This window comes from Pungitius pungitius, chromosome 7 (assembly GCF_949316345.1).
Source record: "Pungitius pungitius chromosome 7, fPunPun2.1, whole genome shotgun sequence".
NCBI lineage: Eukaryota > Metazoa > Chordata > Actinopteri > Perciformes > Gasterosteidae > Pungitius > Pungitius pungitius.
This window is the reverse complement of record NC_084906.1, coordinates 17,476,796-17,583,699: the sequence shown is the minus strand read 5'-3', so window position 1 is coordinate 17,583,699 and position 106,904 is coordinate 17,476,796. Positions and strand designations below refer to the sequence as shown.

General features: G+C 46.4%; 3 protein-coding genes across 6 annotated transcripts; 1 reads left to right on the top strand and 2 right to left on the bottom strand.

The window, feature by feature from the left end:
• Window positions 1-18,398: 18,398 nt before the first annotated feature.
• Window positions 18,399-48,610, bottom strand: tle5 (TLE family member 5, transcriptional modulator). Of its 3 annotated transcripts, none has more exons than XM_037469432.2 (7): window positions 47,738-48,300; window positions 34,688-34,776; window positions 31,122-31,185; window positions 28,011-28,055; window positions 23,365-23,427; window positions 22,560-22,634; window positions 18,399-21,284 (listed from the first exon to the last, which is right to left on the bottom strand). In XM_037469432.2, the coding sequence occupies exons 1-7, from the start codon at window positions 47,762-47,764 to the stop codon at window positions 21,060-21,062; spliced, it is 588 nt and encodes a 195-aa protein (XP_037325329.1). In that variant the 5' UTR covers window positions 47,765-48,300; the 3' UTR covers window positions 18,399-21,059. The 3 variants fall into 3 exon arrangements, with proteins under 3 accessions (XP_037325329.1, XP_037325328.1, XP_037325330.1); XM_037469431.2 differs by having other exon boundaries at window positions 18,399-21,287; window positions 47,738-48,299; XM_037469433.2 differs by lacking the exon at window positions 22,560-22,634 and having other exon boundaries at window positions 18,399-21,287; window positions 47,738-48,610.
• A 3,724-nt stretch (window positions 48,611-52,334) lies between these two features.
• LOC119216773 (guanine nucleotide-binding protein G(q) subunit alpha-like) lies at window positions 52,335-69,132 on the bottom strand. 2 transcript variants are annotated; one of them, XM_037469894.2, is made up of 8 exons: window positions 68,992-69,131; window positions 67,792-67,917; window positions 59,565-59,749; window positions 59,095-59,249; window positions 57,828-57,956; window positions 55,907-56,036; window positions 53,815-53,968; window positions 52,335-53,363 (listed from the first exon to the last, which is right to left on the bottom strand). In XM_037469894.2, the coding sequence occupies exons 2-8, from the start codon at window positions 67,910-67,912 to the stop codon at window positions 53,173-53,175; spliced, it is 1,065 nt and encodes a 354-aa protein (XP_037325791.1). In that variant the 5' UTR covers window positions 67,913-67,917; window positions 68,992-69,131; the 3' UTR covers window positions 52,335-53,172. The 2 variants fall into 2 exon arrangements, with proteins under 2 accessions (XP_037325791.1, XP_037325790.1); XM_037469893.2 differs by having other exon boundaries at window positions 67,792-69,132.
• A 5,881-nt stretch (window positions 69,133-75,013) lies between these two features.
• Window positions 75,014-83,903, top strand: LOC119217182 (guanine nucleotide-binding protein subunit alpha-11-like). Its single transcript, XM_037470643.2, has 8 exons — window positions 75,014-75,158; window positions 75,481-75,642; window positions 77,319-77,503; window positions 78,029-78,183; window positions 78,966-79,094; window positions 79,578-79,707; window positions 80,405-80,558; window positions 82,879-83,903. Exons 2-8 carry the CDS (start codon window positions 75,492-75,494, stop codon window positions 83,082-83,084), a joined length of 1,110 nt encoding a protein of 369 aa, XP_037326540.2. The 5' UTR covers window positions 75,014-75,158; window positions 75,481-75,491; the 3' UTR covers window positions 83,085-83,903.
• Window positions 83,904-106,904: the final 23,001 nt, after the last annotated feature.

Genomic DNA, 106,904 nt, shown 5'->3' with positions numbered 1-106,904 from the left:
ACACACACACACACACACACACGGAGTGATGCGTTTATCACACAGTTTACACCTTGCATTAAAATGCGTCCTGGATGATTGGATGGCTATCCACTCGTGCTTTATGGCGTATAAATCCAGGTGTAAACACACTTGGGACGCAACAGTGGACTGACGTGATGGGTTCGAATTGCATCCAGATGTTTGACGGCCGTGTGTGCGTGCATCGCCGCGTTCGGACCACGCAAGTCAACCCTCCCGAAACGGAGACAGAGGATTGAGTTCATCCAGTGGACACTTAGTGGAAGCAATTGATTTTTTTTGGTTTGCATACATAAACCTGCACTAATGTTTATTTGTTTGTTTTTTTGTATCCAGTTGATTGTGTGACTTAAACATATGCAGCTACAACAACTACTGTGCTTTATACTACTATATGGATTGTATTGATTGAGCTCAGCGTTGACATTTTCCATTCTAATCATAGGTGGTCTTTTGGGAGAAAAAAAAAAAAAGCCTTGCCAGACAGAAAGTGATTCATCTCTCTTTTCCCTAAAATGCAACAGTGGTTTGTTTGGAAGAGACAGAACCCCCCCCCCTCGCCGCTTGCAAAAATAGAAGAGGTTTGTTTATTCTCAAACCCTAAGAAGGCTATACACCACAGATAGAAATGGGTACCCGGGGCCCACACATTGTGTCTTGAAATCCGTCAAAGCTGCAGCGCAGAAGCATCACGGCGGCGTCCACAGACCACCAAAGAAGTCGTTCCAAATCACAGAGTCGAGTATCTGCAGGACGACCTACCGGGAACATCCCACCGACCCCCGAGACGACGTCGTCCCCCACTGACGTCTGACCGAGATGCAGAGCGTGGACCACCGGACCGGACCAGGGAGGCCTGGCGTTTAAAGCCTTCCCACGTAGAGGTCTGGCCCCCGGGGTCGACACGGATCGCCCGCTTGGCACAGTTTTCATCCCGAGCAGCGCGGCCTTTTGATCAAGCGGCCATTAATCCGAACACTGTGGAATCGGACCTTTGGCATCCGTGGAGGGTTTTCCCAGTAAGGCAGAAACTGCTTTTGATAACAAGCGGGTTAGCTGGGGGGGGGGGGGGGGGGGGGCAGCCCCAAATCCCCAATTTAGGTCACCGCAGACATCCCATTATCTAATGCACTCTATTAACAAACACTATTAGATCCATTTGAGGTAACCCAATGCTGGCTTACGTTAACACATTTAAACTTAGCCAAGCTAGTTTGATTTTGCACTGTGACTCATTTGAACGTTTTATTGCAATATCTGCTGTAACAGAAAGGAGAAGAAACTACGCATGTAAACACGGGTCTGGGTATTAGAGGAGAAGGGGCGGGTGGATGAGTGACTGTGGTCCAAACTCGTACTCACAGAAGAGAGGACATCGTGGAAGAGAGCAAACATTTAGAGGGAAGAATGTATACAGTATCATCTCGATGTTTGGATAAACGCTGTGATGAAGGGGTTGCATTCACAGCATGACGTCACAGACCCTGCGCAGGTTGAAACTGGACCCCCAATCTTCACCAGCGACGTGAAACCAGACCTCAACGCAATGGGCCGCTCCGCTCACCGTAGTCCACGGGCCCTTATGAAGGTGTTCATGGTCCAAAACCCATTGTAAAACGTATCCATTAATTACGACGCTTCGCCACAGCACCAAAATGACCTAGTTTTCCCCTTCAATGAAAGCTTGGAACGAGATGCAGGCAACGTGCCACACTAAAAACAAATAATTAACAACCCGTAAAGACAGAAAACAGGAGCGGCGTTCCTCATGAACGAGGTTCCCAGTTGGCGTACCACCACCAGCACGCCAAGTGGGTTCCAGAGGTACCGTTGCACCTTCACCCCTGCGCTACTAAGTACTAAGAAGTACTAAGAAGATCTGATATAGTATAGCCCAGTGGATATAGGTTGCTGTGAAATTCGGCTCCCAGAGGATGAACCCTTTCCACTCTCAAACAAACACCAACACCGTTCCCCATATAGCCCGACTGCACTAATCAGCATTATCTAATTGTCTCGCAAAAGGATTATGCAGGTAATTATTCCCGGCGACTCCTCACACTGGGGTTTATCGGGACAGATGGGAGACAGACAGTCAACACAGTCCAGCAGTTACCAAATGTCCCCGGCTCGCAGTCGTTAGAGAGAAGCAGGGGAGCCGCCGCGGTTTCGCCAGGGATTTGAATGCATCAAAGCCACCTCCGCCTTGGAGAAGCATGAGGATCTTCGGGGCGATGGGATCCACAGAGGAGAGGGGAGGTCAGAAGAAACCTTAAGCAAAGAGGAACAGGCTGTTAAAGTGAAGACGCTGTGACGTCAGCTCGCACGTTACGTCACACAAGCCGACTAGTAATGTGTATCGATTACAGCAGCTGTAACAGTGGTCAACATTTACGGCGGAGTAGCAACAGTTATTTTTTTCAGCAGTCAGGGATTTATATATAAAAGCATTATTAAAATCGTAGTGTCTCTGAGGAATGTAATTTATGTTGTTTGAAAAATTTGAAAACATTAAAATCTAATTTTCTCCGGGTCCTCAAATAAAATTTGGCCCAAAAGGGGTAATCATTTGCAACCATTTTCTGTTGTGGTCAGTTGGCGTAACTCACAAGTTAGCTAACGTTAAAAAACAAATACAAATCCACAGGAGACGAAGACCACCGAGACGTTTTTACGTGAACTTCTACCTGGAAAATTGCCGCAGTCGAAGACGACGTAACTTACGTTGGAACCAAGTCACCTGTCCGTTAAGTGACTGCACGTGTTTTGTACTTTTTGTCAGAACAACGAGCCGCTGTAAGGACCACCGGGAGCTCAAGTTAATGTGCGTTAACATCTCAATCACCGGCGCAGAGGAACAGCGGCAAACTCCGCGGTTCCACCTTAAAAGCTCTTCCTCGTTCTGAGGTCGGCTCGGGCCTTCTGATTGGCCCGCACGATGGCTCGCTCCAACCAATCGTTGTGACGGCGCCCCACGTTGGGTCCTGACGACACAGGGGGGAATCGCGCCAATCGCGTGTCGGCTCTGCGGCGGAATGACTGTGAGCGGCGGACGGGGCGCTGAGCGGTCTGTGGGGATTGTGGGCATTGAAGTCCCAATTATTCTGCACACGCACGCACGCACGCATGCACGCACGCTGCCCGTCACGCTACATAAATGCTCAGTAAATTCTGCCGTTCATTCCGCTATTTCAACTACTACTAGTGCACACACACACACACACACACACGGGCAATGCATACACACATGCGGTAGGTAAACACCCTGAGACGTGTCCAACTCAATGCAGGCAGTTTTTCCCTTTTCTTTCACACACTGAAATCAAAATCAGTGAATGGGTGGACTTCTAGTGGGGCACATGGAGCAACATGAGCCGTAGCCTGCAGGGGTATACGCAGGTGTGTGACATTCCACCTGCAGTCAATTGTCACCTGCTATGTTGGCTTCTTTCTTTTCGTTCTTTCTTTTTTATCGAGTATTTTTTTCTTTCTCCATATAATGAATACTTGCTCTAGTATAAAATACACAAATACAACTTACATACAGTGACACGTTGTGCCTCAATGCTGCCTGTAGTTTTTTATATAACAAAAGCACATATACCCACTCCCTGTCTGAGGCCCTTGTTGCATCTTATTTCCCGATGCTATGGTAATGTTTTGTGCGTGTCAACACGCGTCGCCATGATAACTCCCCTCACAGACCACATTTATAACACTGCTGCTGCAGCAGAGGGAAAATATAAACATGCTGACTCTCGTTTTACTCATTGTCCTGTTTTTACTTGTGTGGAAGGCTGACATGAAGGTTTATGGATAGGCCAGTAGACATATTTTTCTCTCATGAGGACACTCTCATATTTATGAATATGTGGCTGCGGGATGCAAAATGCATGGTGTGGAAATAACTCCTGACTGGATCTACCTATTAAAAGAAACATCAAAGTCAGATCCTCGCTGACTGCGATGTTCCGTGCATGAATACGCAAATGGCTTTTTTTCCGTGTGCCCCGCCACCCCCCCCCCCACGCGTATACATCTTCTTCCCTCGGACACGCCGAGACGCCGTTGAGAGGAAGTGAGCCTGCATGGCCGGTCCAAGGTGGACGTTAATGGAGGAACTGAATTCTCAGCCAACAAACTGCAAACTGTTTTATTCCTGATTGCCGTCTGGAAACAATCACGCTCTCTTCAACTGTGGCACCGATATTTATCATCGCTTTTTTTTACCCAGAGTGTTTGAATTGAGACGCATGTGATATCAAACTGATGCATTATGGGATTGAAAGCTGTGTGGTTGAAAATTTGAAAACTTGTCCTCCAGTTGAGATTCATTAGTCAACATCTGTCTTCCACTGACGCCTTCTACTCTGTTCTTGTTCTGATTAACAAAGGAATATTTGGGAATGAAATCCATCACCACACCTCCTCAAACACACGCACACACACACACACACACACACACACACACACACACGTTCAAACACACAGTTGTCACTCAGCAGTCAGTCAGTGAAATGATCTGCAGATCTGCACATGCAGGCAGTAATAGGAAAAGGCAGAGAGAGAAACCCAGACCCTCCGATGGAGGACTCTGGATACACTCGGGTCTGGTTTGATGCCGGATAAAGAGACGTCTATTCAAAGGCCGGAAAACACACACACAAACACACACACACACACGCACACGGAGCGAATAAAGCTGCCATGTGCCTGTACCTGTGGTGTGTTACAAGTCCCTCAACGTCTGCAAACACATGTGACCTTCTGACCTTGTAGTGCAAACATTTGGCTGTTATTTGTGTGCGTGCGTGTGTGTGTGTGTGTGTGTGTGCGTGTCTGTTCCTGGGTTGCTTTGACGTGTCTGGGTGTGATCGCATGTGTTCCCGGCTGCACGACTAGCGGCTCTGTATGTGAGGGACGTGTGTGCAGCATCGCTCTGGAGAGGACGCGTCTTGTTTAAATGTGTGTATGTGTGTGTGTGTGTGTGTGTGTGTGTGTGTGTGTGTGTGTGTGGACGTGTCTTTTTTTGTTGTTGTTTTGGCTCTGCATTCGGGGACATTGGGTGTGAAGAGAAACGCAGACCGTGAGGTTACAGCACTGACTTTTAGGGGTATTCGAGGGTGTACCTTTTCCAATGCGCCGCGATGTTCTACTGGAAGGTCAAAGATCAATGATTTCAGCCAACAGGATCTCACATATGAATTATCACGCTAAGAAGTAACTGCAAAATACCTGTATTGTGCTATCAACTGAAATTGGGAGACTTTCCGCACAAAGGAATTCAACTGACATGACAAATAACATCAGAGCCTGTTAGACACATTGTTTGATTTCAAGTTCCATGTGTCAGAGTAAGGAGCTAAATACCAGAAAATTACTTCCTGTCCTACTAATAATGATCCACAACCTTTCAAGATCAAATCTTTGAGACATAAGTCAAGTTTCCAACTGAGCGGAATAAAGGCTCCATCTGTAGCTGTCTCCTTAAATGGATGGAAAGAGAGAGGAAGGAAATCACGGAGGCAAAGCTCAGAACACCCAAATCATCTCCATGGCATTTCTATGCGAGTGAGTAGCCGCATGTGTGTGTGTGTGTCTATATGTGTGCTTTCTACATTTGTCTCTATTTCTTTCCTTCTTTCTCAACACACACGGGACAAATCTGTTTCGTTGCATATCTGATATCATGCGTGTTATTGTACAACATACATGTCGTAAGGATATGTGGGTGAAGTATATTAGTATGCTGTCAGTTAGTCAAAATCATACATGTGTTATATGTAGATGGTGGATGTGTGTGTGTGTGTGTGTGTGTGTGTGTCCATGCTTGTGTGAGTAGGTTGGCGCGTGGGTGTACAGTATGTCTGAATGCATGAGCTATTCTAAAAGTATTTACATAATGTAAGTGCGTGTGTGTACTGTACAGGGTGTGTGTGTGTGTGTATTAACGTGTGTGTGTGTTTGTGTGGGTGCGTGTGGGTGCGAGCAGGACCTCCAGGCTGTCGTGGAGACTGTGATCAGCCTGTTGGCACAAGCCAATTGTGTGACTAATAGCGACTGAGTCAGACTGCAGTGAATAAAATACCTCTTCCTCTTCAATCACCACCGCCCTCATCATCATCGTCATCATCATCATCTCTCCCACTCCGCATCTATCTTTCTTGAATGCACATGATTTTATTTAAGTTTTAATTTGTCATCATGATACACACACAAGTCCCTGAACAGCAGAGCTAATTCTTTCAGTAAAACAACCACATTTAGTGTGTGTGTGTGTGTGTGTGTGTGTGTGTGTGTGTGTGAGCCCTCATGAGCTACTTCATTTGTGTCTCTGCCTTTTTTCTTTTTCTTTTCTTGATCATTTGCTCCAACTCCAGGCAAACAAATCCATGCGTGTGTGACGTCGTTCATCGAGCTGCAGCAGCAGAGTCGTTTAGTTTAGTTGATTTTTTTTGGGCTCCATACGTCCTGCACAGCGACTCTGCAGGTGTACGCCTCATCGGACTGAGAAAAGCAACGGCTTTATCGATATCACTAATCAATATCTTTTTGGGCCTCATTTTTCTTCCCGAGCCTGTTTACCCGTCTCTCTCTCTCTCTCTCTCTCTCTCTCTCTCTCTCTCTCTCTCTCTCTCTCTCTCTCTCTCATTAAACACTTTGACAGCCCGGCGCCTTACGTAAGTGTAAAGTGTGCTGGAAGGGTTCCTGCGACCAGACGCAGAGTCTTCAAAAAAACAGACAGAAGAGGAAGCGAGGGAGGTGAGACAGGCTGAAAGTGAGCAGATGCACGTGTGAGGAATGCTGTATTGGGGTGTGTGTGTGTGTGCGCGCGTGTATGTGTTTTTTTTGTGTGTGTGTGTGTGTGTGTGCGTGTGTTTGCAGTCCAAGGTGCAGATGGCAGATGTCAGTGTTGAAAAATTCATGATGCCATGTTTGGAGGATCCTGAGGGATATCTTGTTGTTCAACTGCATGGCCTTACAGAGCAGACACGCACGACACACAAACACACACACACGCACACACTGCACCCGTGAATCCTGTGTGTGTGTGTTAAAAGATATGGCATCAAAGAAGGAGACACATTTTAGATAGATATGGAGAAAACACAGACACTGACAGACAAAGAGAACTGAAACATCGATTTTCTCTGTTTTTTTTCCCTCTCTTTTCGGAGACAAACTCTTCAGCCTCTCGGGGAATTTCTTAAAGCCCAAAGTTGCTCGATTCCATCTAACTGTGGAATGAAAATATCACAAAATGTTCCCCAGAACAATAACTCGCGTTCATTTCCAACAACTGCATACACTAATTTTAAATCCAACGTATCACTACCACTTAACTTTGAAGGATGGGACGTATTTTGAAGCGCAAAGTTTTTGAGGTCACGCGGCTCCACGAGGCCTCGCTCAGATGCGTGCTAACATTCTGACGTGTGAGCTGGTGTAATGTAATGGAACTATTCAGTAAGTTTAGCAAGCTAGCATGCTAACGCTTCCCCGATCAGTGGCGAGGACAAGCTGCGGAAAGACGGAATGACGCGGCGTTCCAGCACAGAAGCCCATTGGACCGTTTCTCGTGTGACATTTCCATGTTTCTCTCTTTCCCGCCCGGCAGTGAGGAGGCGCCATGGGGGCGGGTTGGTGGTCCAGGAGGCTAATAAACATGCTTTAGCTAGCGCGTGCGAACCAAGCGATGCTAACTCCCCGCTACACACGTTACTAGTGGAGTGAGCTGTACTATCTGTGTACAGCCTGCTTTGGGCCGGGTTTAGGCCTCGGCGCTGGGTAATGGAAACCCGGCAGCGAGTGGCGTGACAAACCGAGCTCCTCGCCGCGGCGCTGAGAACGAGCCCCGCTTCTCGTTACCGCATCATTTTCCCACAGCGGCGCTGCGCGTTCGAGCCGAGTTGTTTGCAGCGAGAGCGGTTTCATCTCATTCCAACGCCTCTTGTCGCGCATGCCGGGAAACACATAAATGATCCGAACGTACGCACACGTGTGCTAATGATCCAACAGAAATGAATGCACTTACAAATGGATCCGCACACACACACACACACACACCCACACACAGATTTTGTGCAGGAGGCAAATGAGATATTCAAAACAGGTCGACACGTTATTACACACAAACACACACACACACACCATGTGATGTGAATAAAGTTCAGAAACTCAAAGCGTTCCTCCTGAGACTTCAGGTATTGACCCTGACATGAACTCAACAAACACAAAAATTCACAACACAAAAAATCAGCAACACTAACAAGCTGATGCACAACATGCAAACCAGCCATCACACTCAGGCACAAACTAGCTGTACCCACACCACCCGCACCTCGCCCCCCCCGCTGAGATTTAAAGGAGTCATCCGCAGCAATGGCTTCCTGTTTCTAGACACCGGCGGGTTTAATTTTCAAAATGAAAAAAGATACCGGAGAAATTAGGTTGTAATAATCTAGGGGAAGCGAGACTGTGAATTATTATTATTTTTTTTTTCAGAGCAACCTTCTCTGGCCAAATTACACCATCTGGAAGAAAGCGCGGACAACATGGGCAGCCAGGGAATGTGTGTGTGTGTGTGTGTGCTTCTGGGTTGGTCTGCAGTATAGATATGATTCCGGTATGGCAGGTATACTGTGTTCCTGTAAAGTTAATGACGAAAGAACGATGTGTTCAGATGTTATTTTTCTCGTGTGTGTGTGTGTGTGGTCATGTGACTTTGACTGAAAGCGATGCTTTGGGGCGTCCGCTCTGATGCGTTTCCAGCAGCGGACACGGGACATCAAACTTAAGACAGTTGTGTAATATGTTGCACATCCATCACTTTGAAAAAGGGAGAGTGTTAACAGCTCTTTAAAACACATTCGTTAAACAGTCTGGACTTATATTCATATACTTATATTTCCAATGCATAGATAAAGCATGTACATTATATATATATATATATATATATAGGTGACTCTACTGGATAGGAATTTGCTTCCATTTTATGACACACAGTCCTGGGCGACAGCAGCGTTCCCTGAGAGAGTAAATGTCAAAGTGACATTGAGCGAGCATCAAGCCAGTCTTGGATGAGTGTGTGTGTGTGTGTGTCTCTGTGTGTCTGTCTGTGTGTGTGTGTGTGTGTGTGTCTGTGTGTGAGTGAGTGACCTAGTCTGAGCGTCCCCTGGGACTGGAGCTGGCTGGCTGACTGTTACCAAGCTGTCACCAGACATTGACTCAGAGCGATACGCACTCGCCATCGACACACTGACTCACCGAGCTGCATCCATCCATCCATCCATCCATCCATCCATCCACCCATCCATCCATTCATCCATCCACCCATCCCTCCATCCATCCCTCCATCCATCCATCCATCACATTCACATGACGGAGGAGCTCTGAGCCCCGTGAACTGAATTCATTTGGTTTCAGCTCCTTTCTCTGAATTATGTTGCAAACGTCTTATTTGTTGCGCCTGCAGTTGGGTTTTGTTTTTCGCGATATGTTTTCTCGTGGATTTTTCCCCCAGGATGTGCATTCAAAATCGCTGTTCTCTCTGCTTCTGCTAAACGACGAAGGGATCCTGTGTATGGAGGACATGACTTAAAAAATGACTTAAGTATAAATAAATAAATGAATGGATACATGTATAAATAAATACAGGAATAAATAAATAAATGCGTAAAAAAATAAATAAATATGAAGATAAATAAATAAATGCTGAAACAAATATGGAAATAAGTAAATTAATCTAACCATAAATAATAATTTTATTGATATGTTTGAATAAAAACAGGACATAAGCAAATACATATCATATGTTTATTTCTACATTTCTGTTCTCCTACATTTCTTCATTTATTTATGGGTCTTTGTTTTTCGCGATATATTTTGTCATGGAATTCTCCCCCAGGATACGTGTATTTACGCATTAATTTATACATTTATTCATTGATTTATTGATTCATACTTAAGAGATTTTTTTTTCCTCCATACCTGTGTAACTCACAGTGCTGCTAACTATTATTCCCTAGATTCTGACCTCGTAGTGATTTCTAGCTGCCGATTGGAGCTAAACGGCTACAGACGGCTTCCCTGTGGCTGCATCCATCTTTGCTCCTGAGGGCCTCACCTTGCCAGTCGATGCACAGGAGGTAGTTGGTTTTGTAAGGAGCTTCGACGAGATCCCAAAGTGTTACGCAACAACGCGACTACTCATCACTCACTGCTTTCTATGGAGGGATTCTATCTCTAAACTGATGCCATGTTTGTAAATCCCTTCTTATTTTCCCGCCATCTATTCTTACTGCGATTAATAATCTGAGGGTCTGAGAGTCGCTGCACAAACAGAGCTGAGTGACTGAAGGCCCTGTGCAAATGGGACATGAACTGAATTTAATCAAATCAACACAGCATGCTGCATGTTCCAACATCGGCCCTCTGGCTTCCTCTCTGAGTGGCTTTCTGCCTCCTGCCTCCACGCAGGCGGTGGAACGCACATGCACACGTTTAAGCACACAAACACAGACCTTAGCGCTGCACTTTCCCGCCGGTCTTATCCCCGAATCCCCTCGCACCGAATGACATCATCTCTGGCTCCAATAGTTTGGATTCCTCCCCTCCTGCTTTCTTTTTTCCATTCGTCTTCCGCTTCTTATTTAAGGGCAAAGCACACCACAAAGTCACAGAGAGACGGGACATCTAGACAGAGACAGAGAGCAGATAGAAAAAGAGAGACACGATGTTAACCCTTGAATCTTTAACCTTTGACCTTTCCTGTCTCAGAGCTGCATGCAGCTAAACACACACACACACACACACACACAGACTGCGCCCTCTCACTGGACTAAAAGTACCATGAGTCATCACACTAATCATTTTCAACTTCATCACTCACCGGCTTTCAGCAGGATGCAATTACGGGATGATGAATGGATGCGGCCGGTTGTGGGGGGTCTTAAGGCAGCGGGGAGCATTAAGCTGGAACCAGAGCCGCGACCCCGATGGCCGCCCTGTTTCTCACTGCAACACGAGGATATAGTTTATGACAGACCTGTGGTAGCGGCGGCCGTGTGTGTGTGTGTGTGTGTGCGCGCGTATCGTGCATTTGCTTCACCACCTCAATTACACAGCAGCCAGTCGGCCAGTCGGGCGCAAACTGACCACAGTCCACAGGCCGCATGACAACCACACGGCTCGTGGTCGTTTGACAGCGTCGAATGTGAGTGGAGACGAAGGGGAAAGGGAAAGGAAGGCGGGATGGTGAGAGGGGGGGGGGGGGTGTAAAGGAAGGTAGCGAAAAAGAACGAACCCGAGGAAGGTTGAGGGACGACAGGAGGAGGAGGGACAAAGGGCCAAGGACGCAGACGTTAACATTTTTAGTCCATTTGAAGGCTTTCCAAAAGAAAAACGACGCTTTCCATCTTCGTCCCTTCATCGGTTTGAAGCCGGTTTTATTTACACACCTGAATCCATCGAACGGAGGAAACATTTTCACACGTGCCTGGGATTATGGATGATTGACTGCACAGGTAACCGGAGACAGCTACAACACGGGAATGCTACCAGCACATTGAGGTCTAAGGATTTTTGAGTTTTCCAAAAACAGGAATCGTTTCCACAGTGCGACTTTAAACAGATGACGGAATATGAATTCAGAAGCATTGGGCGGTATGGATTGTTCCGGCGGTTGACGTTTTGGCTTTTCCTTTGGCTCGTGGACAAACTGGTTTGTTGGACACTCGGAAAAAAACGTCCAGTGATCACCACAGTTACGTCCCTCACGGTGACACCAGACGAAGAAAGGTCAGAGGACCTCCAACGTCGTCATCGAGACCAACGTGGTGGATCAACCTGACGGAGCGACAGACAGATGTTGCATTGGGTGACCACCTAAACACCGACGACAGCTGAAAACACTTGTGCCCCATAAAACATCTGCGTTTTCAGCAACTGAGCGAAGCTAACGTTTTACAGCCAGACAAACCATGTATTTACAAAGACTTTAAAAGACCTTTAATGGTTCCAACAGCCCACAGCTGGCAAAGAAAGAACCTCTTTAAACATTCAAACGTGACTAAATGCCTACCAGCAGTTTGTAACCTTGATACCGGTGCAGCAGTTGTGTCATTTTTCCTGAACACCAACAACAAAGGAATAGAATAGAAAGCCAACAGAACGGTAATTCGAAAGCACAGGTTGGCAGGAGGATATTCGTGAAAAGCTCCCAGAGGAGATGAGGGGATCCGACATCAGGAGAGTAACTACAAGTAGACCATTATCTTGTCATATCGTTCTTCGGGGGGGGGGAGGGGGGAGGGGGGGGGGCATCAGACAGAGGAGGAGAGGAAAGAACGGCACAGGACATAAGAGGCAGGGAAGGGGGAGAGAAGAAGAAGTCCGCGGGGTTGGACGGCGTGAGGAGGACAGCGAGTTTGGCCCCCGAGGTGTTTTCATAGCCGAGCTGCCGCTGATGGACGGAGGTCGTAAGCGGATGAATTAGTGATGAGGGTCGGGATGAAAGTGCTTTTCCTCCGAGGGGAAAAAAAAAATTGCGGCAGCGCCGGCCAGACAAAGCCGGGCCACGCGGGACAGGTAGAGAGGTGAGAGTGATAGACGGGGGTGGGGGGGGGGGGGGGGGGGACCCTGGAACTCTCAGCGCGCTTCATACCTGCGAACTATCTGCAGGGATTTGATGCATTGGGCCTCGTGCAAGAAGCACCGGTTCAACCAGGTCAACTCTTTAGGTGAAGTCTCCTTGGTCGCAAATGTTCTCATATTTTCAGCTTTTCAGCTTTTCAGCTTTTCAAGGCGTCATAAACACAACTTTTTCCAACAGGGTTTTTTTTTTTTTTACAGTAGATTATATATTTCTCTATTCTCATTCATGTTCTCTTGATTCTGCCCATGCTGGCTGTTAAAAATGATAACCCTTAATTTACGGTCCCTGAAAGCAGGACATCTGCAGCCAGAGAGAAAGGGGATTTTATTGGGGCTTTAATTATGTTGATTTACAATTCCGTCAATGCGCAACTCTTTTATTGCATTCATCATGTTTACGCTGGTCAAAAATTCTTGCAAAAGGGTACCTAACGACTTCCTTTCCTATTTTTCTTTGAATTTCACCAATAGAAAGTTGAAGAAATAATACTGAAAATATATCAAATTTCACATGAAATAACTCTAATCTCATGATTTGTAATAATATTGGGGAGGACTTCCACTGATTCATATAACAAAAGCCGGTAAAAAGCCTCCTGCCAACTGGTCCCTGCATGAATTCATCTGGCCTCGTTGTGCTGTGGTTTTTGTGAAGCTACTTTCAGTGGATTTCCCTTCGTTTGCTTGTAAAATATTGGCAGAAACTGATGAACTTCGAATTCGCTCATTGAGCATTCGTATAACCGGCGTTGAAGGCCGAGGTTCCCTGTTGTCATTTTACGCAAATGGAAAGAAATGAGCTGTCAGGCTTTGGAGCCACGCTGGAAATGTGGAAGATTGGTCGTCTGCACTCGGCCAGAAATCTGAAGAAAACAAAGAGAGGGAAGCACACAACATTACAGCAGCAACACAAAGGAACCAGGGAGGGGTTGGTTTTCTTTTTTTAAGCATGTGTTGCATGTATAACACAAATAGCCGAGAGCACCGGGGCGGACGTGTGTGCTGTGTCACATTCAAACAGGTTGATAAAATCTGCTACCTCAACCCTTCCTGGTCAAGGTTCTAGTCAAGATCACACAGCTGAAAGACAGCAAGTGGACATCGTGTTCTCTTTTTCTACTTTCTCTATTGAAAAGGAAAGTAGGAATAAATAATTGTTTCGTACTACTGGGGAGAAAAAAAACTCAGAGACCAAAAATAATAAATAATACAGAGAGAAACCGAGAAAATGCAGAAGACGAATAAGAAAAGAAAAAAAAGGATTTTGTCTCGCAACCAGCAGACAAGGAGGAGGAGGAGGAGGAGGAGGAGGAGGAGGAGGAGGACAAAGAGGGTGAGATGGAGGAGGAGGAGGACAAAGAGGGTGAGATGGAGGAGGAGCAGGAGCAATGTAGCATGCTGTTTATAAAGCTGGAGAGAAAGAGGAGAAAGGGGAGAGAGCGACAGCACTTGCTAAATGAATTTGGCTTTTAGCAATGGGGAGTCTACTCCTCTGCAGTGTGTGTGTGTGTGTGTGTGTGTGGGGGGGGGGGGGGGGGGGGGGGGCATATATACACATAGGCCTACATAACTGCCAGTGTGTGATAATGAGTGTGTGGGTTTGTGTGCGTGCAGCTGAATGTGTGTGTCTCAATACGTCTGTGTGTGTGCGTGTGTGTGTGTGTGTGTGCGTATATTTGTGCGTGTGCACAAATGGTTTTGTAAGCACGTGTGTGAAAAACATCACCGTGCATGTTTCTGCATATCTTTTTAACTAAATAACGTTTCTAAGTGCTGGTATGTCAGGAAACGGCAAGGCGAGGTTTTCTGTGTGTGTGTGTGTGTGTGTGTTTTAGGTGCAGTGTCACCCGGATTGGAAGTGACAGGCAGGAAGTATCGGAGGCAGCTGGGTAGCAGCCCACTAACCACACAGGGGAGGGCGCTGCGCTGCAAAACATTAGCAGTAGGGGTGGAGTGACTACGCACACGGCGAGATGGACACAAAGAGATGCTCTTAGCGCTGGACCTGGAGTCGAAGGCCTCACACGGGACCAATGTCACGTGTCCGTTAGAGACGTATTGTTGGTTCCAGGCCGTTCCAGAACGAACTCCTCCACCCTGGATAGCAGGGAGATGTTGATGTAAGGTCTCAAACATTGCCTTCGTAAAATGTTTTATGAGGACAAAAATTAAACGTTTCGGCACGAGAGACACCAGATTTATCAGAACCGTCCAAAAAAAAAAAGCTCAAGATCTTCTTCTTTGTCCGCTGTAATTTGGCTACACTCCATTCATTCAAGAGTTTTCATTTTTGGAATTCACCTTCATTTTGCTTCCGTGCTTAGAAAAAGGCAAAAAACGTCTGTGAGGTGGGTGTTGGGCTGAAGCCGGCAGGTGGTTAGCTTAGCTTAGCATGAGGAATAAGAACAAAATCCAGTAACCCACTGCTCCGAAACACGTTAGAGAAAGAAAATACATTGTTTAATCTGTCGAAGCTGCCGAGGTACTGGTAGAAAGATTCTGTTAGATTTAGAAAACTGTTTCTCCTTTGTGCTAAGCCAAACATCTGCAGCTTTGTATGTAACTCGCCTTTTTAGAAAAGCTTTAAGCTTCCTTTGACTATGGAAGCAGTGGCAGGACGTGCTCAGCTACATCGTAGCTCCCACACATCAGCAGAAAGGTGTATTTTTAGGGGGATAAACAGCTGGGTGCGGTGACCTTCCAGGGGTCTGGTTCTCTTTTTAAAGGGTCGCAGGTTTTGGTCCCGTTGCGCTGTTTTGTTTCATCTGCATGCTAACCGTTGCTAAGCTAAGCTAAACTAAGTTAATTAGGGTCAATTCAATTATGAGTCCAGCATGAAGACAAAACTAGAGACGACCAACGAGAGAAATGGGACGAGATGATGAAGAGAATATCAAATGATCAAGTAGAGAGGAAATGAAGAGAGAACAAAGGGAAGGAAAAGGAGACGAAAGCGGATTTTAAAAACAAGATGAAAATATCAGAGAGGAAGGTCAGCGAGGGAGGCTCTTTGTACACACACACACACACACACACACACACACACAAACCCTCAGACAGTATTCACACAAACACATGCAAGCATTCCCAAACTCACTCATACACAATATGCCTTATACAAACATAAGCACACACTGAGCATTGCTTGGGTGTGTGTGTGTGTGTGTGTGTGTGTTTGTGTATGAGTGTGCGCGTACAATGGGGAGTTGCACAAAGAGAAGACAAGACCCGATTAGAAAAGCAGGCCGAGAGGCGGTTTCCCATGGTGCATCTCTAGAAGCGAGACCGCGTTGTGTCAAAACCAAGTGCTGCTCCAGCTGAGGCCGAAAGACACACAAAGACACACAGAGAGAGACAGACAGAGACACAGAGAGAGAGAGAGAGACAGTCAGAGAGACAGACAGAGAGACAATCAGAGAGACAGACAGATAGAGGAAGAGGGATGTGGGTGTTTCCCATTTCTGAGTGAGAGATCACTCTGAGGTGAAACAGGGGAGTTGGCGGGGACATAGAGAGAGACAAATCATATATAAAAGTCTCAAAGTGGCAGAAATGGGTGAGACAGCGGGAGACGAAAGAGGGGAACGGAGTAAAAGGAGTGACAGTGATGGATGGGAGCGATAGACGGATGGATAGAGGGACGGGAGGCGGGTTGGAGGATGGAGACGCGGCAGACGGAGATTGACAGCCTCCTTTTCCCGGGGACGGATGAATAAACCGGTGCAGCGACGGATGGAGAAAAGGAGTGAGTGATGGAGGAGGGGAGGTAATGAGAGAGAGAGAGAGAGAGAGAGAGAGAGAGAGAGAGAGAGCGTCTCTGTAATCAAGCCATAAAGGAGAGCGGGAGCGAGGGAGCGAGGTGGAAAAGACGAGTGGGCTCTGAATGAGTCAATCATGATTAATCAAGACGCTTCTCGCTCTCTCTCTCTCTCTCTCTCTCTCTCGCCGTCTTTCTGCTCAGACTCATCATCATCATTACACACACACACCGACACACACACACACACACACACACACATGTTCTCCAGTGCAGCCCCCCCCCTCCAACCCTGTGCATTCCCATCATGACTGTACCAGTGCACATTCAGTACCAGTCAAAGGTTTGGACACAGTCTGCTGTGTATTTTCAGGCCCCACGTTTCCAAAACGGTGATTCTTTTTAAACGACGTTTAATCGGCCAGCTGGCATCAAACGCAGTACAATATAGCAACTAATACCATTTAAGTTTGCATTTTATTAAAACACTCGCAGCGCTGTATTTAGAGAATGCTCAAACATAAATGGATATGGAGGACTATTTTCTCATGCGGATTAACACACATTTGTTGCTTTCAGGCCTATTTACAGCAGCAGAGTGGTGATGTGAGGATTTAAAGGGGACATATCAGAGAATACCCCCCCCCCCCCGTGCTTGTTCGCAAACATCGAGTTCCTACCGGCCCACAGACTATGACAAGGCAAGTGATCCGAAAACATTCAACGCTCCATTTGGCTCCACTTGGTGTGACACATGAAGACTCAAACGTGGCGAAAAACAACCTCAAAATGAGCACGATACTTCCATTTTAAAATAAACTACGGTGCTTTATTGTGCAAAAAATGAACTTGTGTGACTCACTGATTTTAATATTTTTTGGACAAACGGCAAATATTTCTGACACAGGATTGTCATTGTCGAATTTGGTCTTTTCACGAGTGTGATTTCAACAACAAAAACACAGCACATCATCAGGGCTGACCTTTAAAGGTGGCCCCTAATTAAACAACTCCAATGTGATTGTGGGACCTTTTTTCTTTTTTTTTTCCACAGGCTCTAATTTGCTCTAAAGAAAACCACTGGATACGAGAGGAAAAAACGTCCCCTGCGTCGCGGCTTGTGAGCAGCGTGTGAATCCTCAGGCAGAGAGAGAAGAAATAGGGCACTTTCATATTTATTCAAGTGTCAGATCCAAGGCTGTCTGTAGGGAGGAGGGGAGGAAGAGAGGGAGGAAGAGAGGGAGGAGGGCCGCAACCACACTTTCACACGCCTGTCTCTCTTTTTTTTTTATCCAAACCCGAACACACACACGCGCGCGCGCGGATGGACACAGGGGGGAAAAGACAGAGGGGAGCGAGGGAGAAAGGAAGTAAAAAAAAGATGAGAAGGAGATAGAGGAGGACGGATGTGCACTCATTCAAACCCCCCCCCCCCAAAAAAAGCTAAATGAATAAAAACACCTCTCTGTGATCAGTGTGTGTGTGTGTGTGTGTGTGTGTGTGTGTGTGTGTGTGTGTGTGTTTAGACCCAGAAGTATCGGCCGCAGCATCTAAACGAGGATGACGCGCAGGCGCCAAACAGGCCGCGTTCCGGCGTCTCCGGGATGTCGCATCAATGGCGGGTCCGCGCGGCGCTGAACGGAGAAACGTTCATCAACGCGACCGGAAGTACACGAAGCTCCCGCTCGACACGACAAACGCGCACGCGCACACGCGCACGCACACACACACACACACGGATGAATACCTCGTGGTATTTAGCTGCCGCTAAACGTAAAGCAACACCTCCTCCTGGTGGACACACCGTGAACTACAAGGATCCGGTTCGGATTCAGCTTCGTGCCCCCGAGTGGTTTCGAAACTGTCCCAATTGAATGCTGATGCACTTATTTGAAGCCTATAAAGACATTCATTATCATCACATAAACAGTAAAAAAAAAAAAAGGCTGAATGATGCTCATGTGGACATCTTTGATATTCAACTTTATTGATTCTAAATTCTTGAACGTGCAGCTTGTAGTTTGAGGATTTTTCTTATCTTACATTGTTGAGACTTCGGGACACACAAGACTTCCATTTCTTCCTAAAACATAATGAATTACATAGAACAAAAACAGTAATCCCATAATGTTTCCAACCACTACATAGGGTTGGTTGAGGAAAAAGATACTTTTCAGCCAAACGGTTTGACCAATAATGAAAAATATTCAATCAAGAAATGAATATTACAGAAAAATGCTTTTACAGGAATCAAATATAACTATTCAGTCAGTCACAATAACAGCCTTCTAACTACCAAGCAGACATTCAAAAAGAGTCAGAAGACTTTTGATTTGATTGACTTTATTTGTAAGGCACCAGAAGTCCTTCCTTACTGCAGAACATTTCATATTATTTATAGTAAATGTTTGTTGTACTTTTTAATAGGATATTTTTTTTGTTGTTTCAATGAAGCTATGATTTCAGACACAAAACATTTTTTTTTTGCCAAAGTACACACTTTCAGGTTTTACATTATGCACAAAATAAGTATTTAAAAAAAGACCTTTACAAAGCTCAAAACGCTTACAATGCATCACGCTATAGGGGCAAAAAGTCGGGAAGGTGGGATGTGGCGTGGGAGAAGAGGGCACAGGGGTTAGAGAGGAGAGAAGGGGGGGGGGGGTCAAAGGTCAACGTACTGCAGTCCCCTCCCCCACCGGTGTCACATCAGTTTTTGTAACACAACAGCACAAGAAATCATCCAGGACAGACAAGAAAAGATGCAGCTATATACACATACAGCTTTCTATGTAGAACAAGCGCCTCCAACTACTTCAACAAATACATGGGATTTCATTTGTATGTTTAGGACGTCAGCTTTGTAACTCTTGAAGTTCGTATTGATTCATATTTCCAAAATAAAAAGGAGGGGAAAAACAAAACAAGTGCATCGATAGCGGAAAAGTTTGGACCAAACGTTCTTTAAAAAGTTAAGAAAAATGTGTTTGCGTGTGGAACGAATATCACCGAAGTAACCACGGCAACAACGTTGCTTGTCGTCTGAGCTTTGGGACTAAACAAAAAAGCGTTACTCTTGTGCCATAACGTGGAAATTTGTTTTAAATTTGTTTCCTTTGTGAATCTCTAACAATAAACATGTGCTTTATTAAGCCAAAGACCGTGTGGAGCGGCGTTTCTCCCCCGAATAGAGCGAAATAGTTTATTTTCACACGTCAGTTCATTGTCACAGTGTAGCCGTTGAATCAGAGAGCGTGAATACTGTAGTGTTCGCCCCGCATGACGGACCTGTGCCGCCAATCAAAAATGTACCGTTTTCAAAATCAGAAATTAGACGGATCCAAAGCTCGGCTGCAGGAGATTCATGTTTTGGTGTTTTTCTTTTGCTCTGAACCCATCAAGGAGGAAGACACACACTGCCCTCTGCTGACGAACACTAAACATGCTCGCACGCGCACACACACACGCACGCACACACACCCGCACCACCCCCCTCCACCCCCTCCAGGGTGCCGTGGCGCACATCAAAGCTGCAGAGGGTGGTGGAGACGCTACAGGAGTCGAGCAGCATCTCTGCTCACTTAACGGCCTGCAGGGAGACGTTGTGTTCCGTTGAGGTGCGGGTGGGATGTGTCACACCCGACAGGCACCTCATGGGGGGGGGGGGGTTACTTTGTTAACTACCTCAACGACAGCAGGAAGCTCTACCGAGGTGCGGTTTCTTTAAGGTGAATTCAGAATTTCTGGTTCGGAGACATATGCCCAATATAACGATTTTTGCTTTCTTTCTGGATGGGGAGCGTGTTCGCCGTCGTCGGTTCTCCCTTTAAAAGGGGCCACTTCTCTGATCCATAACAATCCACCAGTTAAACCCAAAGCCAAGCTGTAGCTTGGAATGAATGCATGCAATCGGTGCCGGCAAAAGACATCAACCCTGCGGCCCTCTGTCGGACCTCTTTGTCGGGGGGGGGGGGGGGGGGGGAAATGAGGTTCTTAGGAGTCCTGTGTTGTGTCTGAAGAGTATTACAGCTTGCCAAAGAATGTTTAGCCTGCGGTGCGATCAGTGTCACAGATCAGTCCTGAATAACAAGGACCAGCTTAGAACAGGGGCGAGTGGAGGAGAAGATTTGTGAAGAAGAAAAAAAAAAATCAACTAGAAACTAAACAGGAATAAGAACAGAGAGCAGGAAGGAACCAAAATAGAAAGCAGTACTGATGGGGGGAAAAAAAAACATAAGCTAACTGAAGCTTTATAACATGCAGAGAAGAGTCATTAAACCGAAAAGACCCAGGAGACCCCCCCGATGATGAGAGAGAGAGAGAGAGAGAAGGGACAATAGAGAAACAACCTGTGCGCTGTAAATATGGAGCAATCAGACTAGTCTGGCGTAAGGGGGCGGGGCCAAAGCCCTCCCAATAAAAGGGAGTTGGTTAAGGGGTCTGAAGCTGGAGCTGTGTTGATGGGATTGAAGCCCGTAATAGCTAAGGTCAAAGAGGGAGGGAGGGAGACCAGGGGAGAGGCTGTAGGCCAAAGGGGAGGGTGAGGAGGGGGGGTGGGGCTCAGATCTAGGGATTCAGGTCTCTGGACAAAAAAAAAAAAAAAGCGCAGCTGAATGGGGACCCCCGTCTAATCTGACTTGTCTCCGTCCTCCTCGCGGTGGCTGTCGACTCCTTCGCGAGAGGCCTTCTCCTCCTTGGCCAGCTGGGCTTGGGAGGCCAGCAGGGAGGAGAGGGAGAAGAGGCCGGAGGAGGTGGTGACGGCGGGGAGGCTTGGCTGGCTCAGGCCCAGCGGCAGGGGGGTCATGGGCAGGGCCAGGCCCTGGAGCTGAGACAGCTGGTGAGCCTGGAGCTGCTGCTACATGGAAGACAACCAGACACAACTTAGGCACAGCAGGATAGAGCCGACACACAAATCACTGAGGGGGGGGGGGGGGGGGGACTCTAAATCTGCAATGCACAGACCTATTATACATCACGAATTATGTCTAAGACATGAGCCCGCAGGCACGGCGCTAATAGCTCAGGCACAAAGGGGATAGATGGGAGGCACATATCAAAAGCTGGAGTACATGCTCCGTAGAAGACGGAAAGTCTGCAGCGCACATAACTTATTTATAACGGAGGCAATTTTCAATCTATACAGCCCCAAGAAAATAAGCTAGAGGGAAGAATAGTGTACAAAATGGGGAGGTGGGGGGGGGGGGTTAGTGGGTCTTAGAGGAAAAATGTTCCAGAATCTGACAGATAAAAATACCATGGGATCCATGTTTCATTTTAACATTTTATAACAATCATGACTAAATTCTTATGAAGTGGATCTAAAAGCCCCAAGCTACACCTCCAAAGCAAACAGCTGGGCTTCACATTCAGCCCACAGGTAATACGCTCCATGTCCTTGAGGTATATGAGGTGTAGAAGTATGATATAAGCAGCTGTGGAAGAAAAATATAGATTTGCTTTGGAAGGTGGACCATGTCCTGCCGCTCCGGTCCTAAAACACAGGCCTGTGTGGACCAGGGTCCTCTGGATCTACAGCAGGACACACAAAGACAAAAGGCGGGGCTCGCTAACGCTACACGGCTAGTGGAACGATGGGGTGGCTCTGCTAGCGAATACTAAACCTCTGGTAAAATGATGAAGTAGCTAAGCTAGTTACTGCTAAGCTACTAAAAGGCTTATATTGATAAAGTGTAGCCGGCTATCAAAGCCCCAGAGATGAAGGATTACAGGTTAATGCCCCATCCTTATTGATTCAATATCCAGCAAGCTAACTTTATCCTGCTATTGCAATGATCAGAATTTTGCCCTTTGTAGGGGGGTGGGGGGGGGGGGTTGTTCGGACCGATCTGATCCTTGACTTAAAAACAATAGGAAAAAAATATAAAATAAATATAAATGTTATGTATTGCAATAAGGATCACAACATTGCCACAGATACATGTTCCAGTTATTTGAGTCAGTATTTGACCAATTTCAGTTGCAGTAGGTAAAATAATCAAAGTATCGATGTTCAGATACGTCAATAAGCCAATAAATAAAAGCCATTGGAGAAAACAATAGAACAAGCGATTGGGCTTTCTAGCCATCATAAGACCCTCAAGTGGGGCTGCGGGCCGGAACATCATACCCTTATGATGGAGTTCATCTCTGGGGGGGTGACCTGCTTGGCCCGCTCTATGGCTGCCAGGACCTGCTGCTGGTGCTGGAGACGGTGGGTGGGTGGGTGGGTGGTGGGGGTGGGGGTTGAAAGCGAGAGATACAACAAAAGCAAGACAAAAACAAGGAGAGGGGAGTTGGGGGAGGGGGTGGGAGAGGTGGAGAGGTTAGATCAATATCAATAGTCCCAACAGAGAACGACAACCCTCTCTGATGACGCACCTCCCCCCACGCCCCCCCCTCCCTTATGGCCATTCAGCCTAGTGTGACACCAGTGAATGGATGGCTGGCTGGTGTGCTGTAATGGGTGGGGGACAACGCCCTGGTGGGCAGATAAGAGCGCGGCTTTATCGGAATCACACGGCCATTTATTACGCTGACACACACACACACACACGCACGCACGTACGTACGCACACACACACGCACACACACGCACGCACTGGGAAAAGAGAAGTGGGACGGAGGAGGAGAAGGAGGAAGAGAAAAAAGGGGAGTGGGGGAGGATGTCAAAAAGGGCGGGGGAGGGAAAACAGATTGAATATGGCAGACGAGAGAGTGGGGGGGGGGGGGGGGGGGGGGGGGGCGAGTGACGATGAGCGGCGGCGGGAGGGAGGGAGGGAGGGCGAGCGAGGGGGTCGCTGAGGTGGAGAGGTAATGAGGCGGGAACGAGGGAGATCCCATTCCAGGAGGTGAGGAAACAGTGCTGCCGGGGGTCAGAGGGTCAGTGCTGACTGCGTACCAGAGTGTGTGTGTGTGTGTGTGTGTGTGCTTACCTCCTGAGACAGGTAGGGGAGGACTTGTGCGCAGATTCCATTCAATCTCTTCACGATCTCAGCCTGCAGGGAGAGAAGAGGGAGAACTTTTAGTTTTTAGAGTCGGGGACTATTTTGCGATGCGAATGATCACACATTCGGCGGCGGGGCAGCGGTGTGCGTTTTTACAAAGCTGCTACACACCCTTAGGCCCGACTCAGGAATGCACGAAATCAGCCCGATTCCAGCCAGACGCGTCTGCCGCGGCAGACGTTTTATTTCCGCCTGGCGTAACGTAACGAGACAAAAGACGAGCTTGTTAGCCTTTCGCCTCGCCTTCCGAGACGTGTTCCCTCACGACGGGTTACTCCGACCAACTCCACTGTGAACTTGGCCAGAGAGACAGAGGAATGATGTGAAAGATAAAGAAGTCGAGCATTAGTCTGTCGGGTCTCGGGCCGATTGTGGGCGTGAACGCTCGATTGACGCCCCCCTCGCTGGCATCAGATTGGCTGCCGTCATCGGGGTGAGTCACCGCATTAAAACACACGTGTAAACAATAAAAACAAGCGATTCAATCCATTGTTTTCTTTTTGTCTTTGCCTGGCATTTGTTGGCAAAGGAAAAAAAAAACTAAAAACTAAAAGCACATCACCAGATCCTTTAAACCCTTAAGATTCAAACCACACTCTCATCAGTATGGGAAACATCTGCTCTGACCTTCACACCCACACACACACCCACCCACACACCAAAATCACTCATTCTCCTCATTAATTAAGTTGCTTGTACTGTATACTCTTACACGCACATCCACTAACAATCCCCCCATGCCGACACCCTCCCCCCCCCTTCTTCTTGCTTTCTCATCTTGAACATTCTCCATCTTTCTCACACGCAGGTCTATTATCACATTTGGTTGGTAATCACCCAATCCGTCTGAGATATGCAAAGCAGCAGTAATTGTGTTAGAGCCTAATTCGTGGCACGACGAGGAGAGCGGGGCCCCTTCGACTCGTCATTAGGCATGCGGAGCACAGCGGCCCAGCGAGCGCTTCACCCCGGTCCGCCCGCCATCTCGCACACACACACACACGCGCACACACACACACGCACACGCGCACACACCCTGACGCCTCAGAGGGACTCGCTCCATGCTAACTATGGCTCTTCCTCTTTTTTTCTGTGCCCTTTAAGAGTCTCTCGCTCTCCCTCCTCTCCCCCCCAACCTCGCCTCCGTTTCTTCCTTCTTTTTTTTTAATCTGTGCTCTCTATTATCCTCCTCTGTGTCTCCCTCCGCTTTTATCGGTCTGAACGCTGCTTCTCCTCTTTTGTCCTGCCTTTACATTTTACACGGCTTTATTCCAGCCCTCCTCGAGTGCTGCTGGAGAACACATTCACCGAGGAGAGCGTTGTATCGGGGGGGGGGGGGGGGGGGGAGGGAGGGAGGGGGGCAAATGAAACGTACATCATAACACAACTGGCCCAGAGCACAAATACAGCAAGGTCGTTCAACAGCATTCATTCCTGTGCCGCATGTCTCCGCTGCTTTGTGTCAATTTAGATTTTTATGTCTATATTAACCTTTATACCTTTGTATCATTCTGTAAATGATCACGCGTGATTAGACTCACGGGGAGAGCAAACACAGCCGTGTGTGTGTGTGTGTGTGTGTGTGTGTTCGTAGGAAGGCAGCCTGAACAAACGGAACATTTCACAGACTTCCTGCTGTTGTCTGAATGTGCGTCTCCGTTTGAGTGTCTTGTGCCGCCGCTTCCTGCCGGGAATAGAACCCGACATCGCACTCCTTCATGCGTTATGGAATACCTCCAAGAGATCGAAACCCTATAGAAGCACGGCATATCGGGCACAGTCACTAAATCTAGCAAGCAGCAGAACAAAGTCTTTCCCTTTTGTTACTCGACAATATTTCAGAAGTAAATATTGTTGTCAATGAATCAATGAATCACATCTAAATGGATATACACACTAGTTCATATTTTACAAACAGAATACAATATACATTTGCTACATTAAAATGCTCCCTGCACGTTAATGTATATAGTATGTAACACATTATATACTCTCATAGCATATATAATATTAATAAAATATGTAAAACTTTGACCATGAAAATTGGATCATGATCCATTCTGCCTCATGATTATATTTGGTACTGATCCTTTAGTTTCCTATTACATTTCAGTCAATCCTCTTATCCATTAATGGACATTCTTTCTGCTCTATTAGGTGTACTTATTGATCTCGATTATTCTTCCATCACAACACGAGGAACGCGTCCAGCGGCGTTCTGCAGATCAACCTAAAAAGGTCCCCTAATTACAGGTGAATAAATTGGTGTGCATAATGACGACTGCGTCTACGTTAGATCGTCTCGTCATTGTGTGAAAGCCGTTAAAAAAATGCAAGCAAAACATAGCTGAGGAGTTATGTCGTCTACAGCAGGACGACTCGAGACCAAACAGGGAGGGGGCACGGGACAGAAAGACAAAGAGGGCTGCATTCAACATGTTCCCAGCTCAATCCACAACTCAACCTTGCTTCTCTTCCCCAAGACAAAACACAGAGAAACACGGTGAGAAGGGGGAGGGTGGGGGGGGGGGGGGGGGGGGGCAGACAGAGGCGAGGCATTTTGATTTGAGTAGGGCGGAGTGATCAAGAGGGAACAAGTGAATATGTGAGAGAAAAATAGAGAAAGACACAGGGAAATAGAGACAGAGGTGGAAAGGGAGGAGGAGCAGCCGGGGGGGAGGGTAGGGGTGAGGTGGGGGGGGGGGGGGGGGTGGGAGAGGCTGTGCACAATAGGCCTAGACATGAATGCTCCTCGACACTCGTTACCACACATCCCCTTCAATTTCAACTCTCTAATGGAACTAGAGATTCCCCGCACCCACTCATAGTGTGCACAAAGAGAGCATGCACGCTGACACACACACACACACACACACACACACACACACACACACACACACACACACACACACACACACACACACACACACACACACACACACACACACACACACACACACACACACACACACACACACACACACACACACACACACACACACACACACACACGCACACACACGCACACACACGCATATGGATGAATAGAGGGGGATACAGGCAGTCTCTTTTTTAATTGCAGCCAATCGGACAGCACATGAGCAAATGTACCAATGACACAAAAAGACACACATATTCAAAGCGCACACACACACAGAACCACACTTGTGACTGAATTTCATTCCTGTGAGATAAAGGGAATGAAGTGCACAACAAGGCAGTGTGTGTGCGCGCGGGACCGTAACAGTTGGCGCGTGTGTGCGTGCACACCTATGAATGTGGGTGTGTGTTTGTACCGCATACATCACGTCAGTCCTCCTGCCTCAGAGCCTGTGTGGGTGCATATGTGAAGGTCTTTAAATCATGGACGCCGCTACCTCTGTGTGTGTGTGTCCATTTGTCAAAGCATACTCGCCTGTCAGTGTGCGCCGTCAATCATAAGACTGTGTGTGTGTGTGTGTGTGTGTGTGTGTAGGGCAGTGCCAGACGAGGTCACTGATAAGGGCCGGCCCTTTGGAGGCCCATCGCTCTCTCCCTCCTACAGGCGCAGCATAAATTACTCCCCCATGCAAACTGGATATCGGCTTCCCCCCCCGCCTTTTCTTTGCTTCATCAAAATGGCCAGCGGATTCTAAATGGATCGTCATCACTGAAGTTGAAGATATCTTTAGGATGGGGAGGCGGGGCTGCCCCTATGACTTTAGGCTGAAAGTTATCAATATTAAAATAAACTTCCCACGTCTCAGGAAATGATAAAAATTCCCTTCCACGTGCACATTTCACTGTGCATACGGTGAACTCAAATTGATTTGGCAACTGCGGAGGCGCCAACCCCCTCGGCGTCTGCATTTCCACACACGGCCTCGGGTGACATCATTCAAATGTCCCTGAACACTCCCAAAGTGAAGGGAGATTATCCCTGTAATTCACACCTGCCAATCAGTGAGCTGCAGGTGCAGAGTGGGGGGGGGGGTTTCGGGAATGCACAGCTGCGCCTGCATCAACAGCATAACAACGCGAGGCGAGTGATTTTGGACTTTCAAGGCTCCGAGGGTGAAAAAAGATTGGTTTTGAGGCGATGCAAAGTCGCTGGAATGCTGCCAAGGTTCACGTGGCCGTGAAAAGTCCGCCGCTCGAATCATCAGCTTAGAAAAGAGGAAACGGACGGAGCGCTTCCATGTGCTGGTAGTCCTTGACAAATCAGAGTATAAAAAAAAAAAAAGCATGCAGTCTGAACCAGGCAGAAGTAGAAAAAAAAAAAAAAAAAAGAAGACTAACTCTGCGTGGTGCGGCGCTCCTGATTCAGACGGGTAATTGTTCTGAAATCGCAGCGGCTCTCATTTGAGGCTCTCGCTGCTTTCTGCTGAGCACGTCGAATGTGGGAATGTGGACGGGTGCAGAGGAGACAAGTTGGCGCCACGTTTAGGGAAACATCTCAACTCGCTCCCCTTATTCGCTTCCCTTGTGGATCACACGTGGCTACGCTGTGGTATTTGAAGACCCTTTGCAGAGCAGACGGACAGCAGTGGGTTCGTGTCCTACGTGATTGGCGCATGCTTTAAAAAAAAACTCACCTGTTTGTGCATCTCAATGTTGAGCCCGTAGGACATCTCGTAGTACTGCAGGAGGAGAAAGAGTGAGACAAAAGCGGAAAAGTTATAACACAAGCATCAAAAGCCTTCTTTTAATGGGAGTGTTGCACAGCCGATGCTGGAGGACAATCAATTTTTTTAAATGCCAACAGAAAAACAAAAAGGATGAATGTATGTTCCTCTAAAGTTCTTAATAAAAATAATTTAAAAGCTACGAATGAAGCTTCCAAACATCTGACTAATGGGTGGAGTTTTAGTTCTAGATATGATATTAAAAGGTAAGAGAGTTGCCTCGTGTTGACGGAAACACAATCCTGTGAGCGTATTGAAGAACAGACACAACCACCTTTAAAGGGGGAGCTGTTTGAATAAAGGAGACATTGGCTATCAAATAGATTTCTTTCTTCTTTTGTTTTAGAATTTTTCTCAACTCGATTTGAACTGCGTTTCTTTCAAAAAGCTTGAAGGTTCTACAATTCCAACGCTTTGTCGGATGTTGAGCCGCGGCGATCCAAACGACTATTGGCAATTCTGACTAACCACGAGTGAAATTACACACAGCTTTGTCATCTTAACATTTCTAAAAAAGGTCGGCGCACTCAAACACACCTGCAAAAGAGAAGGGAAGACGCACAGCTACAAATAGGAAAGGGAGGAGAAAAGGAGAGAAAGAGCCTAGGTGAAGGTGTGTGTGTGTGTGTGTGTGAGATTTCAGTGTTAATGAGAGGGCCACCCTCTAGGCGTCAACCCTGTTAATCACCCACTCTGTCTGCAGGGGGGACTGGCTCTGTCACTGGAAAACAAACAACACACACACACGCACAAACACAAAATTGTGGTGTGTTTTTCCACTTCGATCTCGCACCATCTTGTGCGCACGTGCACACACACACACACACACACACACACACACACACACACACACACACACACACACACACACACACACACACACACACACACACACACACACACACACACACACACACACACACACACACACACACACACACACACACACACACACACACACACACACACACACACACTGTAGCTGCTCGCGCCCACACGGAAGCTCCCTAAAGTAATTACAGCGCCGGGGAAATGGAGGTGCTGCCGCTGGCCGGGGGAGTGGGGGCAACCTGATACGCTATTAGAGGAGGAGTGTGTGTGTATGTGTGTGTGGAGGGAGAGTCTGGTTATTGTGGGAATACAAGGCCGGGTGTGCCCCTGATGGAGTGGAAGTGCGATTGAAAGTGTGTGTGTGTGTGTGCGCGCGCATTAGGAGGGAGGGGAGAGAAAAGCCATATTGCATTCATAGTTCAATTTTACTGCAACATTTTGAGCCTGAGGACGGCTCGGGCTGAGGATCCCTTTGTGTTTCACAGGAAGGTGCGTGCGGCCTTATCGTAAAAAAATAAATAAATAAAAAACGTGGCGAGATGGTCCCGTCTGTTCGTGCTGTCTCGCTGAGTGACAGATCCACAGGTGACTCGAGCTTTTCCGTGGCGGTCACCAGCAGGAGGCAAATTTAAAAGGAAGGCAGAAGCTTTTTTGTTTTTTGCACTCAAGCTTCTATTCGAATGAAGCTTCAAATGTCAATATATTTCATGACATTATTGGGTGGGGAAGATTTCTTTGTTGCAGCTTATGGGTCTGGGTAGAATGCTGCTAGACTGCTCATTAGTGTTAGTCTGTGGTTTTTGAATCCAAAATAATCTTTTTTTAAAAGCATAGTTTATTTGTTTTTGCCACTCTTATGTCAATGGAGAAGACAACTGGCATGTTTACTGATAAGGGCAGAATGCATACAGCGTTACTGGAGTGCTCAGCGTGGTGGATCTGGAGTTTACTGAATGTAAGAAGCCAAATTGTCAGGATACAGAAAAAAAATAGATAAACTGACCAATCAACCTTTTAGTTACTCTTTACATGCATGTAGCTTCATCCGGTTAACAGAATACAGAATGGACGGCAGTCATTGAAAAATACTGCTTTCTGGGGCAAAGATCGAGATCGCTGCTAGACACATTTCAAACCCTGATGAAGAGCCTTCTTTTTCTTACGGATGAGCCTTGAGACCTCAGGTTTTAGCACGCATCATGCCGGACATTCACCAGATCGTCTCGAAAATCTCGTCAAATTGGATTTCTGCAAACTGCATCGATCTCAATTCAACGTTTCTCGTAACCTGTTTGGTGAACAATTATTAAACATAATAAGCATTTAGTTGTGAACATCAGCTTGTATACAGAAACAGAATATTCTGCTCAGTTGTCCTGTCCGAATGAGTGTGCGGATGCTATCAGGCTGACAAAGACTGTGTGTGTGTGTGTGTGTGTGTCCTCACACCTGCCTGAAACACAGAGGATGTGAGCGTGTCTGTGCGTGTTCACGTGGGGGTGTGTGTGTGTGTGTGTGTGTGTGTGTGTGTGTCTGCTGGCTGGCTGATGGGAGAGCAGTGCGGCGGCACAGATTAGATGAGATTAAAGCCATTCAGAGGATCAATTAGAGGCAAAACATCAGACGGCAACGCAGCCACGGCCAGCGACAATGAGATTAGCCCCCGAGGTGGAGCGGGCGAACACGTCCGAGTGTATGTGTGCGCATCGTTTGTGTGCGACTGTGTACGGAGAGAGACGAACGAGAGGAGACCGAGGGGGTTGGGAGAGATATTGCACACATACAGTCCCTCCGGAAACCCAAATAGGGGGCGGGGGGAGGGGAACAATTTACCGCAACTGTGGTCGTATCTGCGTAGCTTCTAGATTAGGTTTAAGCACAAAAAGTACTCTGATTACTTTTAACATTTAAATCGGCTTGCGTTTCCTGACGAGTCTCTGCATTCCAACATCCAAACTATTTTTACATTTTGTTGAGTATTGTACTTGGAACAGATGGCCAGAGCTACAAAAATGAGCAGAAAGAAAAGAGACACAAGAGAACAATTGCACTTGAAAGAATATTAATTAACAGTGTGTGAGAACGTTACCTTTCTCTGCACATTTAAACATCAACATCTTTATGTGACCATCATAGATTAGATGGGTCAAACACACTCTGGCAAGATGACACACGCACGCCTTCACTCACCATGATGTAATGGCGCTGCATCTCTGACTTCTCACTGGCCAACTTGTCACACTCCAGCTTCAAACTGGGGAGAGAGGGAGACCGGGTTAGTAAGAAAGTGTTCCCTCTCAAAGTGCTGACACCAGGTGAGTTCTACCCCCTTCATCATCATCATCATCCTCCTCATCACCACCACCACTGGCCCTGTCATCACTTTCATCATCGCATCAACCCTCATCACCGCCTCCCACCTCCATTGTCATTATCTCATCTACCACCATCATCTTTATCACCATCGCCGCCCTCATCATCATCATCATCATCATCAGGGCCGCCATTGCGCACACCGTTGTTAGCGCGACAAGGTGTCCATTGACGAGGGCGGGTGTCAAAGCCAACTGCAGATGTGGTGTGGACCCAAAATGTCTGCTTTCTAAATCACAGAAGGGGCACTGAGCTAAAAAGGAAAGACTAAATATAGTTTCGGGAGCGTTTCCTGCGACCCGGTCCCCGTGACAGCCATTAGCTGTAATCATGTCAGCGCTGATGTCACGCGAGGCGACAGGACAAAGGAGGACGCGTCGACGAGTCACCCGGGTCGTCAAATGAAATAGACAGAGGTGGTGGGGGAGGGGGAGGGATAGAAATTCCCCTCAATGCCTTTTGACTGGCCCCATGCGATGTGAGGAGAGGATAAGGCTCAGATCAAATAAAGATATGCGCAGACACGCGGTGGATGGTTCCCGATCCAGAATAAAACCTGTTTGACGGTGTGTGTGTGTGTATTTACACCGGGATGTTCTTCTTAGCCGTCTGCGGGAATGACAGCTCGATTACAGCGAGCGCTGGGTGAATCTTCATCGCTGTTAGTCTTAACTGGCAGGCTGAACACGGTGTAACACGGGGCCAATAATGTGAGCTTGCACACACACACACAGAATAATTATGGCAGCAGCTGCACTGTTGGCTGTGGTTAACTTCAGATTTGGTTGAGTGTTCCTCCTTGTTTATTGAGCACGATGACATAACGAGGATATATATAGTCAAGTATCTGATATTTAAAATATGAATGTGCCAATGTTTAACTCATCTGTCAATATTATTTAACAATTTTTAAATGACAATGTAATAATCAATCTGAATAACTCCTAAAAACTAATAAGTGGATAACTGAACATCTAAGTCACTATAATAATAAATAAATCTGGATCACTAAAGATTCTCATTATTCAGCGGTTTTGAAATAAATAGCCTATATAAATCTGGAACTGAAGTTGAAATTTGAACTGATTAATGAATAAATCTTCGTGCCATTCTCCATCCCCAGAGAGAGACTGGAGCCTATTCAGCATGTATTGGGGGCATGTTGTGGGCCAACAACATATTCACAATTCATCATCAGAGAAGACAAGGCTGTAGGAATACCTGCTGCAGGTGGACAGTCGGGCCAGTTTAGGAACTTTTCAATGAAACATTTATTCAGAAAAAAAAAAGAACACAGAGAAATCCTGTAATAACTGTAAACTAGAAAGTGATGGTGAAGGATGAGCAATGGCCTTTCATCATATGATAGCATCCTTATTTAAATCTTTGAATGCAGAACATTAAAAAAAAAATGTTTTGGTAAGATCTCAAATCATTTTGATACAGCAGATGCTGCTTTTAGGAGCCAAGGGCGATCAAGAGGTTTTGGCTCCACTTTTAGGGAGCAGTTGTGTGGCCCATATTTACATATTTTATATTTGCAGTCTATGACGGGAACACAGTAATGCCATGTCATGATACCCAACCTGATTAACAACGTGTGTGTGTGAGTGTGTGTGTGTATATGGGGGGGGGGGCTGATTGTATTGATTCTCTGCCACCTGTTCCTGTGTGTGGATAAGCAGCCTCCGCTCATCCAAAACGCTCCCCTTCCCGCCTACATAAAATCCCTTTCTGCTATCCCTGTGTACATGTGTAGGCTGTGTGGTGGGTTGTCATGACGACAGGCCTCCCCGCTGCCTGCTTACCTGGGATTGGCTTTGCGCCTCCTCTGATTGGTGCTCGGCGGCCCCCGGGCCTGCACTGCTCTCAAACGACACTTTGATGGAGTTTTATTGCCGATTCTTCCGTCTCTAAATCGCTCCTGCTGTCATCTTTATTTTGATTTATGTATTCCCTGATCTATTTATGCATGTGAACGAGGGGAGGGGAGAGGAGGCGGGAGGCTGTGGGGCGGGGTGGGGAGGAGGAGGAAGACAGCGACAATGCTCGCTACTATACCCGGGGGATCGCCTGCGGTACATTCGCCTTTTAAAGGCTTCTGCAACAGACAAGCACGGCGCAGCAGCAAAGCGCTACAAAGCCTCGTCTGTGTCTCCCAACCCCCCCCCACCACCACCACCACCACCGACCCCCCCCACTCCCCCTTCTTGAGTCAATAGGCACTGTATGCATGTTCTGTACTCAGACAAAAAAGGTATTCTTTCAACTGCGCCCTGGCTCTCTGAAGAGGGTTAAACGTTGCTGCTCATCGTTGTGGGAATTACAAAAACCAAAAAGCGGGGGGGGGGGGGGAGACACGCCGGGTGTTATTGCCGCTTCGCAATCCCCCTCAAACAAGAGCGATCAGACCGGAGCAGGAATTTTGCACACAATTTGTCAGGCTTTCATCTGCCTTTGCCCGTCTCTGCAACCGGGCAGAAGCAAGCCAGTGGAAGGTTCTGGGTGCAGAGGAACAAAAACAACCTCCTCAGGAAGGAAGGCGGGCTTCAAAGACTCCCCTCGCACAAAGAGAGAATCTCTCGGCGAGATGCAGACCCCGTGGTGTCTCCTCCCCCCCTCCCCCCCCCCCCCCCTCACACCTCCCTCGCACTTTCAAACTGCTATCAATCGGACCGGCTGAGGTCGGACCAGGCACTTTGGGAGAGCCTCAGACTACCGGCACTGCAGCCGTATTTAAGCAGTAAAGCGAGATCAATGGGCGAGGGCAAACAAGATTGATTTAGGTATGAGTCAATAGAGGATGTGGCCAGGGTGTGCAGGGGAGGTTATGAAAGTTCAGAAATAGTGGAACAATCATTTTTAGGACAGTTAACTACTGCGTCCCTCAATCTCAACATTTTTGCATTCCAAAATAATAAGATTTTACTTTTTGTTTTGGGAAGAATCACCTTCAGATAAGAGTTTCCTAGAAACACCTGCTGCATTTGAAACAGTAAATATGTATTTACTACAAATACAACATTTAGCATGTTAATACGATCTGCTGTGAACTGACCAAAAGTTACGACGCAGTCTCTAGATTACTTATATCATTAGTCACATTCTGGAATTCTTTAGATGGAACTTGAGGAAAGACCCGTTAAAATAAAACGTGGGGTAGTTTTCCAGTGATTGAAAAAAGCCTTACATTCACATAAAAACCTATTTCAGCCCATAATATCGCAGCAATGCTGCATCTCACATCTGCAGGTTAACATAAAAGTGTGTCGAACAAAGGAAAACACTAAGTGAGACACGTATGGCCTGGAGATGTGCTACTTATTTCAAAGAACCGCTTCCCCTTTGTATCCGTGTGCACGTGCAACGGTTTGTGTCTGCACCTGTGGTATTGTGCTTGGAGGAACTGGAACTCGTCCTTGATCCTGTCACAGGAGTCAGAGGTTGTGAATTTCAGCTGCTGCGATGAAGCCTGCCAGAGACAAAAACAAGAGAGGCACAAACGAAAGTTAAAAACGTGGGAAATGACAAAAAGGTGCGAAAGACGGCAGAGGAAAGTGAAAAGATTAAAAAACGTGGACAGGAAATGAAGCCGCTTTCAATGTGACGCTGTCCGACCCGGTTGCTAAGTGTGCATAACACCCCCCCCCCCTATACACTATGCGGATATATATCACACAACCATCGAGAAACAATGAAGTCCCACACAGACAGCATTAGCCGGAGAGGGATGTGGACACGCTCCTGTCCAACCTCCTACCAGACAAAACCCAGACTCCTTCTGGCCTTGGTTCCGCTCCACCGAGGTCTCCACAGTGCAGCAGGAGACCTCGACAGACAAAAGCGTACGTTGCGAGCCACAACAGTCCGTCGTTGAAGTTGTGATCCAACGGGTGTTTTCATTCCAACATTCCTCGGTGTTGTTCCAACGTTTAATTAGGGTTACGTAAAGCTACACCCTCGTGCTGGAGTACATCTTGCTAATAGAAAGAATGTAACACATATTTAGAAATGTTATTGTTTTGAAGGTGTTGAAACGATTTAGCTTCAAATAAAAAAAAAAAAGTCTTAAATTCCTGAATTACAGCGTCACACTCAACCGTTTGTTCAGCGCGAAGCATAAATGGAGAAAGGGAAGGTGATATGGAAGTCTTGTAGGACCATACGTTTGCATTTGAATTGTTCTAGAGATTTAAAAGTACATTATGTAGAACATTTCTACGTAGGAGCTGTGAGCGGCGCACAGGGGGATCCATCGGCACCCCGTGACGCGTGAAAGAGACGCGACTGGAGACTGCTGGAAAAACACACAAAACCTTTAAACTTGGACCATGATGACAAGAACAAACGACTGAAATACTGGAAAAATAGTTATGTACAGATTGGTCAGATTTGCTGGTTGTAGCCTCTCCAAAGTGAAGATGTATGTTGTATTTAACTGACATTTGTTCGGTCCAGAAACAACCCAACTGGTCTCTGGGAGATTATGGTAAGCACTTTGCACAATTCCCTAACAGTTTATTAACCATTACTAATTCATCAAGAAAAAGGAGTATAGACTGATTAATAATGAAAATGATCCCAACAAAGTTATTTTGGTAGCGATACCATGGCGTCCAATGTGATCCTGTCTAGCGGTTCACTTCGCTGAGTGCTCACTGAAAGGCCCACTGCATAAAACTGCACCCAATGGCTCTCGCGGGCAGGTTAAAACGACCTGGTTTTGGGCTCACACAGTGAGCTACACTCTGTCGCCTAGCCTGGATGTTGCTATTAGCCCTTATTGTAATTCTGCCCACACTTCATTCCTTAGGCACCAGTGGATGGCCTGGTTGTGTGTTAGAGCACAGCAAGCATCAATCCCAAATAGGGACAAAATCTCATTATTTCTCGGCAAGCTGCATAATGGGTCAGGTGGGGAAAGAAAAAAAAAAAGAAAAAAAAAAGAAAATCGACATTTTTCCACACTACGATTGAGCAGGCATAAAACACCATCAGAAATCTGATTGCAGCACTTACGGAAAGCTGGCCTGCCACTGTTAGGAGTGACCTGTCGCTTTGTACCCTGCTCCCCACAGCATGTCGCTCAGCTTCAGCTTTTTCTTCTTTATTCCAAATAGGCTGCTTCGCATTCATAGAACCATGGCCGCAGAATATGCTAAGCAGCAGGATTGCTTCAGGTTGCAGGCATGAACCTGCTTACATCAAAGCTGAATTTGTTTAGCTTCTGGGCTTGGTTTAGGATTTGGGGGGGGGGGGGGGGAGAGATTCTTTGTGAATCCTTCACTGGGAAATATGCAAACTATAGCCATTATGTTTGTTTTAGTTTATATCAAGAAGCATTAAGGCCATCAACAAAAACAACTGGAAAAAAGGGGACAAGCCCAGTGGCCTCAGCCATTACACTTTCAAATGTCACAAGAAGTGGTGACATTATCATGCTTCCCCCGCACACACAAGGCCCAATCCACACAAACCAGGCGGCTACTCGAAATAACCTTTTCCATCGTCACCCCAGCCAGTAGGGCATGAACCGAACCCGGGGATGGGTCTGTGGCGCACGCACGCACGCACTCAACACAAGGCACTTGGGGACAGGCCGCCGTGTGCCTTACAGGAACTGTTCCCTGTGTGTTGATGATTCATCAACACAGACAGTGTGTGTCTGCCTACAGGTGACCCCATGTGCCTGAGGGTAAAGTTGCTGCCCTAGATCAAATTTCATTTCTGTCTAGCGCAGTATGCAAACGTTTAAAATACCAGAGTCCCTCTCGGTTAAACAGGCCCGGGTTGGGCAACCTGTTCCGCTGGGAAGACGGAGGAAAACAGATGCAGGAAGACATGGGAACAAGAGAAAAGGGAGAGCAGGAACTCTCCATTGGGCATTCATTGCATGTGACGTCACCAGTTATTTCACTACGAGTTGAATATAATAATAACCATCAATCAGCAATAATAATTTAGAATCTCGAGATTGCTATAAACGCCTTGCTCTACGTTACAGCAATCATTGCAAGGGTTAACCAATGTTTATGTCCTGTGGTTGTGTTTGCTAAAAGATGACAGATGCTTTACTACATCTTTTTTCTATGTATACATTCTTTCGATTGATATCTTAAAAATGTTGATGTCATGCACATAATATGCCAAACCCTCATGGATTTATAAGAGAAGAAAAATACAGCGGCAGCAGACAAACAATTCATTAAGTTGTATTCAATTTATAAATTAGAGATCTTAAATCACAATATTCTTCCTTCTCTCTCTCTCTCGAGCCCGGCAAATAAATTCTGCTACAGGAAAAGGTCCCTTCTCTTTAAAGACAAGTTTCAAGCAGTTTTAGGCAACCCTTTTAAGCAAACTAAATAAACCTAAATGGTAGTCATTTTACTAAAGAGTACAATCCGTATGACCTTTATTAGAAAGGACAGTCAAACGAAAAGTGCACCTCACTCTAAATTTACACACCAAACTGATTCTGTCCAGAATTTAAACCCCCGGCCCCCTGAGGCTAATGTTCCCGAGCGTAACCATGCACACATTACTAATACACTAATACACTCCACGTGTAAGTGAAGTGACGTAAACACATGATGTATATGAAATGGTTTACGGGCATTTTGTTTTAATGGGGCTGTAATGGTTGCAACCAAACTAACGAAAGTAGTTGACAGCGGTCTGCATCTGATTGCTTGGGGCAGCTAGATAACACACTTCAAATTCTACTTGAAGTGCTTTAAAGATTTCCAACATAGATCAGAACACCAGATCTCCACAGCGGAGAAAATAGGAGGTTTTTTTGGGACCCCAGATCAAATGTGGCCATATGTAGCTGATAATAATTTGAAAGCATAGCTGGAGGGGACGTTCCCCGCCAACAGGAAGGGAATTGAGACGACTGAAGACACAATTTTGTTATTAAAAAGCATGAATGATTCTTTGTATTGGAACAGTCTTCTGAGATTGCTCGGTTTTGCTAATGTTGGGAAATATGTTACCAGGCGCAGTTTACGGATTAATCAAGGTCATCACACAGCTGCCTAAATCCTGGATAAAACGTGCAGTAAAGACCAGGAGTTTGAAGGACGATTCTCACAGAGGGGCCTCAGATGATGCAGGACCTCTGCAGGCTCCACAGAACGTACACGGCTAACAACGTTCATTATTCCTCTGCATGACCAAAACAAGGTGCTCCGTGTTCCCTGGGAGCCCGCAGCAGATGGGTGCCCATAATGTTAATGAAATACCGCCGCAATATTGTGACACGTGCCATCTGCTGAGACAAAAAAAAAGGTGCCTGCACGCTGTGTACGTGAAAATGTGTTCCTGCAAGTGAGAGGCTAACGTGCGTGTGTGTGTGTGTATACGTGTGTGTGTGTGTATACGTGTGTGTGCGCAGTTTTGTTTGTGTTGAGGAGGAATAGCCTGCACAGTGTGAATGAGACGGAGAGAGATGTGCGTGTGTGTGTGTGTGTTCGAGCAAAACATAGAGCCTTAACATTGAATAGGTGTGTGTGTGTGTGTTTGCGGGGTGTGATAAGCCTCTGTGTATGATTCTTGGCTGCCAGAGGAACAAACATTCACTGCCATGAATCATACACAGGGATACAACAGCCCACACACACACACACACACACACACACACAAATGCAAAATTTGCATAGTGTGCACACAAATACACAGGCATGCATGTGCACGCGCACACACACACACACACACACACAGCACCTAAATGTAGGACAATCTCTAATTTGATTCTGCCCTGCTCCTTTGAGACGTAATTAAAGCATTAAAAAGCTTTGTGCACTGGTGAGGCAATTGAGACAGTCTTCAGCGAATAAATGGGATTCATCGTTTCAGGAAATTGCTGCCCCACCCCCACCCACCGACCCAAAGCCCACTCATCATCACCCGCCCCTCACACCCCCCCCCCCCCCCCCCCCACCCTTCCGGGGCCTCATCATCTGGTCCAATCCATGTGAAATCTACTGTGAAACATAATGTCTATTTTAAATAAGAATCAGGCTAAGACCGTTTCTGCTCCATAGATCAGTCGACAAAAGGCAATGGGAAGTGATGGAGATTAAGAGGGGGAGGGGGGGGGCAGCACATAGACACACGCAAACAATAACAGCAGGATACATTGGAAAACATCCTCCTCAGTATAAATCTTGCCTGAGGGTAGCGGCAGTGTGGGGATTGTATTTCCTGAAGCCCTGACTGGCTGTTTACATCTCAGTCGGAGTGTGTTTGTGTGCGGTATACATGTGACGATGTATGTGTGTGTGTGTGTGTGTGTGTTGGGGGTGGGGGGGGGGGTTGGGATAGGGCCTTGGCATTGTAATCACTCACTAATGACTGGATGTTATCGCTCTCCCACTTTTTAATGAATGCCGAAGATCCACACAGACGAGCGGTTGGCCTATTTGTCGGTTTGCTCCATAGCAACGGTCCCATGGACGCCATTTGAGCCGTCCACCTCTTCCGTCCATCTTAAGATGCAGACACATCATTATTCAAAGCTACGTCACCGATGGAAAAGAAGGGAAACGCTAAACAAGCAAAAGCCTTGTTCTCAGAAATGATGGGGGTAAATTCAATCCTAGACACAGGTTGTTTGTGAAAAAAGGGCAGAGACTAAGGCCCAGAAAGTTGGCGATTAGAAGTGATGAATAATTGCAACGGTTCTGCAAACCATACCACGATATTACCATAAAGTCTGGACTAGTTTCATCTAAAAGAAGATTCAACATTGTAGCATTGCGCCTCCTGAAGGCGACACGTATCGGTGATCACAACACGTGGAGTATGTGTTTAACACGTGGGCAAACCTCTCAGCAAAAATCCATCGTGACATGATTTACCGAGCCAGACCGCTGAGGGCTTAAGCCTTTTGCTAATACACCAGCACCAAACAAGATCACATCCTCCGTCTAAGAATAGCCGCAACCAAACAATTCCATCTAAATATCCCAGATTAGTGCTTGGACTGAAGCGTATGTGCCCAGTGATCTGAGAGAGGGACGGGGCTAACTGGCCCGCATCCAGGCTCCCCCCGGCAAACTCTGTCTGGGCCAAGTGCGCCTTGCTATGGCCGCTCGGTGTGTGTGTGTGTGTGTGTGTGTGTGTGAGAGAGAAGGCTGAGGAATAGGATTGTGTCTTCAGCCGCTCTGGACAGGGGCTTTAGAGCGCAGGGAGAGCCTAATCCTGTTTGGGCCAGGAATTTGATTTTGATTATTATCTCTCACGAACCAAGCCAAGGCTTACCCCCATTTCTGCGGCGTTATCCCAACAACACACATACACACAGAGACACACACCTCCCCCCTTCCAGCCCAACAGATTTGACCTCGTTAAGACGCTTTAAAGAGGATTATTCTACTTTTATCACTTCGAGTGAAGTGCCCTTGCAAACATAGGCTTGGCATGGGGCAGCCTCCCTCCTCCCTCCGCAGCAACTGTCTTCTTGACCCTCTGTGTAAGGCCAGCCAAACATGCAGCACCAACACACACACACACACACACAAGTGCAGAGATTGCAAGCCAAGGGAAATGGGCAATTTGTCAAGAGTGGGGAAAGTGGTGAGGCCGACAGGGCTGTGGGTTTGGAGACCATGGCTGAGATTAAAGCCAGCCTCGCAGAAGGGGGGGGGGGGGGGGGGGCTTTAAGATTACACCCAGTACGGTTGTGCAGATGATTGATGCCTGCTTGTAAAAACCAAGGTTATTACTTACAACAGCCAGGAACGGGGGGGATGGAGGAGGAGGGGAGGGACAGAGGGGGGGTATGGAGGGAGGAAAAGGAAGATTAGTCCCAAAGTACACAACATATAAGTGGAAAATAAGAGCAGAAAGCTGAAGAGCCGGCATGTGGCCGACTATCTAAAGTTCTTTATAGGGTCACAGGTATAGTGCGCTCACTGTGTGCGCCGTCACAAAAGTACTCTACACCCTCTTTTTCTACAACTGCTTTGGTCACTTGTAATATCTACAAAAGAGGGGGGGGCTATGAATTGATTCAAGAATAAAAAGTGCCAAAGTTTGTGCATTCATCTCCATATTTGATCATTATGTTTCTCTCCCTATGACGGTGGGTCCAGTGTGGCTGCTTTAAGGTATTAAAACATGAAGAACAAAACTTTTGCACTAACATGCAGGTCAACCAGCAAGCAAATGGATTGGCCAAATACATTTATTCTGGTAGTACCCTTTGTGACATTAAGTACGTTATTCCACAATTCCTCCCTCAAATGCTCTTTACAAAAAAATAAAAAATAAAAATAAGGACAGTTGTAACTTTAGTACTACCTAATATTTCTGACAATCTATTGCTAGACTTCCTGGCCACTTGTTGTGTTCTTATTAGTACCTGCAGTAACATGCCCAATCCAACACAGCCCATAGCGGTTTGTTTTTTTAACCTGTACACCCCCCCCTAGACTCAGACATGTCATCAGGCAACAGGGTGTCCCGTTGCAAACATCAAACGTGTTTACTGAGGAGGTAGGGCTGGGGGGGGGGGGGTATACCGGTTCAAACGGTATAACATTTCCGTACGTTATGAATTTCTCACGTACCGTTCGTACCGGTGTTACGCCATAACAACTGACATCGCTCTTCAGCAGGCGGTAGAATTTATTTTTACACGTCGTCGAGGAGCACCCGGAGCTGCTTGTCTTACACGTGTTGAGATTGAGTCATGGTTATAACTTTCTAACAACAATAAATAACCCACAACACTCTTAACAGGGTAAAATACCACAACAGCTTGCAATTTGTAACACTGATAATTGTACATTTATAAAAAACTACCCCACTGAACTGCATGCTGGGTACATCTCACAACACAGAAAAGAGCGATACAGAAGGAACAACGAGAGACCAGAGATGCACCAACGCAACTTGTGCCCAGGAGAGGAGCTGTGTCCGTTTGGAGGGTGTTTTGGTTTTGGAAAATGCGACGCAAGTTACGTTATTAGATCAGAGAACAATTTATTGCACCGGTCTGTAGAGTCTCTGGTGGCAACCCTAGCGGCCACAACAAGCCGACACGCCAACTAGCTAACTCGCTGTTGGCCAGCGAGCGCCAAACAGCTGTTCGGGTACCCGGCGGCGGCCCTGTTCGGGGTCAATGAATTCATGTGTTTACTTGAAAAAAACCTCACATACCAGGAAACCATCAGAATCTACCGTGATACCGATTTTTGGCCATACCGCACAGCCCAGTGAGGAGGGGACAATAGCTGCCAACATGTGCTCTGAACACAACGCCACAGAAACCAGTGCAAGGACACCGTGGACGTCTGTCCCCCCACCCCCGGAATCCGGCGAATCCTCATGGCGTCTGAAGGAGAACTCGGTGGAGCCGAGGTGCCGTATTGTTTCAGCCAGGGCCTTTCTGCTCTCAGGCACACGAACAGAGCGGCTAATTCTCTTGTCGGAACTGGTGCAGTGCCTCATGTTTTGGCAGGTCTGGGGGCCCCGGCAGCCCTCCCCCCCTCCCCCTCCCCCCCTGCTGTGCCACCCCCCGTCGCGCCGCTTTGTTCCAGACCATCGCACAGTTCTGCTCTGAGGAAGGGCCGCCCCACCCACCGCCACCTCCCACACACTCCTGGTAGGGAGCCACTGCTGAATACTGATGCAGCCGCTTCATTCCACTCCCCCATCCCCCCCCAACACACACACACACACACACACACACACACACACAAGCCCTTGACTGTGTATGCGAGTGCGTACACACATTCAAACTCATTACTATTCTACTTTTTTTTTTCTCTTCACGCACAAGTCTTCAGTGAAGTGTGCGCACACATACACGTCCATAAATGCCACAGAAACACACAACGATATTAACACCAGTAGCTCCTGAGGTCTTAAGCTAAACCAAAAACACCTTTTAACTCAGTTCATCTTTTTTTCTTTGCAGGCGTATTTTATGGAACGCAAAACAAGGGAGGTAGAGCTGTAACTTGCAAATCATATTATCAATGTTAAAAGGGTTTCTCATTATAATGGCAGTATAAGTTGTTGGATATTTCATAGCATGCTGTGTTTTATGACCACATGGAAAGGGTTGTGTAACTGAATCCGTCATCCTTCATGGAATGGCGACATTCGATTCAGTACTTCCTCCAGGAAAGAGGCTGCTGTGGTGAACGCTGGGACATGATATACAAAATGCACAACTTTGCTGACTACTTTCCTGAGAGAATGCATTTACAAAGTGCAAAAGCTAACGTTGTGAGTTGCAATGCGTTTGCAGACAGCCGTGGGAGTTAATATTCACTAATATTCCCATTGCAGCCGTGTCATCACCACCCCTCACGCATGGAGTCCGACAGGTTGAAAGTGCATATACCTGCGGGACTGTGTGCTTAAGAGGTTAAGATGACAACCACAATCCACCTCCCTGGTTGGCGTCCAGCAGGGGGGGGGGGGGGGGTGTCCTCTGTTGAATCTCTCTCCCCCAAAGTAACTCTTAATCTCTTACTGGCGCCATCTAGTAAAAAGAAAGGCTCAGAAAGCCTTAAAACACTTTTAACACCAAGTGTGCCTCCGGTGGGGGGGGGGGGTCTGATCCGAGGGGGGAGGGTTAAGTCAGTGTGTTAGACTCAAGTAGGCGGAGAATACGCATTCAAAGTCAGCATGCGTGTTGAGGAGGAGAAGGGCTGCACCAGTCTATGCTCTTCCCTTTCAACCCACCCCAAAGCATTTTGACAATCATCCACTGTGGCCCTTCACAAAAATCAACATCACCTGTGACCCGTGGCCTCGACGGGGCCTCCTGCGGGGTGGGGGTGGTGGCGGCGGGGGGTTTGGCTGTTTGGGGGGCTCCGCGGGGTTCTGTTTGTCATGCTAATCAGCTGGCCTAACCTTAACGACCCAGACATCTGCTGGCTTGCGTGTGTCAAGCCCCACATTCAATTTGTTCCTCGGATACAAAAAGCAGATAAGACCCTCGAGGCTGGGAAGAATGTCTATTTGTGTGTGAATGTCTCCTTACCGTTGATGAGTGAAAGGGAAAAGGCCTTTTATTTCTATGCATGTACTAGAGCAATAATTACCAGCAGAGAGGAGAGCTAAAGTGTATGTTCGTGTGTTCGATGCTGGGCTCATGCTTTCTGGTGTGTGTGTGAGTGTGTGTGCGCGTGTTTCAATGACTAATACCCCCCACTGATAAGCACACACACACACACACACACACACACACAGGCTTGTTGCTCACACACAGGTTTGTGTGAGTGTGTGCAGCAGAGCGACAGAGAAGGGGTGGGGGGAGTTTGTTTAATGGGCGAGACAGGGGACCATGGGGATTAAGCTCCCCCCAGCTGGAGGCTTTAGAGGAAAGGCTGGGGGCTGTCCTGTTAATTCAAGTGGGCTTAATAATGCCGGTGCACCCTCTGCCCCTGACCCTCCCACCACCACATCAGATCTGGGAGGAAACGCATGATAAAGGGAGACAAGCAGGGGGAGGAGGGAGTGTGTCTGTGTGTACAACCTGTGGCCATCTCTACAGTGGCGCACGGGCTCAGGGGACTTCAGAGATTTTGCCTCCATATTACTTGCGCGCGACTCTCTGGCTTTTGGCACCGGGCCTTTTCTGCTGCTCCACATTCACGCCGCAGCCAGCTCTGTTGAAGCTGCGTCGGGATTAATCAACACCCAAAACAATTTGGCAAATGCTATCAATTGGGTCAGGCACTGTGCCGCTATCAAATGAGGCGTTTTCCTATTAAACCAATGAACTGTGGGCGGCACTGGGGACGGTGGATTAAAATGCATCCATTGTACTTAACAAGACACACTTAAACCACAATCTTCTTGGTGCCTAAATGGAACCACTGTATGGAACAGACTTTTCATTGGAAGTCATCGCTTATTGTTTTTAGAACAAGAATATTGTGATTCTGCTTTGGCAAAAAAAAAAAAAAAAACGGCCAAATGTATAAAATAAGTAAGCCCTTCCAAAAGTCACGACTGAAGTTCAAATACAAACAAAATGTCAGCCTGAGGAAGACGGCGTTGAACCCAAAACGAGCATCTCTGGAAAGAAAGCCTGAGCTAGATTTCTCGCATTCTACAGGAATCCGCTAAAAGCCTTGTGGAATTTCACATAAAGATAATATTAACAAAATACAGTAAACGGTCTTAAGTGGACTGCCAAAGCAAACATCTTCTATGACTCACACGGGGAACGCCTCGACGTTGTTTCGGTGCAACGTGACCACCCATCCCCACCACGGCCAGCAGAGCCTCCCCCGCTGCTTTAAATTAGGCCCATCGCACATGAGCGGCTCCTTGATTGCGCGGATCCTGGTGGAAACGGGACGCTTTTGTTCATACATGTGGAACTCGAACGCCAATGTTACGGCGGAGAGAACAAAAGGAAAATGGAGGGAAAGCGCATTCGGTGCCGAGTGAGTCAGTTTTGGAGAGATCCATCATCCGTTATTATGAGGCAGCGCCGTTATTCTCTCATCCTCCAGCTCCTTATCTTTGACACTCATATCTATACGAGTGTCACACATTCTCCCCGTCCCCGGGCCCCAGTGACAGCAGCAGCAGCCGCCGCCAAGAAGGAGGAGGAATTGAAGAGAGAGGACATGGGTGTGGGGGAGGGGGACGGTACACAGGTGCATTTGTTGGAAACGGCTTGATGTGCGGCAGGTTAAGAATTAAGCAGCTGCAGGACGAGTGAACAGACATCCAAAATTCCTCCAAATCCCGCTTTTAATCTTGCGCGTTGGGTCTTAATACTCCAATCAAGCAGCATAAGGGCACTCAACTGGATTAGAAAAATAACCTCCCATCCCACAGGCAGGCGGGAGCGGCCCAGCTTCTCTCACCTTGGAGATGCTGACTGAGTTCTCACCCCCATTAGCAGGTGACTATTCCTCCACTTCATCCAGAGAAGGGAGGGGGGGGTGGAGCTGGGCTCTGAAGTGGAATCTCGACCGAGTAATTTCCTGATATCAAGTATGCAAGTAAATATGATCCTAAATTAATTATCATTGGGAATCTCTTCTCTTGACAAAGCTGTAAAACGGTCTGTGGCTTTTTAGATTTAGGATATTACAAAAGCGGAGGTGCCACAGTTCAGCCTCACTAAAAGGTTTCCCCCGGGAGAGGCGGAGGGGGTGGGGGGGGGGCAGACCTTCAGGGAAATTACAAATCGCCCAACTTCATCTCTGCCACATCATTGGTTTAAAAAGACTAAAGTTGAACTTGGTTCGCCGTGCAACTTATACAGGAATTCACTGCTCTTACGAAACCAGGCCAGAGGTTCCCAAAATCCTTGCGTTCTGCACACGATTCTGTGAACACACATCGGCTCCTGGATCGCAGCAGTGTCACAACCAGACACACACACACTGACTGCCAAAGGGCAAACCCATTCAAGGCACAAAAGACATTCAGGTTGTTGCTTAAGCAAACAACCCTTGCCGTTAGAGCGGTATAAGTACTCGTGGTGGTGACAAGACGTTGCCAGGGAGAAGCACAGGGCACAGTCCTTGGCAACGGCACAGTCATCTTGCTGTTGCGTTAACCTAAGACGAACCGACACAAATGGCTTCTTGTTCGGCTTTGTCCCGGTGACGAAAAAGGTGAAATGGCAGCCAAAAAGTAGGGAGGTGGAAATACAGGTATGTCACCATCATATTTCCGTTTCAGACAAATTTCCTGCTGCGCCCAGGAGAAGCCTATCGAGTTGGCCGGTAACAGAAATTCTGCCAAAAGCAGTGGTGACACAACTGGATACGTCTGATGTGGCGAGTAACACAATTCTGCCAGTCGGTTATAGCATGAATGTTTGACCAATGAGGGGCCACATCACTGATACATACCCTGGACTTAGTTTCTGTTACCATGGAAACTTGAGATTTAGGGGAACGAGGAGATGTGTGCTTTTTACAGTAAAATAACAAGGTTTTTTTTTGTTTTTGTTTTTTGTAGAAGAGTAGTAGAACAGTAACCTTAAGCATATATGTACATGTATATTTAATATATTTATATTTGGTTATATAAGGCGTTTTAGTGAACGCTGCCTTTGGAAAATACACTGTCACATAGGTGTGAAAATCATATAGTTGTGAAATATGACAGCATTTTTTGGAAATTGCCATCGTCAGAAAAAAAAAAGTTTAACGGTTAAATTAAAAAAAAATACATCCGTGTCTTTGTAATCCCCGACCACACATCTTCTGCACAACTTAACCAGAACTCAACAACGCAGTTGTAGAACAACGTGACCATTGTCCCGAAAAAGAAAAAAAAAGATTTCTTATAAAACCTCTAATTAAATAACGTGCTGCCAAAAAGCTTAATATCGGTACCTAACGTTAGTTAACACGGGTAAATCAGTCGGCGGTTACTGTAGGGCGAGTACCTAAATTATGGAGAAAAGAAATGTGAAATTAAAAACCACTTACTGAGTGTCTTGATTGTGGAAACATCATGTCAATTCCTGGTTTGTTGCTTGCCTTCCTGAACACGATCAACTAAGTGCTCCGTGTTTATATTTTTCCTTGCGTTGGTCCTTTGTCCAAAGCTAGCCCAGCCGCAGAGGAGCCGTCCAGCGTTAGCAGAATGACTAGCTAACGGTGGCTAGTAACCCCCCAACACCCCCTCTCTTAAAAAAAAGAGACCAAACAATTATGCCAAATACAAGCGGTACTTTGACGTGTTTTTCGCTGTGAAAGAGTCGGGTGTCTCGTACGACCATTCAGCGGTACCCGTCCCGAACCCGTATTTTTCCGTGTCCGCGAACAGCGAGAAGAAGAAGAAGAAGAAGAAGGAAGAAAAAAGCAACCCGGCAGCGCTGCTTCGTCGCTGGCTAAGCTAAGCTAACTCCTCACGAGCTGTCAGTCAAAATGATCCATCGAGCCTTCCGCCTCTACGCGCCGTGCGATGCGCGAGCTCAACGCATGTAAATTACGAACGTTATGCACACCGCGGTGTTTGGATTTAGCTGGTGTGCGGGGGCGGGGGAAGGGGGAGGCGAGAGGGGAGGGGGGCTGTGTAATGGTTTCCTCCTTCGCTTTTTGTGACGTTCAGTTCGCTCGCTTTTAACCAGTCGCGGATTACGCGGATGGAGAAAAAGTATGAAAATTAATTAAATGAGAAATGAAAAAAAAAATATCAGAAATAACAAAATGTCTGCGGGATCGTTTTTTTTATAAGTTGAACCCCCCCCCCCCCCCTCGTGACGTCCAAACCGACGCAAATGAGTCGATCGAGTGAAAGAGAAACAATCAGCGCCCCGGCGGGATAAAAAGCAACCTCAAAAAACGAGCTTCTTTTGGGGTTGTCAACTCTGAACGTTTTATCCGACTAGTCGGCAGGGGGCCCGGGGGGGGGGGGGGGGAGAGAAACCGGGAAGATTCGTCGGTGGCGGCGGCGGAGCTAGAAAGTGCGTCCGTTCCCCCGGAGCTGGAGGGTTGGTAGAAACCGAAACGCCCCCCACACAGAACCGCGGCGGCTAGAAGAGAGAGCGGCGCGTCGAGGATCTACACGCCGCGGATCTACACCCGCCGGCTCGTGGATGTCTGGGCGGAGAGCGCCCCTCGTGGACATGTCGCCAACTGTCGTTAGAGGACAGGTGGATGAAACGCCGCATTATTTATATATATATATAATATTATATATATACAGTATATGTACACATTAATTTACAAGCAGCTAGTTGGCCGTTTTAGACTAGAAAGTCAACTTTAGCTGCTAAAAAAGGGAATCAAACCATTGTGCATATCTTAGTAAATTTAATCCAAATTGTACACATGTACAGGTTATTTTTACAGCTGCCAATAAACCTTTTTTCAAAGCATGCTGTAGTTCTTCAAATACGTTCCCTCTTGCGGGTGGTTAAGTTAAATGTAGCCGCTGACTTCAATGCCAAAATGCTATAAAACTAACTTAAGATTGTGTTTTATTTCATCTAACATGATTGTCTTTATGTAAACACTGAAAAGATTTTAGGAAATGAAGTAAATTTCAAATCACAAGAGGGAAAAATCGTGGCAGTTATGCAAGGAATGCACAACTTGTATCAATAATCAAAAGTTATGGGCCTTCAATCCCAATATATTAACAAACTGTCACAGCCCAAAGGAAATGTACAAGGATGCAATAAGAGTATAGGAACATTTTATTCCAATTTAAAACATTTAAAGGAGAAGGCTATGAAAATCATTTCATGTTTGAATGAGGTTCAGGCAACAGTGGTTGAAATGAAACATACAAAAGAGAAAAATGGCCAAAATACTGTAAATCAATAACCATTAGGACCCTTTTTGTGAGGGTGTTGCATGAATACAGTATCCCATCACCCCCCCACCCTCCCCAACACATGCAATTAAAATGACATTTATCTTAAAACAGCAGTTCATCAATAATCTTAAATATAGAACACAATTGTCCTTTTCTAGTTAATTAATCACATACTTAAGTGTTTATTTCTTTTAAAAACTGGACCATGAAATTCACAGGCCCTCTGATTTTTCACAACATTGGCACTTGTTAAGAGTCTGGCTTTACAAAGAAAGGGGATTGGCACACTCATTGTACATAATTTAAATTTGGTATACTTAAAAAAAAAAAAAAATCAAACAAAAATACATTACTTTCAATTTGTACACCACTACACAGTTTATTTGAACTCCTTAAAAAAAAAAAAAAAGTGTCATCTGTCCTAAATACACACGTAAAAGGTGTGTCAACCTTACGTAAGAAACAAAATAGTCGATGCAGAGAGCCTTTAGTATCACTGTGTGTCCATCCCTCAGAACGGAGCTCGAGCCTTAAGCAATAGCCTTTAAAAAGTGTACACAAACACGCACACCTCAAAGAGTACAGACAAGTGCGCTTGAACGGACACGCAAGTTGCATGAATGCAGGCCCGTCGCAGTGGTGCAGTTTCAGTGCCTTCGACCCAGGGAGAGAACGCACAGTCCAATCAAGTAAGGGGGGGGGGGTCAGAATGGCAGACATGTAAACACACAGCATATTCATTCATTCCGTCACTCGCAATTATAGCCACCAAAATAATATATTGGCCATTTTTGGTACCTTCACTTGGCAAGTGTTTCAATAAATACATTAATACTGAGGCTTTACACACAAGCTTTATTTTGGAGGGGGGGGGGGGGGGGGGGGCGTGGTTTCCCCACACAGCTTTGGGTCAGATGACAAATTATTATTATTCTTTTTTTTAAATAGCTCGTCTGTGGCTGGTTGATTTGGCACAGTGGGGGGGGGGGGGGGGGGGGGGGGGGGGGGGGAGTGTGAATCGTGTGTGCTTCCTGAAGGCCAAGCTGAGGATTGTTTTAAAAAAAAAAAACACACAGCCATCACCATGTTATCACAGAACACATTTCTTTCCAAGAACTTCATAATACAGTTTGACAACTAGTTTATTCATCCGCACATCAAGGTACACGAGCTCTTCATTTCTGAACCGAGAAGCGTGCCCATTTGGGACTTCTGTTAGCGAGTGAGTGAAAAGCGTCGCCCCGTACGCGGGACAGAAAAATAAAATAAAAAAGGCCTTTAAATGTCTACTGAAGCACCAAAGATTAACCCACGACCGACACACGCTGAATAACTAGATCCCCGCGGGGAACAACATCTTCGATGTTGTCTCAACTCATGGAAAATGACGGCACTTTGCATAAATATACACGTCTCTTCATCATCAACTGTCTCGGGATGCACGCAAGTCGCCGCATCAACACAATGTACACATTTGCACTAAAGTGACCGTTGCTCTCACTGTGGGTACAAGTGGACGAAACCAAGGCAAAGTAAATGTCAGCAGATCCTACCGCTTCTCTGTATTTGTAAACCTTTTAGAAAAGATGCACAGGAGGGAGAAGGGCAGGATCTGGAATCGCTCCCCGATGTTCAATCTGACCGTTCAGGCTCTGCGAATGTGCATTAACCCCACCCCCCCCCCCCCCCCCCCCCCCATCCCCCAAAAAGGTCAAAATGTCCCGAGAACTCCCCTCTTTCCCACTCCAGCACGGCCGATGCCAAAGTCCAACATGGGAACACTACCCATGAGAAGAGAAGCCAAAATATGCATAACCACACAGTGGAAAATATTAAAGCCAAGAAGATCAGCATAGAATTCATGGGGCGGGAAAAAGGACGGTTTAGTTTAACGATAGCCAGGCGTGTCATTTCTACCGAAGCTGCTAGTAGCCCTTGTGATGAAAACTACTTACCTGAAGTGCATTGTGAGGACAGAAATTGCCGCCTATCAGCGTTCAGCTCAATGGAAAATTCCAACGACTACCGGGCAAGAGACGCGATATGGGAACGGTACCAATATCCAACACATCTTCAAAGAAAATGACTAAAATAACAAACGAGAGCATCCGTGAGCAGTTTGTATTCAACCACTTGGTTTCCATTTTCCTTTTTGCATAAAGCACAAATCCAACCCCCCCCACCACCAGTGGTCAAACACCTCGAAACAGAATTGCAAAGATAAAACACTCGTCCATAAAATAGTTTTGATATTTCACAGCAGTAAAAAAAAAAAAAAAAAATCTCCTTCCATCTCCTCAGTTGGAAAAACTTGAGCCAAAAACTATGGTCTCTTTTACTGCATCAACGACACTGATCGGTTTGATGAATTGGATGTAAAAAAAACCAAAAACTATTCACTTGCTATTCGTTAGGGTTTCTCAAAAGTCAGAGAGAAGCCGGATGGATGATCAGCGCAAAAATGACCCACTATTGATTGCACTGTACTGATCTGGTACCATCATCATTCACACGGTGTGCACAGGAAGATCATTCTCAGCATCAAAGGGAACTGAAAATAAAACTAATTAATAGGAGTGTGATTCAGACAAAAGTCGACAGAAAAAAAGCCACAAAGGGAGTTTTTAAACGCCATCAGCAGTTGAAGAATCCAATGGACGAAGCGCTTAATTTCTGCAAAACCTGTTTCCAAACACATTTGTTAGCATCTGAACACTTAAAAAAAAAAAAAAAAAGGACAAACGGGATACTGGCGAGTTAATTATATTTAAAGAAACAAAAAGTTGGTGGTTTTAATTTTGGCAATGTGATACAAAAAGACAGGCGTGTCAATAAACAGCATGTAAATAACGCTTGTCTCCTAATTCTTAAGTTTCACCAAGTACGTCAACACTCTCAAAGAGGAGCATTTCATTTCCTTTGAGTAGTCAACTTCTTTTCGATTGCAATCGGAAATCAAAAGCAGTAAAAGCTCGACAGCTGAAGAGATTCAAACAGACATTCAACACCGTTTCTGTGCTCCGATTTGGGAGGGGGGGGGGGTGAAAGAATCAAATACACAAATCAATACCCAGGTGGGGGGGGGGCGACCAAGTACCCCAGCACTGCCTATCATGGTAGTTAATTACTCTTTGCAGTCCTCCTGCTGTAGTGTGTGTTGCGTGCATGGGTTAAAGAAGAAGAAGAAGAAGGAGGGGAGAGAGCCCTTTGTCCTTTAAAGCCCCTTCTACCCGAGGGAAGGCCTCCCACCCGCTTCAAAACACACAAGCACTGGTGATAATGTAGTGTAAAGAAAAAAACAAAAAAACATGTCAGCGGGGCCCGGTGACGAGTGGAGGGAGTGTTGTTTTTGTACAAGAGGAGCAATTATCAGAGCCACAAAGAACACACCCACTCTTCTTTTTGTAAAGAAACTCTGAGAGTAAAGGACAGTACATGGATAGTGTTGGTCTGGTAAAGAATGAAGCTCTTTGAGCAGCGGTGTGTTCATGCAGATGTGTACATGGACTCATTGTGCATTGTGTGCGTGGGTGGGGGAGGGAGGGAGGGGGGGGGGGGGGTGTCGGGGGGGCCTGCAGGTCTTGCTCTCCGTCTCTCCTCACACCAGGTTGTACTCCTTGAGGTTGAGCTGCAGGATGGTGTCTTTGACGGCGGCGAAGACGAAGCGGATGTTCTCCGTGTCGGTGGCGCACGTGAAGTGGGAGTAGATGATCTTGTCACTGTCGGGGTTCAAGTCCACAAACATCTTCAAGATGAACTCGCGACCGGCTTGCGCGTCCCTCTGCGGGCCTGCAGGAGCAACAGACCGGAGTTTGTTTTAGCTGCTGGATATGTCAGCATATCCTTTATCATAATAAAATATAGAACATTCTAACTAATAAGGGGAACTCCAGAACAATTAAATGCGCTTTGTGTTGTAGTAAGGCTTCACAACCATAGGGTGTCACTGTTACATCATAAATATGAATGCAAACAGACAGAAACCTTTCAAATAATAAGACTAGACACTTTTGGGATGCTGTTACGATTAGAAACAGCTCGATGTTCGTAATAGTAAAAAGGTCCCTCCTAGATAAAAGCACACTGCAGAAAAAAAAAAGCAATTCAGACAGAGCTCGGCCCATGACTCAACTGCTGTGTGGATAATTCATTAAATGAATCCAACGATTCATTTAATGAATGGCACGGACCTACATTACATAATCCATGCAGGGAAAGGTTCAGAAAAAAGTCAGATTACCATCAAACTCCGGGAAGTAGTCGACCAGGTGAGAATACATGATCTTCTCCTCCAGCAGATCCTTCTTGTTGAGGAAGAGGATGACGGAGGAGTTTTGGAACCATGGATATGTGATGATGGTCCTGAACAGGGCTTTACTCTCCTCCATTCGATTCTAAGCAGACGGAGGGAGAAAGCAGGAAGGTGAACACGAGGTTGGGATGTATTGAGTTCTCGCCACACCGTGAACGGTTAACATCAATTTTATACGGTACTTTTTTTTTTCCCGGGATAATTTCTTAATGTTTTCGGGTTGAAATGTAATTAGAGGCCCCGACAATGAACAGAGCTTTGTGTGTCTCTGAAACGCTGCCAAAGCGGCGCTGAAAAGTGGCAGCCAGCTGCTTCACTGGCAGCGAGACAGAATGTGAGAAAGTAAAGCCTGTAATTCCCAGGTATTTTTTGCTGCTATCTCATTCAAATTTGATAAAGCTTTAAAGCTAAACCGTGCCAATAGCAAAAAAAACAGAATGGATTTGAGTGATTTCCAGTTCAATAAACTTTGTCAGCTTTGTTTTTGCTCAAAGGGTCACTGAATTTCTGCCATAATCCAGAAAGAAATTGGAAGACAAAATCCAGTCTGCAAAAAAAAAATGAAGCCAGATGAAACCAACATTCAGCTTTCTCGACAAAGCAAAATACGCAAAAACATTTACGGGAAGCCTTTGTGTGTATTCATTAAAACCTACAATAGTATTTTACCCATTTATTATAATTGCTAACATTGCCATGTTAGTTTATCAGTTAGCAAAGCAAATACTCTCCTTGTTCTGCGTGACCCTCAAACGAAGCCCTGTTTGTCCGACTCGCTCTGCATAAACTCCGTAGATTATTAATAGCGTTGTTCTGCAGCTGGATGACATCACTTGGAATGCGGCGCATACAGAGAATACAGGATATTTCAGTAATGGATGACATACAGTCAGGGAACACTCACCATTTGTCAAAACAACCCCAGAAAGGGCTGAAGATGCCGATGCCGCTGCCGCCGCCCCCCCCCCCCCCCCCCTCCCCCTGCAATGTTCATTTATCCACACAAGCCTTCCTCCTCCAAAGAGGAAACATAGGGGAACCTCCTCGGGCAAACTACTAAAATCTCGGCCCAGTCTTCCTCTTCCTCTCCCTCCCTCAGTCCGGCCTCGGCGAGTGTTCAAACACATGATCCTCGCCAGGCTCGACCCGATGACAGCAGAGATGTTTGAAGACAATCTCGTCAGGCTCCGGCTGCTCCGGAGGGTCAAAGTCTCGGTCTCGGGCCTGTCAACACGGCAGGATAATCCCCCACAGACTGTGACGCCTTATTGCCGCCCCGGGCCTCGCCTCAGCCGCCGGCCGTTTATAAAAACAGAGCTCGGTAACAAAATCAGAATGGCGCGCGAGGAGGGGGGGGGGGGGCGCCACCACCTGCGACCACATGACACATTATACGCGCAGAGGTGGGGGCAAATAAATGAATGTCCTTGCATGTACAATAAAGGCTCCACACCTGAGCAGGCTCGCTGGTGATCAAGTACAGTATGAAGCCCATCCGTCATGTGACCGGGGGTACCGTCTCACCAAACGGGATTCGGGGTTATGGCGGTACGGTCGGGGGTCAACTCTGGTCTGATGTGCTCCATCTGAAGCAGGACATTGTTTGCTTTCCTCACTTTGTGCTCCCACGTTTGGGATCGAACGCGACCTGCACACGACGCGCTCACAGACAGACCGGGGCGACCCCCGGGTTGAAATACCGAGTCGATGACCTGCTTAGCAGGATCGTGCTCGTCAGGGTCGGTTAAGTCCAGATAACCTAAAGATACCGAGCACGTTGAACCTGCTCCTGAAACGGGCGTTTGCACATCCAGCTGACACATTTGAAGGAATGCATCTGACCAGCTGACCAACGTTCTCTCCTGGTCACCACAAAACATCCGACTTGGGATCTGAGCCTTTTCACTGAAAGCAGCTGCCTGGTGCGGCTGGAAATCAGGTCCGTGACGTCTGCAAGAGCTAAACAACAGGCCGAAACAGCACAAACCCCCGAGTGCTTCCCGTGGCGTCGCCCTCTCACCTCGTTGTCCGACTCCACCAGGACCTGGTCGTACTCGCTGAGCGCCACCAGAAACATGATGGAGGTGACGTTCTCGAAGCAGTGGATCCACTTCCTCCGCTCTGACCTCTGACCCCCCACATCCACCATCCTGAATGGAGCGTTGGGAGATGGAGGACAAAGAATTAGATTTAAATGGTAGACCCTAAAGCAGCCAGAGCTCAATGATTTACAAGTAGGAAAGGCATCAGTCTTGTATAAAGCTTCCTTAATATTTAATCTCCACTGCGCTTTGTATACAGTAGTCGCCAATCGATACCTTTTTTTTTTTTAAATGCAGTGTGGTCTCATTATTGCTTGGACTTTAACATCTAACGAGCCTCGCGTTGTTCAAGCCGAACGGCCCTTTGGCACCGATAATCAAAACCGGAGCAACGTGAACAGAGAATGTGCAGCGTGAATCATGGAGAGGACAAAGCAAACCTTCTCTACGCTCAACCAGAATAACTTCCAGGAAGTGTGCGTACAAACAATACACCCCCCACTCGTTTCTCACCAAAGTAGATGCAGTAGAGTTCATATGTTGGGCCTACGAAGAGGTAGAGGAGCAAAAGAGTGGTTGTCGAAGAAAAGGGATTTAGGGAAAGATGGACTAAATCAGGAGCTTATTCCTCGAGGACTCTCGAATAGGCTGCTCTTTAACATCCATGTTTTTGTTCGAAAGTGGCTTCCTGCCAAATGAGGGCTAAAACCAAGGAAACAATACAATCAAATCAAATTTAGACTTATAAGAACGCTTAAGATCAAGATGGAATGAGGTTGATTTCATTGCTCATGAAATTGCAAACGCAAACAAAAAAAATTAATAAGGAATCGGTTTGTCTCCATTTTTCTGACATCTCCCTCCTCCCTCCCTCCCAAATATCATTCAAAAGACAAAAAGGTGAACTAGTTAGTTAGTCTGCCACAAGAAGGGGGGGGGGGGGGGCGCATTGATAAATGTCCTCCAGAAGAGCCAGCCGGAAAATAAAACCCCTTCACGTGAGATGACCTTTGTCCTCTGGCGAGGATGAGTGACCTACTTAGTAAGCTAAGCTCTCCTACGCTGAATAGGCCAAGTGAAATGACATTTTCTGTGTCTTCAAAAGCCAATTAACGGAGAGGCAGGCAAGTCCGATGGAGACGTGTGCATGAAAGGCCTCCTAGTTGACTGTGAACCTGGGCAGCACAACGCCACACGTGCTTCTTACGGCACGCCAGCTTCAGGCCGAGGAACTGCTCTGCTTCCACGTCAAAAAGTACATTTAAAAGAAATCCCGCCAAGACGACAAATCATTCGCACAAATCCCCTAAACTACGAAGCCGCGACAATGGTGCTCGTCCTCCAATAAAACAACCCGCCGCGTTCGTATGTTCGGTCGCTTCACACGCGGCTGATGTCATTGAGCGTCGGCGATGATGATGATGCGGCGGCGGCGGCCGCCTATCGGCTGGCTGCAGCGGGGAACCTCTTCAGCACAGCCTCACCGCCAGCAGAGCTATTTCTAGCCTCGCCGAGCGTAGGAGGGGGGGTCCGACATGACGGCTCGCTATCGATTCACACTCTCCTGTAATCGCTCTTGTTCACAGAGTCCTCCTCCATCTTCTCATCTTCTGGGTTTTTTGGGGGGGCCGTTGGGATTGGCTGTCTTTTTGCCGGGTCCTGGAGGCTCACTGGGCCACACAGAGACACTACTACGGAGAGACTTCGGATTTCTAAACGAGCATTTTCATAAAGCATCGGTAAGGATTTACACAGACTTCTTAAATCAAACGGTCTAACCCTAAACTACTCCGAGTCACCCCTCATCATTCATACCGAGGACATACAGTCAAACACAATGTGGACATAAAAGTATAAACATGTTGAACACAGAAGTTAATCAAAGGAGTGTTGTTCTACCTGAAAATGATGCTCTGCAAGTCGAAAGGGTATTCTATGATCCCAGTGGTTGGGATTCGAACCCTAAGCACGTCCTGTTGGGTTGGTAGATAGCACGGTTCAGCGATACGATCCAGATCACTTAGATAGCTAGAGACAGGAAGGACAACACAAAAAAAACACAAGACAGATGGGTGGGGGGGGGGGGGGGGGAGGAGGAGAAGAGAAAGTGAAGCATAACAGCAGATACAGCACACCACCCTCCAAAAGCAAGTGGATCAGGCCAGATGTAACTGCAGAAAGCCAACTCCCAAGAGTTATGGGGGGGGGGGGGATTAGGTGACCTTTTTTTTACCTCTACCCTCAAAATAGTCTTAGAAATAGAAATATAGCTTCAACCGTGATGGCAGCTCGCAAAGACCAAACTCTCCTCAGTTTCCATCCTCCGGTCCCTCTCACTGTGGAGAGCAAACGGGGGACTTTCAACTGGACTCAAATGATGAAAGGAAAATGCCTGTTTGAGCAAAACTTGTAAAGGAGGGTCCTCGAGTCCCGTCTTTGAGAGCGTACCATCGGGGACGTGTTAAAGTGGCGAGCCCTCTGCGGAGCCCTCACGATGGGCGGGAGATGGGCGGCATCGGCTGCTTTCAGCCGGCCGGCCGAGCGACACCAGAACCTGAAGATAATATCCTCCAGGTCAAACCGGGACTCAACGATACCGGTGTACCCCGGCAATGCTATTCGCTCTAAGTCATTACGGTAACTGTAGAAAGGGAGGAAACGCGCGACTTAAAAAAAAAAAAAAGGCGCAGGACACCTCGCGCACACAAACAATCGCTTGTCAAAAACACACAAACTGCAAAAACATTCAAACAAGTCATACATGGATGCCAGAAGTAGTGGTTAAAACAATTGTAGAAGCTTTCATCCCCCAAATCCTAAACTTTTTAGGGAGCCACATTAGTCTGAAAGGGATTAATGTAGGTTGGAATTAGCTCGGATATTATTAGGAGTCGTTAATAAATCTGCCAACATTTCCTTTTCCATGACTCTCCCCCGTGCACTTCATCTCTTTTTCATTCCTCGGGTTGAGCGCATGATACCACAGTAACTGCGGAAAAAGATCCGTTAGCATCTGGAAACTCTCGGACTGATCTGTGGGGTCATTCCTAATGTATACAAGTTGAAAACTAGACGGCATGATATATCTTCACCATCGCACAGTGATGCCACATCTACACAGTAAGCAACCGGGCCACTCCGTTGGATTCAAAGATGGCGGGCGTACTATTTGGTTGAGTCGGAGAGCTGGTACTCTCTCCTGCGATCGTAGGCCTCCTGGATGCCAGGGTCAGCCCACAGCATCTTTATCGCGCTGGTGTAAGGCTGCTCGAATGAGGCAATCTTCTCCACGTCCACCTCGCGCACCACCTGGGCGTTGTTCTGTGGACACGGGGGGAAACAAAAAGGCAAGAAAAGCACCGCTTTAACTTTAATGAGTATTTGCGAGGGGAAAGTCACAAGCGATCCCCTCAAAAATCTCCAAGTGGGCGACAGCCAGGAGCTAAAAAGACCCGGAGAGCCAATGTCTTTCTGTATTGGCCACGTTGACTTGCTCTACGGTGCTTCCTTCGGGACACATTTTAGATTCACAAGGTAGCCTTTACCAGACTTCAAAGTATAGGGCTTGGTTTCAGCATTGGGGATCGCAATCGACCCTACAACAGTAAAAGGAACAGAGCGCAATTAAGTACGCACCTTGTTCTGTTCGTACTTGTACGGGATCTTGAGGGTCTCCGTTGCACGGATCATGGCCTGCATGGAGGTGAAGATGTTCTGGTAGACCAGTTTGGTGAAGCCCTTCTTATCCTCATCCGTGTAGCCTGACCCATGGATTATTCTCATCTGCTTGATGAAGGTGCTCTTGCCACTCTCTCCAGTCCCTGAATGGACGAAGAAAAAAAGTTGTTTAGCCAAAAAAAGAAAATGACACATGGGCTAAAACAAAAGGTTCAACAGTTGGAAAGAAGAAAAAAAATATAGGGGTGATAATTCTCATGTGCGACATGCTAGATGAGGCAACAAGACTGCGAAAGGGACAAAGTCAGGAGTAGATGTGGACCAACGTTTCTGAGATGTGCAACAATGAGACCTAGTCCTCGTCTTGGCCTCGGAGGCCTCCACTGCGTCCCACGGAGACAAAGCAGAGACGAGGAGAGCCCGTAACGTTGAGCAGCAGGTACTCCTGAGACGAAACTGCGAGATGTCCCCAGAGGGACGACGAGTCGAATTTGACACGAGAGCTCAGTTTTAGTGCGTTGTGAAGCAGCGTCTCTCAGCAGACAACTTCCCCCATCTTTCAGACAGAGTATGTCTTTGAGAGAGGGACATAAATAGCAGTTGTGAAGACACAGCCCTGGAGAGTTCACTTTATCATTGACTACAGGGCAGACTACAGATTCTACATTTTCTCTGCTTTCATCATTTCCAGGCAGGAGAATGAAGGGTTAATATGGATACATCATGTGCGTGTGTGTGTGTTTTCCGATATGATTGTATTTTTCCCAACACACACACACACCCAGAGGAGGGGTAGCATGTCAAGTCAGGATTTGAAGTACAATAACTGGCACACGCCTAAAACATATTGGAGAGCCCCATTGGGGGAAGAATGTGGGATTTGTAATTTTGGACTACAAAATGTACCCGTCTTCCAGGCATCGCCAGCTTGTCTCAACGGACGCCATTGTTCCCCTTCCCAACTGGAAAGCCCAGAAGAAGAGTTTATCACAGACAAGCAACTGTACATTCACGGGAGCTACTCCCGAGGGGTAATGCTAGTTGCCATGGCAACTCCTGTCCTGGACTCATAAATACATGGCAGAAAACACCTGCTGATGGGGGGGCCCCCCCTCCCCCCCCGAGTACGTCTCCACAGAACAGAGTCAAAAGTGCAATCTTTGCGGGCATTTTGTACTTAATCCCAAGTCCTCAGCCAGTGTGCCAGTCTCAGCCTACGGGAAATAAGACCTTATTAGAAAGCAATTAATGGATATGAAGTTTTGGATCTATAATAAAAAGCATCTTATTCGCTTCTGGATATTGGGTACTTCAACATCCCCCCCCCCCCCGCCGCCAAAAAGGGGTAAAAACAAAACAATTTAACGGCAACAATATGAATGCAAACCATATTAGAATTACCCAATTAAAAAAACTAAAAAAACAACCACCAACTGTCTCCCTGTCGAGCAGCAACACAACTGACTATTCTAGTTCTCAGAACAGCGTCCGAACGCAGGTACGTTGAAGGGCGTCTGAGGACAGAATGGGGTAGCCGTGTTATCACGATACCTTTCCAAGTATCAGCATAGCGTGCCACCAGTTTGTTAAAAAGCCATTAACTCAGGGAAAAAAAAAAAAAATGTTTGAAACGGATCCTGGCTCGGCCGGGCCAGCTGGAGGCCACCGAAGACATTTCAGCTGCAGGTTTACTTGGGGAGCAATAACTTTGAAGCACCGCTTGGCAGCCACGTTGAAAAAGGGAAAGAACAAAAGAGCGAAGAGGGACGGGGAGACAAGAGGGAAAGGAAGGAGGTGTGACAGAGTGGTGGAGGAGGGAAGTCAATGATTCCTTAAAACCCAAAGTGGACATGGCTTCAAAACAGGAAGTCCCTCTCAGCGACGTGTTGGTGAAGGTTTGCCGAAGGGAGGGAGTCAGTGAGCACGAGGAATCTGGAACATACAACCGGGTGCCAAATTAAACATGTCGCGTTTGAGTGTTGCACAAACGAACATGCTGAACCAGAAAAGGCTGCAGTTATCCTTCCTGTGCATGTGCAGAGCTTTCTGAGAACCCATTCAACTAGTCGCCCTCAAAATGATGTACGTCATCAAAGCAAAAGAACACAGGGGGAAAAGATTCAACAGTTCCCGTGGTGTGCCTTCCTGCTGGTATCGGCAAACGTCACACTCGTGCAAACAGCGAGTCCCAAAGCACTACAGAAAAGCCCAGTAAAACAAGGGTCATGGCGAACACGAGGTCTGTGTAATTCGCCTAATCTGGTCCTGGAGACCAGCTGCAAACTCAAAAGTAAACTCGAACCAACACATGCTCAACGCAACTTTTAGATCACTGCGCTGCTCGAGTCCTGGAACCGCAAGTGTCGTTGTTGGTGCATGGACAGAGTGTCACATGCTTGCATGTAGGCAGGTGACAGCGAGTGCAGCTGTTAAGAGTACAGTAACCCCTGCTGGCAGGTGTGTGTGTGTGTGTGTGTGTGTAATAGTGATTCAAATTGTTTCACATCGACTGTCCCAAGATGCAAGCCCTCATCCCACGTGTCACATGTACAGCTACAAGACCACATGGGACATCAGAGGAAACGCAGAGGCTCCGTATTCCAGTTCAGATCATTCTGAGCATACTTTGCATTCTGAAGCAGTTACTTAACTAACTCAATAATTCCCCCCCCCCCCTAATTTTGGTTCCCATTTAAAGAAAATACTAGCCCCACACAAACGACATTGAGCTACAGGAGAAGGTTTTAACGGGACCATGTGCGTCTACATTAGACGCACCAAGCAGTCTCCCGCGGGGCCCACTGCCACATAGCTGCTGAAACTCTGGGTGTGTCAACAACAGTCCGCCCGACCAGCGCAGCCGCCAGGCAAACAGCGCACAACTACGAACACCTACTTGTCGTGCCTTCGTACCACACTGTGAAGCTCACATTTTTCATCTGGCAGGCACAGGAGCTCGGGCTGCACACAGATGGATCCAAACAGAGACTGTGCAGGGACGCTTACAAAAGACACTGAAAGCAGGGCGGCAACAACTTGCTTTTAGAATATTAAATGAATTAAAACATTAGATAGTGTGTAGGATTTGAGAAGTACGGTGGCCTACAGGTGACCGAAACCCACAAAAAAGGCCTGTGTGTGGTTTGTCCAATCTGAGCAAAGGGGTCTCATTATTGAAGCTAACTAACAAAATCTTAGTTTCAGTTGATAAATGAAACTCAGTACGATCCTATTCTATTTCTGCCTGTAAAGCACATGCAAACTCACATTTGTTCTTATGGAAACCAAAAGGTTCAGAATAAACAGTTCAAACATTAGGTATGAAAGGGTCACACTTTAGAAGGCAAAGCGCGTCAAAGTACATTTAATAGGTTTGAAGTTTGGACCATTAGTTGAACATATAAATTAAAAAGACAGTGGAAATATTTCTCTTCTCTCTTTTCAATTCAGTACCATTTTGTAGTTTAGTTTTACTCCAGATCAAAGATGAAAGTGAAAAGTAGCAACGCCTCAAAGAGATTGTAAATGACTTCCAACGTGCTTTCATTTCAGCTATAAATTGTTTTAACAACTGAAACCACCTAATGCTGACCAGAAGAAAACAAAACAGATGTCAGACCGCCAATGGCAGGCAGCACTTCCTGTTGACGGGACAACTGTGCCGCACAAGTCGTTCTGGCAGTGATTTATTGAGCAGCCTTAACTTCAGCCAAATATATTCAGTGTCCCACTGACCGCTGTGATGTATGGCCAGGTTGAACGGGTTTCATCCGTTTGGACACCAGGTACTTCCCAGAGGAACCGAAAGACACACAACTGGCTGCAGGAGTCCAACAAAAATATTTCTCTTTAAAATTTGCATCACCGACCTCAGCTGAGGGTCAGTCCGCGCCTAGCAAGGATGAAGGTGGTGGCGTCCAGCCGTGCCCACGAGGATGTGCTGGTACCACAACGCCACTGTTCATTCTGTGTGTGTGTGTGTGTGTTTCATCTGAACCGTCTGCAAGTGCGTTAGTTCTGCCAAACTGCGCCATGCCTGCCGTAACCTTGGCAGCAGCTAACCGGGATCCAAATAAATATGTCCGACACAGGGCTTATCTTCTTGGCTTACTGAAAGCCTCACTAAGAGAAACCATAGTAGGCGTAGGTAAGGCTCCGTGGATGAGACATCCTTGGGTGTTGCCAAAAAACAAAAACTCATTAACCCAGATACCACCGACCTGTTTGAGCAGTGTGCACGAAGTATGCGCCGTGTGAGTTCAGGTAAATAAAAAACGGGTCCATGTTAAGTTCTTTGATGCGGATCACATTAGATCTGCTTTTCTATTGGCCTGATGAATCAAAAGTATTGATTGGGAATGGCGGTTTTGGTTCAGTCTCGCAGCATTCGGCCGCAGCGGGCAGCTGTTTATTGGCAAAAAGCTTAAAACTCCCAGTAGACCAAACAAGCAACAGGCCTCAAGACGTAGCACACAGCTTAACTCACTGAATCAAAAAGCATTGTGCACCATACAGAAGACGAATAATAATAAGTAACAAACTCCATTAATATTCAACTTGTTTTTTTTGTTGCACTGTGAATAAGTACACAGATGGGTTTGTGGGGGGTGCAGCAGTTTCCATTGCGACTGCACCTTGAGGGGGGATCCCTACCAAAACAAGACTTTTATTTTTGTTTGTAGATTTGGAAAATGGACAATTATTGGTATTGGATTTTGGGATTTCTGGTATTAAAGTAATTAGACACAACTAATTATTCTTTGTAAGAGACTGGAACGCAGTTTTACATAATCTTGAAATGGCAAAATTTGGACACAATGAATCCAAAAAGCCGATGGCATCACATATGATTGAGCCTGTAAAAGATGCAATACAAGACCGTGTATAAATAATAGTGGGATTTTCTGGTATTTCATGTAGAACCACAACTGACTTCAGTCAAATGCTCCCAAGTCGCCGGCCTTGCAGCGGAAACGGTGGAAATGTGTAGCAATCGTGCAGCACTGCATTAGTACAAGTTTTACAGGTTTTTCATTCATATGACCGACTTCACCTTCAGTCAACAGCAGATCCACATTGTAGAAGTAAAAGTGACGGCCTCGAGTCATTGTTTGCACACTGCCACGATGCACAAACAAGCTTTCCTCGCTATAGCGAGATGGGTTCAGGTTGTGAGTGACTTTCTCGCTTATGAAAAAGGAAATACTTAGCGTGGCTAGTGTGGAAAATATCACGAGAGCACGGCAGTATACATAGTTATCACAATAATACACTTAATAACCCTGATATCGACGTGAAGATGAACATCAGCAGTGACTCCCGCATATAGAAGAAGTAAAAAAAATTTGTAAAAAAAAGGCCGTGCACTGGAGACAGCTCACACACTGGTGTTGTTACGGCAGCTCCCCAGGCTCCGGGCGTACACATTTAATTACTTGTGACTTTAATTAGCTACAGCAGGAGGCCGAGCACTCCTCCGACCCGGGCTCCTCTTGAGCCGGCCTTCCCTCCGTGCACGAGCCAACCGCACTGCTGAGGGAAGCCAGCCCGTCGCTGATAAACAGCTGGTAGAGTTGTCTCTGCTTAATAAATACATTTTTTAAAAAATCCTAAGAAAACAGCAATGCTCCTTAAAAGGTCACGCACGGGTAAGTAGGTCACGCGGCAAGAAAACATAACCATTTAAGCGTCATAAGTAATACAGGAGAGAATGAGGTTGTAGCTTTTATGGCTGAAAAATGTAGTTTTTTTTTGTTTCTGCGGCAGAATTAAGAGCAAATCCCCAAAATGTTCTTTGTTGAAGTTTGTTTAATTCTTCCCAGTGAATTTAAGCAGTGACAAGCCATCGAAGAGAAGAGACTCAAGACGCGACTTGCAGCCAAAAACATAATAAAAAGCGGCACTTTACGCAAAAAGCTCTATAAAAAAGATCCAAAGAGGTCCATAATAGGTTCCAAATGAAGTGAGACATCCAGAGTGCACTAAAACTTATTCTGTAGTGGCTAAATAGTGCTTGGATCCTTTTCACACAGGTTTAAATAATGGGAACGAAGACTCCCACCACAAGCAGCATAAAAAGAGAAATGTAAAAAAACTCACTTGCGCAATAATTTACTTAGTTTTTTTTTTTTAAAGCATTTGAGATGTGAGGACAAATGTCTTTGAGTGAGTCACCATCCCAGCGTCTCATCTGTGAGCAGGAAGAGAAGGACAATAACAATACGTCGCCACGCCAACAACTCTTTTATATTTCTAATCAATGTCTGGCAATATGTTGGCCAACTGAATCAACAGATATCTGTTGTTTGTTGGCAACCATTATTTTCTTTTTTGCAATTTTACAAGTAGCAGAGGGGTGCGTCCATAACAAGGAACATTCAGTCACACGGACACGTCACATTTCATCAACACATGAACATATTCCAGCAGTTAGAAGTCTTACTTTACGTCGCCCCATCACGTAGATATGATTAAACACGTCCGTATGAGTCTGAGATACTCGGATCTTAAACGTGACTGGATGCAATCTACCTCGGTCCAGAAGGAGGCCGTAATGCAGCGGAAGCATGTTAATGGTTAAAAATCCCAGGCGAAAAAAAAAGAAAAAAAACTTTCCCCGTCCAGCAGTTTCAACTTCCATTTGACTGTCCACAAAGGGGAATTTGTTGTGCAGGTTAAAACACAGAATAGACTTCTGCATTAAATCTAATAAATACTAAACCCCCAAACTATGACAAAATGGCAACATCAATTACTTCCTCAGCCATAAGGATCATCGCTTTCTCGCCCACAGAGATCAAACAGCGCTGATCAGGGATCAGATCGATGCAACAACACATGGGTATTAAAGAGAAGGACTGCCAACTCCACCGCATTTCTGTTTGGTTCAAACGTCCACATCCGACTTACTGACGCAGAGAGAGAAGCGTCGGAGAATCCTCTGGATTTATTCCTTTTTAACATCTGGCCAGATGGCCAAAGCCACCGCCCATCTATTTAACAACGTTTCTGTGGAAACATAGTTTCTAAAAAAGATGCATCACGGACACAAGCTAATAATACGAGAACATCTCCCTACTTTTGCAAAGACGCGACGACTTGTCATTCCTCCTGTTTCCTGAGGTTCTTACAACGCTTCCACTCATCAACACCAACGGTTACTTCTTATGATAGGATGATCTTTTACTGGTCCCACACCGCTATGCTTTTCCGTGCTGGACGTCGCTACAGACACGAGCATGTGCAGCCAACCCTAAACTTGGACTAAACCCTAGAGTGGAATGAGTAGAATAACAGCCGTCTGTGTCGACATGACATTCGAAAAAAAGCTGTCGTTCATTAAACATGAAAAGGTAGTCTGTGGATGGCTGAGCCTCTTCTCTGGAGAACAGGTACTTTCTCTGCGTGAGACACCTCAGCAAAGTCCTTTTCTCGACCAGCCACCAGGAGAATTAGGTCTCTCTAGTCGTAGACTTAATTAAAACAAACTGTGTTTAACAGGCAGATAAAAGAAGTAAGTTGGCCAGTGGTTGTAAAAGGGTATACTTTGAACCTATGACATTAAGATTTAGTTAATTTAAAAGAAGAAGACATCCCCTTTATCCTATGCAGTAGCTTATCTTATTGTCCTGGGAGTTGCAGCATGATCACAACATGATCTCAATCGAATGCAGGAAGTGATACTGGGCTGCCACCATCTTGTGTCCTGTTTATAATGTTGTCACGAACGCCACATTGTCAGAGGGCCTTTAATCAAGCTGTGCAGGTAAAAGAAGAGCAAGGAGCCAAGGTGGGATGTACTGGTACAGTACAGACCGCACGTTGGTGTGAATTTCATTCATTTATAAAAAGGCACAGCCTACATACCGAATATATACACACAATCTACATACTATCAAGCTTCCTGTGTCAATGGCAGCTATTTGCTCCTCCAGTACCTGATCCCATTAGATGGGATGCACACACACACACACACACACACACACACACACAGACACTTTGAGTTACATATCGCACCACACACACAAATCCTGTGGTGACCTGGGCAATTGCAGACTGCTTTGCATGCAAAACTTCTACAATCAAATAAATAGCTCAGGCCCCATCTGGTGTGGTGTGTGTGTGTGTGTGGTGTGTGTGTGTCCGGCCGAGCCAACGTGAGACCGGTGGGTTGGCGCAGACTCACCCAGCAGAAGAAGCTTCAGCTCCCGCCTCGCGTCCCTCTTGTCTCGCCGAAGTTGCTTCTCGATCTCGGCGTTGATTCGCTTGGACTCCTTCGCCTCTTCACTCAGGCAACAAGCCATCATGGAGTCTAAAGTCATCACCGCATGAGCCGAGAAGAGGAGAAATAAAAAAAAAAGGAGCCCGTCTAACAAGGGGTTCACACCCACAGGTTATCAGCAGTCCGGTTTTTGGACCAGTTTTACCCGCACGCAGGGGGGACGGAGCCCGGGCGGCTCGGTGCGGAGTCTGGCTGTCTGGTTGATTAAAAAAAACAACAACAACAACAAAAAACTGTCAAAAGTGTCAAATATTTGACAGCTAAGCAACGTCTTTTGTAGATCCGAGGGCTACAGCGACGGAGGGCTTAGAACACAAAATGTGCAAAGCAACATGTTCGCAAACATGCGAGATGACCACCGGACGTGGGAAGAAGCATTTTATTGTCTGCGCTTCTCAAAATAAAAAGGGAAAAATGACGAAAAGGAGTTTGGGTAACGTCAACTGGCTCGCAGGCTAAAAGCTGCTAACGTTGAAACGGAGCTAACGTGACAACTTGATGGATCGTCAGGGTGCCCGAACGCATTGAATCCCTTCCCCGCGTAGCTCGTTCACCAAACACAGCAAGGATTTAAACCACAAAAGAAATCAGTGGTTTTCTTTGTACCAAACTACAAACTTCGGTCCCAGAAACAGTGGGACAGTACTGGCTGCCACATTTGTCCAATCCCCTCCCGCTGGTCGCACGGCCGAGTGCAAGGCTAGCCGCCCCGAAACCAACACCGTACGCCCGCGCAGTGACGACGAGCGCCCGTCGAACTGTCCATCTGCCGAGCCAACGGGGAAGGAGTGCCGCGACCCCACGACCACTCGACGGGCGAAGGCCGACGGTTCTATACGACCGAAAAAATCTGTTTGGCTAAAGAGGAGGGGGGGGGGTAGTTGTCCCCTCGCAGACAGAGACGCCGAGTGGACCACTGTGGCTAAATGGGAGAGGCTAATTGTTAGCTAGCTTGGTTAGCTCAGCTAGCCATCCCTGGAAAAAAAAAAAGCAAAGCCAACTGGTTAAAAAAAAGAGACACAGCTCGGTTTGACAGAGGACCTTTTGTTCTGTTAAGACACAGATCTCCAAAGAGACATCGCCAGGGACACACCCTGAAATTACCTGACGGAACACTTAACAATCAGATTAACCCGTGTAGACCGTGCATTTTAACGCTCCCTGGTGTTTTTCTCCTGGTGGCGATGATTGCTCTTCGTCACCCACTCCTCAGCCCCGGTGTGGCGCTGCCGCTGACGTCGTGTGGGATGTAGTTGATTGACAAGACGCACCGCGAATGGAAACAGCGCGTGCTGGCGTTTGAGGTGGGTCTTTGTCGGATGGTTAACTTCCCAAGTTTGCTTGAGAGGGATTCCTGCTTTCGGAGGCGTGTCAGCGTTTGGTCAGAGGGGGGCAACGCCCATCTCCTGTCAAAGAACCGCCGCAAACTATTTTCTGTCCCACCGGCTAAAAAAAAAGAAAAGGTAATCAAACACCCACCTGCAAGCAGGGAAGAGAAGTACATTTGCTCAATTACAATCATAATCAGTGTTATTGCCAAGTGGATTTTCACATACAAATGAACCGTAACATGGTAAAAGAAAAAAAAAGGAAAAACATTTGCAAGAATCCGGAACTCTCAATAAAGGACGTAAAATGATACAAAAATATGAAAGAATACTATTCAATTATGTGCAATATATCAAGTTAACACATGTGGTACCCTGTTATTTTGAAATACTTCATTGTTTATTTGTATTTCATGCTATGATACATTTAATCTTCACTATACTTCATAGGAAAATATTGTATTTTTTCCACTACTTTTCCACAGCTTTAGTTGTTGGTTGTACTTTTCTGGGTACACGTCACTTTATTATACGTTTATAAATAAATCATTTGGTGGTTTCTAAAATGTTTGGCTCTAGATCCCTTTAAGAAAAGCAATATGGCACTAAAATTCACTCATTATATAAAAATGAAATAACACTGGCTTCTTCAAGTAATAACTAACCCTAACCCTACCCTAACCCTAGCCGTAAGATTCTTTCTTGTAAATATGTCGATCTTTTACTTCAGTAAAATATGTGAATATTTCTTCCACAATTGTATGCAACACAGTGCTTGATGTAAACTAATTCTAATTTCTAATTTAAAATGTATGACTCTTCCTTCAAGATCAGATCTTTCTAAAAAAAATGAACACATTGTCAACAAACAGAACGGGAACATCGCAGTCAATATTTGAAGTAGCTTTTTGTTCTAAGTCAAATGTTTCATGGTTCCCAGAAACCTTTTTCTAAACCAAAAGTCTCATATTCACTTTGTTCGGGGACACACAAGATCCATACGTGTGTGTAAAAGAAAAGAGAAAGTGTAGAAGTTTAAATAAACAGAAGACTCACAGTTGTTTTTTCCTCAGGCCATTAGTCATTTAGCCCCAGGTGTGTGTCATTCTAAATATGTCCTCTTTTGAATTGCGCAGTCACAGCAAGGGAGAAAGTATTAACTCACTTATCAGCGAATACATAACACCTAACTACAAAAAAATGATCTAATTCAAAATATTGTATTTAGTTTTATTTTGTAAACTCTTAATCTTTAAAGAAGCATCTCTGTCAAATACATGTACAGTAGTGCATTAAAACACAAACTATTTCCTTGAAATATAATGAGGCAGAAGTATAATGCAGTGGAATGAAAAAAAAACTGATTTGCATACAGGACTCTCCTGTTTCGGTGGTTCCTTGAATAATAATGTGATCCGCTTCCAGTAGGGTTGTGGCACAAAGTAAAAGTACCAAAGTATTAATGCTGAAGTGTACCTTTAGCTTTAGGAGTCAAACAACTCACGAAGCAGGCTGTTGCCTAGCAGAGTTATTACACCATTATGTTATTATATTATCATGCAGCACATAGGTCGATCCAACGCCTCGTCCCTGGAATTCCATCGGCCCTCCCAGGGGCCGTTCACAAATTTCTCGCCCTGCCCGCAGGCCGACGCTTTGCACAGTTGTGCTTGAAGTGATTCATCTGAACTGACACAACCCCCCCCCCCGTCCCCATGAATTCATATCAAAATATAATTTTAATGTTATAGCGTAAAGCGTAATTTTAATTTAAAGGTGGAACAAATTTCCTTTCAATAGCTTATATTATGTCTGTGTGACTTAATATGTCTTGTTTGGATTTAAAATCTTCTGTTTCAAAAACTCTTTCCCTCCTGGAATGCAGTGAAATAAAGTATAAAGCATGCAGAAAGAGAAAGAAAGGAATATGGAAGTCAAGCAGGAGTATTTTCATAATTGCACCCATGTACAGACCATACATGCATGTCTTAGGTAATTTCATTAAGTGAATGCAGAACACACTTGTCTGACAGGTCCTCTTAGTTGCCTCTGAAACCAACTGGCGGACTGAACTGTTGAGCATAGCGACATCTTGTGGAAACGTAATGCAGCTACACGACTGAGGTTCAATCAACCTCAAAGGAATCCGGATTAAAAAAGAGTGAAGAGTCCTAACATAAAAACAAGTGCTGTGTGAGTTTGACCTTTACCAGAGCTTCCTCCTTTCACTGTTCCATGCACCAAACATTTAACCCAAACACATGGAACTGAATTTATCAAAGGTAAATTCACATTTAAATCTTCTTTTATTGATGTAAGTACACTGTAGTCTATGTGGCTGCAGGTGACGCAATAATAAAATAATCTACCCCTTTCAACATTTCAAGAATTCTATCAAAACAACGTATTTTTTTCATGTTTCTAACTCCCGATGCTCGACTGCCCAAGATAATAAACTCGAAGAAGGAAGAGCATTAGATAGGGAGGGACCCGTTCTCGGTGCGATCGGGAAGATCTCCAGTCGTGAGTCATGAGATTACAGCCCGACCCTCCCTTCATCTCACAGGGCCGCAGCTCAAGCCTCTGATCCTCTGATTCACCCACCGAACAAACACCTTTATAACTCATGCACGTGTTTTATTTTTCACTACACATTCTTTTATTGATTAAAAAAAATGTTTAATTAAAAAAAAAAGAATATATATCCCAGCATTACGACTGAAGTCGAACAAAATGGACTCAAACAACAACAAAAAACACTGTTGTTTTACAATAGTTTCCAACCTGTGGGGTCGGAGTCCACAAAGGGGTCACGAGATTAATCTCAGGGGTCGGTAAAATAATAACGGGGAATATTGCGTCATATGCAGTTAAAAAAAGATGCACAAAGGTGCTGTAGTGAACAAGTATTTTCTCCAGGAGGAGCAGTAGGAGTAGTAGTTACTTTATATGAATTTGAATTGTATTTTGTGGTTGACATCTACAGGTGATCCCATGCGCAGGTAAAAAAAGACGTTCTGGGCTTCATGCATTCTCCATAAAAACCAGATGCCTTCAAATCTTTTCACTCGTGCCAAGCAGCAGTGTGAATGCAGAACATGAAAGGAAGCAGACTGCGGTGCTCCATCATCTGTGTGTCACAGTGTCGGATTAATAATTGATCGGCGTCTGTTTCCCACTGAGGACAAAGTCTCTTTTCCTCACGCGTCACCATCATCTTCTTCTTCTTCTTCTTCTCGTTCTTCTTGCTGCCTGGCTCTCTCTGCTGCTGCGGCTGCCTGTTACGATGACGGTACGACACCTGAGACGACCTCATCATTTAAAGAGCCGTAACACTCTCTCCGACTCGGATTAATCCCCTGTGCCCATCATGGAGTAGCGCGGTGCTCTCGGTACCGCAAGGTTGGCGGTTCGAATCCCGGCTGCTCCATGTGCCATGTCGAAATGTCCCTGAGCAAGACACCCAATCCCCAATTGCTCCCCAGGCAAAAATGTAACTTTTTAACCCGATGTGAGTCGCTTTGGATAAAAGCGTCAGTTAAATGACATGTGATGAGGACACCGAAACCACAGATACTTAACTTCCTGTGGGAAGTGGGAGGAGGAGTCCACTAGTTCATTCCACGCCTGATATGCCTTTACCCTTCCCTGGCATGTTGTCTTCCTGCGTTCCTTCCTTCTTTCCTTGTTTTCTCTCTCTCTTGCCAAAAAACCATTTGTTGAAGCACGAGTTGACAGATGTTAACACTTTGCTTCTACACTATAACTGGTATTAATGTATTAATTAAACGGTCATTAACACATAGCTTTTATACAACCAGATATTCTAAGAATCAAATGTACCCGGAAATATTTAGCACTTAGTTCCCCATACACTCGTTGTGACTTGTTGTTAAACCACCATCTCAAATATCACACACGCATTTACATTAGAGGATTAACACCTTTGAAAAATGAAGTTAATAACGTCGAGTGCAACATGCCACGAGTCCACAAACGCCTCCCTCTTGGTCTCTTGCCTCACCTTGTTCCCATGGCAATACAGAGCTTAGGCAATCTCAATATCTGAGACAATGAAGGCCTGGACCAACCGGTTCTGCTGGCTGAGACAAAAGATTGACACCCAAATACCAGTCGAGGAGGAGCGACGAACTACGTATTGAGCTCTTCAACCTGTGCTTCAAAAAACACCTGTGCATATGACAAAATGAAATTGTTTAGAAAGCGTAAATCCTTTGGATGTTAGTGATGTTTCGTAGTGTACAAAGTTGATTATTTTAAATGCCTATTAACTCGTAAAGCTAGTCAAATGCACACCAAGCAGGTAATACACAATAATCAAAATGTAGTGCGCTCAATGCTGGCAAGGCCAAGTTGAAACTATCAGGTCATGTAATAGAGAATGACTCAGTGAAACTTCTGCCCGTGATTTCCCATCAGCTCCCTCAGCTGAAACATGAAGCAGGGGAGCCTCTGAAGAAACTTTATCCAATCATTCAGCCTGCTGTCAACCCACGAGGAATTAAACCACGACAGCTTCCGGTACATGCTCAAAAATAAGGGTTGAGCAGGTCGATCCAAAACAAACAAGTACATTAAAAACCACATTTAGAAAGTCACTTTATATGAAAAATCTACTACTACTTGACAAAAGACATACAGCTGTAATAATACGTGCACAAAAAAACACCCATTAAAAGTAAATTAAGAACCTCGAGGAACTGTTATACCTCTTTATCTTGTTTTAGATCTTTGTCAGTAAACACATACTATAACGTCACGCTAAGGGTTCCAGTGACACAAATTGATTCGGTCAATAACCTGATGTCAGAAATAAATCCATGTGCTAAAACCCAAACAAATCTCTGTGGTTGAAAGTATCATGTTATCATACACTGGACTTTTAACGTAAACGCCCAAAATGTCAAAGATAATAAAGCGGGTGCTTCAGCCATTCGAAGCCCAGTTGTTTGACATAAGCCATTACATCACATGTGTTGCCTTTCGGCGGCTTTAACAGCATTGTGTATCCTGTCACATCCATTCACGTCACGGAAGACTCTTGATCAACTATCGCTATTTGCTCTGGGACAATATTCCAGGGGAGTGGTCAGAATCAACAATAAATCACACAGTGTGGGGGAATAGCTGTACTCCTTCACAATGTACACCGAGTTCAACTTAATGTTTGGTAAGAATTCAGTGACGTCACATGGCAGGTGTTTTTCCTTCATTAAGGAATTATGTTACAAGAAAAGGAAGATAATTCCCAATGTCCCTGATGTAAAAAGTATAGCAGTGTTTTACGCAAAATGTACGGAGAGTGTAGAAAGTTGCCCTTATTTTTTGTGTTAACATACTATATAGTAGTTAATTACAATTAATATTTGTTTTGCATTTAAATCTTGACCTGATAACCATAGCTGGTGTAGCTCACTGCTCTATTTAAGCAAACCTGTGTTATTGCTATTTCAACCTTCACAAACATATTTCACTATTTTTTTCCCAACAATTCCCAACACCTATTCAATTCCCTCCAACCACCGCACTCCACACACGAACGGTATCAAAATAGTCATCGGCGGGCTCTTATTTTGTAGGCACAAGCGCCTAACTTCCGGGCGCTGCCGCGGTCGCTTGCCGCGCTGTCTCGGCGCGTCGCGGCCCGCAGCGCATTCCTCCTCCGGAGTGTTTTCAGCGAACCGTAGAAACCGGGACGCATTCCTCTGAAGGCGCGGTGGACTTTCCCGAGCGGCAGGTTGTTTCGCGGGGGGTGACCAAAAAGTGGAGAAAAAAAAAAAGCCCGAGGTGTTAGACGCAGGTGGAGGTGGACTAGGAGGAGGGCGGGGGTGGAGAGGGGGACACCGGTGGGACATGGACAGCGAGAGACGATCGGCGCGTGAAGCTGCTCCACTGCAGGGACCGTGACGGACTGATTTGGAGGTTAGGACTACTTTTTTTGGGCGACTTCTTGTAAACTCTCCTCTTGAAACCATTTGGATTAACACCTCAGCAGGCGTTTTGGTGTATGGCTTTGTAACCGGTTATTAAAGTTATAGCCTGCGACTTGTTTACGTGCGCGCAGTCAAAAATCAAATTTCCGGGTGCGCGAGTTAGAATAAACCCCGACAGGTCCAAAGTGATTCAAACAAAACAAAATCAAAAATCAAATGACCACCGCGCAACTTAACGACGAGATTTTACGACCGGTCCTTATCAGCTCATTACGCACAGAGGGGATTATTCATTGACAGTCTCATTTCAGTGGTTTTCACCATGGCGGGCTGCTGGCAGTGGTGCCACCGCAGCTGTGCGTGCTGTCTGTCCGAGGAGGAGAAGACGAACCTCGCCGTGGACAAAGAGATCAAGAGGATCCTCAAGCAGCAGAAGAAGAAGGAGAGAAGGGAAATCAAAATCCTCCTGCTGGGTCAGTGATTTGCACACGGCGCACAATGTTTCTTTCCTGTTTGATATCAGTCGTGGGCGAGTTAAGCAAATGAAAGCAAAATATAAATGAGAAAAATGAACACAAGAAGCAATTAGGATAATACAATTTGTAATAGTGCCAGAGAAATCCAAGAGGCCACCATAGATGGATTGAAGTGAAAAACGGCTCGGCCTGTTTGCTAGAGACGACTATGTGAAGCATGTGTCACGGCGTGAGTATGCAAAGTATGATCCAGATGGGGATCAGTTTTACTGACTCAACAGCTGGTTGGATGACTTTCTGACTGAGGGCAGCGTGAACTCGATGGAGTTCGATAGAGGTGTGACAAAAGGGTCCAGAGAAGACGCCACCCGGCCCCAGGACCTACCTGTGCTTGATGTTTCAGTGGGGTCAGAGAGATGTAACATGAAGAGGTAGAGGTGCCAATATTAGAAATCGGGCAGATAGTGACTCAAGGAGCTGCATCAGAGTATCTGTAACAATGTGGCCGATCTGTTCAATGAAATTCTGTTTGTATACATTTATTTCACAGCTGGTTTTTCTACTGTTGTGAGTCATTCGATCCTGGAGGATGGGTTTACCACCTCCGGTAAATGTCCCTGGGGGAAACCCTGCGATCACACGGAGAGACGATAAACAATAACATGAAATCATTGCCCAAGAGTGTCAACAGAAGAACTAAAGCCACATAATCCTCCAACCGAACGGGGTTGGAGGATTAAACGCCGTTCTTTAGGAGCGGTTTATGAGAAGTGACAGGCGAGCGTCTCCGTTTCCTCTTGCAGGTGACTGCTTGCTTGATTGATTGATCGATCGATACTCCTCCACAGAGCAACAGACAACACCGTGAACGGCAACTAAATCCCTGTTGCTCTGCAGCCTGTCTCCTCGTGGAGCAACGCAAACACACACACACACACACACACACATCGACAACGTGCTGTGAGACACAGAAACACAACAAAATGAAGGACGCTGCGAGGTGTCAGTACACAGATCATTAGATCAATTAAAATCATAGCAAATAAATGGAGGTCTTCTTTTATCTCAGAGACTGCTGTCAACAGCAGTTGAACCGGACGGTCACTGTTGTGGTTTACAGGTTGTTATCTTTCCATCACTTGACTGCAGGTAGTATCTGAGAAACGACGCTGTAGTAACTCATAGCGTCTCGGGGAAATTCCGCTTCTGACAACTTAGGGCTTCTGCTCTGTTTACTTGCTGTGACTTTAACAAAACCCCGCTTTTGCCTTGTCAGAGTAGCAAATACCAACCGCCTGTTTTTGTTATACATAAATGGATCAACATTTTTTGCGTTTCCTGTTAAGTACGATGAAAGAACACCTTTTCTTTTATTTCTACTCCTCATGAATACACACCGGTAGCTCCGCTTTGTTGTGGGTGGCACTGTTACCTGAGATCTGAGATCCAATATCTATACAATCTCTATAGCGCCTTTCTGGCCACATAAAAGCTACACAATTATTATTTTGTGTCCTCTTTGAGTGAATCATTTGCACAGAGTGGATCTGGATTTCTGGCGACTCGGTTACATTCTCATTTGAGCTGTTTTGGCCTCCTGACTCCTGAGTGCTGACCTCTGCCCTGGTGACGGAATCGTAATTGTCATCTTCTGGCTCCCATTTCCTCCTCAGGCACCGGTGAGAGCGGAAAAACCACCTTCATCCGACAGATGAGGATCATCCACGGACGAGGCTTCTCAGAGGAGGAGAGGAGGACCTTCGCCAAATGCATCTTCCAGAACATTGTCACCGCCATGAAGGCCATGACAGGAGCCATGACCACTCTCAGAATCCCCTACCACAATCCCGGGAACGAGGTACGAGGCGGGACGCTGTTGTCGCAAACCGTTAGCTCGTCCTCCAGGGGTGAGCGCTGTTAGTGCTGTTAGCGCTGCTAGCTTCTAGCCGCGGGCTCGGACCTCTCTGTGGTCCCTGTCGTACACGGGCAGGCGAGACCAAGTGGTCGTTTGAGTTGTAGCTGCTGCATTTGAAGAAAACAGTGTGGCACAACAATAATAGATTATAATAGACCCGGAGAAGTTGTTTGGGTTGATACCTTAAGAGATACCCGTACCGAGCCCTGACCCAAACACACATGAACACACACACACACACCCAGCCAATTGCTTGAAAACAAACACGTACGTCAGCAGAAGGTTGCGGACATCAGGGCGAGTGTCCCCACTGGACACGTTAAAACAAGAAATATCAAACACGGCGGAACAGAAACGCACACTCAGCGGTCTATGAAAGGAATGAGGCGGTGTCACCGCCATGAGGTTTGCAAGGTCTCAGCCAAATGGCAACGCACTGAGGGCCCGTCATACGCCGATGTCTTTCAGATCTACGCCAAGAGGCTGCAGGACGTGAACACGGTGCAGGTCTCACAGCTGGAGCGAGGCTACGTGGACGGGATCCGACGCCTTTGGGCCGATTCGGGCATCCGGGCTTGTTACAGCCGGCGGTGCGAGTACCAGCTGCTGGACTCCACAGAGTAGTAAGTGGCTGTGTCTCAGTGGAAGTCCAAGAGTTTCACCAGGTGGAACACTGTGTGTGTGACACACGGCCAAAAAAAGCCGTCTGGACGAGTCGTCTTTACCCCCAGTGCTCTGAGGAGGGCAGCAGATGCTGCGTGCTGGATGAGTTTCCATCTTTTCAGTTCATTTCAATATATTCTCAGTTGAAGTTTTTCTTTAATGTTTCGCAGTTTCAAACAAAAAATAGAGCCTTATTTTTGGATTTCAGCCCCACATGTAGCACCCAGAAGGAGGTTAGTGTTATTTTGTCCCGAGACCACTGGGGGGGGCTAGTCCTTTACTCAGATAAGTCGAGTCCTTCTTAATCAACGCGAAAAGCTCTAACGCGCGGCAGATATCCGAGTATGTGATGTGTCACACAACAAAGGGTTTCTCTTCTCTATTGCTGCCCCGCTCCGTGTTTACCCAGCAGCTCCATCACCGCGGCGCGAGCCTGATAAGAGGCAGGCAGCAGCTGATGACAGCTTGTATCAACACGGGCCATAAAGCCAGTCGCCTGTACACAGGCCCCATGTGGACTCACTCCACTCCCCTCCTGTGTTTTTTAACCATCTTTTTTTTTTCTTGCCTCTCTTAATGTTTCTACCATCGTACATCTCGTGTCCCTTCGGGTTAGTTTAACGCGGTCGATGCCGGGTTTGGCGTAAACACAGCTAATATGTTTTACTGGAGGTCTCTTGTTGTTTCAAACAAGACTCTGTTTCTGTTTCTCCTCCTCCTCCTCCTCCTCCTCCTCCTTCAGCTACATGAGCAACCTGGACCGCATCTCCGCCCCGGACTACATCCCCACGGAGCAGGACGTGCTGCGAGTTCGATTCCCCACCTCGGGCATCCACGACTACTCGTTCACCATCAACAAAATCACGCTAAGGTGGGCCGGGGCGTCACATTACCAACATGTCAGGGCGTGAAAGAAAGAAAGAAAGAAAGAAAGAAAGAAAGAAAGAAAGAAAGAAAGAAAGAAAGAAGAGAGGCTTTGTCTGCTCTGGCCTGTTTGGATGCAACGGCGTCACATTTCTGATCAAAGACCTTGGCGGGAAGCGAAGTGCCGCTCTGTGAGGTTTATTTATATTTCTTTTCCAATAGCGGAGGGGTGTGTGACCACAGCCCGAGCAGACAAAGATCAAAGTTAACTCCGGAGGAACGCTTTGTTCCCAAATGAAATGGCACCTGCCCTGAAGTCGTTCAGAGGTGCAGCTCTGAACCAAAATAACCCACACTGAAATAAAAGCTTTTGTTTGCCGTGTCGTGCACAAGTGGCTGTGTCCGTTGAACATGTTGCAAGACATTAAAAAGTCACGAAAGCCAGCATTTATTTTAAAAAATATATAAAGAAACCACTTTGCCCCGACAGGATCGTGGACGTGGGCGGCCAGAAGTCGGAGCGTCGGAAGTGGATCCACTGCTTCGAAAATGTCACCTCGCTCATTTTCCTGGCCTCCCTGAGCGAGTACGACCAGGTCCTGGAGGAGAGGGACACCATCGTAAGCACTAAGTCATACCACAATACTATATTTTAAGTAAAAGTATTATTGGACTCAATGGCTTGTTGTTTGACCATCTAATATCTTTGATTTAAATAAAATTGTCCGTTGCAGCTCTATATCAGTGGATTATTACGACAGCAGCATTGACATATACTGGCTTTTACAAATGTAATTAGTCGAGTTGGAGCTGCTTCTTCTGTATGGTTTAGTCGTTTCAATATTTAAGAATGTATGATGCTGGTATTATAAAGTGAACTAGTAACTCAAACATTTATATAAATGTAGTAAATAGAACCTAATAATGATGTAGTGGAGTCCATCCATTCCACCTTCATCCGTCTTCTCTCGTCCAAACATTTAGTCACTGCTGTCGTTTCATCCGTCAACCAGCAGGTCTCACTCTTGCACAAGAAAACGTGTCCCCCCCCCCTCTCTCTCCTCAGCCCTTGGTACCTTCCCTACCTTCCTCCCTCCCTGTAACTAAGCCGTTTATCTGTCACTGCCATTTTTCAGTCCGCCAACACATTCATTAACCTCCACAGAGGCCCTCGTGCTCCAGAAACCCCACCCCCCCCTCCCCCTCTCTTTCACCCCCCCCTGCCTCCCCCATCTCCTTAAAGGACTGCTCCCTCTCTGCTTCAGACATCCGGATCTGTCTTGTCTAATATATTGAGAGTGCTGTCTTTGTTTTCAGAACCGTATGCACGAGAGTCTGGCTTTGTTCTACACCACCATCCATTCTCCGTGGTTCCTCAACACCTCCATCATCCTCTTCCTCAACAAGACGGACATCCTGGCCGACAAAGTCCAGACCTCTGACCTGCAGAAATACTTCCCCAGCTTCACAGGTAAGCGTGAGTTTAAATGTCGCTGATGGACGCCGCTTCCCAGACGGATATATAACATATTGACGTTTTGTGACGGCCGTTAATGAATGAATCCGTTCAATGCCACCACGAGATTGACTTTTCTTTTTCTTTTTGGCAAGAAAGGTCTCAACAACAACATTTTATAGATGGCCTTGACATTCTGTGCACGTGATGATCCATAGTAACTTTGGTTATCCCTTAACTTTAACTTCAAGCTCAAAATTGTAAAAGGTCCAATACTTTGGTTTATGACAAACTCCCAGTGAAACTAATGACGGTCCCCTCCGCCTCAGCTGTACTTAGCGCTGAGTACTCAACGTTAGCATACTAACACTAAACTTGTTCAGGTCTGGTTCAAAGTGTTAGACGTTTTTTTAAATAGTTTTCAGTGACTATTGAAGCACTTTAATTGCTGCTCTTGCAGGTTTAGTCTAATCTAAGCTGAGGTTTGATAGTATACGTAGTATAATAGTCACTATGGAGATGGTGGTGCGCTTTATGGTTGTGCTAAAGACAACCGGGATGGAAAACATTTATTTGGCTTTTGGTTAAATTGAGAAAAAATCTAGCACTATCTTGATTATTTGAAATTCGCAATGCTGTTTTCTCCTCGGAGCGATTTGCTTTGACACGCAGCTACACCTCGTCACATCTGGCTGCACCCACTAGAAATTATGTGTCATTAAAAATGAAATACAAAGAGTCATTTGCCGAGAGATTTCAGCCACAGCGTGTCCCTGCCTCTGAATCCTCCATCCCCGTCCTGGCTTCACCATCTCTTCAGCTATAGCGTTATTTCTTTCCCTCTCTTTTGAGCACACAGACACACACACACACGCACACACACACAAACAAGGTTACAAATGAGTCACTTCCAGGTACTTGGTGTGCTTAATGATGTGGCTGCAGCCTGCTGTTGTGCCCTAATAGTCCTCGCGCCCCCCCCCCCCACCCTTCACCTTCTGTTGCCCATGGCAACACAGACCAATACTGTGCTTCACATCAGCCCTGCACACCTTAACCCCCCCCCCCCCCTCCCGCAAAGTGTAAATGTGTGAGGTGTGTGTGTGCAAGGTGGGAATTAGGAACTTAAATTGATTGTGCGTGTGCGTGTGTGTGTGTGTGTGTTTGTGCGCAGTACGACCACTGTGTTTCACCATCAGTGTTGGAATAGTGACTCATTCTTTGGTCAAGCCACTTGATGTCCATTTAACGTTAACAGCAGCTGGGTGCAGTTCCTCCCTGGCTGGCTGCTGTGCGGGGACGGCGGGGCACTTGTGACCGCCGCTGTAACCACGCGGCGTGAAGGCTGCCGCGATCAAACGTTAACGCAGCGAGGAGCTTGGTGGTCTGAGCTGAATTGATTAGTCAGTTAAATAATTACTGTGGGGACGCAGAAGTCATTTATCAATAAAAAAAATCCCAGGCCCTGCATCAGGCTTTTTATTTCAAATATACGGGGGGGCGACCAATGATTATTTTAATTTGATTAATTAATCTGTCATTTTTTTTCATAAATTATAAAATGTGAGACAAAAAGTGAGAAACGCATGAAGCCGTTTGACATGACAGGGAATCATTGAAATAATGATGGACTTCCCCGCTAATGTTTATTATCATTGGTTAGTCAGTCCTCTGATAAATGGCGTCTCCTTGATGCTCCAGAGTTCCAACGGACTCATCACAACGTCCTGCTCACAAGGACGGAGGTAGTTATCTCTGTAATAACCATTTACTTAAATAACACAAGAGGAAAACTCGACTAGAATGACCGTCGGTGCCAACAATCCATCCCCGCGGTGATGAGAGCTGCCGATAATCATTGTCATTCCATTTGTAATTGTGCGCTCCGACTGCTCTTTGTCCCAAAGAATACCTGCGGCTGGGATTTTATGAAGCAAAATATTTTCGAGTGAGCTTTTCTTTTTTCCCCAAGATTGTGAAGAATGTAGGGGGAGGATGAAGGATTGTGTCTCCGTGTTATAGCCAAACGTGTCATTTTGTTTGATAGTAGTATTGCCGTACAACCAAATTTTTATATTTACGCTGTCAGTCAAAAGTTGCACTTTCTCATTGACTTAAATGAGAAAATGTCTTTTAACCAAACTTTTTACTGGTATCGTAGACTTTATTTCATTCGATGATTAAAAAAAAGTAAGAGATGTCCATTTATTCGATCAAAATCAGTCAGAAAATGGTAGATGTGATCATTTTGAGTTTCCTTTTACAAAACAACCCATCGATTATAGTTAATTCTTCCGTCACTCCGCTGACCCCGACCTCAATCCGCTGCCACCAGGTAATCGGTGCAACCCCGAGGACGCCAAGAACTACATCCGCAAGCTGTACGAGCAGCAGGCCGGCAACCGCGACAAAAGGGACGAGTGGAAGACCCTGTACCCGCACTTCACCTGCGCCACGGACACCAACAACATCCGCAAGGTGTTCAGCGACGTCAAGGACACGGTGCTGATCAAGGCCCTCAGGGACTACGGGGTCATCTGACCTCCTTTCGACTCTCCGCCTGCACCTCCCGCGCTTCCACCCGCGGCGGCCGAAAAGCCACTTCCTCTTTCTCTCATTTGTGTTTCCGAGGCAACGGTCGGACCTTCATTTTGTCCTCCTCCTCCTCCTCCTGCTGCTGCTGCTGCTCCACCTCTTTCCCCTCATTGGGAGGGAGGAAGGTGGAGAACAAAGGGCCTTCTTTTCCTCTTAAGCAGGACACATGAGGACGTTTAGGGAGATTGGGAGAGACAACTAGACTTGAGTGACTTCTGATCGGGGGGGGGGGAGCGGTGGAGCCAGTAATCACCGTCAGGCCTCTCGGGGGGGGGGGGGGGGGGGGGGGGCAGCCCCCTCCACCCGCTTTGAGTGTTGGGCGGACGCAGCGGACGAATTGAACCGTAATTGAAGCAGGAGCCGAGACGCTGTGAAGTACTGTGCCGCCATTAACGGGGTAATGACTTTTTAACAAGTGGCGGCGGCGCTGGGGTACGGCGGACCTGCCGCCAGGCCTTCGTTTTCAGGGCTTCATCTTGGGTTACGTTTAGGTTCCAACGCTAAACACACACACACACACACACAAAAAAAAAAAACGTTTTCTATTCTGCAACCTGAATGGCATTCCACGCGCTATCGGGGCATCTGGAGTTGTGCGGCTTTTCTCTCAGCGATTAACGTCACGCGGAGTCAACGTCAGAGACACCAAATCCTTATTGACTGCAGCTATCTCGCGCCGGCAGTGCGGCTATCTGAGCGGCTCCGCTCTCCATCCACCGCGATAACATTCACCGCCAGCAGGTTGCTCTGCCTTTGTTTAATGGTGTTGAGGGGGGAGGGAGGGGTTGGGGGTGGGGGGGGGGGTGTCACAACGAATGGACGGTTTATGTTCAAAACACTAGATAGAAAAGTACTTTAAAGCATCACGTATGTGACTGTTAGCTCTGCAGGGCGTTAGCACCTTGCAGCCTGTACCTGTAGCCATCAGAGCGACACACTAAGCGAGTAGCTGGTGGGGGGGCTTTTAGAAGCGAAAGAGACAGATATTTCTCTCAGGAGTTGGTGGAGAACAGAAACTGAGCTAACGGATTTCACCAATTAAAAAGGAATTCTCATGTTTCACCAACAACTGCTGCTTGCCAACGAGTTCCCCATTTACCATGTTCTTTGACGAAGAAGTCAAGGTTGGCTTTATATATTTATTTTTGTGTCAAACAACATTCAGCTCCCGTAAATACGATAAAACCAACAGCAGCTTGTGCACCAACTGTCCAATCAATACCGTGAGCTCGGATCACGGGTAAGGAGGAAACCGGTGGGTTTTAAAAGGTCACGAGTGATGGAAGCGAGACCTGTTTGACTAAAACATGGTGGATTCACACGACCGGTCCGGATGCACGGCGGCGGGGAGGAAAATCCATCTGTTGACAACACGAGGCGGCAGTGTGAAGGCTGTGTGTGTTTAAATCAGTGTGCTGTCCCCCCCCCCCCCCCCCCCCCCCCGTGTGCATCGTCCTCTGACTGATGGGTCTGTTTCGTGGTTTTGGCTGCTCTTTTGTTAATTGTATATATATATATATATATAGGGTTTCAGATCTACACACTACATCTATTTATGAATGTTTTTTGTTTTAATGCCGTTTACCAACAGCACAGAGTGAGATCGTCTAGAAATGTACTTTTTTTTTTTGACATTGGGAAACCTCGTCTCATTGGGTGACAGTGGATTATTTTATTTAGACTCAGGTTGTCACGGTTTGGGTCTGCTCTGTCTTATTTTGTAGTTTTCATGTCTCTGGTGTTCCTGGGTAACTTCACTTCCTGCCTTGGCCTGTCTTCCCCTGTAATTGTCTGCCGTGCCTGATCGTTTCCACCTGTGTTCAATCACCTGCACCTCCCTTGTGTATTTAAGCCCTGTGAGTCTCTTGTCTGGTGTGGCGTCATTACATGTCGACGTTCTTGTGTCCCGTCAAGTAAGTCAAGTCTATGTTTTCAAGTCCAGGTCCCTGTTTTTTTGTCTGTTTTGTTTTTGCCTCCTTCCTCCCCTTTTTTGGTTGGAGTGATTTTGAGTTTGAGTTTTTTGACAATTAAAGTCTTTTATTTTTCAACACTGCATCTGAGTCCTCCCTCCTTGCCCTCGACCGCGTCCCCCCCTGACAGAATGACGCCACCACCTAAGGACTCAGCAGGGTTTGACCTGAGAAACCCGTTTTTGGGAACTCGCCTGGCGTTTGGGGACCCACACGGCACGCAGCTGGCTGCCCGGCGCAACGCCAACCCCGGCTCGAAAGCAGGCTCCAGGCAGCGCCCCGGTCACCGCCCTCGCCGCTCTCCAGACCCAGGTTGGGCCTCGCCGATGGAGGCCAGCGTCCAGCCCCCAGCCCTCGGCGCACGCTGGAAACAGGTGCTGGAGCTGGCCGCCCACCTCCAGGCCAGGTACGACACCCACGCCCTGGACCTCCGCATTCGGCGGCAGCGACGGCGCCAACGACGCCCGTTTCCGCCCGAACCGACCACAAGACCCACACCCCCAGCTCCAAGACCCACGCCCCCAGCTCCAAGACCCACGCCCCTTCCGGCCCCCAGAGTCTCGCCTCTGCCCGTTCCGGCCCCCAGAGTCTCGCCTCCGCCCGTTCCGGCCCCCAGAGTCTCGCCTCCGCCCGTTCCGGCCCCCAGAGTCTCGCCTCCGCCCGTTCCGGCCCCCAGAGTCTCGCCTCCGCCCGTTCCGGCCCCCAGACGCCCGTCAGCGCCCGTTCCGGCCCCCAGACGCCCGTCAGCGCCCGTTCCGGCCCCCAGACGCCCGTCAGCGCCCGTTCCGGCCCCCAGACGCCCGTCAGCGCCCGTTCCGGCCCCCAGACGCCCGTCAGCGCCCGTTCCGGCCCAAAGACTCCAGTCTCCGCCCGTTCCGGCCCCAAGACTCCAGTCTCCGCCCGTTCCGGCCCCAAGACTCCAGTCTCCGCCCGTTCCGGCCCCAAGACTCCAGTCTCCGCCCGTTCCGGCCACAAGACTCCAGTCTCCGCCCGTTCCGGCCACAAGACTCCAGTCTCCGCCCGTTCCGGCCACAAGACTCCAGTCTCCAGCCCCGTCCCCACGGCCCCCGACCATGACCCCTCCAGCCCCGTCCCCACGGCCCCCGACCATGACCCCTCCAGCCCCGTCCCCACGGCCCCCGACCATGACCCCTCCAGCCCCGTCCCCACGGCCCCCGACCATGACCCCTCCCTCCCACCCTCTTGGGACCGCCTGGAAGTCGGTCCTTGAAGGGGGGGTGGGGTCAGGGGTTGGGTCGGCGCCCCCCGCCACGACGACGCCGGAGCCGCACAGCTCGGCGCCCCACACGACGACGACGCCGGAGCCGCACAGCTCGGCGGCCCACGCCACGACGACGGCGGAGCCGCACAGCTCGGCGGCCCACGCCACGACGACGGCGGAGCCGCACAGCTCGGCGCCCCACGCCACGACGACGGCGGAGCCGCACAGCTCGGCGCCCCACGCCACGACGACGCCGGAGCCGCACAGCTCGGCGCCCCACGCCACGACGACGCCGGTGCCGCACAGCCCCCCGAGACCCTGAGGCCCGGCCGCCGCCCCGGCAGGCCGCCGGACCATAGCTGTCGGGTGCCCACCGTCCCGCCCCTTGTCTGATTTTCATGGTTCTGCCCCCCTTTAGGACCGTCTGGAATTCGGTCCTTGAGGGGGGGGTTCTGTCACGGTTTGGGTCTGCTCTGTCTTATTTTGTAGTTTTCATGTCTCTGGTGTTCCTGGGTAACTTCACTTCCTGCCTTGTCCTGTCTTCCCCTGTAATTGTCTGCCGTGCCTGATCGTTTCCACCTGTGTTCAATCACCTGCACCTCCCTTGTGTATTTAAGCCCTGTGAGTCTCTTGTCTGGTGTGGCGTCATTACATGTCGATGTTCTTGTGTCCCGTCAAGTAAGTCAAGTCTATGTTTTCAAGTCCAGGTCCCTGTTTTTTTGTCTGTTTTGTTTTTGCCTCCTTCCTCCCCTTTTTTGGTTGGAGTGATTTTGAGTTTGAGTTTTTTGACAATTAAAGTCTTTTATTTTTCAACTCTGCATCTGAGTCCTCCCTCCTTGCCCTCGACCGCATCCCCCCCTGACACAGGTGGAGGAAGTGGGAAATTCTTTTATTTTGTAATTAATATTAAAGAAAAAAAAAAAAAAACCTCTACTTTCCTTTTGTCTGTGTCCTCTTTCAGACTCACTGGGTGTCTGTGTGTGTCATTGTGTCTCACAGAGACGTAATGCGCTCTCGGCGCTGGCAAAAAAAACACTCAGGATTTGCATTCCATTTTTTCTCTTCGCACACAGGTGTCGCGTCCATTACGGGGGAAAAAACTTTCACCGGCGTCTGAAAAATGGAGATTTGACAGTTGAGGGTGTTTTAGGATTTTAACAGGTGATGGTTGTGATGTTTACGTAAATCGCTTTCCCGAAATAAATTCAGTCAGAGTGGGGGGAAAAAAAAAAGGCATGTTGCGTGACACGCGCTTACATAACAAGTATTACACTGATAGAGGGAGAGTGAAGCATGTCCCAGAGTAATTTCACTAGAATACACCACACAGAAGAAAATCTGCACTCACTCACACAAACACACACATTGTGGCTGGTAATGGCTGTCCGTGCACTGCACCACGAGTGTGTATCCGAGTGTGATCCTGTGGCCCTGGTGACCGTCATTCTCCTCCAGACAACTTGACATTCTCAAGAGTGTGTGAGTGAAAAAGAAGTACAGGGATATGAGTGTGTGTGTGTGTTTGTGTCTGTGGGTGTGTAATCCTCCAAGACAGCTTTGCTTGTAATGAAGGTGCTTTGGTATTTACTTCTATATATTCGCAACGTTAGCATTTAGCAACTTTTGGCGGGATGAACTCAAAACGTAACGATCCGTGGGACGCGGGTGGGGAAGACGATATGAAGTCTACCCGTAGCTGTGCCACTGGGATAAGCCCCCCGTTGGCGTTGAAACGGGAGGTCGGCCCGGTCCGTAGTAAGTAATCGTTTCCCCCTGACACGGTTGTGGGACACTTGTAAGAGGAAGTACCAAAATGAGTGCGAAAAACCTTTCGTGAGCCATATTAAAAACGTATGGATACGAGGACACACTGCTTACAACCCCTCAATCAAATCCAGGGCGGGAAGAAATACGTTTTTTTTTTTTTACTGGTGACATAAATCCTCTGCATGAGCCTCAGTTTGGGGGCAGAAACAATTTTGCGTGTCTGACACTTAAAATGATTGATCCGTCTGGGACCGTGTGCACATGTGCTCTTAAGGGTGAGGGGATTCGACTGCAGGAGGGAAGCCAGGCTGACGCAATGGCCAATTTGTTTGTGTATATCTCAAAAAGACATACCCACAAACCCATCACGGCCATCCGCCCATGGACCCCGCCTTACATCAGCTCAGCTCCCTTGGGTGCCCCCGCCCCACCCCCTAGGTGCAGAGGTCCAGCAGCTCGTGTGATCCGATGTGCAGAAGCACAGCGGAGACGTGAAGCGTGGGGTTTTTAATTTTAAAAAAAAAAAATGCCGCGGCCCAGTTTGTGGCGGTGAACTGGTCTTTTGCTGATAAGTTCACAATGTTCCTTAAAGCAGATACAGATGCCGGATGTGCACCCGCCAAACAGACGCTGCGCACCTGCCGATGTACACACCGATTTCCGGCGCGGGCTGCAATCACAGAAATTACATGTCAAGATCGGTGGGTGAAAATAGCTGCAACAATCTAAACGCCCAGCGAGAGCCGATAGAGGGCCTCGTGCACATGTGACTCCATGGGGATGGTGGAAGCCGTAGTTTGTGATGATTGTGTGTGCTTTTCACACGGGGCCTGCAGGAGATGGGTTACTTTGACTTGGTCTTTTTCAAAAGCCATTTCAGCATATGTTGGCACAAAGAGAGAGCGAAAAAAAAGAGAAAAAAGGCGCTTATCAGCAGAAGAAATGAATCAATTTGCCGGAATGAATCGCCACTCGGTTTCCAGCTGCAACAGCTGCCCCTTTGTAGCTCTGCTGTGTGCTGTTTCAAAGACATTGCTCAGGAGGGGGGGGGGAAGCGTTCCATAAATCCATGCATCCATAAATCTTTAAGGATCTTGACCTGGTTTAACAAGACGTCACCCGGTTCTGAAAACCATTAAAATAAACACCATTAAGAGGAGTTTTTATTCAGTAATACAAATGTCAACTGGTGTTGTTCTTTGCTGGCGTTCGTGTTCTATAAGCTGCAGGTTCATGGGACTATTGTTTGTAGTTGTTGTTGTTGTTGCTGGAGAAATCATCACAAACCATGACATGTGACAGGAAAGATACAAGGGGAAAAAAAGCCTCTGAACAAGAGGCGGCTTGGCCCATCATGAGTTTTTTATATTAAAAATGAATTATAACAAATAGTCAATATTTGTTCTTTTGAAACATGGATTACATACCAGGTAATATTTGTAAATTAAGATATCTGCGCAAAATATTTCCTGCATGTCCTCTCCTTATCCACTTGTCTGAGCTGGTCTCTCGGTCCGTGCCCCAAAGGGGCGGGTCTAAGACGCAGTGAGCCAATCACTGATAAGGTTAATGAGTGACGTTATAATTCCAGCGTCCTAAAACTCATTGAGATTTGGGCACAGCCCTTCGCAGCCCTACGCTGTGCTCTCGTCAGGGCGAGTCTCCGACGCGCCGTTTAACAACACAACAAGAGCGACCACCGTCAGTGTCCTTCCAACAAGACCCGACCCGGACTCGGTACGGAGAAACTAGAGGTGAAACAACTGGACCCGGATCAGCCTGAGCTCACAACCAGACAACGGACCGGCGGTGAAAGGGAAGCCGCACGCACAACGCTTCTGTAGAGACTTCCACACCTGGGATGTTTAGCTCGCTAGTTAGCAGTGTGCTAACGCCGTATTTTAGCGCCATACAACATGGCTACATAGCTGCGACGCACACAGGACTGCGCTAAGGACACGCAACCAGGACGTGGATGAAAACAGGCACATTTAATCTAAAATAATTCATTGTGTGAAGTTTCGTGGGGTTTTTGAGTTGGTCTTCCCTAAACACACTGATCGGGTGTTTCAAACTTGGTTCATTTCAATATATTCATATACATGTTCTAATACATTTAATATAAATATATTTTAATAAATGTATCCTATATTCATATTGGATATTTATAATAGTTACGTATGGTAGTTATCATATTCAGAATATTGTTTTATATATATTCATTTATATACTAAATTGCTTGAATAAGATGTCTTTATTATGTTAAACTGTTGGAATAAATGTTAAATATTTAACTACAAAGTACTAATGCATGTTTAATACCCTTTTTTTGCATTGAATCATACTGGGATGTTTACTGAAAATGATTGGCCAGCCCTACCAAAACAAAAAAAATCCACCAGCCACCACTGCTCTGAAGTGTATTTCTGGATGTGTTCTCTGCTCAGCAACACCTGGCTCGGTCTTCACCTCGCGCTTTGATGAGTTTTTTGGGGGAAACTGCCTCGGGGCTTTTGGCTTAATGTGGAGGAGGCGGTCAAACAAAAACGTTCCCAATTAAAAGAAAGATGAATCGCGCAAGCGGGGCTCCTTGTTGCGGCCCCACTCGTGTGTGTGTTGTGCGTCTCTAAATCTCTGCCGTGCAGGCAGCTCATTAAGCACTAACGGCTGCTCGGCCCCCCCCCCCCCCCCCCCGAACCCATCACACCCCTGTCTGAGGGCGCCGGGAGCTGAGATCCCGGAGCCACGCGGCGCGAGGCGGAGGACCAGGAGGCTCACAGAGGTTTACTGACAAAGAATAAATCTGGTGGTATGGGTCTAAAACATTTGCACGCACACAAAAACACACATCGATTTTGTGTAGATTTGGAAAAGAGGAAAGACGAAAGGGAAAAACATGAATCCCCCGGAAGAGTCTTTGGTTAGGTCATCTGATCATGCAAAATGTGTCCATGAGCAAGACTCAAGGGAACTATGAAAGTGTCTCACTCTGACCGTCGTTATCAGCATACTCAAAAATGTCCAATGCTTCTTTTTATTTTTTATTAAAGGACACAGTTTTTGCTCAGCTGCTGTCGTTGTCTTTGTGCATCACAAGAAGCTTTGTGTTTTGTCTCTCCTTGTGCTCTGCGTGGTGCCACTCTGATCATTTCATCTGAACAGAAGCACAAAGCTCAAGGAAGAGAGAGACTGACGATCATCTGCCCCCCTGATGTATTTTACGTCCCCCCCCCCATCTCCCCCTCCCCCCTGCTCCTCGCAAATACATTACAGAAAAAGTTTCCGAAAAGTTATTATTTTCCTCCAGTTGGCGAGACACTACCAGAGCTAAAAGATGTTTACTCCATTATCGTCCCTGACCGCTGACCCCAAATCAAATGGAAAAGTACAAACACATATATTTGTAGCTCGGGGAGACGCTGCTGAGATATGAGACCCACATCAGGTCAGCGGCTTGCCTCCGTTCGAGGGGGGAGAGCTTTTTGTTTTGGTTGCCGCGCTCGTCTTTCCCCCGGAGGGAATATACGCGGTCTGGTCTGGTTCAGAGAGCTGCAGCTCGGCCTGCGAGACATTTAAAAAAGCGCCCTGGTTGTGTTCTTCTGTCGGGAGTAACCTGTGTGGACTGACGGTGGGGGAGGGAGCGTGAAAAAAACAGAGCATTGGTGAGGGTTTTTAGATGAAGATCAGAGAAACTCCTGGCGTTTTGATGTGCAAATGCACAATAGCTAAAAAGAACAGAAGGCTTAATATCTCAAATGTTTATCTTTTACGTACTCAGCCTTTTCATAATTGTCACCAGTCACGTGCTGACTGTAGATCACAACAAGCACAACAACAACTGTCGCTGATTCCAGCTACCTCGGAAGATCAAGGGGGAACCTCAGAGGGAAAATGGGAGATATATTTCTGGACCGGCAGCCAGTACAAAGGGTCAAAGGGAAAGCGATGCATCTGCAACACGGGCCGAGGTCTCTGTTGCACCTAGAGGAGCAAAATGTAAAACATAAGATTGTTCCGACTACTCAAATTGCTTGGGTTTGACGGGTGAAGGCAACGCTCTCCATCTGGCGAGTAATCTTCGCTCCCTCACTTGTGCTCACGAAGTATGAGTCATGACCGAAAGAACTAGATGGAAAATGGTTTCCTCGGGAGGGTGGCTGAGCTTCTCCCTCAGTCCAGTCAGAGATGGTAGATGTGGAGAGGGAAGCTCGGGGTCCGTCGCAAAACGAGTAACTTCACCAATGTTGACCGTTGAAAAACTCTTTTGGCTCTTCATGCCGTGTGCCCAGCTGGGAGGAACAAGACTACGACGTCATCAACCAGGGGTAATTATTAACAGTGATAGCAACAATACACAATACCCTCATAGGAAATTTAACTAGTAATTTTTTGGCCCCTATCACAGGTGACGTGGGGGGGGGGACAGAAAACTGCTCGTTGATAAATCCAGACCGTGATGATAATTCAATAAACGCGTCTGCATGTTCCTCGCGTAATGCCCCCCCCGCGTGACGTGCTGGTTCGAACCGACCGGCTGAGCAGAAGTGAAACCTCTCGACGAGTGAGTGCTGGGCGAGCTCCTGAAAACGTGTGAAGTAATTATGGCCCTCAGCGCTGCACGGAGAGAACGCAGATGGGCAGCTCTCTGGGAGAACTCTTCAACAGCGGCTCAGTGCACAACTACCGCTTCAGTGAACCACTTTAATGTATGTTTAATGTACAACATGTTTCACCTTCATTTACATTAGAAAATTATTAAGGGGATGAGAAGTGCGATTTTTAGATCTTTTAATGGATTCAGTTTTATTTTAATAAAGTATTCTTTGACTTTTTGTACAGTTAATTCTATTTATGCATGCATTTTCTTAAATGTTAAGGTTTTAGTGAAAATGCAGTTTTAAAAAGCGACAAATGAGTTCTGGATAAAGCAGAGTTATTATAAAGTTTTAAATGTTTAGTAAGAAACAGCTTCCCAGATTTGGTTTCGTTCTCTTATTAATTGAATCCTTTAAGAACTGATGAACTATCATTTCTTTTTATTGTTAATTTGAGTAAGGAATATTTATTTATCTTTGGAAATGTATTATTCCAAAGATAAATAACTAGGCCTGTCAACATAAACGCATCAATCCATGTGATTAATGTGGCCGAATTAATGCAACAAAATATTTTAACGTTTGTTTACTTTCGGTTTAAACCGGAAGCTGACCGCGGAAACTAAACGGCCGCTAGCTGCACTCAGTTCGATCAAGATGGAGAAAGAATTTTGCATTCGAAGTCAAATAAAACAGCGGCGGTGACGACCTGTGCAGAGGAATTCCTCCACCTGTCAAACAGAAGCGGGGTGAGAGGCAAACGGACTACTTAAAGCACTAGCTAGCTGCTAGGCTAAGCTAACTGCTATGCTAAGCTAGCTGCTAGGCTTCTTCCATCTCAACATCTAACGTTACCCTGCACAGACTACACAGTCTGCAGAGGACCACCACCGTGTCCCTAAAAGAGCGTGGTTTGAAAACGTCCCGACTAAATGTGGGGAGATTGTTGGCACTTTAACAAACGTTAAATGATAGAGAGTTGAGAGAAAAGTGCTCGTTCAACACGTTCCACCAGGTGGAATTCTGTCTCCAAGATGATCAATTGTGTGTAGTTAACATTAACACAACAGTGTCTAAAATACATGATTATGTGATTATTCATCACTTAGAAAAAGTAATTAATTAAAAACAACATTGTAACAATAACATTCATTAATTGCCATTGAATGAATTTTAAAATGTGTGATTAATTAGTTAATTTTTTTAAATCTTTTGACGGCCCTAAAAATAACACCTGCAACAGATAACAACCATTCCAAAATAACTCTTTTGGATAAAAAAAAAAATCATAAAACGTTTTGAATAAAAGTCCATATATGTTGGGTCAAAAAATGTCAAGGAAAAAGAACATAAAGATGAAACATGAACATACATATTCAGATCACACTGTGCTCACGATTTAAAAGCAAATTACAATCAAACCAGAAATAATCACATAAATGAATCAAGTCCTCCGTAGGAACATGGCGGCAGAACTGGCACCATCATGGCCGTGTCACATGGTCTTTTCCTAATCTTAGCTGCACGTCAGCCTTCAGGATAATAAGTTGCGCGCACACGCGTCCTTTGTTCTTGTCCTTTGTCGGGGTCCACAGCGGCAGGAGGAAGTGGGAAAGGCGTTATGGAGTAATGGCGCTCTGGACCAGTCAGAGCAGGACCACGGCGCGCTAAATGATGCTCCATTATAGCGATTAAATAGCATAATGGCAGTGAAATTGGGCTCAGGAGGCACAGCATTTCACTTCAATCATTTCTTTTTCTGGCAGTGTGTTGTTTTTTTTCCTGGCTGTCCTTCCTGATCTCCCTTTGTTTGTTTTCGCCTTCAGTAAATCTGCATCTGTTTTTCTCCCACGGAGTTTTGATTCACTTTATCTCTCGCTGCCTTTTGCCTTCTCCGGCCTACTCCACCTTCTCGGTCTTCCTTCTTTCACGAACTGAGAAAATACTTAAAAGGAGCATCTGCGGACGACAAACGGGTTTTCCCAGTGTAGGAAAAATCAGGTGAACCACTTGGTTTGAAAGAATGTGTCCAACCGAGGGTCACTTGCCCGGATCATGAGGTTAATGACCATCACAGAGGTTCATTACAGGCTTATCTTGAAAAGATACCAGGTAACCAGAGACACGTTAAGTCAGTATGGTAACTACAGAAACTTGGTCTGAAGATGTTCCTGCCTTGTGCGGTTGGTTGCCACCGAAACCCAACAAGAATTTGTTTGCGCCCCCCCAATTAAAAATCGGAGATCCCCAAGGTTGCAATAGATTAAACCATCTTTAAAAATGGAAGAAAACCCATTTTCTTTTCAAACCCTAAGAGCCTGACCTGCCTCAGTCTTTCGTCTTTAGGTATATTTGAGAGAAATAACTTCATCGCAGATGTTCACTGTAATTCAGGCTTTTCTCCAACATGTGTCGGCCTCCCGCAGCGCTCCGAGCAATTAACTGGATCTTCTGCCGGTGCAGTTTTATGTAAGTATTCGCCATTTCTCACTTTTGTCTGCTCAGTCATGTTGGTTAATTACCCACTTCTTCTTCGGTTGAGTTTAAAGTATAGCGCCGAGTTGGAATATAATTCAGTGTCTGTCAGTTTACAACATTTCTTCGGAGAAACTACTCGAAAAAAGAAGCGTGTACAGCCCATACGTGACATCACAGAAGATGAAGCATAAAATGTCATGATGTTCAATTATAAGAAAGGAAACAATAAGGTTGAAGTAATGTAGGGATGTCATGTTGGTTTCAGGGTGTCCCAGACACTACACTATATGCTCAAATAGACTATTCGGGGTCCCCCCAACGATGAATGCATCACATTCCTTCTCACACTGATGTTGTTTTTGTCTTTTTCTCGCCACTCGGCTGACGTTCGCTCCCGTTACCTTCTACTCGCCGGCTGCTTTGCCTCCGACCAGCAATAACTCGGCTCCAAAAGGTTCTGGGGTGAAAGTGACAAGAAGCGCTGACCTTTACCGCTGCCGACATGCCACCCCGGAGGATTCTCTATTTCATGATAAAATGGATGAAACCGTACAATAAGCTAAACGCACATCTTTCAGGAGCTTCCGAAGCCATAAAACAACGTATGAACCAAAATAAAAGTTTGAATAAGTTTGAATGTATTTCAAGGAGAACCAGTGTGGTGGTATCATTTTATGCTGAATAAAAATAAATAATCCGAACTGAAACATTTGCGTCACCTCTCCTCACGCTGCATAGTGTCCACTGGGGGTATAATTACAGAAAGAGAGGAACATTAAATATAGGTGGGTTGGTTCCCTGCAATTGAGCCCTACAAAAGTGTGTGTGTGTGTGTGTGTGTGTGTGGCTGAATTAAGGGGTTGTGACGGCAGGGTTGAGACCTGCATCAGTGCAGGCGCAGAGCAGGGCGGCCTATTTGCGTATTGTGCGCTAATGGCTGATTGATTAGACGATTTGGATGAGCCTGACCTTTCAGAGGGTGTGATGAGGCTTCTGCCACACAGGGGGTGGGTGGGTGGGGCTCTGTGACACATTAATACCTGCAGACACACACGCACACATGTTTCTTTCCAACATCTTCAAGCAAAGCCACATTTTGACAGATAAGAAAAGGCGGCCATGGTTGAATCTGAAGAGACAACACAGAGTACTTATCCGCTTGATTGACAGCTGGAGAGAAGCATTAAGATGGTATAGATAGAAACAGAGGGAAGGGGGGGAGAGAAAAAAGAGCGGGGGAGGAACATTGTGAGATTTCATTTGAGTGGAGTGTATAGTGGGTATTTATGTGCACTCTCGACCTTTCAAAGCGAGACATTATGGAGCACTTACCCCCCCGCCCAACATCGCCTTTTTATGCATCTCTGTGTGTGAACTGGAGAATAACCGGCAATAATGCATTCAATATCAGTGTCAACAAATAATAAAAGTAATTATTGTATTATAATTAATATTGTTTTAATGTCTTATATAAATTCACAACTTGCGATGTGTGCCTTACACGCGCATCAAAAACAAAAAGGCACACATATTCCTTTGCTCATTATTATTCACATAAAACATCTCATGACTGCCTCTACGTTCTCACCATCACCTAACACCTCCTCCGGGCCCAAACCAACAATGGCACATTTTAATTAAGGACGGAGGGTGAGCCGAGACCTCGGATGACGAGTCGTGACACAATAAATCCTCTTTATTTTGCAAACGTTGGATAATGAGCCTCGGGTCGGGCTTTTTCTGTCCCTGAATAGCCAGAGTTTAGTGTTCAGTCGGGTTCGCCTGACATCTCAATGAGATAAATCTCAGATTAAAGCTTTGTGTGAGTTGACCCAGGTATATATATATATATATATATATATACACACACACACACACTATTTAGAGATGGACCACTTTTTTGAGTCAATACGATAAGCAATGATCTGCCAATAACAGATCATTCCACATTTCTTTATTAAAAAAACAAGTTCATGACTTGTACTTTATTTTGCCCACCTGGGATGATTTAATATATATATATAAATAGAGGCAGAAGACCCATCAGGGTGAAATGTGACAATTAATATCTACGATTGACCACAAAGATGTCTTTCTCCGTCCAACCGAGCCGGAGGACTTTCTGTGTTTACTCGGCAGCCGGGGTCATCTGTTTCCTGTCCTGATCCATATCAGTGCAATAGAAAACCCCCGTGGGGTAATTAAAGCAGCTATTGCGGATGTGATTGGATCACTGAGCCCGGATGTGACAAGAAAAAGCACATTCTAATGTCAATATTTTATTACTGTCATACTGAACCATATTTATATGATTAGCGATGTATCATTGACTCCTGTCATTTGTTGATTCCCCTTCGTTTCCCGGGCGGGGCAAACAAAATTGTTGATTGTTTCTGTAATAAAGTATTCTGATTAGCATCCCATTACCCCTAACCCTAAATGTCCCATGGATTAGTCATGTAAGCAGAAATGAATCATTTTGCTTCATTACGGAGCAACATTAAATATACAAAAGAAATACAAACAATGGAACAACTCATAGGTTGGCACCTTTGGTACATGATTGAACGGTATTACTGAACAGAGCTTGAACCCATTATTGTGTAAATTGATTGGAAATCTTGATGCTGCTGGGTTCTGACCATTTTTTCCCCCCCTCTGCCATTGTGCTTATTTTAAATAATCTCACTGAAAACGGACTGGTCTCGTTCTCTCACTCTGCCGCTCCAAACCGAAAGGACGAGGCTTTTACAGATAATGAGGTTTCCCTTCCTCCCTCCTCCTTCATCATCATCAGAGGTGTAATTAGACAGGTAATGGAGAGGAGGGCAGCCGCGGCGCCCATCATTCCTGATCAACGGACTCACAACAATGCAAACACCGACCCGCTGTGTGGACCGTTTCCTACTTTGAAGCAGCAGAGAGACACCGATGGTGCAAAACCTCCTCACACCCAGGAGGAGCAAGACTGAGTCGCCCCAGATGAATAAAGCTGGTAATAAGATTGGAAAATTGAGGAGTGGGGAAGCTAGTGCCCCCCCCCCCCCCCCCTCTCCCCCCCCCCCTCTCCCCCCGCCCCCCACCTCGCCTCCACCTGCCGCCCACCTCCTCCAAAGCCCGTCCACCCACTCCTCTTCTCTCCCACGAAATGGCACCGACTGTCCGCCCTTTCTCTCCGGCGTGGTCCACTTCCTCTCGCTCTTTCATTTTCCTTCAACCCGTCTTTCCCTTTAACCTCACCTCTTTTCACCCCCCCCTCCCCCTCTCCCCTCCCCCCCGAGCTGCCTGTCTGCCCCTTATCAGTTTGGCAGTGACACATGGGGAAGCTGTCTGCAGCCAAAGACAACAGCAGCCCGGTGCAGGGACATCAATTGCAAAGACAACTGTGATTTAGGAGATGACAGAGTGACTGTATTAAGGGGGTTTAGACTGTAATAAAAGAGAATATGCAGAGTAAAGGTCTGAAGTCGTGAGCAAGAAGATGAACACGATCCAAGTGTTGCAGGAGAGAGAGAGAGAGAGAGAGAGAGAGAGAAAGAGAGAGAGAGATGAGAACTCCATTTCAAAGCTGAAGAAACTTCATTCATTTATAAATATCATGCTCAATTGCAAGAAATTGTGTCATCTTGATAGTGATAGACAAGACTGTATTAAAAAAAAAACGGGATCTAATTTCACCAAATAAAGGAATTTGATGGTCCAGGCTTGGAGCACTTTGCATAATTCAATAACTGTGTCCGTGTGCAGGAAAGCATTTAAAAGACATTAATTAGATCTGTTTACAAACCGTGCGAATCAGCACAGCTCATAAAGCGCTCGGAGGACGTGCAGAACACAATCAGCTGACAGACAACAGTGCAATATAAAAAAAAAACAATTTAAAAATCACATAAAAAGCCTCAATAAGGAACCGGCAAAGTGTTTTGATTTTAATCCGGCAGCAGTTATGTTGTTGCTGTCCTGTTGATGATGGACTGTGGCCGCAATGACCATCAGTTGAGGTTCACAAGTAGTTTCAGTAACTTTGATCGCGTTTTGTTCATCAATTTACAACTTGGTCCACCAACAAAATTGTCCCACATGAAACATACGTTTTCTTCTGATTACAAAAGTATTTATTCTAGAGATGGACAACTTTGATTTCTTTATGAAAATAAATCATAACATGTACTTTATTACACCTGAGATGATGTCATATTTCAGTTCTCCAGCCCTAGCAGCACTCACGGACATCTGTACTGTGAACATAACAAACCAGGCTCCTATGACGTAACTTATCCATCATCGTTCCACCCCAAATCACAAAACGTGATGCTGTCGGTGGCGATTTATGAGCCCGAGGAGCCCAGGAGCCCAATTTCATAGCAAGTAGAGAGGATGCATGAGAGATGCACTGATCCGCAGAAGCCCATGACGCAGGAATCCGGCTCTCAAATAAACTCAGCAGCTTAGATTCTTTTTTTTCCCCCCATTCATGATGCAATATTTAGTTCCCTGTTGCAACAACAGAGTTCTCTAAATTCGATCCAGTTGTGGTTTCGTGTCTCACTGTTTTTTTTTTTTTTCCAAAGCAAGAGCAGCGGATGATGCTGCAGAGATCTTTTCCCATTTCAATTTACTCCGTAGAAAAAAACACGTACTGCGGAAGAACAAGGTGCTTGTGAGTCAATTAACGTTAATTGATGGACTGGTTTTCGAAACTATACACCTTTTTAAAAAGAATGTACTGAAAACACATCTTACAATGATGAATCACGTCTGTTGTCTATTTGTGTACCTTTGCTCCTGCCGGTTGTTTGTTTCTCTCGACAAAGATCTTAACCTCAATGAATTGCGTGAATAAATAAAAGGTCTTTCTTTTTAAGAATACTTTTAACAATGGAATTTAAGGAATCATTTTTGTTGTTGTTGTTGTTGCAACACTGTTTATATAAACAATACTGACATAGAAAGAGGTGTATGCCGTCCGTTTTGAGTGTGTAAATTTGACAGGTAGCAGCACACACTGTTGAGTCCACCTGTGGTTTCTTTTTTACCATCCGCTAATTGATTTTTTTGGTTTTTGGTTCCTCATATTTTATTTATCAGTTTTGTCTCTGGTTAATACTTCTGGCGTAATGTTAAAATATAAATCTTAACACAGTGTTACTGTGGCAACAGTCATCAGTGAGCAACGGAGAGTATAATGCCATTTAAAGATAGAGCCTTGACGCAGTTTGGAGACGGGGTGCGTGTGTGTGTGTGCGTGCGTGTGCGTGTGTGTGTGTGTGTGTGTGTGTGTGTGTGTGTGTGTGACAGCAGACTATGGATGAAATTAAAGAGGGGGATTGGGAGAAGAGATGGAGCAAAAAAGGGAGGACGAGGTTGAGAGCACAGAGAGATAATGCTCCCTGCGGAGGAGGAGGCGGAGGATGGAGGGGGGGCGGGGGGGGGGGGGGTGGGGGGGGCATGAGGGAGACGAGTATTGGATACCAATGAAAAACCCGCCTGCAGGTATTCATTACGGCTGCGGGGCGGATTACTTCTCCAGCAGCAGAGGAACATTGGTGTATTCAGAGCGTTTAGTTTTTTGCACACAAAAGCTACCTTTCAACGACACATCTGGTCCGTTGTTGCCGTTGCAGATGAAACTTCAATCAAATCACCGTCTTGTGGGACATTTTCCTTGCATCTGTTCTTTTGAAGTATGCTTTTGTAATCGAACGTATTCGGTTTTTATCCTGCATGAAAGAAAGAAAAAAACAGATAAGGGGGCTTGGCCCGCATTATTTTGCTAATTGAACCAAATTATGTTTCTCTCATCCCCAAAAGTGGATCGTTTAAGTTTGTCTGAGGGGGGGAGGGGGGGGGGGGGGTTGATTACCTCTCGAGTCATTGTTGAAGATGCTGCCACGTCGCTGAGCTCAGGTCTTCAGTCCCAGGTCTTTCGGTCCCAGGGAGCGTCTTATAACAGGGCGGATTGAACCACGACCCCCCCTGAAACCAAACCATAAAACATGAATAATCTCATGAATGACACTCGTGTGCCTCTTTGTCTTCAGGAAGAGAGCTAACGAAATGTTAAATACTGTGGCCTCAAAACAGAATTAAAACAAGTCCGATTGGAATAGTTGACCCTGCTAGCGATGCTGTGAGAGGAGCAGTGAGGTGAGGAGATTGATCTTGAGAGGATCGGGGGTCGATACGTCTGTGTCTTTGAGGTAAAAGCAATTAAACTCCTTCGGTCTGGTATTTTATGTTCTGCATGTAACTCACACAGGTCTATTATTTCATCCGCTGTCCTCAGAGTTCGTGTCTTGCTGTTATTTCGTCAAGCATGCCATGGGGCTCACAAATATATTGAGCGAGACCTTTCCTGCAGACAATATAAAAAAATAAATAAAAAATAAATAAAAAAAAGCCTGAAGTGTGTTGTTTGTCCTGTCTTTTAGTCTGTGTATTTATAACCGACGGGAGGAAAAACCACTTGCATCCAGTCCTCTGTTCGCCGGACTGAGCTCAAACAGCAATGCAAATCAATTGAATTTATATTTCCGGTTGAGTAATAGGTAGGAAGTCCAAAAATAAGATTAAAAAAAAAAAGGCGCAGACAGCGAGCTGACACCAAAACTGAGATCCTTATTAAACATCATTACCGGGCAGACTGACAAAGGGCACTCAGGCCCAGTCGCACAATTGTCCCGATATGGCAGATAAAGACAATGCGAGTGAACAGGAAATGAAATATTCATGAAAATGCGCAGAACTGAAGATCGGAGCGACATAATGACGATAGTTTGGAGCAGGAGAGAAGCGGATACTTAATCAGTCGGCTGATATCTTGTCTCGGGGAAGCGGTGAATTTGCCTCGGAAGGATGCTACAAAAGGTTGACCTTTTAATAATTGTTATCGCACACCACGGAGGCGCGGTCGAAGAGCTACTTCCAATAAATGAAACATTGTAAATTACAAATCTTAGCAAAGTGCCGCTCATCGTCTGTGAGACTCCGGCTTATAATTCTGAAAGGCACATTGCCTTGAAACAGTGATTTTAAAAAGAGCTGCCGCGGTGTGAAGTGAGCAGCATTGTGGGTGCTAAAGCAGCGCAAAACAGACTCATCATCATTCCAAAGATCCAAGTAAAGACAGGTCTTCGTTAAAGGTAACCACGGTGATTAATTGATTTCGAAATAGTCATTATGTTGGTGAGGAATTCCTTTAATACGCCAGGTTTCCGAAGGACGAAGCACGTGGACCTCGGCCCCGCACAGAATGATCCCCCCCTCGCTCCCCTAAACCAGCCAGGGACCATGTGACCAGGCAAGTCTGGAGGAGAGAGGGGTTGACTGTTGACTCCACGACAGGGTTTCACAACATGCCGTACATTTTTTTTTTGTTATTTCTGTTCATGCAACTGGAGAAAAATGGTCTCATCCAGCATGTTCTGAGATACGCCAATGGGCTCCGTAACGTGCCGCCATTCATCACGTCGCGTTCGTCGTGGCGGACATCAACGCGCCGAGTAGTCGCACATCACGCCGTGACCGCCACGTGGAGTTGAGCGCGCATTTGGGTCGCTCCCCGCTCTCATTCTGCTTCAGCAACAACAGATTAGACCGCCCCGGAGCCGTGGGCCGAACACGCCAAGCGCCCCGAGGTCGCCGGCCCCCATCACAGACACAGAGGCGGTGGATCGAAAACACGCGAAGCAGAACCGGGGCGGGCTGTTGGGAGTCAAAAAATGAGAAATTAGACGGAGCGAGCCGATCGCCCTCCATCCTCCGATGCGGCTGGGGGGGTCTGATTCCTATCTGTGGCTCTCACAGCTCTGTGACCAATCAATACTCTGCTCCCCCCACCCGCCCGGGGGCCCGGTGCGAGCAGATGAAACCACTCAGAAGCAAGAAGGCTCGCTCGCCATCCCTCCTGAAAGTGGGGAAAAAAAGGTTACCGGTGAGTGTAGCGACCCGGCACATTTCCATCATCAATAACCGCGAGAGGCAAAGCGACTCGGGTTGAAATTGAATTTAAAATAAAATAAAAAGATGATGGATGTTGGCCGGAAGAAAACAGAAGCGACGGGCACAGGGCCGTGGAGAGCGAGCGTCCCCCCCGCTCCGGTGCGCCAATGAGGTGCAGAGGAACCCTAATCACTGTTTACAATGAGCCATCATCTGCTCCACCGAGGACGCGTCGGGAGGAAGAAACATCCCTTCCTGTGAAGTTACCATGACATGAACCAGTCAGGAACACCCACGCTGAAGCAGTGATTGTAATGTAATCCTACTGAATGAATGAATGAATGAACAACGAGAAGCCCCCCCCTTTCCGTCTCTGTGACAGGTACCCATTGTGCGACTGTGTGGCTTTAGTTTCGCGGCCGTACTTTTGTCGCACACGTGGCTGATCCAATTACTGCAACCGACCAGCTTCAGAGCCCACAGCTAGCATGCGCTAAATGCAGATGCTAACGGTCGCTAGGTGACTGACCAAAGACCAAAAAACGGCCTCTCGTCGCCTCGAGCTAGTGACAAAATTATCTTTACACACTTATCTATTTAATTTAGCCTGCTGGCTGCTAGCGCGTCACCTAGCACCTCAATTCCCCCGAAAAGGGCTGCCAAATTAAACAAAAGCTTTTTGGATTGTGCCATGTGGCAACATTGGGACAAATACGTCATTCTGCTTGGCACCCTTGTCCGTGACTAAACAGAGGAAGTGAAAAATATGTTAATTTCCACACAATATTTAAAATATAAAATTAGTATTCTTCCAACAACTCAGTGGAAAACATGCAACCCGGGGGGAGGGAACCGGAGACGCGTGACAGCCGGTCTCGGCCGGTTTGTTGCGTTCTCTCGTCTTCCTTCCACTCGGCGTCACAATGGGGCAGACAAACAAATGCAACCAATTAGCATCACCGAAAAACCCTTTATTTCCGTCCTTTCCAAGTGCCGGCATACACTTTAATTTGGAGGGAGGACAAAAAGGAGAAAAGAAAAAAAAAGAACATTTTTGTATTGATGTGCGCTTATGCGAGTCTGCAAGCATGAATATGGCATGCGTCACGCGTGTCAATTGCTGGGGACGGAGGTGCAGCTGATTTTCTCGAGCATCTATTCACCGCTGCTCCCTCGATTAGGGTCTTTGTTGTGGTAATCACACTCGCAGCGTCTGGGACTCGTATTACCATTACCGGCCCTCGCTTTGCTGCAACGCCGTCGTCACCCTGTTCTCGGAAGTCCACGGCGTAGACCGCGGTGCATCGAGCTGCCTCTTTAAACCTCACCGGCAGACGTTAACTTTTAATAACTCGGGCTATCGTTGCGCCTCGCAGTGTCTTCCTCAGACCGTATTTCCCCAGTTTGGTCGGTCGAAAGTAAAATAGACAAATGGGCCCCTTTGGATGTTCATGTAGATGTTAGATAGCTAGCTGTAACTAGTTTTCACATCTTTGCTTTTGTTGTGTTCAAATAAAGAAGAAACACCAGACGGACTGTTTGAATGAACAGTTAAAATCAAAAGTATTCAATAAATGAAAGGGTGTTGTGCTAAAAAGGACATCTCAGCTGAGGAGCCGCTGGTCTCCGCCACCAACAGGCCACAGGGCGGTCTCACGACCGTCCCTAGACCATGGCCGTTTCTCAATACCTAAGACGGCGAGAACGGACTCGCGTTCCCGCGAGAATAGACTCGGGAGACAGACTCGGGAGTCCTGACTCGCAAGTTCGGGAGAACGGAGAACGGTCATTTCCGCAATTGGAACAGCAGCTGACTTGATGACGTCACCACGTCAGCTGGTCTTGCTAATACGTTTTTATTTTAGTTTTTGACTTAAATATTTTACTATTCAGTCAGAAAATTACATTACGTTACTTTAAAAAAGTAGTATTTATAAACTTCGACATAAAGTTGTGTTTATTTTCCTCTGTCGTTGTTGCCTGTTGCTGAGGTGAAATGCATTCTGGGATATTTGGCTCTCACAAGAACAGACGAGCCTGCTCCGATGCATGCCCGGTAAAATGGGCGGGGCGAGTCACATCCGGGTATTATGACCGTTCTCGGCCAGATGCGGACTTTAGAATTGGAACAGTACTCGGGCTGCGACTGATGACGTTTCACGAGTCCACGAGAACAAAAGTCCACACAAGAACGCATATTGAGAAAGGGCCCATGTCTGCTGTCTACGACCAGCGAACTCTAGAACAATGGCTGCCTACAAGTATTTATACCAATCAGTAAAGGTGTGAAAGTCGGTGTCCACGCCCCCTGGGAGGGGTCTCCTGGTGAGTTCAATGTAGCTCGGCTGTTGAAGGCCTCTCAGTCAATATCAGTTGTGGCGTTATCAAGTATTACATGAATGCATTTCGGTAGATTACATTACATTAAATACAATCAAAACTGTACATTGGTATTATTCTATTGATTACAGTTTCAAAATTACAGTGGTTTTACAACATTCCCATTACTTTATTGAATACATATCTCCAGTATCATGGTTGTATTTTGTTGTACACTAAATGCATTTTTATCTATAGTTAATTTATGAACCTGGTCGTCAATTTATTGTTTAATATCCTACACTTTGTTTGAAAAAGCTGAGGTATAAAACTCTGGGTGAATCGCATCATGGTTCGTATCACCAAAGGGAAAAAGAAAAATGAGCAAACTAAATCTAATGTGGAAGATAGAGCTCATTAGTTGAGCCCTTTCGGCCTTGTGCACCACTGAGCAACTTTTGTGGGAATGAACCAGAGTCCGTTGCTGTTCGCTGCCATTGATTTTAATAACTGACTGCATTTATCAGCCAAAGTGATTATTTTCGGCTGTGATGGTTAATACATGCAGCAACATGTCTCATGTGTCTGTACGTCACAGATGGGTCTTTATATTTCTTCACTGTGGTTAGTCTTCCCTGCAATAGACTCTGCAAACATCACAAACCTGCTGCGCCACAACAGGGAAAGCACACACAGTGAGTCAACAGTTAATAAACACATTTCCCAGAAAGGAACATCGCGGCGACAGAGGAATGGGAGAACGGTCGTGTGCAGCATCAACAGAAGAATTAGTTGCTTTGTATAATTTTGATGTTTATTCCTTTGGCGAGTTTTTGTTTCCCGACACTTGCACATAAAAAAAAGGTGATATTGGGTGAATCTTGGGTGGGAAAAACTAAAGATCTGTACAGACTTTCCAGAGCAGGGTTGAAGTTCTTTTAAAGAGGAATAAATACAGTTGTTTGGAGAGGAAACTATGACCGGTTTAAATAATTTACACTAGTTTAAAAATACATTTAAAAAAGGAGAAATTTACCAAGAAGAACAGTGATTCTTTAAAACTGTTCCAATGTTGATTAAAAAAGTACAGCAACTGTCACAAATTTGTATTGCTGCCGATATAAGTACTAATTTTAGGGTAATTTATTTGTTATGTCCCTTGTGAAAGGCCTTAATAGAAGAGATAAAGCAGGGTTTTTTCTATATACAGAATTTCAGAAGATTGATGCATAAATCCACGAGCTACTTAGTCCTGCTCTCTTCTAGTTTAGGACTTCCATTAAATATGTTGGATGAACATTTGATCACATCTTCGTGCATTCAAATTATTGTTCGGATTTAAATAACAGCTCATTTAATGCACTGTTCAATGCAAAAACCACTTAAGCTTTTAAATCCCAAATTTGCATACACAAAAAAAAGAAGCTTTCCATTTTTCAATCAGCTGCTTTTAAGTAATTTAACACAACGGGCA

What these genes read in the sequence shown, in the direction of transcription:
- LOC119216773 (XM_037469893.2), bottom strand. Translation starts at nt 67,927, where the DNA reads ATGACTTTAGACTCCATGATGGCTTGTTGCCTGAGTGAAGAGGCGAAG. An exon ending in CTCTCCGACTCAACCAAATA is followed by an intron (nt 57,957 to 59,094) that starts GTACGCCCGCCA and finishes TCCTGTCTCTAG; the next exon opens with CTATCTAAGTGATCTGGATC. An exon ending in CTACTTCCCGGAGTTTGATG is followed by an intron (nt 53,364 to 53,814) that starts GTAATCTGACTT and finishes TTGCTCCTGCAG; the next exon opens with GCCCGCAGAGGGACGCGCAA.
- LOC119217182 (XM_037470643.2), top strand. Translation starts at nt 75,492, where the DNA reads ATGGCGGGCTGCTGGCAGTGGTGCCACCGCAGCTGTGCGTGCTGTCTG. An exon ending in CTGCTGGACTCCACAGAGTA is followed by an intron (nt 78,184 to 78,965) that starts GTAAGTGGCTGT and finishes CTCCTCCTTCAG; the next exon opens with CTACATGAGCAACCTGGACC. An exon ending in TGGAGGAGAGGGACACCATC is followed by an intron (nt 79,708 to 80,404) that starts GTAAGCACTAAG and finishes CTTTGTTTTCAG; the next exon opens with AACCGTATGCACGAGAGTCT.
- tle5 (XM_037469431.2), bottom strand. Translation starts at nt 47,764, where the DNA reads ATGATGTTTCCACAATCAAGACACTCA. An exon ending in ACATTGAGATGCACAAACAG is followed by an intron (nt 23,428 to 28,010) that starts GTGAGTTTTTTT and finishes CTCTCCCTGCAG; the next exon opens with GCTGAGATCGTGAAGAGATT. An exon ending in AGATGAACTCCATCATAAGG is followed by an intron (nt 21,288 to 22,559) that starts GTATGATGTTCC and finishes TCTTCCATGTAG; the next exon opens with CAGCAGCTCCAGGCTCACCA.